Source organism: Heterodontus francisci, chromosome 31 (assembly GCF_036365525.1).
Source record: "Heterodontus francisci isolate sHetFra1 chromosome 31, sHetFra1.hap1, whole genome shotgun sequence".
NCBI lineage: Eukaryota > Metazoa > Chordata > Chondrichthyes > Heterodontiformes > Heterodontidae > Heterodontus > Heterodontus francisci.
In genome coordinates, this window is record NC_090401.1 from 28,978,593 (window position 1) to 29,122,771 (window position 144,179).

Below are 144,179 nucleotides of genomic sequence, written 5' to 3' on the forward strand. Positions count from 1 at the left end.
TCAAAGTGTGAGAATATAAGGTGTTTAGGAAAGATACAGATGGCAGGGGAAAAGGAGAGAGCTTTCTATGTGAGGAGACTGCAATATGGGCCGAGATTTTCACAGGGGAGAGTGGGAACTATGCAGGGGAACCTGGTAGCTGGTGTTGAATTCAGCAGGGACTGGGACGTGGAGGTCCTGCCGTCATTCAAATAAATCTATGCAGGATCACACCCAATAACAGACCAGGTTGACTACAGCGGGTAGGAGTGTACATCTGACAGCAGCAGGAGGCAGCTGGGGAACAATGTGAAAGGTCCTCAGCTTTCAGTGGGGCCACTAGGAGTGGGGCGAAGGCTCTGTCCAAGATTGGCAGGTGGGGGTGTGGGGGAGGATCTGTTAATATTCAGGGGGGGTGGGTGGGTGGGTCGCCCAGTGCAAGGAAGACCCAAGGCTTCCTTGAAGGCTCGGAGGAGCACCCCTGCCCCTCCAGGCCCACAAGGAATAATAAAATAACACTTGAAAACTTACCTTCTGGGCCTCTTCTGGCCCAGGATCTGCTTTGCCACATAGGAAAGCTGATGCTGCTTCCCTGCTCACGCCCGAGGTTTACAAGAGCAAAGCACTGCAGCAACAGCCTGTAGAACTCAATCAGCAACTAACCTAAAACCAGTTGCTGATCAATTTAAATTGCGCTGGTGTGGATGCATGTTCAGCTGTATGAGGTTAGGAGAGGGAATTAGCTGGAGCTTTCAGCTCTAAAATGGGAGCCCTGGCATCAAATTTGGGTAAGTGACTCACAATATTTTAACTGCTGTTGCCTGTTTCCACCAGGTAAAGGCAGTTAAAATTGAGGCCACCTAAGCAGAAGGCCAAAGGAAACACGAAACAGTCTGAAGCAGACAGGCTGAAGCTAAAAAGGTGACCGAGGACAAGTTTCTATAGGACTGGAGGCAATAACAGATATATGTATATATACATAAAAAGGGGATGAATAATTACACTGCTGCCTGGATGATGACACCTGACATCACTCAAGCCTGGCCTGACTGTTCGTGTTGTGCTGTGATGAAGCATGGCTACATTGAGAACTACACTTGTTACACTTGTTGGTTGAAGGGCAAATTTTGACTGGGACACTGGGGAGAGCTCCCCAGTTCTTGGAAATAGTGCCATGGAATCTTTTACATTCACCTGAAAGAGAAGATGGGACCTCTGTTTCAAGTCTTATCCAAAACACGACAGCTGTGAAATTGCACTGGGCCTGCAAACAGGCACACAGGCTGCAATGTGGGATTACATCTGTTGGTCCTGATACATGCAGGACGCAAACTTTGTGCTGCCTGCTAACTTAGATGCCTGTAACAAGCAGCCAGCGCAAAGCGCGCTGTTGAGTGGTCGCATGCCTGAATAGGAGGCACAAAATTGTGAGAGAGCAGCACACGATAATTCTTGCCTGCATTATTTAAAGCCAACCTGCACCGTTTAAAGGGGAGGTGCATTATGGCTGCAACAGGTGTTAGAAGGCATGCTAAAAGTGATTTTGACATGAGGAACACTCAATAATGGCACAACATGGAAGACAGCAGGCTTCAAGGTGTTTCGTCACTGCACTGGAGGTGCAAGAGGTGCAGAGGAGGAGAGACGTCATCTATCCACAGGGCTCAGGAGACCCTCCAGACAAACTTGCGAAAGCAGTGGGACCAGATAGCCATGGTGATCAATGCCAGGAGTTTAACCCCCAGGGCCCGGATGCAGTGAAGCAAAAAGATCAATGACCTTGCATGAATGGTCAAGGTCAGTGAATGTATCTTCAAATGCCTTATCTCACAGCTTGCGCACACTGACAGGTTTTTTAAAATCATTCCCAGGGTATGGACATTGCTGCCAGCTTTTGATGTTGCAAATATCACCTGCTCCAGCCTGGCAGGAGCCAGACACATAAAAACTCATGGCCGGAGTCACCTTCATAGCCACTGGCAATGTCATTCTCTTTGTCATTGCTGATGCTGCAGTTATGGCTGGAGCAGCTGACAGTTTCAGTCAGGACATCCTTAGTGAAGCAGAGACGTCTGACATGCTGTTCCTCGCTGAGGTTTGGGTAGGAACATTTCTCCTTGAATGCCGTGGGTGGCTATGCCCTCCTGCTAAGAGCCTTTCTCCCCCTCCTTCCCCTCTATCCTCCAGCAGCCTGTTCAGCTCTGGGTTGCTTATTCTCCATGTCATGCTGCAGTCCGAAGAGGATGCAAACTACTGCACATATGTCTGGGAGCAAGTCGTTTGTGCAAAATCATGACAATTAAGTCATGACAATTCCTTTCCACATGCCTCACCGCTCCCTGTAGACTATAGCAACTTTGAGCAACACTAGAGACAACCAAACATTTCTACAATTGTAGCAACGGCCAGTAGAAATTAATCAGCAACTAACCTGAAAGTAGTTGACAACCCCTTTAAATAGCACTGGTGGGGAGTCCTTCCTGCTGCTGATTGTTCAGCTGTACGAGGTTACAAGGGGGCGTTAGCTGGAGTGTTGAGCTCTAAAATGGCAGTGCTGGAGTCAAATCAGTGTTGCATGTTGATTGATGTCACGATGTGCCTACTCTGCATGCTTCCAGCACACGTGCTAACATCCTCAATGGAATGCCATCCGGCGCGGCCTGCACCAAGGTGTGTGTGCAGACCGTGGACACCATTTTGGAGGTAAATGGCACCCCTAGCGCCAAAAGACCGGGCACTAAGGAAGTAAATTTCGCAGCCAGTACCTCCAAAGTAAAACACTCCAGAATGGAGCCTTACAAAACAAAAAAAATCCCAAAACAAATCCAGCAAGGAATGGTTTGATAAGCATGGAAATAGTCTCTCGATAAGTATCAATTCATTACAAGACTTGCTCACAATTAACTAGAGATTGCTCAGTTCTGTTCACTTAGAGGTTTAATGTCTTCAGACAGTGTACTACTCATTATGTTTACTAAATACTAATGCTGCTTCAATAATAGTTACCTTTTTTATTTTATTTTATGAATTTATGACATTATACTCATATCTACAAGACTAATTTTCTAGAAGATGTCACAATGAATCACAAGCCAATAATTAAGGGTTTACTGGGATTTCTAATGGGGTTGAATATGAGGTTACCATGGTTGCATTTTTCAAAATGGATAGTTATTAAACATCCATTACAAATGCTGCCAGTATCAGGGAATTATTATTGATATTTTGTTCTTACAAAATATTGTTCTTACAGACGTTGCAGAAATGTTTCACTATCATCTATTGAATTAGACATTGTGGGCATCCAGAGTTTCTGAGAAAATGCTGGAGTTAATTAATCTATGTAGTCACCTTCTGCAGATGAGTCATTTATAATAAGGTGAAAAAAAGAAAGTTGGGATTTTGCTGTTAAACATGCAAGGCAACATGGCATTGAACAAATGTCATTTGCCACAACCCACTCTTCTAAATGCACAAAAAGCTTATAAAGGTGACAACGACCAAAAAAAAATGAAAGCTCATCTGAGGTACAGGTGCAGGCCAGACAATGAAAAGATAAATTGTGTAAATATTCACTTGTACAGAAAAATGTGTAAAAATGGAGAAAGCACACACCATATGAGGGCGGCACAGTGGCGCAGCGGTTAGCACCGCAGCCTCACAGCTCCAGCGACCCGGGTTCAATTCTGGGTACTGCCTGTGTGAAGTTTGCAAGTTCTCCCTGTGTCTGTGTGGGTTTCCTCCGGGTGCTCCGGTTTCCTCCCACATGCCAAAGACTTGCAGGTTGATAGGTTAATTGGCCATTATAAATTACCCCTAGTATAGGTAGGTGGTAGGGAAATATAGGGACAGGTGGGGATGTGGTAGGAATATGGGATTAGTGTAGGATTAGTAAAAAGGGGTGGTTGATGGTCGGCACAGACTCGGTGGGCCGAAGGGCCTGTTTCAGTGCTGTATCTCTAAACTAAACTAAACTATGAGGAAACTTTAAACATGGGCCTGATACCCTTTGGCACTACAATTTGAAGGCTGCCAGAATAACCCCAGGCCCCGAAAATTGCAGGGAAACGTTCCCAGTCACGCAATTGTGACAGACAGGTGGTAAGGGGTATGGGTGGTTCCCACTGTTCACTTCCCAACTGACCGCAATTGTGATTTGTTTGAAATGATGATTTGACCCCTGAGTGTTTTACTTGCCAAATAAATAGACAGTGACGAGTTTTCTTGTAGGTTTAAAACAGAAGATTTGCTATTTATTGAACAATATTCATTCCCCAAAATGTTCACAATACCATTCACGCATGCATACCCTCTCACATGCACTCTCAAGACAAGAAAGATTGAAGGTAAAGGGTAAGAGTTCAAGGTGCGGTAGGTGTTACGAATAAAAAGAAATTAGGGCAGAGTCTGGGGCACACACTGAGGGACAGACAGCAGGAAATGATGTTATGCTCACCTATTCCATTTAACTGCAACAGGTAAGATTTTCTGTAATTATAAGTCCTGTTCAGCAGGCTCCAGGCTGACATTAAAGGGAATTTTGGGAGGAATATTCCAGTGGAAGTCTTTAGCTACACAACTGAGGTGCAAATCCCTTGAACAACCCATTATACTCAGTTTAATGCCCCAAAATGAACAGTAATTTGAAGGAAAATCCAGGTGATATTTTTTTATAATCAGCTATAGGTGATTATCTATAAAACAGTCAGAATGGCATTGCATGATTTTAGAGAGTTGGGAAGGAAATTAAAAAGCAGGACCTCCAAAGCAGGAATCTCAGGATTATTGCCAGTGCCACGTGCTACTGAGCATAGGAATAGGAGGATTCATCAATTGAACACATGGCTGGAGATTGGTGTAGGAGGGAGGGCATCATATTTCTGAGGCATTGGGACTGGCTCTGGGGCAGGTAGGACCTGTACAAGATGGATGGGCTACACCTTAACAGGACCGGAACTAATATCCTCACAGGGAGTTTTGCTAGTGCTGTTGGGGAGGGTTTAAACGAGCTTGTCAGGGGATGGGAACATGAGGGGTAGCTCAAATTGGAAAGAAGCAAAGCTGGTAACAGAAGGTAGAAAAGTAGCAAGTGACTTTAGAAGGCAGGCGAAACAAAGGCGAGCATCAATTAGGCTTAGAATGCTGAATAATGTCAAGAAGACAAGATTAAGGGCACTCTACCTGAGTGCATGCAGCGTTTGCAACAAGGTAGATGATTTAAAGGACCAAATAGAGGTAAATGGGTATGATCTAATTGTCATAACGGAAACGTGGCTACAAGCTGACCAAGACTGGGAACTGAATATTCAAGGATATGCAACATTTAGGAAGGACAGGCAAAAAGGAAAAGGAGGTGGTGTTGTATTGATAATAAGGGATGGGATCAGTACATTAATAAGGGAGGATCTCAGATGGGAAGAACAAAATGTGGAATCTGTTTGGGTTGAGATAAGAAACAGCAAGGGGCAACAAACACCAAACAGTAGTGATAGTGTGGGGCATGGTATTAACCAGGAGATTAGAGAAGCATGTGGCATGGGTAATACAGTAATCATGGGTGACTTCAATCTGCATATAGACTGGGCAAACCTGATGAGCATTAATGCTGTGGAGGACAAGTTTCTGGAGTGTGTTAGGGATGGTTTTCTAGAGCAGTATTTTTTTTAATTCATTCATGGGATGTGGGTGTCAATGGCTATGCCAGCATTTATTGCCCATCCCTAATTACCCTTGAGAAGGTGGTGGTGAGCTGCCTTCTTGCAATCCATATGAGGTAGGTACACCCACAGTACTGTTAGGAAGGGAGTTCCAGGATTTTGACCCAGCGACAGTGAAGGAACGGCGATATAGATCCAAGTCAGGATGGTGTGTGACTTGGACGGGAACTTACAGGTGGTGATGTTCCCATGCATCTGCTGTTCTTGTCCTTCGAGGTGGTAGAGGTTGTGGGTTTGGAAGGTGCTGTCTAAGTATGGAGGATCTAACTGGGGAACAGGCTATTTTAGATCTAGTTTTATGTAATGTGAAAGGGCAAATTAATAATCTTGTTGTAAAAGAACCTTTAGGGATGAGTGACCATAATAATACCTTTGAGGTTCTGCTTGTTACTTTGGCACCTAGTTCTTCATACTGACTATGCAGAACCTCTTTCCTTGTCCTGCCTATGTCGTTGGTACCTACATGGACCATGACAACTGGATCCTCCCCCTCCCGCTGCAAGTTCCTCTCCAGCCCTGAGCAGATGCTCTGAACCCTGGCACCGGGCAGGCAACACAGCCTTCTGGACTTTCACTCTTTGCTGCAGAGAACAGTGTCCATCCCCCCAACCAAACTGTCCCCTACTATCACTACATTCATTTTTTCTCCCTCCACTTGAATGGCTTCCTGTACCAGGTCAGGTTGCTCATCCACCCTGCAGCCCCCATTGTCATCCAAAAAAGCTGAAAGAACCTCAAATCTGTTGGACAATCGCAAAAGCTGTGGCTCCTGTACTCCTGACCTCTGGGTTCCCTTACCTGCCTCAGCTGCAGCCACACTCTCCTGTCCCTGACCACTGGCCAAATCAGAAGACCCTATCCTGAGGGGTGTGACCGCCTCCTGGTACAAAATGTCCAGGTAACTTTCCCCCTCTCTGATGTGTCGTAGTGTCTGCAGCTCTGACTCCAGTTTACCGACTCTGAGCTGAAGTTCTTTGAGCCGCAAACACTTACTGCAGACATGTTTGCCCTGGATTACACTGGCATCCAGGAGCTCCCACATGCTGTAGCCGTGACACATCATCTATCCTGCCATCCTTAATGTGTTTTAATTAAATACTTAATTATTTTATTCAATAATTTATTTTATGTTCCTTTTTTAATATATTTTATTAAGCTTACCACTAGTTCCTTTACTATTTTAAACGTTAGGATTAGAATGGACCTTAATCACTTACCAGATACTCACCAAACAGGTAGCTTCTTCCCAAACCAATCACCTACCTGCTTGCCTGTGATGTTTGATGCTACGTTTGATATAAATTATATTAAATTAAAAGCTTTCCTGTATACTCACCCTGGCAGCTCTGTTTCCCTGCTCTCACTGTTGATGTCACTTTTTGATTTTTCCCTGCTCCGCTCCCACTGCGCTCCTCTCTCTCTCGCTCTGTCTCCAACTCCTTCAGTGAGACAGCAGTTGCTACTCATTGAAAGCTGCCAGGTCTGCGAGCCCCACCACCCCCAACACCCCACACCCCTCCGCCCACTGTGACCTGTGCACAGAATGTAAAATGGAACGGGCGATGTAAAATCTCTGTCAACTAGTTTTTTAATCACTCATTTGGCCGTCAGTTGCCTTAAATTGGATGGCGAGCAGTGTCCCCATCTCGCCAGCCGTCTGATGAGCAAAAATAGTGATTCAGCATCATGACGTCAGGGACCCGTCCCAACGACATCGCCCACCATTTTCCCCTGCAGCCGCCTCCGAGGATGCCCGATTTGGGAAGGCAAAATTCCGGCTTCTGAATGCATTACAAAGTGAGGAAAAGTAAACAGACCTTGAAGAACATGAATAAATATATTATTCTATTTGTAAGATTTGGATGCCTTGTTTTTTTACTGACCTGATCTTGGAAGGTAATGTGACATTACTAGCTGTTTTGGCATTGGGCAGATGTTCCTTATAGTATGGAAGGACTGGGACAGATGTTTGAAAGCACTGTTACTGAAATATGGGGACAAAAGGGCCAATTTTATTTGTTCATTTATTATACATTCACAGGATGTAGGCATCGCTCGCAAGGTCAGCACTTATTGTTCATCCCTAATTGCCCTTCAGATAATGGTGGTGAGCTGTCTTCTTGCAGTCTATGTGGTAAATGTATTCCCAGTGCTGTTAGAGAGGGAGTTCCAGGATTTTGACTCAGTGACAATAAAGGAATGGGTTTAAGGAATGGGAAAAAAGTTTGGTGAAGACAAATGTAGGTCCCTTACAGTCAGAAACAGGGGAACAAAGAAATGGCTGACCAACTAAATGCATACTCTGGTTCTGTCTTCACAAAGGAGGACACAAATATCATACCAGAAATTTTGGGGAACACAGGGCTTAGTGAGAGGGAGGAACTGAAGGAAATCAGTATTAGTAGAGAAATGGTGTTCGGGAAATTGATGGGATTGAAGGTTGATAAATCCCCAGGGCCTGATGGTTTGCATCCCAGAGTACTTAAGGAAGTGGCCCTAGAAATAATGGATGCATTGGTGGTCATCTTCCAAGATTCTATAGACTTGGAACGGTTCCTACAGATTGAAGGGTAGCTAATGTAACCTCACTATTTAAAAAGGGAGGTAGAGAGAAAGCAGGGAATTATAAACCAGTCAGTCTGACGTCGGTAGTGGGGAAAATTCTAGAGTCCATTATCAAAGATTTTATAGCAGAGCACTTAGAGAACAGTGGTAGAATCGGGCAGAGTCAGCATGGATTTACGAAAGGGAAATCAAGCTTGACAAATCTACTAGAATTCTTCAAGGATATAACTAGTAGAGTTGATGAGGGGGAGCCAGTGGATGTGGTTTATTTGGACTTTCAGAAGGCTTTCGACAAAGTCCCACATAAGAGATTAGCATGTAAAATTAAAGCGCATGGGATTGGGGGTGGATATTGCCATGGATAGAAAATTGGTTGGCAGACAGGAAACAAAGAGTAGGGATAAATGGATCTTTTTCCAAATGGCAGGCAGTGACTAGTGGGGTACCGCAGGGATTGGTGCTAGGACCCCAGCTATTCACAATATACATTAATGATTTAGATGAGGGAACTAAATGCAATATCTCCAAATTTGCAGATGACACAAATTGGGTGGGAGGGTGAGGAAGATGCAGAAAGGCTTCAGCGTGATTTGGACAAGTTGAGTGAGTGGGCTAATGAATTTCAGATGCAGTATAATGTGGATAAATGTGAGGTTATCCACTTTGGTAGCAAAACAGGAAGGCAGATTATTATCTGAACGGCTGTAAACTGAGAGAGGGGAATATGCAGCGAGACCTGGGTGTTCTCGTACACCAGTCGCTGAAGGTAAGCATGCAGGTGCAACAGGCGGTAAAAAAGGCAAATGGTATGTTGGCCTTCATAGCGAGAGGATTCGAGTACAGGAGCAGGGATGTCTAGCTACAATTATACAGGGCCTTGGTGAGGCCACACCTGGAATATTGTGTGCAGTTTTGGTCTCCTTATCTGAGGAAGGATGTTCTTTCTATAGAGGGAGTGCAACAAAGATTTACCAGACTGATTCATGGGATGGTGGGACTGACGTATCAGGAGAGATTGAGTCAGTTAGGATTATATTTGCTGGAGTTCAGAAGAGTGAGGGGGGATCTCATAGAAACCTATAAAATTCTAACAGGACTTGACAGGGTAGATGCAGGAAGGATGTTCCCAATGGTGGGGAAGTCCAGAACCAGGGGTCATAGCCTAAGGATACGGGGTAAACCTTTCAGGACTGGGATGAGGAGAAATTTTTTCATCCAGAGAGTGGTGAGCCTGTGGAATTTGCAACCACAGAAAGCAGTTGAGGCCAAAACATTGTATGTTTTCAAGAAGGAGTTAGATATAGCTCTTGGGTCTAAAGGCATCAAAGGGCATGGGGTGAAAGCTGGAACAGGCGACTGAGTTGGATGATCAGCCATGATCATAATGAATGGCGGAGCAGGCTGGAAGGACCGAATGGCCTACTCCTGCTCCTATTTTCTATGTTTCTATGTGACTTGCCTCTTGAGTGTTGTTAGAGCTGCACTCAGCTAAAAGTGGAGAGTATTCCATCACACTCCTGACTTGTGCCTTGTAGTTGCTGGACAGGCTTTGCGGGAGTCAAGAGGTGGGTTGCTCATGACAGAATACCTAGCCTCTGACTTTCTCTTGTAATCTCAGTATTAATGTGGCTGGTCCAGCTCAGTTTTTGGTCTATGTTGAACCCCCCCACCCCCACCCTCACGATGTTGCTGGTGGGGGATTTGGCAATGCTTATATTGTTGAATGTCAAGGAGAGGTGGTTATTCTCTCTCTTGCCAGAAATGATAATTGCCTGGCAATTGTGTGGCGCAAATATTACTTGCCACTTATCAGCCCAAACCTGAATGTTGTCCAGGTCTTGCTGCATGCGGGCACGGACTGCTTCATTATCTGAGGAATTGCGAATAGAACTGAACATTGTGTAATTAGCAGCGAACATCCCACTTCTGACATTATGATGGAGGAAAGGTCATCCTGAAGCAGTTGAAGATGATTAGGCGTAGCACAATACCCCAAGGAATTCCTACAATGATATCCTGGGGCTGAGATGATTGACCTCCAACAATCACAGCCATCTTCCTTTATGTTAGTTATGACTCCAACCAGTGTAGAGTTTTCCCTATGATTTTCATTGACTTCAATCCTACTGGGGCTCCTTGATGCCACACTTGGTCAAATGCTGCCTTGTTGTCAAGGACAGTCCATCTCATCTCTGGAATTCAGCCCTTTTATCCATGGACGGACCAAGGTTGTAATGAGGTTTGGAGCTGAATGGTCCTACCGGAACCCAAACTGAGCATCGGTGAGCAGGTTATTGGTGTGCAAGTGCCGCATAATATTACGGTCAATGGCACCTTCCATCACTTTGCTGATGATTGATAGCAGACTGATGGAGTGGTAATTGGCTGGATTAGATTTGTCCTGATTTTTGTGAGCAGACATACCAGGACAATTTTTCATTTTGGCCGGTAGATGAAGCAGCTTGGCTAGGGATGCGTCTAGTTCTGGAGCACAAGCCTTCAGCACTAAGCTGTGATGTTGTCGGGGCCTATGCTGTATCCAGTGCGCTCAGCCATTTCTTGATATCACATGGAATCAAATTGGCTCAAGACTGGCATCTGTGATGGTGGGGACCTCAGGAGGAGACTGAAATGAACCATCCACCCAGCACGTCTGGCTGAAGATGGGTGTAAACAATATAGAAAGCAACAGTAATGGGGGGGGGGGGGGGGGGTGGGCGCGGGGGGTGCGATGCTGAGGCAGACGACAAACCATGCAGGACCTAATAGCATGAGACCTTGTAAATTTTAATTCCTGGACTTCTACTGCATAGACTCCTTCAATCACCCAACTAAGCCCCGCAGGTAGCGCGAGCTGAACGGAGTGCAAGATTGGGATTTCGGGCAGTAGGATGTTGTTGTCAGAGATCGGAAGGAACAGTCTTCAGGGCTCAGGTATGTGGTTAGGAGGGAATTATGCAGGCATGTCAGAAGATGCCCAAGATAGGGAAGGCCCGAGGCTTTCCTGTGTGGCCTGAAAGAGCACTCCTGCTCCACCTGACCCACAAAGAAACCAAAAGAAAAGAAGATCCACATATCTACCTGGGCCTCTTCTAATGTATATGGAATAATCACAGCACTTACCTCCCAGAAAATGATAGCAATTAAAACTCCTCTGACCTCAGTTTCCTTAGCAACCATGATGCTTTGCCCCTTAAGACACAAAATTTCAATTTGCCTTTTTTAATTCTTTTAATTTTGCAGTAAAAGAGATTCAATTAAATATAAGAGCAGCAATGAAATAGTCACACAGTTCACTATGCATTATTAAGTTGGACTATAGTTCAGAATTTCTGCTCTTGCACCAAATTACAAGAAAATATTAATAAACTTGCTGAATGGTCATATAATTGGCAAATGACTTACAACATAGATAACTGTCAGGTATTACATTTTGGTAAGAAAAATAATGAGGCCACATATTACTTGGAAAATAAGAAGCTAAATGGAGGAGAGCAGCAAAGAAATCTGGCAATATAATAGACAAATCACTGAAGGTTGTGCTGCAGGTAAATGAGAACATAGCAAAGCAAATAAGCACTAGCAGTTATTTCCAAAGGGATGGAATTGAAAAGTGGAGAAGTTATGTAAAACGTATATTCCAGAAAAGCATTTCAAGTGATACTAATTTAATTAAGACAGTCAATGTAACACACACATAATTTGAATTAAGCGATGTTTCTAAGTGACACAAGTGCTTTTTTTAAAATAATGATTGTGCTTCAGGTTTTCTAGATGAACCAGATTCTGTCAATGTGATACTACATGCCTGCATGACCATATCCTCTGGCATTATCAGTAAAGCTGTAATCAGTTGCTGATTTCAGAGACACTTTCGGACCAGTGTAAGTATTGGAGCTTTTCCATGTGGCGACCAGAGTGTCTTACTTTATAGGATTTCACTGACATTTTTACAAGTCTTAAAGCTCTCAATCTTTCAACTCATGTGAAAGAGAATGGAAGTTATGGAAGTATGTGGCGTTCCCAAATGTCTTGTTCTCACGTCTGCTCTCAAGGGACATGTAGGGGACAAGCTCGGAAGATGGCCGGCTGTCTTGAAGGTGCACCCATGCATCTGACATAATCTGCTGTTGCTTCAGCCTCTTTGCAACCATTCCCTTACCATGTCATACTCCATCCTGTGTGGTCACATGCAAGCCTCAAAGATGAGATAGGTTTGGAGGGCTCACCTTAGCGCAGTGAAGGAGGCCATTGACCCAGTTTCGGAAGGTGACCCCACAGCTGCTGACCTCCGCTGCGATCTCCATCCAGGCTTTCTTGGTCAGGCGGGAGGGTTTCTTTCTGCCGTCCCTTGGGAAAAGGACATCCTGCCTTTCCCTTACAGGCTCGAAGAGAATCCGCAGGGAGGCATCGCTAACCGTGGGGCCAACCAATGCCTTCTGCCTGACATGGTCCCTCTTGCCTCTGGTCAGTTGCTGGCTTTATGAGGCCTTGGTCTGCAGCACAGCAGCACAGGGTCTCCAGCCAGTGGGGCAGCAGACAGAGAGACTGCAGTATCCACCAAGAGAGTGAGGCATTGTATTCATGTGCCCACCACTGCCCTTCTACGGAACCACATTATGCATGTTTGGCATGGGCTGATCCATGCAGAAGAACCCCTAAATGTTTCTGTTTTATCATGCAAGTCATGGCACCTCGGAGGGAAGATCATCTGCTGGTGCCACTGGTATCCCACTGCCCTCCGATTGTCTGTGGCCTCATATGTTATGACCTCGGTCAGCTACTTGGACGCATATGCGGTGCTCTCTCCTGCTTGTGACCGTACATTTAAGCCTGAGCGCATACCCACTGGCGTGAGAGTATCTGTGCTGGTGGAGGGTGCAAGGGAATGGTGTGACGGGGCTGGAATCCTATTGTCCTCTGAGGAGGAAGAGGAAAAATCTTCAGAGGGTGCTCTGTCCAAGTCAGGATGGTGTATGCCTTGGAGGGGAACTTGCAGGTGGTGGTGTTTCCATGCTCTTATTCTTCCAGGTGGTAGAGGTCCTGAGTTTGGAAGGTGCTGTCGAAGGAGACTTGGTGAGTTGCTGCAATGCATCTCATAGATAGCACACACTGCTGCTACTGTGCGCCAATGGTGGAGGGAGTGAATGTTTAGTGTGGTGGATTGGATGCTTTGTCCTGGATGGTGTCGAGTTTCTTGAGTGTTGTTGGAGCTGCACCCATCCAGGCAAATGGAGAGTATTTCATCACACTCCTGACTTATGCCTTGTAGATGGTGGACAGGCTTAGTGGAGTCATTAGGTGAGTTCCTCACTGCAAAATTTCCAGCCTCTGACCTGCTCTTGTAACCATTGTATTTATATGGCTGGTCCAGTTAAGTTTCTGGTCAATGTATTGTCAATGGTCAATGGTAACGACATTGATATTCTATAGTGAATTAATGCCATTTATTTCTGAATATTTCAAAGGTCAGAAATTACTTTTCTCTTCAACCAGAAAATCACGCATTCAGATTGGTAATTTGTGTAAAAGATATGAAGGCCCGTCTGTGGTAAGAACCAGACAATCTTAATACTATGGAAGAAAAATAAATGACTAGAGCAGAATTGCTGTTTGTCAGCATCCTGTAGGCAGTGAATTTCAAACAATTTTGACCATTTCAATTCTCACACAGGCCTGTCACCCACTCTTCAGTTGCAATTTTTTCCATGTTTCTCATGTGCAATAATCTGCATTAGAAGCTTGTGCAATCGATGTTTATGTCTAATATAAAGACTGGCGGATGCACACCATTCTTCTACAGAGCTTCATGTAAGCATCAATCATTTTGAGTGTGAAAAGATTTCTATATGTGGAGAGAATTTTAATTGAGACTTTTATAAAAGACTTCAGTCTCCTGGTTATCTCCACACGTCTGCTAGTTACAACGTAGAATCCTCAGGAGCCAGTCAATGCAAAGACAGGAATGTTTGTATTTCTCCTTCTTTACCCCAACACAGCACCTATGCACATACTCCTATACACAAAAACACAGACATACAGTCATACAAACACATATGCATAGAAATGTAAATATATAAGTACAAATGTGTCCATAAACCTCCTACTTCTTTGCTTATACTGTTTATCCAATGTGAGACTGGTTTCTAATCATTTTATGCCCCTGTTGCATTTAAACAATTCCACCTTGCTTTTGCCAGCCAAAGGTCAGAATAAGAGGTAGGTCATTTAGGACTGAGATGAGGAGGAATTTCTTCACTCAGAGAGTGGTGAATCTTTGGAATTCTCTACCCCAGAGGGCTGTGGAGGCTCAGTCATTTAGTATGTTCAAGACAGAGATCAATAGATTTATAGATATTAAAGATATCAAGGGATATGGGGATAGTGAGGTAGAAGATCAGTCATGATCTAGTTGAATGGCCGAGCAGGCTCGAGGGGCCGAATGGCCTACTCCTGCTCCTATTTCCTATACACACAGAAGCACTCAACTTTCCTCAAGAACTCATATTGTCACTGGTGCCACCAACCCCTGACTCTGCCCAGTTATGTGACCCAGCATGGTATAAACAGCTGCCTCTGCCAATGGGCCAGACCTGTGAGGAATGTTGAGGTACCATGAGAAAATAATTTAAACTGGGTGGTTTGGAGGGGACAGGGATGAAACAGGATCCCAAATAAGACAGATAATAAGGTGGAAGATGGACAATAGGTGGATATGGACACAAATACCCAGGAAGGTACACATGAACCAGAGACCAAGAATAGGTAGATGCTAGTGGACATGAGAAAGAATGACCTGTAATGCAGGAATGCTAGAAATACGCGTAATAAGATATGAGAACTGGCCTTGTGTACCGGGGACATCTGGAAGTAAAGAAGCATCCCATCTAACCTTATTGGTGCTGCCATTTGCCAAATTACCACCCAGGCAGTGACAAAAATCCATCATGAATTCTCATCTTATGCCTGCTTTTCATTACAGAAATTGCTATCAAGTGGCACTTGCTCAGCAATAACCTACTCACTGACGCTCAGTTTGGGTTCCGTCAGGGCCACTCAGTTCCTGACCTCATTACAGCCTTGGCCCAAACATGGACAAAAGAGCTGAACTCAAGAGGTGAGGTGAGAGCGACTGTCTTTGACATCAAGGCAGCATTTGACTGAGTATGGCATCAAGGAGCCCTGGAAAAACTGGAGTCAATGGGAATCAGGAGGAAAACTCTCTGTTGATTGGAGTTATACCTAGCACTAAGGAAGATGGTTGTGGTTGTTGGAGGTCAATCATCTCAGTCCCAGGACGTCATTGCAGGAGTTCCTCAGAGTAATGTCCTAGGCCGAACCATCTTCAACTGCTTCATCAATGACCTTCCCTTCGTCATAAGCTCAGAAGTGGGGATGTTCGCTGATGATTGCACAGTGTTCAGACTATTCAGGACTCCTCAGATACTGAAGAAGCCCACGTCCATATGCAACATGACTTGGATAACATCGAGGCTTGGACTGATAAGTTGCAAGTAACATTTGCACCACACAAGTGCAAGGCAATGACCATCTCAAACAAGACAGAATCTAACCATCTCCCCTTGACATTCAATGGCATTACCATTGCTGAATCCCCCACTATCAACATCCTGGCTCACCATTGACCAGAAACTGAACTCGACCCGCCACATAAATGGTGTGTCTACAAGAGCAGGTCAAAGGCTGGGAATTCAGCAGTGAGTAACTCACCTCCTGACTCCCCAATGCCCGTCCACCATCTACAAGGCACAAGTCAGGAGTGTGATGGAATACTCTCGACTTGCCGAAATGGGTGCAGCTCCAACAACACTCAAGAAGCTTGATATCATTTAGGATAAAGCAGCCCACTTGATTGGCACCCCATCTACCACCTTAAACATTCACTCCCTCCTCCACTGACGCACAGTGGCAGTGGTGTGTACCATCTGCAAGATGCACTGCAGCAACTCACCAAGGCTCCTTTGCCAGCACCTTCCAAACCCACGACCTCTACAACCTAAAATCTTGGAACTCCCTTCCTAATAGCAATGTCGGTGTACCTACACAATATGGACCGCAGCGGTTCAAGAAGGCAGCTCACCACCACCTCTCAAGGGCAATTAGGGATGGGCAATAAATGTTGGCCTAGCCAGCGGCACACACATCCCCCGAACAAATAAAATAAAATCCATGATATTCACCATTAATTGCTGCAACATGTGAATCTACAGTGTTTTCACAAAAACAATCCTGATTGAACACTGGACCTTTTACTAAAATGTTACTCAGGATGGTGCTGTGCTGGCGGAGTTTCTCTGTGTCCGTGTCTGTCGCTTACTCTGTTTTTAAGTGTATGCTTCCACCTAGTGGTCTGATAAAGCACAAATCAGCTACTCCAAATATGAAGCTTGACCCAGTTCAAGGAACAGGACCATTTTTCTGTGAGCTATAATTATCACCCTGTAAAATATTGACTGACTGAAGTATATGGGACAAAGATAATTGTTATGTTGCAAGAATGCATGAAAAGTGGAACGCAACAGAAAAATAAAATCATTAATTAATCCCCAATCGCTCCATTTCTGTCACCAAAAAGCTATAACAGGTACTTAAAATACTTTGATGGAGTAGATTCCAGAAAGAGGCAGAACAGGAATTTGGAAGTAAAAAAAGAAAGTGCTGGAAATACTCAGCAGGTCAGGCAGCATCTGTGGAGAGAGAAACAGAGTTAACGTTTCAGGTTGATGGCCTTTCATCAGAACTGGGAAAAGTTCAAAATGTAATAGATTTTAAGCAAGTAAAATGAGGGAGGGCGGGATAAAAGAACAAAAGTAAAAGCCTGTTATCGGGTGGAAGACCACAAGAGATTAAATGACAAAAGAGTTTGTGGTGTAAAGCCAAAGGGTGTGGTAATGGGGCAAGTAAAGAAACAAAAGACATACCTAGAGGAGGTGTGAATGGCAGAACGATGAACAGCTGCAGTCTGAAAGAAAAAACAAGGGAAAAACAAGAGTCAAACCAAAACCTGCAAAGAAAAAGGAAACAAAATAAGGGCAGAGACTGCATCTGAAATTGTTGAATTCAATATTGAGTCCAGAAGGCTGTAAAATGCCTAATCAAAAAATGAGGCGCTGGATTTTACCTTAGGCGGACGTAAAAGTCAGTGGCGAACCCGCTTCCGCCTAGCCCGGGGATCCGTCCCGCATTTTATGGGTCCTCGGGCTTTAATTGTCCCGAAGCGGGACTTCCACCCACTTGAGGGAGGAGGTCCCGCCTCAGTGAGCTGCCGGCCAATCAGCGGGCCGACAGCTTTTAGTCCTAGAAGTGCCACCGGAAGCGGTGGCCACTGCTGGGACTGCAGCCCAGCCATGGAGCCTGGGAACGAGGTAAGTTGGGCTTTCCTCACCAGGGGGATTCAGTCCTTCCCTGGTCAGGCTGAAGTGGTCGTTTGGGGGGAGGGGCTCGTCTTGGGTCCCGGGAGTGGGTTGGGAGGTGGGGACGACCCTCAATCGGGCACCCTGTGCCCAACTGCCATGGCCCCCTCCCGGGGTGCGGAAAGGCCGGCAGTTATCGCTGGGTGGCCTTTCATGTCCCCAGCACGCTTGCCATGGGTAAAATAAGCATGGAGGTGGGCGCGGGCCCTTAAATGGCCATTAAGTGGCCACTTAAGGGCCTTGATTGGCCTCGAACGGGCTGGCCGTTTCCCCACCCGACCGCCATAAAGTTCACCGGAGGTGGGTAGGCCTCCCGGAGCCTCCTGCTTAATTTTTACGCCGCCACCATCCGACCCGCTGGGACGGTGTAAAATTCAGCCCGAGATGCTGTTCCTCTTGCTTATGTTGAGCTTCATTGGAACACTGCAGGAGGCTGAAGACAGAGAGGTCGGCATGAGAACTAGGTGGAGAATTAAAATGACAGGTGACCAGAAGTTCGGGAATTTGGAGGTTCTCCACATATTTTCTGCAAAAGCATTTTGGTGTGGTTTCCCTCTAGCAGTGATAGCTCCCCAATATAAAGCAGACACTTCCCTGGCTTATCAATTCTCAAAGCACTGATCTCTGTGTTGGCCAGCTGGAGGCAAGTTTGCTTGAATTCAGCCACAAATGTTGTTTTCCCCCATTGTGTTGCGATACTGTGGAATTGTAATTGAGAATTGACAGAAGCCAATTGTCTCACTCGCAGTTATATTATTGGTCATTGTCAAGATCTCAAAGTCGAGAGCCTGAAAATGTAGCCGGCGTTATCTCCTGAATGCTAAAAATTGAGGCATTATTCCATTTAAAATAAACAGTTTAGTGCCTCAGTTAAAATGGTAGATCAGGGAATTTGATACAGTGTATTAAATGTTGTCTGACAACAATTTCCATCTTTATGCTTTGAAGGTGTAAAGTTATCCAGAAAAAAGTAAGGTCTTTTACTTGTTTAAACTTTGGCAAGTCCTGCAATAATTCAATGATTGATTCAATGATGAGGCCATATTGATGATCCTGTCCATTCCAAATCATTTCTTTTTGGCTGCAAGGGCACAGGTGCATCAAAAAGTATTTCGGAAGTCTTATTTAATTTGCTTATAATTTCCCCCCAATAAAATACATTGTCCGATCATCTATGAGTGATTTCAATGTATTGAAAATGACCCATGGTTGTTCTGCTTCCCCAAACTAAAAATAGATTAAGAAAACACCTCCACTTATTTAATGCCTCTTTAAAATAAAACATTCATAATGTAAGCGATAGTGGTCACGATTTTCCAACTATTCACATTAATGGATTGAAAATTCCCGGTTCATTTTCCATTAATCTGGATTTTGTGATATTATAATATTGTCAATGCTAATTCCCAGGCTAAGGCCCAAAGCACAAAACTGTGCATAGGTTGGTAGAAAGTTGGTACTCACTCAAACATGTCACAGGAGATTTGGGGCTGGATTTTAGGAGGTCGGGTGGGGAGGGGACCCATAGAATTATGACGGGAGACAGGGTGAGTGGGCTTGTTGCCTCCTCGTTGCAGTGCAATTTTGACGAGGGCTGGATAGGCCGAAGACGGCTTTCCCACACACAGGCCAATTGAGTGATCTATTCACAACTACTTAAAGGCCAAGGGCCTCTTCCTGCCGTCACTGTGATTTAAACAGCATCGAAGGGTGAGGCTCCGTCATGCGGGGAGATCGCCCAGTAAAATGAGGTGACCTCCCTGTGGGCTTGGGGGCTTTGCTGGGAAAACCTGCATCTCCCTAAACCACCCTCCCACTGTACTAAATGCCCACCCTCCCCCACTCCCTTGCCGAGGCCTGTCGGCTTGGAGGGGAACTTTCAGGTGGTGGTGTTCCCATGTGTCTGCTGCCCCTATTCTTCTAGGTGCTAGGGGTTCCTGGTGTGTAAGGTGTTGCCGAAGGAGGCTTGGCGAGTTGCTGCAGTGCATCTTGTAGATAGTACTCACTGCTGCCACTGTCCATCGGTGATGGAGAGAATGAATGTTTATGGTGGTGGATGGTGTAAGCTTCCCAAGTGTTGTTGGAGCTGCATTCAACAAGGCAACTGGAGAATGTTCCATCACTTTCCTGACGTTTAACTTGTAGATAGTGGACAGGCTTTGAGGAGTCAGGAGGTGGGATACAGCAGAATTCCCAGCCTCTGACCTGCTTTTGTAGCCACAGTATTTATATGGCTGGTCCAATTAAGTGTTTGGTCAATGGCAACCCCTAGGATGATGATGGTGGGGGATTCAGCAACGGTAATGCCTTTGAAATTCAGTGGGGGGATGGTTAGATTCTGTCTTGTCGGGCAGTACTTTATTAAACATCTTTTGAAAGTCCATATACACAACATAAGCTGCACTGCCCTCCTTACCCCTCTCTGATACTTCATCAAAGAACTCAATCAAGTTAGTCAATCACAATGGGCTGGATCTTGTTCTCCACCAGGCGTCGGGTTCCGTGGTGGGGGGGCTGGGGGGCCTGAAGATAGCTCCGGAAGATGGACCTCGATACTGTGAGGGCCCAGCCCGATCCTCCCAGTGGCGGCAAGGCTCCATGGCGGCCCCCACCCCGCCACTGGGCGACAGAACCAAAATTAAAATAATCAAATCAATAAAATAAATGAACTAACATGCACTTACCTGCGATCATGGAGGCCCCCCCCCACCCCCCGCCATGGGTCTTCAGCGTGGCGGCCTGCAGTCTTACTCCCGTACCTTCAAATTCCCATCCAGGGAAAGGCAGCGCCACACTGGTGGGGAGGAGGGAGCATTTTCAGAGTGGAAGGGCGGGGGGGGGGGTCAAATAAACATAATGGGTGTAGGGGATGGTGGGAAGAGTTGAACTGTAAACTTTATGCAATTTGTGGGGTAAAGGTCAGATGCTAAAGATAAGTGTTTTGTGGGGGAAAGGGCAAATAGTTAATGGAATTGTTTTGGGGGCGGTTGGGAAAGGGACGTTAGAAATTTATTGGATAAGCTTTGAGGGCAAATACAGCTTTAAAAATTCAAATTGACTGGCAGGGCTGGCTGCCCATTAAAAATGGCACCAGCGCCTGCGCACAGGCAGCTGACAGCATTGCCGAGGATGGACAGCCCACCCCTGCATGAGATTGGGGAGTGCGGGCCGCCCCGGATATTTGAATGAGCCGCCGTGCTTAAGATCACGGCGACTCTTTGGCGTGCAGCCCGTGTGGGCAGGCCGCCATTTTTTGAGCTCGCCACTGAAATTGGCGGAGGGCTTTTAAAATCCAGCCCAATTTGCCTTTAACATTTCATGCTCACGTTCATGAATGAGCCCATATTTTCCCAAGTGCTAACTAACTTTGCCTCAGATTCCTAACTCTAAAACTTTCCCAACCACTGCCATAAGGCTGACTTCCGTGCAGTTCCTCAGTTTATCCCTCTGCTCTATCTTGAATATGGAGGTATCATTTGCAATCCTCCTGTCCTCTGCTACCTCTCACATATTTAAGGAGTTCTGAAGATTGTGGCTGGAGGCTCTGCAGTTTTCAGTCTTTCTTTCCTCAGCGACCTAGGATGGATCCCATCTGGACCGGCTGACTTCTTTTCTTTGAGCAATGTCAAACTTTTAAGTTCCTTCTCTTTATCAATATTTTCCTCTCCAAATTCTCTGATACCTCATCCTTTACTGTGACATTGGCAGCATCCTTTTCTTTAGTGAAGACAGTTGGGGTAACACATGAGGAAACTGGAGAATCTTGAGTATTTCTGCTTTTAAAGGATATCATTAGAGCAAATGTGATATGTGGTTATAACCTATATAGAAAAAGACAATCCACTACTTCCAGTTAAATTGTAACAGTATATTCAAGAGGCACATTTTCAAATTGACAAAGATAAATTTAGCATAGTTGTTCTTCACATGGAGTGATCAATATTTGGAATCGACTTCTAGGTAGTTTATTTGAGATAAAGCTTCGAAATCATTAAGAATAAATAGGGTACTGTGATGGTGATTTCCCCCCAGATAGGTGAGATAGGATGGGCCAAATGACCTTCCTTGTTCATATCTATCTTATGAGCTACTTTCATGATTCAACCTGGTGACTGTCCCCTTCACCAAGTGAGGAAGTCTTCAGCATTTCGATCCTCTTGAGCAAATCACTGGCAGAATGTTTCATTGTGCTGCAATTTGAGTGGTTGGAATACTTTTTCTCTCAGTCTTATTGCTCTAATTTCACAGTTCAGTCGCTGCTGGTCGGCGACACAGAAGAAATAAAATGACTTTTCTTCCATTAATCTTTGGAGCAGACAGGCAATAAGCTTTTGCGAATTCACAATTTCTTCAAAAGAAACCTTTTAATGTAATGGTTTGGTGGAGGATAGGGAGAAGATACAATCAGTGAAGGTAGAAGGCAACCATTTACCTCAGTCCTTCAACTTGTGGTGATTTCCAAGAACCGGCTTTAAACTGCAGGTAGGTGTAACAGAGAGTGCCTTTAAGGTATAAACAAAACCTCCTCTCACCAATCTAACTTAGAAGTATTGTTTAACAGTCTCCTGCCAGATTGGCAAAATACTAATCTCAATGCTTTTTTTACTTGCCTGCAGATACCCATTGGGATGGATTTTACGTCGGGTGGACGAGAGCTGGCCACTGACGTAAAAGTCGGTGGCAAACTCTCTTCCGCTCGGCCCGGAGATCCGACCTGCATTTTATGGGCTCCCGGGCTTTAATTGTTCCAAGGCGGGACTTCCACCTGCTTGAGGGAGGAAGTCCCGCCTCATTGAGCTGCCGGCCAGCAGCTCTTAGTCCCAGCAGCGCCACCAGAAACGGTGGCCACTGCTGGGATTTCAGCTCAGCTGAGGACATGGAGCCAGGAGCCAAGTTTGGGTTGCCTTGCCAAGCTAATCGGTCACACCCCGGTGAGGCAAGGATGGTAGTTTGGGGGGAAAGGAGGTGTCTCGGGTCCTGGGGGTGGTTGGGGAAGTGGGGGTGGCCCTCAATCGGGAACCCTGTGCCCCTTTGTCTGCCCGCCCCCCACCCCCCACCCCGATGCGCTGAAAGGCCGTCAGGTTTCACTGGGCAGCCTTTCACATCTCCCGGACGCCCGCTCGCCATGGGTAAAATCCCCGTGGAGGCGGGCGAAGGCCCTTAAGTGGCCACTTAAGGGTCTTCATAGGCCTGGGGTGGATGGCCCATTTCTTGCCCCCCCCCCAACCCGGCCCACATAAAGTGGGGAGGAGGTGGGTCAGGAAGACGTCCCAGAGCATCCCATTCAATTTTACTCCGGCATGCTGGGGTGGCGTAAAATTCCGGCCATTGTCTTGATTCTTCACACTCAGTCATAACATTTATAGCTGAAATGGTGCACTGAACCAATTAGGAAGTACTTACATCAGAAGAAATGCAAATCTGTATTCCTCCCAGTCCCAGATGCCAGGTGAGATGCATCTAACCAGGTAAACATCAGTACCAGATCAGTAATGCTGTGAATTATGCAGAGTTTTGTTCAGTGGGCTCTTGTCCATTGTCATTACGCAAGCTAATCTCACACTCCAGAGAATAATTTTTATTCCATCAGACAGGGCTGGATTCCAATCCAATGATTAAAGGACAGAGTGCTAACTTGCTGCATCTTCCAATTCTCCGAGCCAAAAACAGCAGTTTAATTTAGTACGCTGCTGTGATTTTAAATGGAAAGACTGCTTCTGTGCATTCCCACCCAGTTTCCAGGCAGCATCAAAGTATAATGACAGAAAAGGTGTCCAATATGACTTTTATCTATATAGTGTCATTAACATGGAAAAATGTTCCAAGGTATTTCAGTCAAAAATGGACACCAACAAAAGGAGATATTAAAAGTGATGAGTAATAGCTTGATCTAAGCAGTGGGTTTTAAGGCAGAGAGTGGGGTGTGAGGCCTAAACAGCTGACTGCACAATTGGGGAGGTGAAAGAAGGGGGAATGCACAAAAGGCCAGAGTCAGAGGAAGAGAGAGTTTGGGGGTTTGTAGGACTGGAGAAGGTCAAAAACATAGGGATGAACAAGGCCATGAATAGATTTAAAGACGAGAAAGAGAATTTTAATTTTTAATTCCTAATTCACAAAGCATAAGTAAAAGTGAAACAAAATACTGCAGTTGCTGGAAATCTGAACAGAAAATGCTGGAAGAACTCAGCAGGGAAGGCAGCATCTGAAGAATGAGAAATACAGTTAATGGGCTGGATTTTAAGATCTCGACTGCAAGCTCAAAAAATGGCGGCCTGCCCATGCAGGCCGCATGCCAAAGAGCTGCTGCGGTCATTTAAATAGCCAGGGCGGCCCACCCCTCCCTATTGCGTGGAGGGGTGGGCTGTCCGTCCTTGGCAATGATGTCAGCAGCCCGTGAGCAGGCGCTGGCACCATTTTTAAAGGGAAGCCAGTCCTGCCGCTTAATTTAACATTTTTAAAGACAGACCCCAAAATTAAATAAATAAATTTTTAACACCCCTTTCCTACCCCCATAACAATTACATTAATTATTTGCCCTTTTCCCCTAAAACACTTACCTTTAACATCTGACCTTTATCCCCACAAATTGCACAAAGTTTACAGTTCAACCCTTCCCACCATCCCCTACACCCGTAGACTGGAATTGTATGCCACCCCAGCAAGCTAGATGGTGGCAGGGAGGTGGCATAAAATGGAGTGGGAGGCTCCAGGAGGCACAGGGTGCCCGATTGAGGGCTGTCCCCGCTTCCCCAGCCACACCCAGGACCCAAGATGCTCCCCCTTCCCCCAAACGACCACCCTTGCCTTGCCGGGGCATGACCAATTACCACCGGTGAGGCAACCCAAACTTACCTGCAGTCCTGGCTCCATGTCCTCGGCTGGGCTGCAGTCCTGGCAGTGGCCACCCCTCCTGGTAGCGCTGCTGGAACTAAGAGCTGCCAGCCCGATGATTGGCTGGCAGCTCAATGAGGTGGGACTTACTCCCTCAAGTGGGTGGAAGTCCCATCTTGGAACAGTTAAAGCCTGGGGACCCGTAAAATATGGGACAGATCCCCATGCTTGGCGGAGGCGGGTTCGCCATCCAAATTTACGTCGGTGACCAGTTCCCGTCCGCCCGACGTAAAATCCAGCCCATTATATTTATTTGACCCCATTCCCCCCCCACTCAGCACACTGAAAAACTTACCTCCTCCCCCCTCCCCACCAGTGTGGCACCGCCTTTCCCCGGATGGTGATTTGAAGGCACAGGAGTGCCGGCCGCCGCGGCGAAGATGGTGGCGGGCCCTCAAGGTGGCAGCTAAGTGTATGTTAATTCATTTATTTTATTGATTTGAATATTTTCATTGTGGTCCCGTTGCCCAGTGGTGGGGTGGCCGTCACGGAGCCTTGCTGCCGCCGGGAGGATTGGGCTGGGCCCTTACAGCATCAAAGTTCGTGGTGGGCCTCATAAAACCACAGAAAAGGTACGCCACAGAAAGAGGCCATTCAGCCCGTCCTGTCCGTACCAGCCGAAAAAACTAGCCGCCCAATCTAATCCCACCTTCCAGTACCTGGTCCATAGCCTTGCAGGTTACAGCACTTCAGGTGCATGTCCAGCTACCTTTTAAAAGAACTGTGGGTTTCTGCCTCCACCACCATTCCTGGCAATGAATTCCAGATACCCACCACCCTTTGGGTGAAAAAGTTTTTCCTAATGTCCCCTCTAATCCTTAGATCTGTGCCCCCTGGTAATTGACCTCTCTGCTAGGGGAAACAGGTCCTGTCTACTCTATCTAGGCCCCTCATAATTTTGTACACCTCAATTAAGTCACCCCTCAGCCACCTCTATTCGAAGGAAAACGACCCTAGCTGATCCAATCTTTCCTTGTAGCTGCAAGGAAAGCAGCATTCTTGTAAATCTCCTCTGTACTCTCTCCAGAGCAAATATGTCCTTCCTGTAATGTAGTGGTATTATTATTGTTATTATGCTCTCATCTCGAGCCATCTTCAGCTCCCCCCACCCCCCCATCCTGCCAACGCAATGGAGCCCGACACCTTGTCGGAGAACAAGATCCAGCCCAAGTATTCAGGCTGATGACCTATCATCAGAATTCAAGGGACATGGGGATAGTTTGGGAAGAGTTGAGGTAGAAGATCAGTCGTGATCTTACTGAATGGTGGAACAGACTCAAAGGGCCATATGGTCTACTGCTGCTCCTATTTCATACATTCTTAAGACTGTGAGTAGGAGAATTACTATTCTCTGATAGACCTACGATTTATCTCTTACTTCCTTTTAATTACAGTGTACTTATCTTATCATTTGAGTTCCTTGGAATTTGGTTACTATAGCTAATTCATTCTGACACAAAACAGTGCCACTTAAAACATTAATAAATGGTTCCATTCACTCGACTTCAACTGAATACATTAAATCATGCAAGTATATTTTTATTAGCAATCTTTGAATAATCTTGTATTGCTATTACTATGACAACAGATCTCCTCCAACTGCAAGGAATTACTGATGAAAAATACATAAATTAACAATAAAATTTTAAACAGTATGGACGAATAATAAATTACGCTTCAGATCAAAAATCAAATTGGACTCTTGCAAGTGTCAATGAGAAAAGGCTCAGTTCAGATTATTTTGGTTTGATTTTAAAGTGGAACATGTATGAAATCAATTGGATCACCTAACCTGTGATCTTACATCTGGATTCTGAAAGAAACCTGAAATCTGGATATTAACCCCTTGTGCCCATTGAGAACCAGGCATGAGAGGAGTTAAATTATTGGCAGATTGGGAGTCACCAGATCCACAGCGTGCCATTTTAACAGGTGCATTTCAGGTAGAGTGTGAGGTCTTCGCACCAGAGAACATGTACCTCAATGAGATTCAAAAGTTGGGAACTGATAAAGCCATTCAGTTCCTGATGACAGTTTAAAACTGGTAGCAGCATGGTCAATGCCTGGTGACAGCTTCACAAAGGAAATCCAGCACTGAGGAGCAGCAGGCTGACAAGGGGGCTGTTAAGGCAAGTTAGTTTTATTTTTAAAGGTTTCTTGGGGGGCCAGGAGGAAATGACCTTTGCCTGGGACCTTTACCATTGATGGTGGGTTCAGGCAGGAGTTAGTACTGGTCTATTTAAATAAGGTTTGGGAGTTAACCAGCAACAATGACTTGCATTTATACAGCACCTTCACAGATTCATTATCAATCAAAATTTGGCACTCAATCATGTAAGGTGATATGGAGCAGGTGACCAATAACTTGGTCAAAGAGGTAGGTTTTATGGAGCGTCGTAAAGGAGGGAGAGAGGTAGAGAGTTTTGAGGAGGGAATTCTGAAGCTTAGGGCCTTGGCAGCTGAAGGTACTGCCACCAATGGTGCAGTGATTAAAGCCAGGGATGTGCAAGAGGCCAGAATTGGAGGGGTGCAGATATCTCAGAGAGTTGTAAGGCTGGAGAAGGTTACAGAGATAGGGAGGGGTGAGACCATGGAGGGATTGGAAAAAAAGGATGAGAATTTTAAAATCAAGGCACTGCTTAACAGGGAGCTGATATAGGTAGGCAAGTACAGGGGTGATGAGAGAATGGGACTTGGTTAAGTTATAATTTATGGAGCGTGGAAGATGGGAGGCCAGCCAGGAGATCATTGGAATAGTTAAGTCTCAAGATAGCAAAGGCACGGATAAGCATTTCAGCAGCAGATGAGCTGAGGAAAGGGTAGAGTCAGGCATTGTTATGGATGATTAAGATAACCTGGGCCTCAGAACAGCAAGCTGGAGTGGGCCTAATCTTCACCCTAGTTAAAATTGGGGCTTGTAACTCTATAATTATTGGTTTTGCTCAAATTCTGTTACTCTAATCAATTTCTAATGGACAAAAGTGCTGCTCATTATATGCAGCAGGTGGTTGAAATCAATCCAATGAATCCCATATGTTCTGGGGAGTGATGCAGACAGTTCTTCCATTAGCTAATACAGCAGTGTGAAGTAGAGAATCAGGATGATTGATAGGATTGTCATTGCTTTGGCTGTATCCACAGATGCTTCGCAGGAAGTGACTTCATGCAACTCAAATGCAAATGGGAAAATGCACTGCTTGTAATAAATACATAGAACACGATATTAGTGCAAAGGAACCACAAAATGTATATCGATATTCTGCTACTCTGGAAAATGCTGGAAACACTCAGCAGGTCAGGAAGCATCGGTGGAGAGAGAAATGTAGGGTCAATGTATCAAGTCAATGACTTTTCAACTGGAGTACTGTGTCCAATTTTGGGCACCACACTTTAGTAGGAAGGATGTGAAGGCTCTAGAGAGGGTGCAGAAAAGATTTACAAAAATTGGAATGAGGGACTTCAGTTACGTGTATAGATTAGAAAGGCTAGGGTTGTTCTCCTTAGAGAACAAAAGGTAGTAAGGATATTTGATAGAGGTGTTCAAAATCATGCGGGGTCTAGACAGAATAGATAGAGAGAAACTATTCCCATTCATGGAACAGTCGAAAAGCAGAAGACACAGATTTAAGGTGATCGGCAAAAGAATCAAAGGTGACATGAGGAATATCTTTTATGCAGTGAGTGATTAGGATCTGGAATGCACTGCCAGAGAGAGTGATGGAGGCAGGTTCGATTGTGGCTTTCAAAAAGGAATTGGATAAACACCTGAAGAGAAAAAATTTGCCGGACTATGGGGAAAGGGCAGGGAATGGGATTAGTTAAATTGCTCTTGCAGAGAGGTGGCATGGACCCGATAGGCTGAATGGCCTCCTTCTGTGCTGTAAACATTCTCTGATTATATCCTACGATTCTATGCCCCCGAGTCCGAGACTTCTCAACTAGCAGAAATAGTTTCTCCCAATCTACCATATCTCTTCCCCTTAATATCTTGAAAACCTCGATCAAATCATTCCTTGACTTTCTAACTTCCAAGGAATACAATCTGGTTTGTTTAATCTTGTCTTGTAGCTTAACCCTTGGAGTCCAAGTATCATTTTAGTAAATCTACACTGCATTTCCTCAAAGACCAATATATCCTTCTTAAAGTGTGGTGGTTAGAACTGCTCCCATACTCTAGGTGTCGTCTAACCACAGCATTGTCTAGCTGAAGCATGATTTCTATCCTTTTGTATTTTATTCCTCTAGATAGTAATGCCACCATTCCATTAGCCTTCTTGAGTATTTTCTGAAACTGCTCATGACAATTTAGTGATCTATGTACGTGGACCCCAAGTCTCTTTGGACCTCCACTGCTTCTAGCTTTTCATCATTTAGAAACTACCCTTTTCTACCCTTTTTAGGTCCGAAATGGATGACCTCACATTTGCCTACATTGAAATCCATATGCCACAATTTAACACATTCACTTAATCTATCAATATTTGTAATTTTACATTTCTATCTACACTGCTTACAATGTTGCCTATCTTTGTGTCTTTGGCAAATTTGGATGTGTGCATACTATCCCATCATTTAAGTTGTCAATAAATACGATGAATAGCTAAAGCTCCAACAAAGATCCTTGCGGGACACCACGAGTCACATCCTACCAATTAGAGCACCTGCCCATTATCCCTACTTTCTGTCTCCTCCCACTCAGCAAATTTCCTAATCAGGTCAATAATTTGCCTTCAATTCCATGAACTTCAACTTTAGCTAACATTTTCTGATGAATGACTTTATCAAATGTCTTCTGGAAGTCTATATAGATAACATCCATAAACATTCCCCAGCCCTCTACTTTGGTCACCTCTTCAAAAAAAAAATCCGTCAGGTTTTTCAGGCCTGACCTACCCTTTACAAATCCATACTGGCTCTCTCTCTCATCAGCTGAAAATTTTCAAGGCATTCGGTCATCCTATCATTAATTATTGACGAGTAATTTCCCAACAACGGATGTTCGGCTAACTGCTCTATAATTCCCGAGTTTCCCTCTCTCACCTTTCTTATGTAGCAGAGTGGCATGCACAATTTTCCAATCTAAAGGAACAGTTCCCAAATCAAAAGACCTTTGGAAGATTCCAGTTAAGGTATCTGCAATCCTTTAAAATCCTGGAATGGAAACTCTCTGGCCCTGGGGATTTGTCATTCTTTAGTGCCATTAATTTCTCCATTACTATTATCTTGCTCATATTATTTTTGGCAAGTCCCTATCCCTGATTCAATAATAATTTTTCTGACCTCTTCCTCTACTGTAAATACTAACACAAATTAATTATTCAGCATTCCCACTATTTCTTTATTTTCATTGACAACATCACCGTTATCAGTTTTCAAGTGGCCCACATTGCTTCTGATCATTTTTTTCCTAATGTAATTGTAAAATATTTTTGTGTTGATTTTGCTACCCCTTGCAAATTTCTTTCCATACTCCCTTTTACAGCTCTTACTATCTGCTCTGTCACCCTTTGCTGCTTTTTGTATCTTTCCCATTTGCCAGCATCTGTGCTACTTTTTGCATTTTACTTTTTGTTTTAGTTTTATATTCTCTTACCTCTTTAGTTGTCCTTTTTCGTCAAGTAGAACTGTTGCTTTTCGGGGTATAAACTGGTTCTACATCATATCAATTTCTTTTTGAGCACCTCCCATTGATCTTCTGTCATTTTACCCATTAACAGATTTGCTCAGTTTACTGTAGACAGTCTCTGTGTCATCCCATTGAAGTCAGCCGTACTTAAATCTAGAATCTTATTAGCTGTTTTGCATTCTCCCCTTCAAACACTGCATTAAACTCAATCATATTATCATCACTATGGTAAATGTTCACACACTGTTAGACTGTTAACTAAACATGATTCATTACTCATTACGAAATCTAATATGGCCTGCCCCCTTATTGATTCTAGAACATAATGTTGAAAAAAACTATCCCAGGTGCACTACCTTTCTGACATTTGCGACTCTGCTTATCCCAATCTACATGAAAGTTAAAATCCTCCACGAAAACCATTCTGCCTTTACTACATGCTTGTCTAATCTCAGCATTTGTACAAACTACCACTTCACAGCTACTACCAGGGGGCCTATACACAACTCCTTTTCTATTTCTTAATTCTACCCATAAAGTCTACTCTGCCTGCTTATATCCTTTCTTATCTTTGAAATGATTGCATCCTATGTGGTCACGGCTGACACTTAATTGGTTAAGGATTAGCAGCAGCCCCCAAAAGAAAAACATAAATATCTAAAAATGGCCCAGTGAAAATCCTCCCCATGTAGTGCCAGTACAAAATTTACAGGAGGCTTTCAGCAGTCTTTAGCAAAATGGACTGTTCCTCATTGTTTCAGGAAATCAGCCTCCTCCCATGTAGTGAGAATGTACCTTCAACTGCAGAAAAGGAAAACAGGTGTGAAGACCGAGGTGGGAGGGGTGCACTGTCTTTTCTAGTTCCGCTTCTCCACAGGTCACAACATATATTTAAATATTTACCCAGTTACCGATGTGGTCAATCATATGCTCTACTCTTTATCCCAGAATAAACTACACCAACCAGGTTTCTTTCATAAACAACAAAATTATTACTTTATTATAAAACAAGACATATTCAGTAACAAAGCAAAGCATTAACACACAGATTGAAATATGAACGTTTCCTTTTAAAATCCCCCATACACAAACTCACACATACACAAAAAAAAGGAATTCTCTCTGCAGAGGTCTGTTACAAGAAAAAGACAAAAAATGAATACTTTGGCCAAATACTTGCTAATTCTTGAAGAAAAAAAAGATATGGAAGGATGTCAGTTGTCCCTTTTGTCTGGTGTCCAGGTATACGGTGATGGGTCACTAGGATCTTTGTGGGGCAGTTCTTCTCAGGCGGCATTGAGAATTAATCTGGCAGGTTTTTCCAGGAGAAATGTGGGGCTGAATTTTATTAGCGTGAGCTTCAAAAAGTGTGCGGCGCACGCATGAGAAGCGCACCACGGAGCTGCCACAATATTTTGTGCGGTGGCTCATTAGCATGGAGTGGGCGGTGCGTCCATCACAATGACGTAGTTGGGGCAGTCGCTCCGTCCCCAGCAATGGTGTCCAGTGCCACCGCGCAGGTGTGGCACCTTTTTTAAAGGGCTTCAAAGCCTTCAGTTTAATTTAAATTTTTAAAGGTACCGATGTTCGAAAAATAGCAATAAAATTTAAATTTAATGTTGAATCCCCTCTCCCACCACCCCCACTGAGAACTCAATAAATAAATTGCCCTATCCCCTCCCAAAATAATTTTTTTGCTATTCTGAACCTTCCCCCCTGAACTTCAGCACCTTTGACCTTCAACCCCTTCCCATCATCCCCACAACCAATAGGAATAGTTTTCCCCACTCCCCCTCCCTGAAAACTTGACTTCCCCCCCCCCCCTCTCCACCAGTGTCACGCCTCAGATCTCCTATCCGAAGCGAGTTCCAGCCACCGTGGGACAGCCGTCGGGACAAGGTTAATGTTTTTGCATTAGCATTTATTTAAATATTAAAATTAAGGCTCTGCCACTGAGCAGTGGGGTTCCACCCCAAGGCTTTGCCACCACCAGTAAAATACGGCAGAGCCTTCCCGGCGTCAAGACCCATGGTGGGCCTCTCTCGGAAGTATTTTCTGGGCCCCACATCCACCCCGTGGCATCAGGGTTTTCAGCCAGAACAGACTTGAATCACAGGGTTTTTCCAAAGACAGGAGGAAAGAGGAGCTGACACACTGGACTTCACAGGGTCTCTTAGAGAGGTGCAGGAAAGTTAAGCTGGGGGCGTCTTTTTCCTTGGCAGGCAAAACACCAACTGTCTTCATACCCTAACTGAACTGAAAACAATCCAAACCTCAAACCAGAAAGTTAACCACCTGATCTCCATAAACCTTGACATGTGGCTTCTCTGTAAACATCTCCCCTTAGTCCAAGGTTCCTGGTGTTTATTTATCTTAAGGCAGGTGATCTCCAGTAGAGGTTGTTCTTAGCACTCCTTGATTCTTCCGGTAAGTGTTTTTAGTCAAATATCCTTTCAATGACCCCAGTGAGAAAAAACACAGTCCAGCATTTCTTCAGGCTTCCAAATGAATCCATTTCCACAATTTAAATATGAGCCCTTAACAACATATTTTTAAAAAAGAAGCCTCTCATAACACAGGACTCAAGGGGTTAACTCTGATAAATACCTGGTGAGCCATCTGAAAGATTTTCTTGCATGCTGCCAGAATTACCTTGAAGAAAAGTACTTAGAGAATAATTTTATACAGGATAATAATTTGCTCGGACCATTATGTTGCTAAGGGTTACACTACTTGCATCATGCTTTAAAATTCAGAAGCAAAATTGTTCCACTTATCACAACAAATTGCTTTGAAACCTATACAGGTTTGATAACTTCAAAATGAAATGTACTTTTCTGCTGTTAAAGGTATGTTCTTACTACATGGGGCAAATTTATTGCTAATCATTAGTTTCCCTGAGCAGGTGGTGATATAGAGGCTTTGAGGGGTCAGGAGATGAGCCACTTGTTGCTCTTGTTTCCCTCCATAGTGTAGATGTGGCTGGTACATTTCAGCTTCTGTTCAATGGTGACCCCCACCCAGGATCTTGATGGTGGAGAACTCAGTGATGGTGGAGCAATTGAAGGTCAAGGGGAGGTAGCTGGGCTTTCTCTGGTTGGAGACAGTTGTTCCATGCCTTTCCACTGTATACAAGACCTAAGTCAGAAATGTGCTGGAAAACTCACCAATGGATGCAGTCACAATAGCATTGGAATATGAATAAGTCATTCAGCCACTCAAAGCTGTTTCACCATTCAGTTAGATTGTGCCTGGTCTATTTCATATCCCATGATACCCTGACGTAACAAAAATCTAATCGATCTCAGCTTTGAAACTTCCATTTACTCTGCATCCACAAGTTTTTGAGGGATTTCCACTACTCTTGTTTGAAAAAATGCTTCTTCTTGTTTGAAAAAATGCTTCTTGATTTCACTACTAACTGGACCAGCTTTAACTTTAAGATTAGTATCAACATTTAATATTTGTTCTGGATTCCCACACCAGAAAAAATCATTTCTGTATCCAGTCTATCAAATTCCTTTATCATTTCAAACACCTTAATTAGTTCACACCTCAATCTCCTAAACTCAAAGGAATACAAACCAAGTTTAATGCAAGCTCATCTCATAAATTAAACCTTTCAATCCACATACCATTCTAATGAATCAGCACTGTAGCCCCTCTAATGTTTGGTGCTCAAAACTCAATGCAATTCTTCAGATGGGGTCTGACGCTCTTTGCAACTAAAACATCACTTCATTACTTGTGTATTCTAACACCTTTCAGGTAAAGTCATCTGGTTTCTCCCTTCTTCCCTTCTTAAATAATGGAATGGTATTTGCAATTTTCCAATCCAATCCAATTTTTCAAGATAGAGTGTTTTGGAAAATTACTTTCTCGGCTCCTTTGTACAAATATACAGTATTCATTTAACAAGTCTTCCATTTCCATTATAGTCTTGCCTGTATCTGTTTTCAATGGAACCATAACTGCTTTCACCACTCTCTTTCTCAATCTGTATGTCACTGTTTAAAAAAAGGTGTCGCCCATTTAAGACAGAGATGAGGAAAAAAATTTCTCTCAGAGGGCCGTGAGTCTTTGGAATTCTCTTTCTCAAAAGGCGGTGGAAGCAGAGTCTTTGAATATTTTTAAGGTAGAGGTAGATAGATTCTTGATAAGCAAGGGGGGTGAGAAAGCTTATTGGGGTAGGTGGAAATGTGGAGTAATCAGTTCAACCATGAACTTATTGAATGGCGGAGCAGGCTTGAGGGGCCGAGTGACCTATTCCTGCTCCTAACTCGTATGTTTGTATATATAAACAACTTTTGCTATTGGTTTTAATATCCCTTTCAAGTATTTTTTTCATATTCCTTTTTGAACATCATTACTTTCCTTGTATCCACTTCTTGCTTTTTTGAGTTTTCTTCGTCCTCTGGGTTTCCACTTTTTCTTATATTCATATAAGCCTTTTTTGGTAGCGTGATACAGTCTTTTACTTCATTTGTTGAACATGGTTGCTTGCCTTTGCCTTTTAGGGGTATGTACTGGTTTTGTATTGTACCAAATATTTCTTTGAATACTTCCCACAGTTTGTCTCTGGCTTTTATCTGTTCAGCCTAATATACTGTAGTTAATTCATTTCTCATCACATCAAAGTTTGCCTTACTTAAATTCAAAACCATTGTTTGTGTCTCTTCCTTCTCTCTCTCTCGAACTTAATATGAAATTCAATCATATTCTGGTCATTATTTGTCAGATGCTCTCCTATCATCAGATTGTTAGCTAAATCTGGTTCAGTACTCAGCCCTAAATCCAACACAGCTTGTTCCCTTGTCGGTTCTGAAACATATTGTCCCAGGAAAACGGTCCCAGATACTTTCTAGAAATTTGTTGCCATACTACTTGAACTGTTTTACTTCTCCTAGTCTACGTGAAAATTAAAATCTCTTGTTATGTCCATCTTGTTTTTGTGACATGCTACCCTGCTCTCCACATTTATACATCATCAACGACTACATCACTATTCTTAGGAGGTCTGCAGACTACTATTATCATAATCTTCTATCCTTTGCTGTTCCATATTTCTACAGTTATGTTTCCACTGCCTGATCACCCTTACTGAAATCCCTTTTTTCTACTGTGATAATTGTCTTTTTGATCCATATTATGACTCCCACTCCTTTCCCAATTTCCGCGTTCTTTCTAAAGATCCGATAGCTTGCAATATTTCATAGAACCATATGGCACAGAGGGAGGCCTTTCGGCTCATTATAACTGTGCTAGCTGTTTGATACAGCCATCCAATTAGTCTCACTCTCCTGCTCTTTCCACATAGTCCTGTAAATATTTCTTATTCATTTATATTCAATTCCCTTTTGAAAATTACTATTGAATATGCTTCCACCACCTTTTCAGGCAGTGCATTCCAGATCATAACAACTTGCTGCATTAAAACATTTCTCCTCTTCCCCTGGGTTCTTTTGCCATTTATCTTAAAGCTGCATCCTCTAGTTATTGGCGCTCTTGCCAGTGGTAACAATTTCTCCCCATCTACTCTATCAAAACCCTTCATAATTTTGGACACCACTATTAAATCTCCCCCCTAACTCTCTCTGCTATAATGACAGCAATCCCAGTTTCTCTAGTATCTCCATGTAACTGAAGTTCATCATCCCTGGTACCATTCTCATAAATCTCCTCTGCACCACCTCCAAGGCCTTCTAAATGTGGTGACCAGAATTGGACGCAATATTCCAGCTGAGGCCTAACCAGTGATTTATGATTCAACATATTTTCCTTGCTTTTATATATTGCCTCTAATTATAATGCAAAGGATCTCATATTCTCTTTAACAGTATTATCAACTTGTCCTTTCCATCCTCAAAGAATTATACATGTGAAACCCCAGGTCTGTCTGTGCTGTACTATCTCTTTCTAGATTTATACAAACAAAGCTGAAGGGCAGGCATAGAGGTTGAACAAAAAGCATTAATGGAGATTTCTTGTTGCTTCAGCTTACACGTGCTAACTGACTGTGCAAGAGAACTGAATCACATGATATTGTATCACTTCTTGTGATGACATGCATAGGAACATACATGTATATTTAAATAATTATATTTAAAATACTTACAAATACACTTTCTTAACCCTCTATAATTGTACCATTTAGTTCATGTTGCTTATCCTTATTCTTCCTTCTGAAATTCATTTCACATTTCTCCGCATTAAATTTCATCAGCCATGTGTCTGCCTATTTCACCAGTCTATGGCCCTTCTAAAATCTGCTATTATCCTTCTCACCTTTTACTACATTTCCGAGTTTTGTGTCAGCTTCAAGCTTTGAAATTATGCTCATTCATATGTATAACAAAAAGAGCTGTGGTCCTAATACCGATGCCTCGGGGACACCACTTTATACTTCCCTCCAATCTGATGATCAACTGTTCATCACTACTCTTAGTTTTCGGTCTCCTAGCTAATTTTGTATCTATGCTGCCACTGCCCCTTTAAATCCAAGGGCATCAATTTTGCTAACAAATCTATTACGTGGCATTTTATCAATGGAAGTCCATATGCATAACATCAATCGCACTATCCTCTTCAACCCTTTCCGTTATTTCACCTACCTGCCTTTTGCCCATTCGCTGACATTTGTGGGAGGGGAGATTTATTTTGGAACACCCCCCCTCCCCCTGCCTTTAACTGCAGCCATGTTCTCCTCCCCTAAGCAAGGGAACTAACTGGCTAATAAAAAACCTTTAACTGTCATTGAGCATACAAGCCACTTCCCTAGCTTGGATCCCTCTGGCAGGACCCACCCATGTCCATGTGTAGGCTGGTACACTCGGCCTACTGGCTGTTGCAGACTGAGGTTCAGGAAAGGGGACACTCAGCATAGGAAGCCCCCAACTACTGTTTGCCTTTTAAGAAGCAAGCAGAAATTCTATCAATGACAAGGCAGCCAGGAAACATCTAAAACTGGTAAAGACCTGGTGCATTTGAGTCACTTCCATTTTCCTTGGAAGTTCTATTGGTCTCTCTTGGAAGTTATGGTGGGAGGCTGGCTGATCCACCAGGACTTTCTGGACACTCAAGGGTAGTAAGACATTACTGCTTATGGACATCGCGCATCCCAACAGTGGGGTGATTATAAGAAAATGCGACCTAAAGAGGTCTGCTTTTTATTTTTTAAAAAGTCAACACATTATCAAAGATCAATTTTAGGCTGGCACACTAGGAGGAACATTGTTTCTTTCCTAATAGAGCTTCTTCAGCACTTGGTACATCAGAAAATAATTTTCCAAATGACAGATATATCATAATCTTCTTGGAAATGCCATACACGTCTTTCTGTATCGATGACTATGATATCCATTAGCGCTGTGAGAAGTGGCAAGCCAGCCACACCACTGTGAAGCTCTTATGCTGTCAGATCAGATGGCCCTCTTGTTCTCATTTGTGCCAATCCATCTTCAGGAAGAAGGCAGTCTGGTGGCAGCCAGATGATAGGAATTGTTCAGACTTGTTCTGACCTTGAAAAGGCAGAGTGTTGATTTGCAAGATGCTTGTCATAAAAGTGACCCCTTAAGTTTGAGGGCATGTTTTTTTTTCTTGCATTTAATAGAGTTGAAGTCAGAGATTAAAACAATTCTTTCACAGGTTACTCGTTCATGAACAGTGTGGGGAAATATATTGTCTTGTTTCAGTATCATAATCTGTAAATTAATACCAAAGGCAGTAACTCAAGTCTGTCTGGTGGCAAGATGTTTTCAGTTTTCAATCTTCAGCTCAGTACACTTAAGGTAAATTCAATGATGTCATTAATCCACTGGATATTCAATTTCTTTTGACAAACCGTCCTTTCCTCTCCTCACTAACATTTGTTTCCTTAAAATATTTTAGAATTCATGAGAAACCTCCCTTTAATGTGTGACAAAATCTACTCCTGAAATGAAACATAGCCTCGATTTGCAATTAGGTCATATCATGCCATCTGGCTTTGTTCTCTGTATAACACACATTTGATGCTTTGTCAAATGTCACATAGTACTCCACTGCAAAGTGATTTATGAATGAAAGACTGAAAATGCATTAAAATAGAGGCTCTAACCTTCTTTGGAGATTAGTTTGATTGACCCAACATTGACTTCTTATCAATCTGCTTTCACTTTGGTTATTGTTTAGGAAGTGTCTGGTGTTAGGTGATATTGTAGCCTATACCTTCTAAGTGTATAAAAGCTCAAGTCCCAGACAGAAGGTCATAAGTAGAGGTGCCACGGCTGCTTCATAGCATTATAACTCAATTGCGATATTTAGGTTATTTCCATCAGTTCTCAGCCTTGGAAAGAAAGAACTGACAAAAGTCTCAAAATCCCTTCAGAATGATATCCACTGTTGCTGAATCACACAGTAACATTGACAAAAGTCATGGAGACCATTAATTCTTTGGTTGACGACTTCTCTATCTGGTACATTTCTCTGCCCTGTCAGCCCCTCTCTCCAATGGATCTGTCTGTCCTGTCTGTGCAAAGGTCGTTTTTGGTCTCACTGTCTATTCCTCTCACTTCTGTGTGCCCTGTGATTTCCTGGCCTTTTTGTTTTGCGACAGTCTGGTATTTCTGAGTGACTGTATGGTTGGTTAGTCTAGCTTGGAGAGATTACTGAGTCTTCAGTAAGTTTTAAAAGTAACTAGTTTATTATGTCTCAAAGAATTATATACAGCTTTACAGAAGTATGTCCAACTCCACTGAAGCCAGGCTGCTTCTCTTCTCCAAGTCTCTCTCTCATGTCATCTCTTACATCATCACAGTGGGGGGGTCTTACTCACACTGTCACAGACATTAACCATTTCAAACCCTTATACTACAACTGCCACAACACAAAAATACTCTTAATTTTTCTTTACCTTATTTAAAGTTTGTTTTACTCAAACATTAATTAATATTAATTATCTTTCTTTTGGGCCTCCTTATCTCGAGAGACAATGGATAAGCGCCTGGAGGTGGTCAGTGGTTTGTGAAGCAGCGCCTGGAGTGGCTATAAAGGCCAATTCTGGAGTGACAGGCTCTTCCACAGGTGCTGCAGAGAAATTTGTTTGTCGGGGCTGTTGCACAGTTGGCTCTCCCCTTGCGCCTCTGTCTTTTTTCCTGCCAACTACTAAGTCTCTTCGACTTGCCACAATTTAGCCCTGTCTTTATGGCTGCCCGCCAGCTCTGGCGAATGCTGGCAACTGACTCCCACGACTTGTGATCAATGTCACACGATTTCATGTCGCGTTTGCAGACGTCTTTATAGCGGAGACATGGACGGCCGGTGGGTCTGATACCAGTGGCGAGCTCGCTGTACAATGTGTCTTTGGGGATCCTGCCATCTTCCATGCGGCTCACATGGCCAAGCCATCTCAAGCGCCGCTGACTCAGTAGTGTGTATAAGCTGGGGGTGTTGGCCGCTTCAAGGACTTCTGTGTTGGAGATATAGTCCTGCCACCTGATGCCAAGTATTCTCCGAAGGCAGCGAAGATGGAATGAATTGAGACGTCGCTCTTGGCTGGCATACGTTGTCCAGGCCTCAATTATATAATCTATAATATCCCAAAATATTATCAAAGTCTGGCATGGATATTTCACTTGTTTTTTAAGGTGGAATAATAGATTAAAAATGCAAAACTAAAATCATAACAGGCATATGTTTCAGATTAAATAGAAAAATGTATTTTCTTTTTCAAATAAATTAAATTCTCAAATGTGATTGAGGAAGATTGTCATTCACTCAGTTTAAAGTGTCACTACTTAGGTGGTACAATGGGTTGGCTAGCAATAGGGTTTTAAAAAAAAAGTAGGATACAAGTTCTGAGCCACAATTTCCCTATGGAGTATTCCTGATTTCCGCTGTGCTGAGTGCCTGACATTTGGAAACCCATCACTCCAGGTTTCCATGCCAAGCTACTGAGAAATGGACACAAGTGATTTTGTTTGCCAGATATGGACAGCACACTTCACTTACCTAAGTCCAGAGAGTCCATGTGGAGACTGGAAAATGCAAAGGCTTAGGGACCCACCAAGTGTTCATGGGGTACTGCATATAATTATCTAGCGTCATACAGCTTGCTATCAACATTCTGGGGGTTACCATTGACCAGAAACTGAATTGAACCAGCCATATAAATACAGTGGTTACATGAGCAGGTCAGAGGCTGAGAATTTTGTGGCGAGTAACTCCTGACTCCACATAGCCTGTTCACCATCTACAAGGCACAGGTGTGTGATGAAATACTCTCCACTTGCCTGGATGAGTGCAGCTCCAACAACACTCAAGAAGCTGGGCACCATCCAGGACAAAACAGCCTGCATGACTGGCATATTCACTCCCTCCACCACCGACACACAGTGGCAGCAGTGTATACCATCTGCAAAATGTGCTGCAGCAGCTCACCAAGGCCCCTTTGGCAGCACCTTCCAAATCCGTGACCTCTACCACTTTGAAGGATAAGGGCAGCAAATGCATGAGAACACCACCTCCTGCAAGTTCCCCTCCAAGCCACACAACATCCTGACTTGGAACTATATGGCCGTTCCTTCACTGTCAATGGGCCAAAATCCTGGAACTCCCTTCCTAACAGCACTGTGGGTGTACCTACACCATATGGACAGCAGCAGTCCAAGAAGGCAGCTCACCACCACCTTCTCAAGGGAAATTAGGGATGGGCAATAAATGCTAACCTAGACAGTGAAGCCCGCATCCTGTGAATGAATAAAAAAATAAGAACATTGGTCAGCGTCCTACTGCAATTCAGCCAGGACCACACTACGTCTAAGGGCATTAGCTTGGAGGGTTTGTCTGGACATAGATGAGATTAATTCCAGCTGCCAGTGTTCAGGTCCCACCAATGAACTAAGATAATTCATTAATCATCCACAATGCCCTTGAGTACTACTGACTTGTCTGTCTCAGATATCAAATCATCAAATCTGTCATTCGGGGTTGACTCAGTTTTAATAGTCTATTGCCAAGTCTGCCATCTTTCAACCACCATCTTCTTACCAAAGCATGGGCACATTCCATACTCCATCAAACAAGGATCAATGTGTCTTGGTCTATGTGCCATGTGTACCAGGAAAGTCTAATGGTCAATCCAAAAGTGTGTGTTAGGTTAGCTTATTGCAGCAGGTGCAGTGATGGAAATTATCAACAGCCTTATTTTCCCTTTGCTAGAAAGGGGAACAATCAGCCAGGGGTCTCCATTCGGTTTGCTATCAATATATCTGTGCTCACTGATGAACTCAGTTGTAATCCAAGCATATATGACCAACCGCTACTCATTGTCCAGCTGGACAAATGAAGAGTGAGCACATAGGGAAGATGAAAAGCAGCTCTAGGTGGAATGTACCTCAATGCAAATCCGCACATTCAGGGAATGAAAGACTGAAATTTGGGATAGGAACTCAAAGATGAACTGTTGTTTAAATTATAAAAATGTAAAATAAATTACATGAATTCTATGTTTAACTTAAAAAGGGATTAGTTCCAGAGATGTGGTGTAACTAGAATAAAGACAGGCTTTGAAACATAGTAAACATCCAGCCTTGTGAACTGAACTCAGTTTATAAAGTAATTCATTCATTAGCCTCTGATAAAAAAGCAAAATGCTGCAGATGCTGGAAATCTGAAATAAAAACAGGAAATACTGAGCAGGTCTGGCAACATCTGTGGAGAGAGAAACAAAGTTAACTTTTTAGGTCTGTGACCTTTCATCAGAATCAGTTCTGCTGAATATTTCCAGCATTTTCTGTTTTTATATTTACTTATTATCCTCTTTCTGGGCCTGTTCATTTTTCCCTGGTGATGTTCGATGATCATTTTTAAATATTGGGGTTGGTTAGCTTCATGTTGCTGGGTCTTTATATTGCAGAGTAGTTACTACAAGCGTTGAAAATTATGTTTGTTTTTTTTTAAAAACAGGAATGTCTGAGAAAAGTACTCCTGGTGTTTACTACTGAAGTGTGACTTTAGACCGGTTGGATTACTACAGTCATCTGGGAACTAGTAGTGTAATGGTCTGTTTTGTAGACATCAGCATCACTGTGCCAGTCATGGCATAAACGTCAATAAACCCTTCTTTATCAAAACCTGGAAGCCCAAAGATACCATAAATTACTACAACATCAAATGTAAGACTGTAGACTTGAAGTCTGTTGTTGAACATTGTACATATTGGGCAGAAGGACATTGGGATGGAGGAGCAAAGATTAGCTCAAAGCACGGCCTATGCGTCATATTTAACAGGTGATGTGTATTCAATATGTGAAGGCTTTGGCGGAATCTAAATGCAATGGGCTGAATTTTACAGACCCCCGACCTCAAAATTCATGGTGGGGGCGCCAGAAAATGCCTCCAGCAGAGGGCTACCGCACACCCCGATGCCAGGAGGGCCTGGTACAATATCGCCGGCGGAGGTGAGGCCTCTTGACGGCCCCCTCCCCGCCGCTCGGCGATGGGACCCCCCATTAACATATTTAAATAAATTAAAATTAATGAATTAATCATACTTATGCTGCCACCTTCCATCCCTCTGTAATCTTTCTGCCACTGGCCAGCTCTCCCGTGCCTTCAGATCACTGTCTGGGGAAACGAGGCAGAACACTGGTCGGGAGGGAGGAGGTAAGTTTATCAGTGTGGGTTGGGGGACCTGGGTCAAAGTAACATCATTGGTGTAGGGGATGGTGGGAATGGTTTGAGGTGAAAGTTTATGCGCTTGGGGAGGGGGAGGTCAGGTGGACAAGCTAAGTGCTTTGGGGGGGGTGGGTGGTGGGAGAGGGGCAAAGTAAATGTATTGATTATGTTATGGCCAGGTGCAAACAGGGGTCTCGGGCACCCCTTTCGCCCTTTCTCTGGTTTGACCGCAAAAGGTTTATCCTTTTTGAACACAGTGGTTGAACTTACCGCCTCTGTGAGTGCTTGCTCCTGTTCCTCTCATGTAATAGCAAAAGAACCAATCAGACAGGTTTTCTTCAGTTTCAACAGGAAAGAGGTAAGTTTATTACTTTTAACACTCAAACCCGGTTAACATAACTAAAAATATGCTACACATTCACACGAGAGTCACACACACACACAAATAGATTACAGAGGGAAACCAGATTTGGTGGTTGAATTAAAGTCCGGAATAAATGGAATTTAAATACGGTATCTTAGTCCCATAGTCCTCAGTTGAAATTGTAGTCCTGAAGTCCTCATTGGGTCACGTGCACGGTTGTGGGCTTGCTTCTCTCAGGGCTCATAAAGGCAGAAGAGGGGTTTGATTCTTGTCCCCTGGTTGCTGGCTGTGGTGATATGTAGGTTTGAGGGGCTTTCCCAGTTGTGGCTGGGTCTTTTCTTGATCTTTACTGGAGAGAGAGAGAGAGCTGATTCGTTGATGGCTTTTCAGTTACTCTTGTCTGCTTTCAGTGTGGCAAAGGTTACAGTCTCTCCAGAGTTGCGCAGGCAGTCACATGATGCGATCAAACCCCTTTGTTGTTTTAACAAGGTTTTCCTGGAATCTTCTCTGAGATTCAAGGTGCTACACCTCAAGCTGTCCAGTCACACTTGGAGGTGGGGTTGGCTCTTTCAAAGTCAATGGCTGTTGACGGCCCTGACGACTGTGCTGATAAGGCCACTCCATATAATTTAACCTCTGAGAGCACCCCATTGTTCTGGCTTGGTTGAATCAGACTTGTCGTCTCCAGTCCAATCTTCTGCTATTTCAAATGTAAATTGCCGTGACCACCTTGGCTGCAAGTTTACTGTTAAAAAAGTTACTTGTCAGAATCTTTAGTAAAAATCTAATGCAAGGTTCCCAGCGATGAAATTAATATTTCCCATTTGGCATATAGAGTTTTCATGACAATTTTTTTTATTCACTGCATCTTTAAATATTTAAATTTAATGTTCAAAGCCCTTTAAAAATGGTGTCAGCGCCTGCGCACAGGCAGCTGACACCATTGCCGGGGACGGACAGCCCGCCCCTTCCATATAATTGGCTATTTAAATGAGCTGCTGCAATTAGGATCGCAGCGGCTCCACGACGTCGGCCCGCCTATTGTTTTTGCCAGCCCAATAAGTGGGTTCCTGTATGCTATCTATGTAGTAGTAAGGAATGACTTATAGTAAAGCAGTCTTTTATATATACATATATTGTGACACCATGGGCGGCGCAGTGGTTAGCACCGCAGCCTCACAGCTCCAGCGACCCGGGTTCAATTCTGGGTACTGCCTGTGTGGAGTTTGCAAGTTCTCCCTGTGTCTGCGTGGGTTTCCTCCAGGTGCTCCGGTTTCCTCCCACAAGCCAAAGACTTGCAGGTTGATAGGTAAAAATTGACCAATAGAAATTGCCTCTAGTGTAGGTAGGTGGTAGGGAAAATATAGGGACAGGTGGGGATGTGGTAGGAATATGGGATTAGTGTAGGATTAGTATAAGTGGGTGGTTGATGGTCGGCACAGACTCGGTGGGCCGAAGGGCCTGTTTCAGTGCTGTATCTCTAAACTAAACTAAACCATCAATTCTCTTTGACTCATTGCAGGCACCCATAAATTTGAATTTGGCTCTGTATTTAGTGGCACTTTGAATAACAAACTCAATGTAATTACTACTAATCAATCCTTGAGGAGTTTGCATTCACTCCTGTTGCACTGTTATATAGAATGAAGGAGAGAAATGTTCAGTTGATCACACTTGAATTTTCTGAGAATCCAGAAACATTTGTGCAAATAGTGCCATTCAGAACATAAGAATATGCTGCTTCAATTAATTGTAGGCCTCTTGTTCTATATTGGATAGCTCTAAAAACAGGCATGGGTATCGGATGCACTATTAACCAGTGCCTATTCAATGTAATGTTGGCAGCACACGAACTTTGTGCACACGAATCGCACTGCTTGTTGGCTGCACGCATCAGTAGAGGAGTCCAAAAATCATAACTTGCTAGCAACACTTAAAGCTAGCCTGCAAGGCTCAAAGGGGAGGTGCATTGTGGATTAAAGCAGGTGCTTGCAGTAGTGGAGAAAGTGAATCTAACCTGGGAAACAGTGAAGAATAGCACATGAGACCAACCAGACTCCAAGGTTTTTGGATGCTGCCCTGGAGATCTTGGTAGAGGAGGTCAAAAGGAGAAGAAACATCCTCTATCTACAGGGGACCAGGAAGTCCTCCAGTCACATGCTCAAAAAGGCAGTGGGAGCTTATGGTCATGGAGGTGAGGTGAAAGTGACTGCCCTTGACATCAAGGCAGCATTTGACCAACTGTGGCAACAAGGAGCCCTACCTAGCAAAATTAAAGTCAATGGGATTTGGGGGAAAACTTTCCACTGGTTGGAGTCATACCTAGCACAAAGAAAAATGATTGTGGTTGTTAGAGGCCAATTACCTCGGCCCCAGGACATCACTGGAGGAGTTCCTCAGGGTAGTGCCTGTAATATTCTGATGTTGATTAGTCTTACAACAGAATATCTGAGAGATTAACGGTTACAGGAACAGGAGTTTATTTACTTGCATCTGACTTCTATGGCAGTGATGACACTCACAGAATGTTTACATATTCTGCCCAGTAACAACTCTATATTACATTATACTACAGTGTCCAAGGCCCAACTGTCTTCAGCTGCTTCATCAATGACCTTCCCTCCAACATAAGGTCAAAAGTGCGGATGTTCACTGACAATTACACAGTGTTCAGTACCATTCGCAGCTCCTCAGATACTGAAGTAGTCCGTGCCTGCATGCAGCAAGACCTGGACAATGTTCCAAGTTGGACTGGTAAATGGCAAATAACAATCATGCCACACAAGTGCCAGACAATGACCATCTCCAACAAGGGGGAACCATCTCCCCTTGAAATTCAATGGCATTGCCATCGCTGAATCCCCAAACATTAAAACCTGGGGGTCTTACCATTAACCAGAAACTGAACTGAAGCAGCCACATAAGTACTGTGGTTACAACAGTCGTCAAAGGTTGGGAATTCTGAGGCAAGTAACTCATCTCCTGACTCGCCAAAGCTGTCTACTATCTACAAGGTGTAATTCAGGTGTGTGATGGTATACTGTCCACTTGACTGGATGAGTGCAGCTTCAGGAACACTCAGGAGACTTAACATCATCCAAGATAAAACAGCCCATTTGATCAGGACCCCATCCACTACCTTAAACATTCACTCCTTCCACCATTGGTGAACAGTGCCAGCATTGTGTACCATCTACAAGATGCACTGCAGCAACTCGCTAAGATTCCTTCGAAAGCACCTTCGAAATCTGCAACCTCCATCACCTAGTAGGACAAGAGACAGCAGATGCATGGGAAAACCACCATCTGCAAGTTCCCCTCCAAGCCATACATCATCCTGACTTGGAAATATATCGCCGTTCCTTCACTGTCGCTGGGTCAAAAACCTGAACTCCCTTCCTAATAGCACTATGGGTTTACCTACACCCCGAGGACTGCAGCGGTTCAAGAAGGCAGCTCACCACCACCTTCTCAAGGGCATTTAGGGATGGGCAACAAATGCTGGCATTTGCCAGCATCGCCCACATCCCATGAATGAATTTTTAAAAAGCTGGCACAGGGGACTGCCACAGAATGAAGGCATTGCCAGCATACCAGGTGTGTGGACCTGCCAGTTTCACTGGTAATATTCACACACTAGCTGGATGTAAAGGGAGTGGAATGCCTTTCAGTTCCAGTATAGGGCAGAGTTGGCATGTGGTACACACAAAGCAATATGCGTGTAGTCAATGGCACCCTGCATCATGAGAAGGCCTGCAATCCTAGTGAAGCCATGTGCTTCCTCCACCTGCTTCTTTCTGGCATGAGAGAATGAAAAGTAGTTAGCTCTCAATGAATACAGAGCCTCAGTAATCTTCAGTACACAGCAGTGGATGGCAAAATGCGAGATGTTACAAATATCTCAGCTCCAGCATGAAAGAAGCCAGATCCATGAAAGTTCCTCACAGTAGTTACTTTCACAGCCATTTACAATGCAGTCCTTGCCCTGCTCTAAGGTTGAAGTTGTGGCTGCAGCAGGTGGCAGATTTCAGTGACTTTACACACATTGTTCTTCGCTGAGATTCAGGTAGGAGAATTGTTCCCTCAACAGCTGGAATGGATGTGGTCGCTAGCTGAGATCTTTTCTTCTCCTCCTCTTCTAGCAGCTTGTTCTGCTCTATTTGGCCTCTGTTAATTCATGCTGTCTTCCAAGGGGAATGGCTACTAGTGCACCCATGTCTGGGAGCAACTGGTTTGTGCAGAAGTCTTGTAGTTAGTAAAAAGCCCTCCATTGCTTGCCACATCACTCCCTGTAGACTTCTGCAACTTGAACCAACTATAGAAAGCAGCAAATACTTGTAGAATCATAACAGCAGCCAAAAGAAATCAAACAGCAACAAACTTGTAAGTAGTTGATGATTCCTTTAAATACAGCTAGTGGCGGGGGCTGATGGGTGAGCGTCCTTCATGCTATTTAACACATGTTTAGTCGCGCGAGGTTAAGAGAGGGTGCTGGCTGGAGCGTTGAGCTCCAAATTGGCACCGCTGGTATCAGATTAGCATTGTATGCTGATTGACATCATAATCTGTCTGTGTGCATACTGCCAGTGGGCGTTCACTGCGATGCATCTGGTGCAATTATTCACTACTATGTGTGTGCTGTGGATGCGATTTTGGAGCTCTAGAGGCAACTAAAAGAAATGGGTGCTAATGAACCAGTTTCTCACCCATAATCTGTTAACAACAGATGCTGCCACTGTTTAACCTGCCTTTGGGAATTATTTTAGAAGAAAAACAAACCATTCATGAAGATCAACTGAAAGACAAAAAAAAGAAAACCACCACGTTGTGAAAATCCTCAGCAACAGCAAGAAACCAAATCACACAACACCAATCTAAAGCACATTCCCATTGATCCATGAGGCTAGGCTCTCTAATACTGATGCCATGTGCGCCTCTGTACAAAATCTGTTAGCACATCATGAAGGGGAAATAACTCAGAGCACAGCAATGACACAGATTGATACAGAATTTACAGCACTGAAACAGACCAATTAGCTGAACAGGTCAATGCTAGTATTTATGCTCCATCGGAGTTTCCTCCTACCTTAATTTCACCCGATCATCATATCCTTATACTGCTTTCTCTAGCTGTCCCTTAAATGCATCTATGCTATTTGTCTCAACGATTCTAGCAAACACAGATGTAAGATAATCACAAATAAAATTAAAGGGAGGTTAGAGAAAATTTCTTTGTACAGATAGTAGTGTTGCCACAAACAATTGTTGGAACAGAGTCTGTAAGTGCTTTGCAAAGGATATTTGGATAGCTGCTTGAAAATGAGAAGTATTAAAATGTCTGATAGTAGGAGATGTCGAAGTGATGTATGAAGCTGTTAATTGGAAGTGAACACCTACTCAGGTAGGGATGTGCACATGTAGCAGCAAAATACTCAACAGGGAAACAAAACCTACAACTGGAGCAAACCCAATCAGAAGGTAAGGAGAATTCAAAACAATGTAGGTATTTTTGGCTTTGGGTGATGAGTGTAAAGTGGACAATAATGGATCAGCTGCCTGTTATACATCTCTCCCAGTGGAATTGAAAACTGGAAGAGGTGTGATAATCGGTGACTGTTCTAATATTGTTTATTTTATATTGTTGCGCAAAGTCAAAATTAATTCAAAATTGTGTTAACATGTCCTGGTAGAGTCTCCATCAGTGCTGAGATAGGACCAAGGGTAACCCATCTTCCAGTTAAATGCCATTGCTGTGAGAAACAGCAAAGTAGCTGGTCTCAACAGGGATTCATCTTCTCATATTTATTCTCTTCTGAAAATTACATTGGTACCTTCAGAATTGGAGTGAAGATCTTGTTAAGACCCTGTTATAACAAAGTTTGGAATATACAGTTTGTAATAATGAAGCTCTACTTTATATGCAACCAACAGAAGCAAAGGAACATTATTGTGTTTGAAGAAGTAGGTCATTTTTTTCAGCTCTTAAACTGTTACAAATGAAGTAGATTGCAGGAAATTTTTAAAAATCACATCATGTAGAATTAGACAAATTTTATGTGCAATACAATACTTTTTGAGTTTAGAAGATTATGTCATATCATGCAAAGCAATAGGTTAAGGATAAATAGATGTAAATTGGAAGGTTAGACATATGTTCCAAATTTGCTTGATTATATTTGGGGCCAGGGAAAAATGGGAGAAAAAATTTTGTAGATCTTTTTGATTTTAACAGACCATGATACAGTAAATTGTAAGTGAGAGTAAGCTTAAAGGCACAGGTGAGCTTTTCTTACTCTATATTCTTCCTTTGCATTTGTTGACTCCCAACTCTTCTGGTAACAGAGCTGTTCCTACTTAAAAATAAGAATCCCTCACCCTCCTCACAAACAATAAGATCTGGCACATGGTACGAAAGCCAAGGGAGCCTATTATTACAGGAGAAAATTAATGAATCATTATGGCTATAAATGCATGGATATTACTTCAGCAGTTTTGGAAGTAACTCCCGCTTTAGTCGCTTCCTTGACAACCAAGATTGGCAGGTGGCCTGTTGGTTCTGTTGGGAAGAGGATGTTCTTCCTGTTGGTAACCTCCTCTACCCATTAGTACTTTTATTCCAATGCTGACAATGGTACAGTCAGAGGAATTCCACAATCTGCACTGCACCTGCCCCTTACGTGGTGCAGGCCAGTTCAATATGACATCACTCCCTTTCAAATTCCACCCCAACCTCCCCCACTCAAACCACCCATGGGCAAGCTGTCCAATGGCCAGCACAATTAGTGCTGAGGGCCTGGATTTTACAGCTTCCCCCTAATGTCGGGGGGTCGTGGCAGTGGGGGGGGGAAGACAGAAAATGCCTTCGACCTCAATGCCGGGAAGGCCCGGCCCGATATTGCTGGCGGTGGCAAGGCCACATGGTGCCCCACATCCCCCCGCAGCACCCCCCCCCACGCCACCCGGCAATAGGAGAGGAATTTACATATTTTAAAAAATGCAAATCAGTGAATTAACCTGGTCCCGCCGTCCATCCCGCTCCGATATTTTTGCTGGCACTCCCGCACCTTTGGATCTCCATCCGAAGATCTGATGTGGGACACTGGTGGGGAGGGGGAGTAGGTAAGTATTTCAGTGCAGGGAGCGGGGTCAAACTCATCCGAATGGTGTAGGGGATGGTGGGAAGGGCTAAAGATAGAAGTTTGTAAACTTTGGGAGGGGTGCGTAGCTGGGAAGGTCAGGTGCACAGTTAAGTATTTGTGGGGGAGAGGGCAAGGAATTAGATTTATGCTTGCTGGGGGGTGGTGGGAGAGGGGCTAGCTCAATCAATTTATTTTTTTAAAACCCATATCCCTTTAAACATTTAAATGTAATGATAGGGTTCGAAGACCTTTAAAAATGGTGTCTGCGCCTGCACAGTGGCGCCTGACGCCGTTTCCGGGGATGGTCCACCTGACCGCTCCGCGTCATTGGCGGGAGAAGGGGGGGGGGCGGTGGGAGGAGAGAGGGGTGGTCCGTCCCAGCTATTTAATATCGTCGTGGCTCCGCAACGTGCAGCCCGCGTGGGCAGACCGTCATTTTTGAAGCTCGCCTCCCGGATCGGTGGCGAGCTTATAAATTCCAGCCCAACATCCCCACCACCACATTGAAATGAGGCACAAACCTGAAAATGGTTCACGCCACACACAAACATCATCAGGTGAGCAAAGCTCCACCCAGTTCATGGCCTTTTTAGGTGAAACATGAAAATTTCCCCCCTGACCCCAGCAGGAATTTTAATTAATTTTACATCAACAGAGCAAAAACAAAATAGAAATTTGTATAATATGACAGGAATAACTTCACATCTTTCTGTTTCCTATTTGCTGCTTTTAAGCTGCTTTTCAGTCGTAAAAGGAAAGTAGTAATTGGATTAACCAATAACATTTCACACCTGGATGATAAATACACAAACCAGATGTACAATAATTTGTTTTTTTAAGCAAAATTATAAATATCCTTTGTTAATAATGGTAGAGAATCAAGTACTCTAATTGGTTGTTCTAACCATCTCGTGTTAGCGGATTAGGGATACTGTGAGACAGTTGCTAAACTGGTTCCAAATACCTACTGTGTTGTTTGCAGTCTGAAGGTTAAACAGTGCCAGTTCTAAACACACTTTATTTTAAATAAAAGGATTAAAAGGATCAGGGTGGCGCAGTGGTTAGCACCACAGCCTCACAGCTCCAGGGACCCAGGTTCAATTCTGGGTACAGTCTGTGTGGAGTTTGCAAGTTCTCCCTGTGTCTGCGTGCGTTTCCTCCGAGTGCTCCGGTTTCCTCCCACTGCCAAAAGACTTGCAGGTGATAGGTAAATTGGCTGTTATAAATTGCCCCTAGTGTAGGTAGGTGGTAGGGCATATGGGATTACTGTCGGGTTAGTATAAATGGGTGGTTGTTGGTTGGCACAGACCCGGTGGGCCGAAGGGCCTGTTTCAGTGCTGTATCTCTAAATAAAATAAAAGGCCTTCATTTCAAGGTCTGAGTGAACAGTAATGGCTGAACTTATAATAAAACTGCAGAGATGTCACATCAAACCTGTACAATGCCCTCATTAAACTGCATCTTGAGTCCTGTATTCAGTTTTGGTTTACAAGATATAAAGGAAATGTTCAGACGACTGAGGCAATGCATTAACTCCCTGTGGTTAAATGTTTTCTTGATGAATGAAAACTTAATGTTAATGAGTTGAAGTAACTGTGTCTTCACTAAATAGTAAGTGCCCTGTAAAACGTTCTCCTGCATTAACCTATTCCAAACTTTACTACTACATCATGAAACTACTTTGCAGCTGGTCATGTTTACTTTATGTTTCCTGAGTAATTCCCATGGCAATGTCAGTATTTAGAGCTTAGAATTTGTTTGATGTTGATATATGATGCATAACTAGTTATTTGCATTTATCAATCATGATCCTGTCACTTCTTGTTTGATCTATAAGAAAAGAAGAGATTGGGCAATTGGGTGGCATTGTTGATTAAAATCCTGTTCTTTCTGAACATCCGAACATGCGAATTAGGAGCAGGAATAGGCCCCTCTGCCCCTCGAGCCTGCTCCGCCATTCAATATAACATGGCTGATCTGATTGTAACCTCAACTCCACATTCCCGCCTACCCCAATAACCTTTCATCCGCTTGCTTATCATGAATCTATCTACCCCTGTCTTAAAAATATTCAAAGACGCTGCTTCTAATGTCTCTTGAGGAAGAGAGTTCCAATGATTCACGACCCTCAGAGAGAAAAAAATTTCTCCTCATCTCTGTCTTAAATGGGCGACCCCTTATTTTTAAACAGTGACCCCTAGTTATAGATTCTCCCACAAGATGAAACATCTTTCTACATCCACTCTGTCAAGACTCCTCAGGATCTTATATGTTTCAATCAAGTTGCCTCTTACGCTTCTCAACACCAGTGGATACACGCCTAGCCTGTCCAGCCTTTCCTCATAATACAACCTGCCCATTCCAGGTATGAGTCAAGTAAACCTTCTCTGAACTGCTTCCATCGCATTTACAACCTTCCTTAAATAAGGAGACCAATACTGTACACAGTACTCCAGATGTGGTGTCACCAATGCCCTGTATAACTGAAGTATAACCTCCCTACTTTTGTATTCAATTCCCCTCATGATAAATGATAACATTCTTTTAGATTTCCTAATTACCTGCTGTACCTGCATACTAACATTTTGCGATTCATGCAATAGGACATCCAGATCCCTCTGCATCTCAGAGCTCTGCAATCTCTCACCATTTAGATAATATGCTTCTTTTTTATTCTTACTGCCAAGATGGACAATTTCACATTTTCCCACATTATATTTAATTTGCCAGACCTTTGCCCACTCATTTAATCTATCTATATCCCTTTGTAGCCTCCTTATGTCCTCTTCACAACTTACTTTCCTACCTATCTTTGTGTCATCGGCAAATTTAGCAACCATACCTTCGGTCCCTTCATCCAAGTCATTTATATAAATTATAAAAAGTTGAGGCCCCAGCATTGATCCCTGTGGCAAACCACTTGTTACATCTTGCCAACCAGAAAATGGCCCATTTATGTCTACTCTCTGTTTCCTGCGAGCTAGCCAATCTTCTATGCATTCCAATATGATACCCCCTACACCATGAGCTTTTATTTTCTGCAATAAACTTTGATGTGGCACCTTATCAAATGCCTTCCGGAAATCTAAGTACAGTACATCCACTGGTTTCCCTTTATCCACAGCACATGTTACTTCTTCAAAGAACTCCAATAAATTGGTTAAACATAATTTCCCTTTCACAAATCATGTTGACTCTGCCTGATTGCCTTGATTTTTTCTAAGTGCCCTGCTCTAACGTCTTTAATAATAGCTTCGAACATTTTCCCTGTGAAAGATGTTAAACTAACTGGCCTGTAGTTTCCTGCTTTTTGTCCCACTCCTTTTTTGAATAAAGGAGTTATGTTGGCTATTTTCCAATCTAATGGAACCTTCACCAAATCGAGGGAATTTTGGAAAATCAAAACAAATGCATCAACTATCTCACTAGCCACTTCTTTTAAGACCCTCGGATGAAATCCATCAGGATCCAGGGACTTGTCAGCCTGCAGCTCCAACAATTTGCTCAGTCCCACTTCCCTGATGATTGTAACTGTCTTGAGTTCCTCCCTCCCTTTCATTTCCTGATTTACAGCCACTTCTGGGATGTTACTTGTATCCTCTATGGTGAAGACTGATGTAAAATACTTGTTCAATTCATCTGCCGTCTTCTTATTTTCCCTTACTAATTCCCCAGACTCACTTTCTATAGGACCAATGCTCACTTTGTTAATTCTTTTCTTTTTAAAATATCTATAGAACTCTTACTATCTGTCTTTATATTTCTCGCCAGCTTTCTCTCGTACTCTAATTTTTCCCTCCTTATGAATCTTTTAGTCATTCTTTGCTGCTTTTTATATTCTGTCTGATCTTCTGACCTGCCACCCATCTTTGTGCAATTATATGCTTTTTCTTTAAGTTTTAAACTATCTTTAACTTTTTTAGTTCACCACGGATGGTGGGTCCTCCCCTTGGAATTTTTCTTTCTCATTGAAATGTATCTGTTCTGTGTATTCTGAAATATTTCCTTAAATGTCTGCCACTGCATCTCAGTTGACCTATCCCTTAACCTACTTTGTCAGTTCACTTTTGCTAGCTCTGCTTTCATGCCCTCGTAATTGCCCTTATTTAAGTTTAAAATACTAGTCTTAGACCCACTCTTCTCTCACTCAAACTGAATGTAAAATTCAATCATACTATGATTGTTGTTGCTTTGGGGCACCTTCACTATGAGATTTTATCATTGTGAGATTGTACTGGGAATTCTCGTTCAGATCAAGTGCAAATAGACGGGATAAAGGCCTCCTTTTCTTTAAACCGACAGGATACTAAACAATATTAGGATACTAAACAAGTCAAATTTGACCAATTGCAATAACGTTTTGAGCAGGTATGAATCGACAGTGCAGCATTACCTATAATTTAGCACTAATTGTCTGTCTGACTTAGAGAGGTCACAGGAATGGTTGATGTTGAAATGGAATTTAAGCATTGGTGTAGTTGAAGAAGCTCCTGTGAGGTGGGTTTCAGGCACAGTGGGGGGGATTTTATGTAGGCGACAGGAGTCTTAGCCACATGCTGAAGAGCCAGCGAGAGCCCCGTGCCGCCTCCTCTGGGGAAGGCCCATCGCATCACATGCCAGTAAGGCACTAAAGTGGACAGCGGTGGGCTGTCCCTGGGACTAATGACGCTGGCGACAGAAGTCCCGGCTGCTGAGAGCTGCTGGCCAATCAGAGGCCAGCAGCTCTTTTACTGAGCAGTGCTATCACAGAGGCGGTAGCTGCTGCCAGTAATGAACCCACCAGAGGTCTTGGATCATCAAGGAATCCAGGCCACAGTTGAGCCATGGTGGGAGGAGTTCCATGGGGTGCGGATTGTGGGCGGAGTGTGTGTAAGGGGGTCGGGAGCAAGGACAGGGGGTTTCTCTCGGGGGCCCCATCCCCCTTCCTGATGCTGAGTCTCTCGATCAGGCACTGTGCCTTTTAACAAAGGGACCACCGACCCACCCCCCTCCCAGAGCTGGCAAGCAGCCCCGCACATGTTTGCTTGGCATGCTCCCCGTGTGCTGACTGGCTCACCCACCACTGGGCTAATACCAGCGGTGGCGGGATGAGGCCCTTAATTGGGCATTAATTGCCCACTTAAGGGCTTCAATTGGCAGCGGGGCAGGTTGGCCATCTACGGGTCTTCCCACCATGGACTTAAATGGGGCAGAGGCAGAAAGGTGGCGGGATCCCTCCCCATCACCATCCCGCCCGATTACATAAAACTAGAATTAGAAGCAGGACGAGGCTACTCAGGCCCTGAAGCCTGCTCTGCCATTTGATAAGATAATGGCTGATCTGATTGTGGTCTCAAATCTACTTTCCTGTCTATCCGCTATGCCCTTTGACTCGCTTGTCAATCAAGAATCTATCTAAACTCGACGTGGGGGAGAGCATAAAATCTCTCCCAGTAGTTGGGGACAGGAAGAGGAATTTCACCCTGCATCCCATCATTACTAAGAGCTTTTGATGCCAACATTGGGTGGAAAACATGTGTCCCATGCCTCAGCGGTGATATAATTTTCCCTTGCACAAGTTCACCTAAGCTTTTTAAGAAAGACTCTCAGAGAGGTTATTTATAAACCTCAGTATTCTTCCCATCAATAAACTTTTGTCTCTAGGAATCATATGTTATACTCAAAGCCACTTCAGCACTGGTTGCTGGAGCCCATTTAGATTTTGAGGCCAAATATTTTCTACTTTGCTGACATTCGATTGCTAATTAGGCTTTTAGCAGCTGTTACCATAGAAGTGCGAAAAACAGAAAGTGCTTGAAATACTCAGCAGGTCTGGCAGGATCTGTGGAGACAGAAACAGAGCTAACGCTTCAAGTCAGATATGATTTCATCAGAACTGAAGAAAGGTAGAAATGTGATGGGTTTTATGCCCTGTCATTTAATCTCTCCCACCCTCTACCCTATCACAGGCCTTCCCTTTTGTTCTTCCTCTCCCTCCCCCCATTCAACAGCATAAAACCCATCCCATTTCTACCTTCCTTCAGTTCTGAAGAAGAGTCATATCCAACTCAAAACATCAACTCTGTTTCTCTCTCCACAGATGCTTCTAGACCTGGTGAGTATTTCCAACACTTCCTTTTTGTTTTTATTTCCGATTTCCAACATCTGCAGTATTTTGCTTTTATTACCATAGAGGTGCTGTCTGTCCCGTGCGATCATCTGAGAACTTCAGAGAAACTATGTTAATGAATTAAAGAACTCTTTTCTCTTGCATTGAAATGTCTGCAACATGTACAAATCACCAAGGACTCACTGCAATAGTGAAATTGGCACTGAACACCACAAGTTAAACCACTGTGCATCCTGAACATTCAGTGGCAAATTTATGCCAGTTTCCTGGAAAAATAATGAGCATAACAATGGATTGGGAGAAGCATGGTCAATGTCTGATACACATCTAAGGTACCAAGGCACCACACATAATAGAACAGGCTATTTTAAAGTGACACATTCAGGAGCAATGCCTGCAATCTGATACATGGGGATAGGTCACAATCTTGTATGGACTGAATGTCCCAGTCAGGTTTTATTTGATTGATGAGTTTGTTCCAAAATCAAAGTATTAGTATATAAATAATATGCATATACACTGGGTTTTCTGCTAAACTGCATGCAATCCCTGGCCATATTTCATGACTGGCTGCAATTCAGACTATTAATTTTGTCACATGAACATTAATTTTAAACTGTTGCTGGAGTGGAGAGATGACTTGTTTAAAGAGATCAGCAGTGGTTAGCAAAAAATTTGCATTCTAAGAGACAGTGGCCTCGGAAAAGACAATGGGAACTGCTCACTGATTCAGTTAAGAGAGATTGGTCTGGGCAATGGTGATCCACATCTAGGCAGTGAAAGAGATAGCATTATACCCACCGAGAGCTTTGGAATCCACAAACGCAGGAGTTTGTTAAAAAAGTGAGTCACATGACTAACCTGCTGGCTCAGGTCTGGTTTTGAACTGCTCACAGGACTGCAGATTGCAACTGAACTTGCAAGAAGAGAGTCTTTCCCTCTCTCTCTCTCTCTCTCTCTCTCTCTCTCTCTCTCTCCCTCTCACTAATTTCCGGATCCACTGAAGCCACTTAAACCTCAAGAGAGAAAAGACTCCTACATCGAAACAAGTTTTAAAGTGTGCATTGGACCCCAACGAAAGGGCGAGACTTACCGGCAACCAAAAACTCAACATCGAACTCAAAGGACCGTAAATAGAAATCTAGCTATTGCCTTAAACTTCGCCCCTTTATTCTTTCTACTTTTTCTGTCTCTATCCGCATGTATGTTTATCGCATATGCATGCTAGCGTGGTCGCATCGCACATTCGTAGTTGTTAACCGAATTAGAGTTTAAGATTAATAAACTTCCACCTTTCTTGTTTAAATCTAAGAAAACCTGTCTGATTGATTTCCTTGCCTTACAATTGGAACGCAGTGAACAAGGATTCACTGAGGGGGAGCTAAAATCACAGTGTTTTTAAAATTAAATCCTGTTACGGTCAAACCAGGCAAAGGCTGAGAGGGAACCCCTAGACCCCTTTCTCACCTGATCTTAATTGTTAGTGCACAAGATCAATAAACACTGATATAAAAATAGTATCAATCGGGGAAATCAGTACATGCCTTGCTGTCGAAACACTTGTTTTATTATTTAATTGAACTTTAATATTACAATGAAGTTCCTAGGACAGGTTAGTAACAATGTTACCCTCAGGTAACCTGAAAACGATTGTATTCTTTACGGATTCTGAGCCCTCCAGCACCATTCTGCAATGGTCTCAGTGACTGTGGCAATCACAGTGGCTTTATTTCAGCTTTAGTTTTTGTTTTTAGAGATACAGCACTGAAACAGGCCCTTCGGACTACCGAGTCTGTGACGACCATCAACCACCCATTTATACTAATCCTACACTAATTCCATATTCCTACCACATCCCCACCTGTCCCTATATTTCCCTACCACCTACCTATACTGGGGGCAATTGCTAATGGCCAATTTACCTATCAACCTGCAAGTCTTTGGCATGTGGGAGGAAACCGGAGCACCCGGAAGAAACCCACACAGACACAGGGAGAACTTGCAAACTCCACACAGGCAGTACCCGGAATTGAACCCGGGTCGCTGGAGCTGTGAGGCTGCGGTGCTAACCACTGCGCCACTGTGCCGCCTATGCCACTGTGCGATCTCAGCATTAATATTATTGGGGGAGAATGATGTTAATTAGCTGTTCAACTTTTTCAGCAATGGTCTCTATGGAGCAGCGCACAAGACCCAGGAAATTATGGTGTGGCACAAGCAATGACATAAGCCACTTATGCAATTATTTCCTTGAATTTCTGCATTATAATAATGGTGTATGCTTTAAATGCAGCATTAATATGCAGCAAGTTAACAGCAAATTCAGGCCCACATGATTTGTTTCCATGCAAGTTGCCAGGAGTCTGTTATGAAAGACAGCTTTTTAAAAGGCTGGTTTCTTACATTCTCAATGCGTGCTGAGAGCTTCTCGTGAAACACGAATGCAATTTGGGATTCCAAACAGTAAGTGGTTTTCTGTTGCTAATTAATGCAAAAGAGAAGCTTGCACAATATCATATTTCAGCTAAGAAAGCATGCTGCCTTTAAACTTGAGCTAAAAGAATGTTGAATGGGAAGCTGTGGCGGTAAAATATGTGTCCACCTGTGGTCTCTGGGGATGCATGATGCTATCTTTCAGGCGGTAAGGAGACTATGTTTTATTATAGTAAGATTGTTTTAAGCTGCATGGATACACAAGCCTGAAGATTCCGTTTGATTGCACTGGTTTCTTTGGCGCAATTTGTTCAATATTGGCATTAAAGGCTGGCTACCCGACCCAAACCCAACTAGATCCGACGACATGTGTTGGGTTTGGGTCGGGTCAGGTCTATATTCCGAGTCCAGCTTTCGGGCTCGCGTCGGGTCAGGCAGGACAGTGCTGCTTCCGGGAAGTCACTGAATCAAGCTTACCCATGATTCCCCACAACTCCATCTGCAGGAATAGCCTGCTGCTGGAATGGATGAAGGATATTTGTGTCAGGTCGGGTCGAGCGCGGAAAAAAATTAAAGGACTTGGGCCCGGGTCAGGTTCAGGTTGGCTGTGGTCGGGTTGGGCCCGGTTCGGGTTTCAATTTTACACATGAGCAGGCCATTAATTGGTGTAACCGGTGGCAAAGATTGCAGAATTTTAAGCACAAATTGCATTCAGTGCAACTTGAGTTTCCCCAATCTTTTGCGCTTGTTTTAAAAACATTGTGCTAGAAGCAGGCCCCACCCACAAAACCAATCATGCTCCCGGGGTGAATTAATCACCATTGGGTGTCTCCACTAATTGTGCTTATTTGCAGGCTTTCCAGGAGGCTTGGAAAATCTAGTAGGATCATTTGACAGCACATGCACTAATAGGTATGTTTTGAAAGGATTTGAATGTAATTTTTAAAATGTGTACCAAGGAACTGACTACTATACCCCAATTGAATTAGAAAATAGCTTTGTATCTCTTTTAAAAATCATTTTCAATAATTTAATCTCAGGTTACACATGTATGTTTGATTGACACTGTGGTTCAAAATGCTTATTTTATGTGATAAATATATTTTCAGTAATACTAATCAAATTTGACCAAGTTACCACTCTTAAATATGTTGAGGAGTACTTTTTTAAAACAAACTTTCTTTTTAGCAAAAATACATTTTGAAACATAGCCAGAATGTGCTGGTTTATTGTAGATTTTGCATTTGCGGATATACAAATAGGTTTAAGTGGAAACTTGGGGAAAATAAACACTTCTCAAAATGGGCACAATTTTTGCCAGAATTGCTAAATTGTGCCCAAAACTAAACTCTACCCCAAAGTGTCTACTTCTTCAAAAGGAGTTGTTCTGCCTAGTTGGACCTACAATAGTCTTCATCAAAGGAAAAAACAAACAAACGTCATAGTCTGTACATACAGGGGTGGGGCGTGGGGGGGGGGGGGGGGTGGGTTGGGCGGTGGTGGTGGTTGATCAAGGGAGACGATTGGGGTGGGAGGGTGTCAATCAGAGGTGGGGTCAATCAGAGGGGGGTCGATTGTAGACTTACCTGTTACTGCAGCTTCAACGGCTGACTGCCAGCCCAACTGAAAGCCTAGCTTGTTAATCAGGTTGATCTCTGGGTGGGGAATTGATCACTGACATTGCAAGTTTCCTGTGAGCTTCTGACTGACCTGCTCCCTGTGGGTCAGGTGAGTAAAAATTACCTCCAAAATATGCCACAATTCCCAAAACACAAGCATAAAAACTTTCTATGATCCCAAAAACAATAAATACAATCAATCCACATTTTGGAAATTAACAACTTTTGTCTAACATAGATTTTTATTAAGGATTTTCCGTTCCTACTTAGATTAAATTGCTCAGTGAATAATTAACAGTACAAACATTTACTTTTCAGCTAAACTGTTTGCAGTTTATGAAAGGTCTGATTCAAGCTTTAACTTTCTTGACGGGGGGTGGTGGGGGGTCTCAATATGAGGGTCAGGAGACGATGGGGGGGGGGTCAATCGGAGAGGGGAGGAGTTGTTGATCGGTTGGGTTGCAAATCCTATGAGGGGAGGGAGGTCCGAAGCTTGTGGAGGAGTGTGGGGGGTAAAATGTCGGAGTCCTCGTGGTAGGTGGGATCACAAGTCTGGGGGGGATTGGGAGCTTCAGGAGGGGGAAATTGGAGGCTTCGGTGCGGGGGGGAATGGAGTTCGGTTGTCAGAGGGGTGCGGGAGGGGGGAAGGGGCTGGGATCGGAGGCCTTGGGAGGGAGGAAGGCCTTTGGGGTGTTCTCAATCATGGAGATTCCTCAGGCAGGCGCCTGGATCCAGGAGATAGGTGTACAAGTCCTCGCCTCGATGAAGCTGCCGAGTTTCCCAGCACTCGGAATCCCAGCTGCCAACAGTTACAGTCAACAACCTGAATGGTAATGAGTATCACAGCCTGTTTATCAAATTTAAAGTTACAACCTGCCTCCTTGAAGTGGATTGGGCACCCACCCACCTTTCGGCTTCAGTTAAAGCCAGAACTGGGTGGGTTGGAGGCGGGTTTGGGTCAGGAAACAGATTCCTTAGACTTAAACTTTGCAACTGACCCAAATCCGTCTGTTTTTAAAGAAAAAAAGACTTGCATTTATATAGCACTTTTCACTGTGACAGGGTGACTCAAAGTGTTTTACAGCCAATGAAGTACTTTTGTGGTGTAGTCACTGTTGTAATGTGGTTAAAATTCCCCTCTTTAGTTTTGATGTTAAGTCTGACTGAGTGGTCAGCATGGGGCAGCCGTGCAAGTGGCAGGCTGAGCTGATTCACCCACCTGAGGCCTGAGCTATTTTAAGTTCCAGGTCTCATTAACATCGTCCAAGCCCAACTCCTGCCTGCACCAGGAGGGACTGGCAAGTGTGGGCAGGATACAAGAGTCAGGAAAGTGCTGCTGGGGACTCAATCTTCAATCATGCCTCACTGGCAGCTCTGCTCCACGGCAATGAGGCCAGGGATCCAATTTCGGGCCTCAACATTCAGGTGCAAAATTGTATGGGTCACCCACCCCTCCCCCTCCACGCCCAGCGCTGCCAAAAATGGGCCCAAATTTCTAAGCCAGGGAATCCGAGCCCTATCAACACTGGAAAATTCTCCTCACTAAGATCTGTGGCTGATGCTCAAGTTGGGAAAGGTGAACCCAGAGTATTCAAGCAACAATGTTACATAGTCATACACACAGTCATATTTATCAACCAACAACTCAAATTGTCTCTTCACCATCCCTCGGGATGTCCTATCTCACCGGCAGGATAGACCCACCAGAGCCGCAGGACACATTGGTACACAATCAAGTGGGAGTGATCCTGGTAGTTCAGAATGTTGACTCTGGACCCCATGGAATATCATGTCTTCAAGTCAAACAAGGCCAAGGAAATCTCATGAGCATAAGAAATAGGAGTAAGAGTAGGCAATTCAGCCCCTCAAGCCTGCTCCTCCACTCAATAAAATCACGGCTGATTTGATTGTGGCCTTAACTTTCTTGCCTTTTCCCCCCTATCCCTCGACTCCCTTGTAGAATAAGAACTGCTGATTGCCAGCTACTGTTCCATTCTCAATGGATGAATCAGTGCTCATCCACCACCTAGAGGCAGCAATAAGAAAAACAAGGATAAAGAATGTACAAAGGGTGAGGGACTTTGAACATAACCATCAAGAGTGGCTTAGGAGTACCACAACTGACTGATGTGACCAAGCCCTGAAAAACATAACTGTCAAACTGGGTCTGAATCAGCAGGTGAGGGAGCAACCTAAGTGACTTCATCCTCAGCAACCTGCCTGTGACATACATGCTGACCACAATAACATTGGAAGCAGTAATCACTGTGCAGTCCGCATGAAGACAAAGTATCGTCCTCCCAGTGAGGACATCCCTTTGTGCATTGTGGCACAACCACTGTGCTAAGTGGGGCAGACTAAGGACAGACATAGCAGCTCTAAAGTAGTCATTCATGAGGTACTGCAGGCCATCAGCAGCAGCTGAATTGTACACAGCCACAACCAGTAACCTCACAGCCTAGCAAACCCTTCACTCCATCACCATCAACAGTAACAACAACAAATTGTATTTATATAGCACCTTTAACATAATAAAGCATCCCAAGGTGCTTCGAAAGAGCATTATAAAGCAAAATTAGACACCAAGGCACATAAGGAGATATTAGGGCAGATAATCAAAAGCTTGGTCAAAGAGGCAGATTTTAAGAAGTGTCTTAAAGGAGGAAAGAGAGCTCAAGAGGTGGAGGAGTTTAGGGAGGGAATTCCAGAGCTTAGGGATTAGGCGGCTGAAGGCATGGCCACCAATGGTGGACTGATTAAAGCTGGGGTCGCTCAGGATGCCAAAACAGAGATAGGAAGGGGTGAGGCCATAAAAGGATTTGAAAACAAGGATGAGAATTTTAAAGCCGAGGCACTGCTTGACTGGGAGCCAGTGAAGGCAGCGAGCACAGAGGTTTTAGTTTTAGAGATACAGCACTGAAACAGGCCCTTCGGCCTACCGAGTCTGTGCGGACCATCAACCACCCATTTATACTAATCCTACACTAATCCCATATCCCTACCGCATTCCCACCTGTCCCTATATTTCCCTACCACCTACCTATACTAGGGGCAATTTTATAATGGCCAATTTACCTATCAACTTGCAAGTCTTTTGGCTTGTGGGAGGAAACCGGAGCACCCAGAGAAAACCCACGCAGACACAGGGAGAACTTGCAAACTCCACACAGGCAGTACCCAGAATTGAACCCGGGCGGCACAGTGGCGCAGTGGTTAGCACTGCAGCCTCACAGCTCCAGGGACCCGGGTTCGATTCTGGGTACTGCCTGTGCGGAGTTTGCAAGTTCTCCCTGTGTCTGCGTGGGTTTCCTCCGGGTGCTCCGGTTTCCTCCCACATGCCAAAGACTTGCAGGTTGATAGGTTAATTGGCCATTATAAATTGCCCCTAGTATAGGTAGGTGGTAGGGAAATATATAGGGACCGGTGGGGATGTTATTGGAATATGGGATTCGTGTAGGATTAGTATAAATGGGTGGTTGATGGTCGGCACAGACTCGGTGGGCCGAAGGGCCTGTTTCAGTGCTGTATCTCTAAACTAAACTAAACTAACCCAGGTCGCTGGAGCTGTGAGGCTGCGGTGCTAACCACTGCGCCACTGTAATGGATGAATGGGACTCAGTGTGGGTTAGGACACAGGCAGCTGAGTTTTTGGATGACCTCATGTTTACAGAGGGTAGAACGTGGGAGGCCAGCCAGGAGTGCTTTGGAACAGTCAAATCGAGAGCTAACAAAGGCATAAATGGGGGTTTCAGCAGAAGATGAGTGAAACCGGAGTCAAGTGATGCTAGGGAGGTGGAAACAGGCGGTCTTAGCGAAGGCGCGGATATGTGGTCAGAAGCTCTACTTAGGGTCAAATATAACACCAAGGTTGTGAACAGTCTTGTGAACTCAGACAGTTGCCAGGGAGAGGGATGGAGTTGGTAGCTAGAGAATAGAATTTGAATAGAATAGTAGGGACTGAAGACAATGGCTTTGGTGTTCCCAATGTTTAGTTGGAGGAAATTTCTGCTGATCCAGTGTTGAATGTCAGATCAGCATTCTGACAATTTCGAAACAGTGGAGGGATTGAGTCAGGTGATGATGAGAAATAGCTGGGAACATGTGGGAACTGACGATGGTTTATGGATGATGTTACCAAGGGGCAATACGTAGATGAGAAATAGGAGAAGGCCGAGGATAGATAGTAATGGTGCAGGAGCAGGAAGAGAAGTCATTGCAGGTGATTCTCTGTCTACGATAGGATAGATAAGAATGGAACCAGGTGACAGTAGTCTCATGTGACTGGATGACAATGGAGAGGCATTGAAGGAGGATAGTGTTGTCAATCATGTCAAAGGCTGCAGCCAGGTTCAAGAGGACAAGGAGGGATAGTTCGCCTTTGTCACAGTCACATAAAGTGCCATTTGTGACTTTGATAAGAGCCGTTTCAGTACTGTGGCATGGGCAAAAACCTGATTGGAGGAATTCAAATGTGGAGTTCTGGGAAAGATGAATACAAATTTGTGAGGTGACAACACATGCAAGGACTTTGGAGTGGAAAGGGAGGTTGGAGATGGAATGGTTGCTTGCAAGGAAGTAGGGGTCAAGGGTTTATATTTTTGAGGAGAGAAGTGATGAAGGAGAGGGAAACAATAGCTGAAGAGAGAGAATCATCAAGTCAAGAGACTAACACTGTTTCAATGTGCAGCATAGAAGGGCAGCACCTGGCATACCTTAAAGTTAATGGAAAATAAAATCAAGTGGCTGATCTGATGGTGTCACTTTTCCACCGAGCATGGTAGGTTAAAATCAGCCCCAATTCATTATCAATTAGTTTTTTCATTGATGTCATCTTCTTCCCAGAAGGCTGACTGCCATGGATCTCCAACTCTGTCCTATACTGACCTTACACATTCCGCATAGGTCAAGTGCATCCAGTCCATTATATCCATCATCCATTTTCTCCTCTGCTTCCCTCCTCCTACGTTTTCTGTCAATCTTTTCTTCCAATAATTGTCTCTGTCTACCTTCTGCTCTAATGATGTGACCGAAATAATGTATCTTTCTCTCTTTGATGTTATGTACTAATTTCCTCTTTTCACCAGCCATTTCCAACACTTCCACATTAGTCTTCATGTCAATGTAGAATATGTGGAACATCCTCCTATATGTCCACATCTCAAATACATTCAGCTTTTCAATAGTCTCTTTGTTTTTTGTCCATGTTTCTGAGGCATATAACATAGATGACAAAATGTAGCAGCTCAGCATTCTTTTCCTAAGAATAAGGTTCAGTTTCTTTGATTTTAACATGTCCTTCATTCTGACAAAGCTGGTTTTGGCTATCTCAATTCTCCTTCGGATTTCACAATAACATCTCCCATCGTCTGTGATAATCTGCCCAAGGTATGTGAATCTTTTTTCTGAATCTTTTCACTTGTTCCAGGACTTGTCCATTTATTTCAGTTTTCACTTCCCGGGTTAGATCTCTGCCGATCACCATTGTCTTGGTCTTCTTCACATTCATTCTTCATCCACATTCCACATGCCTTGCATTCGCTTTGTTCACAATTCCCTGAAATACCTCTTCTGACTCTACAATCAGTGCAGAGTCATCTGCGTATCTCAAGTTGTTGCAACCTGGTCGAAGTATTAGCTCAGTATTGTCCAAACAGCAAACAGTAGGGTGTGCCAGGATGAATATAAACCATGCCCTGTTCAGGAATGGATGCACAAGTCTGCCACTGATTTTGTAATAACTATGTTTACGCACAGTTTGAATGGGGCCAGTTTTGTCTACAAAGATTGCTCAGCCTCTTTTACAGAACTGAAAACATTACAATTATGGAAATTGCAATGCAGCCCACACATTAGGCATTATCTGTTATGAGCTGCAACGTCCCACTTTTTGTGATCAATGATGCTCATGGAAAGAGAATCGAGGAGAAAGATTTGTTTTAGTAGCTTTCTTGTGTTTCATTAGTAATTGGAAGACATTTTCAAAGACTCTCTGACTTCTTTTGCATCATAAACTCTATTTTGTATAGAGTTTTGTTCAACATCCTAACTGAAGGGGAAGAAAATGCAGCAATCAAAACCACTTATGTGTCGCTTTTGTTAAATGTGTCTCTTTTGTGCAGGCTCCCCTCCCTGGGACCCCTGAAGTCTCTTTGAAACGAGTTCAATGAGAAAAGAAAAAGAAATGTCACTCTGTATTTTTATTGATTAGCCTGAAACCCAATAGAATTTTGGGAAATAAATTGCAATCCACATTGATGTTAAGATGTCTGTTTCAAAAGCTCAGCTTGCATAAAGTCAGTTTGCTAAACACTATGCAACAACTTGTCCTGTAACGTAAGCTGTATCAGAACTAGAGGGCAACTAAAAGGAAACGGTGGATCCTGTCGGATGGTTCCCCGAGCAGACCGTCAAAGTCATTTGGCGGAATGCCTCATCACCAGAACTTTCAAACAAGCACCAAGACGTAGCTTGGCTGGTGGTGAGAAGGGCCCTCCCCATCAGATCCTTCATGCACACCCGAAGTCTCGCCCCCTCCGCACAGTGCCCCCGCGTTGGCTGTGGTGGGGAAGAGACGGTCGCCCACCTCCTCCTGGAATGTGCCTTTGCAAAGCAGGTGTGGAAAGAGATGCAGTGGTTTTTGTCAAGGTTCATCCCAAGCAGCTCTGTAACACAGGAGTCTGTGCTCTACGGGCTGTTCCCAGGGACGCACACCGAGACAAACATCAACGGCTGCTGGAGGACGATAAATTCGGTGAAAGACGCCCTTTGGTCTGCCCGAAACTTGCTGGTCTTCCAGCGCAAAGAGTTGTCCACCACCGAATGTTGCAGACTGGCACATTCCAAGGTCCAGGACTACGTGCTGAGGGACGCACTAAAGCTTGGGGCAGCCGCAGCAAAGGCTCAATGGGGAAAGACCACAGTGTAAGGTTCCCCCACCAAGCTGAACTGAGGGGCTGGATCCATGGGAAACCCCTCGAACTGTATCGTTAATATTCTGAATTGCTGTAAATGTAAAACTGTAATTGACATGACAATTGAGAAACGGAAGGGTTGGGAAGAAACTCATGACAGTATTGAAGGAAACTGATCTCCCTTGCAATGTTTGTATTTTTTGGTGCTGTTTGGAAACTGTTTGGCAATGTAATTTTTACAGATTTTTATGAATAAAGTATATTTTGGAAATAAAAAAAAAAAGAACTAGAGGGCAACTAACATACTAAAGGCAGCTCAAATAGTTAGCACTCAATGATAGACATACCCATGAAGATTTTGAGATATAAAACAGCCTCATATCACAAAATGATATGCTATGCCACTTACGCTGATATTAACAGAGGCAAGTTTTCAGAGCAGAGGGGCAGAATTCCGGACGGGAACTCCAGAATTTTTAACGTTAACAGTTTGCATCTTTTTTTTTAATATGATCTTTCCTGAAGCCAGCTTAATTGGCAGGCTTAGCTCCTAGTCAGCAGAGGAGCACTCCAGAGCATGCCACAGCTGCAGCCACAGGTCGGGAATCTGCAACTTCTAGCAAGAGCATGAGGTGGTGGTGGGAGATTACAAATCACTGACCCTGGGGTTGGCTCCAATCAATCCCAGGGCTGGGTCCGATCTCAGGGAGATGGTCTGCTTCCTGAGCCTGGGGGAGGGTCTTGAATGGGGAGGGGCTTTGCTGGGGTGGGTGTCCAATGCCAGTAAAGTGGGTAAGCTTTAGGGGCTGGGACGAAGCCTTCCTGCAAGGGCACTTACCTTTTTCTGAAGCTTTCCTCACCTCCCTTGAGCTGCCAGGTTGCCTGACACCCACCAGGGTTAAACTTGTAAAACGGGTTAAATATGAGGCTCCCAGCCTCGCTATAATATTTAAATGGTCAACCCGCCTCCTGGGAGAAGGTTAGTTGCCTGCCCCCTATCCCATCTCCATTAAATCTGGAAATAGGCGGGTTGGAGTCATGTTTTAGGTTTTCACAATTTTTAAATCTCAACTGGCATTGTCCCACCTACTTAAATCTCTGGAGAGAGAAAAAGCTATCAGATGATTATAGGCTCACAGTAAAGCCTTTGGTAGATAACCTCAAGCACATCTACTTTCTAGCATAATCATTAATCATTTGAGCAGTGTGATACATTAGCAAATGTTAATTGTGAAGAAAGGATAATGCCTTTCAGTGCAAATCCCCTCATAATTCTTACTCATTCAATTGCAAGTATTTTTTCTTAATCTGATACTACATTGCACACAGACAAGTCTCAATTAGGTCAATTTTAATTCACCAAAGTCTGTGTTAACTGGGTAGCAACAGCTGCAAATGTGGTCGATAGACATAACACTCTGTTGACACTGACAATTGGTTCTCTGCCAGTATTAAAGGGGAGCCATGCAGCTGAAATTTATGCCTGTTCAGGTGGTATGTCCTTTCTAATATGCAAATCAGGGCCTTATGACATACCCTGAGGATCCTGATTGCCATTTTAGGATAGAGCTGATCATCGCGCACCTGGAAAGGCACATTTTAAGTTATTTTTGTGGGGTCAGGAGGAAAATATGAACATAAGAACAGGAGTAGGCCATTCAACCCCTCCAGCCTGTTTTGCCATTCAGTGAGATCATGGCTGATCTGTGACTTAACTCCATAAACCAGGCCTTGCCCCTTGGGTCCTGAATATTGAGGGGTACATGACATTCAAGAAGAATAGGAAGCTAGGTAAAGGTGCAGGGGTAGCATTGTTAATCAAGGATGGCATTGGTGCAATAGTTAGAGATGACCTTGGTTCAGGAGATCGGGATGTAGAATTGGTTTGGGTGGAGATGAGGGATAGTAGGGGAAAGAAGTCACGAGTGGGAGTGGTCTACAAGCCCCCTAACAGTAATCACAGTGTAGGACGAAGTATACAAGAAGAAATATTGGGTGTTTGTGATAAAGGGACGGCAATAATCATGGGTGATTTTAATCTACATATAAACTGCGAAAATCACATTGGAAATAGTAGTCTGGATGAGGAGTTCATAGAATGCTTTCGAGATCGTTTCTGAGAGCAGCACATTCTGGAACCAACCAGAGAGCAGGTTATATTAGACTTGGTATTGTGTAATATGACAGGATTAATTAATCCTCTTCTTTCTTTGGCCTCCATGTCTCGAAAGACAATGGGTAAATGCCTCGAGGTGGTCAGTGGTTTGTGGAGCAGCGCCTGGAGTGGCTATAAAGGCTAATTCTAGAGTGACAGACACTTCCACAGGCGCTGCAGATAAATTTGGTTGTCGGGGCTGTTACACAGTTGGCTCTCTCCTTGCACTTCTGTCTTTTTTCCTGCCAACTGCTAAGTCTCTTTGATTCGCCACTGGTTAGCCCCACCTTTACGGCTGTCCGGCAGCTTTGGCGATCACTGGCAACTGACTTCCACGACTTGTGATCAATGTTACAGGACCTCATGTCACGTTTGCAGACGTCTTTAAAGCGGAGACATGGATGGCCGATGGGTCTGATACCAGTGACGAGCTCGCTGTACAATGCGTCCTTGGGGATCCTGCCATCTTCCATGCAGCTCACATGGCCAAGCCATCTCAAGCGCCGCTGGCTCAGTAGGGTGTATATGCGGGGGATGTTGGCCGCCTCGGGGACTTCTGCGTTGGAGATACAGTCCTGCCAACTGATGCCAAGGATTCTCTGGAGGCAGCGAAGATGGAATGAATTGAGATATTGTTCTTGGCTGACATACATTGTCCAGGCCTCGCTGCTGTAGAGAAAAGTACTGAGGGCACAGGCTTGAAACACTCGGACTTTTGTGTTCCGTGTCAGTGCGCCATTTTCCCACACCCTCTTGGAGGTCTGGACACAGCAGCGGACGCCTTTCCCATGCGCTTGTTGATTTCTGCATCGAGAGACAGGTTACTGGTGATAGTTGAGCCAAGGTAGGTGAGCTCTTGAACCACTTCCAGAGCGTGGTCGCCGATATTGACGGATGGAGCATTTCTGACGTCCTGTCCCATGATGTTCATTTTCTTGAGGTTATGGTTAGGCCAAATTCGTTGCAGGAAGCCACAATCCTGTCGATGAGTCGCTGCAGACACTCTTCTGTGTGGGATGTTAATGCAGCATCGTCAGCTGATGAGGACTCTCCGTACTTTGGTCTTCGCTCCAAGACGGGCAAGGTTGAACAACCTGCCATCTGATCTTGTGTGGAGGAAAATTCCTTCCCCTGAAGACTTGAACGCATGTGAGAGCAGCAGGGAGAAGAAAGCCCTAAACAGTGTAGGTGCGAGAACACAGCCCTGTTGCACACCACTCAGGATAGAAAAGGGGTCTGATGAGGGCACTGATATGCTGAATTGTGCTTTTCATATTGTCATGGAATGAGGTGATGATACTTAGTAGCTTTGGTGGACATCCGATCTTTTCTAGTAGTCTGAAGAGACCACGTCTGCTGACAAGGTCAAAGGCTTTGGTGAGATCTATGAAAGCAACTTAGAGGGGCATCTGTTGTTCGCGGCGTTTCTCCTGTAGCTGGCGAAGGGAGAACAGCATGTCAATGGTGGCTCTCTCTGCTCGAAAGCCGCACTGTGCCTCAGGATAGACACGCTCAGCCAGCTTCTGGAGTCTGTTTAAAACAACTCGAGTGAAGTTTTTCCCCACTATGCTGAGCAGGGAGATTCCACGGTAGTTAATTAATGACCTCAGAGTAATGGTACCTCGAGGTAGCAGCGACCACAATATGATTGAATTTTACATCCAGTTTGAAAGAGAGAAGAGTGGGTCTAAGACTAGTATTTTGAACTTAAATAAGTGTAACTATGTGGGCATGAAAGCTGAGCTAGCTAAAGTGAACTGGGTTACTGGGCTAGGGGATAGATCAATAGAGAAGTTGTGGCAGACATTTAAGGGGATATTTCAGAATACTCAGAATGAATATATCCCTACTATAAAGAAAAATTCTAAGGGGAGGACCGGTCATCCGTGGTTAACTAAAGAAGTTAAGGAAAGCATCAAACTTAAGGAAAAAGCATACAATTGTGCAAAGATGAATGGCAGGTCAGATGATTGGTCAGAATATAAAGAACAGTAGAGAATGACTCAAAGGTTAATCAGGAGAAAGAAATTGGAGTATGAGAGGAAATTAGCTAGAGATGTAAAAACAGATAGCAAGAGTTTCTACAGGTATTTAAAAGGGGAAAGAGTAAGTAAGGAGAGTGTTCGTCCTCTAGAGAGTAAGAATGGGGAGTTAATAGATAATAAGGAAATGGCAGATGAAATGAACAAATATTTTGCTTCTAAAATAAAAGCAAAATACTGCAGATGCTGGAAATCTGAAATAAAAACAGAAAGTGCTGGAAGTACTCAACAGGTCAGGCAGCATCTGTGGAGAGAGAAGCAGAGTTAATATTTCCGGTCTGTGACCTTTCATCAGAACTGGCAAAAGTCAGAAAAGAATTAGATTTTATGCAAGTGGGGGGTGGGGTGATGGTGGGGAAGAGAACCAAAGTACAGGTGTGTGACAGGACAGAGCACAGGAGAGATTAAATAACAAAGCTGTCCTGGGACAAAGGCAAAGAGTGTGTTAATGCTTGTGGTGAAGATAAAGCATTAGTCCAGAAAGTATGTTAATAGCAGAATAATGAACAGTAATGCTGCTGTTAGCAGATTCCATTATTCTCCAAGAGACCCATTGAACATCTACCTCTTCAACCTAAAAACCTCAGGACCGCCGAATTCATCTAGAAGCCAGCCAAATCATCAAACGCCACAGACTGTATACTCCTTTTTCCTATGGACTCTAACTCAACCAATTTAACTTTCTCCTGTAACATATTTGTGTGTGTGTAAACCCTCTTGTGTGTGTATGTGAGTGAAAGTTGGTGTGTCGTTTATTATTTTTAGTTCAGTTTTGGTACAATTAAGTTAACCTCTTTCTTTGTTAAACTCAATAAAACCTGTCCTCCAACAGGGTTTCTGATTGTTGCCGGCGTATGCAAAAGTGGTCAGACAACAGGTAGAATTCGAAGCTTGTAAGCTGAAATGGGGAGAGAGAGAGAGAGAGAGACCTCTACTTAGCTCTGAATGTGTCAGAGTCCAGAAGCTTCTCCTTTATCTGTTGCAGAAAGACACAAGCTTAAAACCACAAATGAGGAGGGGGCTCGTCACAGGACAGTCACTCAGTGATTCAAACAGCGGTTAGCAGTATTTCTCTCTTGCTAAAAAGAACAGGTAGTTCCTTAAACTTCCTGGGTCTTGGTTCTTGCTGGGGCATGAGCAGACATTTTGTCTTCCTCCTCATAAGCCTCACAATGAAAGATATAGTGTTGCAAATTAGGTGGCCATCCTAAGCTGCCAGCAAAGTCATCCTTTTATCTGTTCTTTTTTAAAAATATATATAAATTCAGATCTCCAGTCCGTGAATTAACATTCAACAAAGCACCGCAGCCTCACAGTTCCAGTGACCCGGGTTCAATTCTGGGTACTGCCTGTGCGGAGTTTGCAAGTTCTCCCTGTGGGAGAACCGCGTGGGTTTCCTTCGGGTGCTCCGGTTTCCTCCCACAGCCAAAGACTTGCAGGTTGATAGGTAAATTGGCCATTATAAATTGTCCCTAGTATAGGTAGGTGGTAGGGGAATATAGGGGATGTGGTAGGAATATGGGATTAGTGTAGGATTAGTATAAATGGGTGGTTGGTGGTTGGCACAGACTTGGTGGGCCGAAGAGCCTGTTTCAGTGCTGTATCGTTAAATAAATAAAAAATAAAATAAAAAGCAAGTTGGCATGATGCCATCCTTTGGCTCAAATGCAGCTGGCATAATGGATTGTCACAGAATGAAGTCATCATGACTGCTGCCAGGATACGAGGCATTGGCCTGCATGATTCTCTGTGTATTTTCACACAGCAGCTGAATGTTGAGGGAATGGAAACCCTTTGGGTTCCAGTAGGGCAGAATTGAAATGTGCACCTGTAAAGTAATGTATGTGCAGTTAATGGCATCCTTCACCATGGGAAGCCTGCATTCCTAGCAAAGTTGTGTGCTTGCTCCACTTGCTTGTCTCTGGCAAGACAGAACAAAATGTAGTTAGCTCTCAATGAATAAAGAATGTCAGTTATCTCCCTCATGCAGCCCTGGACGGAAAACTGCGGAATATTGCAAATATCTTTAGCTCCAACCTGGAAGGAGCCAGACACATTAAAGTTCATCATCACAGTCACCTTCACAGTCAATGCAGCAATGCGGTCCTTGCCCTGCTCTAAGGTTCCAGTTATGGCTGGAGCAGGAAGCAGATTTCAGTGAGGAAGTCCTTGCTGAAGCGTAGACATCATATACACTGTTCCTCACTGAGCTTCAGGTAGAAGAATTGCTCCCTGAACACCTTGAGCAGATATGCCCTCCTGCTGGGAGCCCTTCTCCCCTCTGCCTCCTCCTGCTTCCAACAGCTTGCCCTGCTCTACATGGCTCATTCTCCAAGTCATGTATTCCAAGGGGAATGCCTACTAGTTCACCCATATCAGGGAACAACTGATTTGTGCAGAAGCCTTGAAGTTAGCAAAAAGTCATTCAGCTCCAGACACACCACTCCCTGTAGACTCTGATAAGTTTATACAACCATGAAAAGTAGCTGAACACTTGTAGAATTTTTGCAACATCTGGAAGAAATCAAATAGCAACTCACCTGTAAGTAGTTGATGATCCCTTTAAATAGCACTGGTCGGGTTCCTTCTTGATGCTGAATGTTTGTTCAGCTGTATGAAATTAAGAAAAGGCATTAGCTGGATTGTTGATCTCCAAAATAGCACTGCTGGCATCAAATCAGCAATGCATGCTAATTGACATCCTGATCTGCCTGATCTACGTAGTTCAGGCAGCCTTCAACTGATCCCACGCTAATGTCCTCACCAATGTAGAATCCAACGCAACTTGCTGCAAAAGTGTGCATGCAAACCACGGAGGCCATTTGAGATACCAAACAGCACCCATAACGCCGAGATAATGGGCACTAGCAATCTGAATTTTGCACTGAAGATTGCTGGTTGGATTCCCAGTGCTGAGTTAGCTGGGGCCAAGCAATTGGCCTCAGTGCCGCTACACGAGGGACAGGTAAAATAGGCTCTGGCTGTTAATAAATATCCAGGTATCAAATACACTATTATAAGACTCTTAAAAAGGGGGTCTCACTTCTTTGACCCCATTCTGAATATCAATCACATGAAACAAACCTTCAGTACAATTTCCACTTTATATGGAAACACCTTTACCAACTCACCAAGCAATAGTATATTCTGAACAACACCAGTTGCTTAATAGACCTGGGTACAGAAGCTCGTTCCCGGGTGGTCAGATACACTGAACGCATTCTTCTGCACGACTTCCTGTTACTGACGAAGTCACACGTCCAGGCTGCAGTAACAATGGGCTGGAATTTATACTCCCGCCGCCGAAATTGGCGGTGGGTGAAAACAATGGTGGTCCGCCTATGCACCACACACGCCATGACGCCACCGTGATATTAAGCACGGTGGCTCATTTAAATAGTCAGGTGAACCGCCCATCCCAGGGCAATGGCGTTAGCCGCCTTTGCGCAGCCACTGACGCCAGTTTTAAAGGGCTTTGAGCCCGACATTTCACTTTAAATATTTAAAAAGAGTGACCTTAAAAAATTTAATAAATTGTTCTTGCCCCTTTCGCACCCTCCAATAATCATAGATTTAATTACCTTCCCTCTTCCCCCCACAAAACACTTACCTTGTGCACCTGACCTTCCCCCTGCAAAGTGCATCAACTTTACACTTTACTCCTTCTCACCATCCCCGACACCAATGAGATGACTGTGACCCCGCTCCCTTCCCCCCCCCCCCCCACCTCGCAGAGAGAGACTTACCTGCTCCCCCTTCCCCACCAGTGTTCCGCTGGGGATCTGATGGCACCGGAGTGCTGGTCAGCGGCACCAACATCACACTGGGATAGACGGTGGGAGTGAGCAAGTAATTTATTCATTTATTTAAATTAATTTAAATATTTAAATTGGGCTCCTGTCGTTGTGGAGGGGGCCACCACAAGGTGGCCAGGTCCTCACGGTGTCGAGGTCCGTGGCAGGCCTCTCCCGAAGGCATTTTCCGGCCCCCCCATGCCACAACCCACGTTAAGCTCAGTACTGTTAGGGCTATAAATCTTTACAATCTCCCTATTGCCTGTCCCTACAGGCCCTTCAGGAGTAAAACAGAAGGTAGGTTGGGATATCGGGCACCATAAATCCCTCCCATACTTGTACCTCTTTCCAGTAGTGGTTACACAGTACTCCCTTCCTCCACATAGGCTGCCTGTCTAGTCTTCAGAGCCACCCTTGCAGGCTCCATGGTACAGTTTACCTCAGTAAAGTTGAATCCACATGTTGACTGGGCATGCTTTTCCAACCTATAGGGGCATACTATCTTGTCTCTTCTGTCGATTTCTCCCACATCACCTGGGCAACCCTATCTCTGTCAAATTCAACATCACTGGTGTCACCTCATGGTGTACATCATGATATAAAATTTTCCCAGTTGGTATCAAAACCAAACCATTCTTTGGGCCTGGGGTCTGTTCGAGAAACCTCACAGTACTATCTGTGCAATTAAAGGCCGAGGCTTCCCAGGCAATGTTACCCGGATGCCCCGTACTCTGCTCATTCTGCTACTTGAGCAGCATAGTTCCTGATCTTTATTCTCACACGGATGCCAACCCCTTGAGCTGAAAAGCTGTTCCAACAAAACGTCTTGTTGTCTCCCCTGCTGTTGCCAACCATACCGACCCTTTCATGGTCCAGCAGTTTCCATATCGCTGACTCTATTACTTGCAGCTTTGGCGACATTTTCCCTTCCCTGAATATTATCTCAGGCCTAACCCCTTCTTCCACACACTGTCTGCAAAACGGTTTGCCCCATTCCACCTCTATGTCGATTAGACTCATAACTGCATTCTTAGGGCAAGTCACAGAATCACAGAATAATACAGTGCAGAAGAGGCCCTTCGGCCCATCGAGTCTGCACCGATGCATTAAAGACACCTGACCTGTCTACCTAATCCCATTTGCCAGCACTTGGCCCATAGCCTTGAATGTTATGACGTGCCAAGTGCTCATCCAGGTACTTTTTAAAGGATGTCAGGCAACCTGCATCTACCACCCTCCCAGGCAGGGCATTCCAGACCGTCACCACCCTCTGGGTAAAAAAGTTCTTCCTCAAATCCCCCTTAAACCTCCTGCCCCTCACCTTAAACCTGTCCCCTCGTAACTGACCCTTCAACGAAGGATCCACCCTGTCCATGCCCCTCATAATCTTGTACACCTCGATCAGGTCACCCCTCAGTCTTCTCTGCTCCAGCGAAAACAACCCAAGCCTATCAAACATCTCGCCATAGCTTAAATGTTCCATCCCAGGCAACATCCTGGTGAATCGCCTCTGCACCCCCTCCAATGCAATCACATCCTTTCTATAATGTGGCGACCAGAATTGCACATAGTACTCCAGCTGTGGCCTTACCAAAGTTCTGTACAACTCCAACATGACCTCCCTGCTTTTGTAATCTATGCCTCGATTGATAAAGGCAAGTGTCCCATATGCCTTTTTCACCACCCTATTAACCTGCCCTTCTGCCTTCAGAGATCTATGGACAAACACGCCAAGGTCCCTTTGTTCCTCGGAACTTCCCAGTGTCAGGCCATTCATTGAATACTTCCATGTCACATTACTCCTTCCAAAGTCTATCACCTCACACTTTTCAGCGTTAAATTCCATCTGCCACTTTTCTGCCCATTTGACCATCCCGTCTATATCTTCCTAAGACACTCAACCTCACTGTTAACCACTCGGCCAATCTTTGTGTCATCCGCAAACTTACTGATCCTACCCCCCACATAGTCATCTATGTCGTTTATATAAATGACAAACAATAGGGGACCCAGCACAGATCCCTGTGGTATGCCACTGGACACTGGCTTCCAGTCACTAAAACAGCCATCTGTCATCACTCTCTGTCTCCCACAGCTAAGCCAATTTTGAATCCACCTTGTCAAGTTACCTTGTATCCAATGTGCATTTGCTTTCTTGATAAGTCTCCCATGTGGGACCTTATCAAAGGCTTTGCTGAAATCCATGTAAACTACATCAACTGCACTACCCTCATCTACACACCTGGTCACATGCTCAAAAAATTCAATCAAATTTGTTAGGCATGATCTCCCTCTGACAAAGCCATGCTGACTATTACTAATCAAATTTTGCCTCTCCAAGTGGAGATAGATTCTCTCCTTCAGAATTTTCTCCAATAGTTTCCCTACCACTGACGTGAGACTCACTGGTCTGTAGTTCCCTGGCTTATCTCCACAACCTTTCTTAAATAGTGGGACCACATTAGCTGTTCTCCAGTCCTCTGGCACCTCCCCTGTGGCCATAGAGGAATTAAAAATTAGAGTCAGAGCCCCTGCAATCTCCACCCTCGCCTCCCACAGCACCCTGGGACACAAATTGTCCGGACCTGGAGATTTGTCCACTTTTAAGCCTTCCAAAACCTCCAATACCTTGTCACTCCCTATGACAATTTGCTCAAGAACTCACACTCTCTCACTCTGAATTCCATATCTACATCCTCATTCTCTTGGGTGAAGACAGATGTGAAGTATTCATTCAACACCCTACCAATGTCCTCTGGCTCCACCCACAAATTTCCCCCTTGGTCCGTAATGGGTCCTACTCTTTCCCTGGTTATCCTCTTCCCATTGATAAACTTAGAGAATATCTTGGGATTTTCCCTACTTTTACCAGCCAGAGCTTTCTCATATCCCCTCTTTGCACTCCTGATTGCTTTCTTAAGCTCCATCCTACACTTTCTGTATTCCACTAATGCTTCCATTGATTTGCTCTCCTTGTATTTGCTGAAAGCCTCTCTTTTCCTTCTCATCATACCCTTAATGTATCTGGTCATCCATGGTTCTCTGGGCTTCTTGCTCCTACCTATTACCCTGGAGGGAACATGTTGAGCCTGTACCCTCCCCATTTCCTTATTGAATGCCCCCCAGTGCTCTTCTGTAGATTTCCCAACAAGTAACTCTTTCCAGTCTACCTTGGCCAGATCCTGCCTTATTTTACTAAAATTCGCTCTCCCCCAATCCAAAATCTTTTTTTGCAACTTGTCTATTTCTTTCTCCATAACAAGCTTAAATTGTACCATGTTATGGTCGCTATCACCAAAATGCTCCCCCACAAACACATCAACCACCTGTCCGGCTTCATTCCCCTTGTTGGATCCTCTACATATTGAGCTAAAAAGTTCTCCTGTATACATTTTAAGAACTCCACTCCATCTAAGCCCTTAACACGATGACTATCCCAATTAATGTTGGGAAAGTTGAAATCACCTAATATAATTACCCTATTATTTTTACACACCTCTGCAAATTGCGCACATATTTGCTCCTCAATTTTCCGCTGACTATCTGGGGGTCTATAATAAACACCTAGCAATGTGGCTGTCCCTTTTTTATTCCTAAACTCTACCCATAAAGCTTCATTTGATGCCCCCGCCAAGATGTCATCTCTCCTTACTGCAGTAACTGACTCCCTAACTAATATTGTAATGCCCCCTCCTCTTTTACCCCTTCCTCTGTCTCGCCTGAAGATTCTATATCCCGGGATATTGAGCTGCCAATTCTGCCCCTCCCTCAACCATGTCTCCGTGATGGCTACTATATCATAATTCCATGTGTCAATCATTGCCCTTAACTCATCCGTTTTACCTGCACTAGTCCTGGCATTAAAGTGGAGGCCTTCCATCCTGGTCTTACTCCCTTGAAACTTACTTCGGCTGTATTCCCTCTGACTTGTTTGCTTTCCTGTGCTTAGCTGTGTCCCTATTCTGCTGGGGGGCGGCACAGTGGGGCGGCACAGTGGCGCAGTGGTTAGCACCGCAGCCTCACAGCTCCAGCGACCCGGGTTCAATTCCGGGTACTGCCTGTGTGGAGTTTGCAAGTTCTCCCTGTGTCTGCGTGGGTTTCCTCCGGGTGCTCCGGTTTCCTCCCACATGCCAAAGGCTTGCAGGTTGATAGGTAAATTGGCCATTAGGAATTACCCCTAGTATAGGTAGGTGGTAGGGAAATATATAGGGATAGGTGGGGATGTGATAGGAATATGGGATTAGTGTAGGATTAGTGTAAACGGGTGGTTGATGGTCGGCACAGACTCGGTGGGCCGAAGGGCCTGTTTCAGTGCTGTATCTCTAAACTAAACTAGGAGTCTGTGTCCCCTCCTAACTGCAACCCTCTCTTCAACAGTTGTCACATCCCATTTGGGCCTGTTCCTTCCCTCTGCTGGTTGCTCTGGCCATCCCTTTGCCGCCTTAAGCAACAAGGGACCCATCTGCCAGTGACTTAGGAAATTAACGCACATGACCTCCCCTGAGAACTAGTGAGTCTCAGATTGGTGGGCTTAGAGTCGCCACATGTGCAACAGGGGAGCAAGTGGAGCCGAGTAATCATTCACCATGGGATGTCATTGTTGGGTGTTTGTCATGATCCCTCTGGATCACAACAACCATATATTGTTATGGTTCAATATCCTTCACCTCATTCTCCAAACGCAACTATCTTTAAGATTAATTTCCACCACACTTCCTGTAAAACATGAAACAAAGCAAAATTTTGCTCTGGAGTATTATGGTTAGTAATTACTTAATGTCAGTTTTGGTGGATATATATATATATATATTTGAACTTGCTGATTTTCTTTGTACTGTCCCGCTCCTCCCTCTGGGGAGGGGTGGTACCAGAGTGGCTCCCTACTGCTTTTCCCTCTTTTTTTTCCTTTTCTGTAATTTGCACTACTTAGATTGATATTTCTTTCAGTTCGACACTAGTTTCTTCACCTACAGATCACTTACCGTTGCGATCAATTTATTTAATTTTCTTCAAATAAAACTTATTTATCCATAAAAACCACTGAAAATATGTGTGTATGCCCTTTTTTTGCCTTCAAATGTTTAAAATGCCAAATCATATGAATCTAATTTTACTTCAACAATTCTAATTTCTTGTTCCCAGACTCCCAATTGCCACAATGCTGTGACAAATGTCCTTAAATTCTTGGAAATCTCATTGCAATTGCAGCTGCCTGTAACCTGAATAAAACACAAAGGATCCATTGAATTGGTTAATATCCGACAACTCAAAAACTTAAAATATTTGATCATATCTAAAAAGATGTGTGGTTAGCTTAAGCTGTTAGCAGAAAGGGTTAACTCTCTGCTGCTTTGAAAGAGGGCTTGGCAAAAGCTCTCAGCTGGACTAGTGAAGTCGTCATCACCCCTCCTTTTTAAAAAAAAAACAGAACAAAGGCATTATCATGTGCTCTGGTTATTTTGAACTGGATCTTTTTCCAAACAAAGAAAATACCTGAATCTTTCCTATTAGATTGTTCTTTTTTTTCCAAACTCTTCTGATATATTTTTTCCCCTACAACTTCCTCAGATTTCAGAACGTTCTGCTCAGTATTTAAACCAGTTTCAATTGCTCCAGAATTCCAAGCTTTCTTTTTTTTTTAATCAAGAAATAAATGCATTCCATCATTAGACAAGCCAGTTCAACCTGGTTTCTTCGAAACAAAGAAAGGCTTTTCAAGCTTTTACCAAATTCCTTTTCCCAACTATTTTAGGGCAAGAACTCCAATGTTTCCCAAAAAGAAAATTCTGAATTTTGTGAAAAAGTCTCTAACCCAAGATCAACCAACAAAGGATTAATCATAATCACTTCAAACAACCTAAGTTTCAATTTACACTGTCTAATATTAAAACCACACCATTCTAACATGTGTGAATTCGTATCCGGATTAAAATCCCCACTTATTTAATAAACCCCATTCGAGTGGAGATCCTGGCCAGCAATACCACCTCAAATCTCATAACGTAAAATATTAATTTACGCTTCCCTTCCAATCCATCTCACAATTTTACTGTGAGTTTTCAAACTTAAAGTGCTGAAACTACTATTACAAAACCACAAATTTTGGGAAGAAAAATGCTGAAGCTTGAAGCACACAAAACATCACCCACACAAAAAATCCATTTATTCCATACACAAGCAGAGAAAAATAGCATGTGTTAAAAAAAGAAATACATTACTTGTCTTCTGAAATGCCTGTAATTAAAACTCCAAACAAAGTTAATTCCCAAGAAACACCTTAAAATATTTAGTCCAAAATAAAAGAAAGCCTGTAACTGCTTGCACACAAAGGTACAGTGCTTTGCCTTTGCAACCTGTTCTCACAGCTTCTTAAAGGGACAGAACACTAGGACTTCTGACATTTCACTGCAACTCTGCTTTAGCTGGCAGACATAATAATACAATAAGCTCCCAACACTAATTGCTTTCCATAGATCCACAACTTAACTATACCAAACATTAAATTGAGACAGGCACACTCAGTAATCACATCCACACTTTCATATTTCCATGCACCCATATGAATTCCTATAATGAGGTACAAACTCAAAGTACCAAAGAACACATTAAACTCACACACACACATTCTGATCAGAAGCTCCCTTTGCATTCTCCATTCTTACAACATTTGGCTTGATAACTTGAAACTTAAGTCAGAACTCAAAATAGAAATCTGAAATAAAAACAGAAAGTGCTGGAAATTCTCAGCAGGTCAGGCAGCATCTGTGGAGGTCTTTGACCTTTCATCACCTTTCTGACATGGGGAGTGGGCAGGAAAATGGAATTGAAGCCCAAGATCAGCCATGATCGTATTGAATGGCGGAGCAGGATTGATGAGCCATATAGTCTGCTTCTCTTATTTCTTGTGTTCTTGTGTATTTCCAGCACTTTCTGTTTTTACTGCTATTAAATAAACCTTGGTGAGTTCCTGCAGTGAATTTTGTAGATGGTATACACTGTAGCCACTGTGCACTGGTGGTGGAGGAAGTCAATGTTTAAGGTGGTGAATGGGGTGTAAATCAATTGTATTGCTTTGTCCTGGATGTTATCAAGCTTCTTAAGTCTTGTTGGAGCTGCACTCATGTGGGCAAGTGGGGAGCATTCCATCACATTCCTGAATTGAGCCTTGTAGATGGTGGACAAGCTTTGGGAAGTCAGGAGGTGAGTGATTCACTGCAGAATTCCCAGCTTCTAACCAACCCTTGTAGCCACAGCATTTATGTGGCTGTTCCTGTTCAGTTTCTGATCAATGGTGGCCCCCATTATTTTTTTATTTTATTTATTTTTTATTTAGAGATACAGCACTGAAACAGGCCCTTCGGTCCACCGAGTCTGTGCTGACCATCAACCACCCATTTATACTAATCCTACACTAATTCCATATTCCTACCACATCCCCACCTGTCCCTATATTTCCCTACCACCTACCGATATTAGGGGCAATTTCGAATGGCCAATTTACCGATCAACCTGCAAGTCTTTGGCATGTGGGAGGAAACCGGAGCACCTGGAGGAAACCCACGCAGACACAGGGAGAACTTGCAAACTCCACACAGGCAGTACCCAGAATTGAACCCGGGTCGCTGGAGCTGTGAGGCTGCGGTGCTAACCACTGCGCCACTGTGCCGCCCAATATGTTGATGGTGGGGGAGTCAACGATGGTAATGCCATTGAATATCAAGGGGAAATGGTTACACTGACTTATGTTGAAGATGGTCATTGCCTGGCATTTGTGTGGCACGAATGTCACTTGCCACTTATCAGCCCAATCCAGAATGTTGTCCAGATCTTGCTGCATATGAGCATGGACTGCTTCATTATCTGAGGAGTTTCGAATGGAACTGAATATTGTGCTTTCAGTGATCATCCCCGCATCAGTCTTTATAATGGAGGGAAAGTCATTGATGAAGCAGCTGAAGATGGTTCGGCCTAGGACACTACCCTGAGGTAGTGCTACAGTGCAGAAGGAGGCCATCCAGCCCATCATGTCCTCACCGGCTCTCTGAATGAGCAATTCACCTTGTGCCATTTCCCCACCATCTCCCATAACCTTGCATATTCTTTCTTTTCAGATAACAGCCTAATTCCCTTTTGAAAGCCTCGATTGAACCTGCCTGCAGCACACTCTCAAGCAGTGCATTCCAGACCTTAACCACTCGCTGCGTAAGAGAGTTTTTTTTCTCATGTCACTTTTGCTTCTTTTGCCAAGTAATTTAAATCTGTGCCCTTTCATTCCGATACTTTCATGAGTGGGAAAAGTTTTTCCCTATCCACTCTGTCTAGACCCCTCATGATTTTGAATACCTCGATCAAATCTCCTCTCAGCCTTCTCTTCTTTAAGGAAAAGAGTCCCAACTTATCCAATCTATCTTCATAATTGAAGTTTCTCATCCCTGGAAACATTCTCATGAATCTTTCCTAAAATGCAGCACCCAAAACTGGATGCAGTACTCCAGTTGAGGCTGAACTAGTGTTTTATACAAGTTCAACATAATCTCCTTGCTCTTGTACTTTATGCCCCTGTTAATAACACCTAGGATACTCTGTGCTTTATTAACCATGCTCTTAACCTGTCCTGCCACCTTTTATGACTTATGCACATATAGCCGAAGTCCCTCTGCTCCTGCACCCCCTTTAGAGTTGTACCCTTGATGTTATATTGTCTCTCCACGTTCTTCCTGCCAAAATGAATCACTTCACATTTCTCCGCATTGAACATCATCCGTCAATTCTCCTGCAACAATGTCCTGGGTCTGAGAAGATTGGCTTCCAACAACCACAACCATCTTCCTTCATGCTAATGAATGATTCCAGCCAGTGGAAAGTTTTTCCTCGATTCCCATTGACTTCAATTTTGCTAGGGCTTCTTGATGCCACACTCAGTCAAATAGTGTCTTGAAGTCATGGGCAGTCATTATTTTTGTCCATGTTTGAACCAGTGCTGTAAACAGATCTGGAACCAAACTGTCCTGGTGGAACCCAAACCTAAGCAGGTTATTGCTGAGTAAATGCCGCTTGATAGCACAGTCGACAACATCTTCCATCACTTTGCTGATGATTGAAAGTAGTCTAATCAGACAGCAACTGACTGCATGGATTTATCCTGCTTTTTGTGGACAGTTCATACCTGGGCAATTTTCCACTTCGTTGGGTAGATGCCAGTGTTGTAGCTGCATCGGAACAGCATGGCTAGAGCAGTTGTGGACCACAAGTGGTCAGGACTACGGCAGGAATATTGCCGAGACCCATAGTCTTTGCTATTTCTAGTGCTTTCAGCCATTCTGTGACATCATGTACAGTGAATTGAATTGGCTGAAGAATGGTTTCTGTGATGGTAAGGACTTCAGGATGAGACTAAGATGGATTATCCGCTCGGCACTCCGGGCTGAAGATGGTTGAAAATCCTTCAGCCTTGCCTTTGGCACTCACATGTGGCTCTGACATCTTTGAGGATGGGGATGTTCATGGAGTCTCCTCCTCTTGTTCGTTGTTTAATTGTCCACCACCATTCATGATTGGATGTGGCAAGACTGCAGAGCTTTGATCTAATCTATTGGTTGTGGAATTGCTTAGCTCAGTGGTTCTCAACCTTTCTCATTGGGCGACAATTTAAAAACCTCCCGGACCACCTACTGGTCTTACACCACCTGCTTTCACTTGCCACTGGAGAAAACTCATCAGAATTAATGGGAAGAATGGCGCTACTTTTGATGAGACACCAACGAGTTGATGTCTGATTCCAAGCTGGAGAACTTCAGTCTCATGTCAGGCTCCACATTCAGCCCCACAAGTGCTGAAAATCTGATCTCAGTTGAATGTTACACCAGTAACATAAATCCTGCTTATAAAACTACATTGTTGTTGCCGGTGCTTGTGACGACACAAGCCATGCACGTGGGAGCCAGTCTAGTTGTGTGACGTCACGCGAGTGGTGAGGATAAGGGTTTTCTGGCCTGTTCTCTCATATATCCTCCGTGTTGCGCGTTAGTGACTTGTATTTTGGACTAGTTCGCGGACCACCAGTGGTCTGTGGACCACACTTGGAGAGTCACTGTCTTATCTCAGTCTGTAACATGCTGCTTCCACTGTTTAGTATGCATGCAGTCCCATGATGTAGCTTCACCTGGTTGGCTCCTCACTTTTAAGTAAGCCTGGTGCTGCTCCTGGCATACTCTCCGACATGCCTCATTGAACCCGAGTTGGTCTCCTGGCTTGATGGTCGTGACCGAGTGAGGAAAATGATGGGGCCATGAGCTTACAGATTGTGATGGAATACAATTCATAGCTGCTGCTATTATCAAAATATGATTACACAGTTGTACTGAAATCTTCAAAATGATTTTGTGTTGCTGCTTTTATTTGTAGAAGATTGGTCCAGATGTGAAGTGTTTTCTGAAATTAAAACATTTGACTTGTCATCACTTGGTAGATTCATATAAGAGGCGCCTGTGTATTACCTGGGGCTCTAAACAGGGCACCATTTAATCTGAGAGAAAAGTATTTACTGAACAGGAGCAGATAGCTAAGCTAAAACAGTTCAGTTAACAGGAATGAATACAGAGGGTGTACACAGAGTTTTAATGAGTAACATGACTCTTAATAATTTAACAGTACACCGCAGGCCCAGTGAAATGAATTATTTGTTCAAGTCAGCTGACAGGCTTTAAATTATACATTTTTGGTTGAATTATTCTGTATTCATTAAAGTGAGGGATTTCAAATGCTAGCATTGTCAGCATCAAATGCTTTCAGGTCGGGAATAACAAATGCTAAATGGAGAGCAAGGCTCTCTTCACTGATCCAACAAACTATCTGATCTCAACCCATCAGCCTGGTCCAGGTTTAGGGTTGCCAAGTCTGTTTGGACGTATTCTTGAAGGTTTTATGACACGACCACCTGCCCGAAACCACCACACTCTGTTTAACAGGCTGTTTTACCCATCTCCAATATTTTTGAAACAGATATATGAATGTGTTCAAAGAAATTAAGAAAAAACCCACTTCTTTTGAAGACCCAATGATTTTACTTTCGGGTTTCTCGCTGCAACGTTCAGGTGATTAATCTTTACTTCCAGGAGACTCCGAGACAATCCTGGAGGGTTGGCAACCTATTCAGGTTGGATGCTTTTGATAAAGGTTTCCATGAATACAGGGATACTGGTGCAATTTTCAACTGCCGGTTTCTCTCCAGATGGATGGCAATTGAAAATCAGGTGGGGGTGAGGGGAGTGTCCTATTTACACCAAAGGCCTGTCTGATGCCATTTGCAGGTGAATGGGTAAGCAGCCCACCTGCCTATTTCCAGATATGCAAAGGGGTCTACACTGGTTGCAGAACTTCGATCGCGAACTTCGGGTGCAAATGGGTATAAAGTTGTCTAACCAACAGTTCTTAAAACGACCACCAGAGGCTGCTCAAAAAAACAGATCTTAGGAGAACTCACCTTGCTGCAGTCCCTCAACTGGACCTCCAGGTAAGCATGGAAAACCCGGAAGCCATCGTTCCCAGGTCTCCACACCATTCCTGTTGTATCCCAGCGGAATTGCCAAATGTTCTGGTAGATTTCTGCCAAAGTTACGAGAGGAGTTCACTTGAATGGCTGAGGAATGTCAGCCCTCTAGTGTTTAAAGATGAGGTCAAGATATCTCCATGTTTAGTGGAGGCATAGGAAGAGGCACTGATAATAACTTGGCGAGATTTGTCTGGTACATTTCATTAAGATGTTTTCATTTTGCTTTGATATCTAGATTATCCTCATTGATTGCAAAAATAAAAAGTTAAAAGATCACAAACATGGGAGTTAAAGAATAAGATCTTGCCTGTGAATATTGCCCAGAGCAGGAAACATTGTGAGGTAAAGCACCAAGGTAAGACTGACGTGAAAGACTTAGTCAAAATGCAAACAGCTTATGAGACACAAAATTATCAAGCAAGTGTGTCATTCTGAAGACTAGAATCATTAATGGACTGGTTTCTTTAATTTTTGCATTTGTAGCCTAATTATGTTTTCTATAAAATGTATTTTGAGGTGTTGTCTTTCACTGGGGAAGCAGCTATTTATGGAAATAGGCTTGTTATGGTTCCACTGTCACTTATCTGCCCTTGCACAGTCAAACCTTTCACAGGTCCACTGAGGAAAAGATTGTAACTATCTGAATATGATTGATGTATGTGAGAGAGACAGAGAGGGGACTCAGGAGAAAACTGTCAGCACTGCAAACAGCCTAATGGGATTTGATAGGTTGAAATCTTGGATAAAAAGTCAAAATATGAAATTTTTGAATTGCTGAGAAGACAGGTATTTCAAATTGAAGTGTTCAGCCTTTAAAGTAATTGTGCACACTTATACATTGGTAAAGTTTGTTGATACTGAAGATTTTGCAATTAGATAACTGTGGCTCCACTTACTGAATTCTAACATTTGAGGGGAGATATTCTGCTTCGAAACTCCCAGCGCATATGAAAAATATTACCACCCTAACTGGTGGTGTTCCATTCACTAGCTATCAATGACTGGGATCCACAATTCCATGATGTGCAGAAAATCTCCTCTTTCATTCTGTTGTTGAAATATTCCCTGTTGCACTGATGACTATATACAGTAAACTGGGTTTTCACATTTTGGTTGCTGTATTGTGCAGAAACGTTTGAAAGAGATGGGCACAAGATCACTGAATAGTTTCCAATAAATGAGCTGATTTAATCTCATCCTTTCAGAAGATTAACCTGAAGGTTTGTGTGCTATAGAATCTAGCTGTTTCTTAAGTGAGTTCAGTGCCCTGGCCTCAACCATCCTGCAAACCCATTCCCGTTATCTGTAAAACTTGCCCTTCACAGTCCTGGTTCCATGTCTTCATATCCTTCTGCCCTGGTATATCTGAAAGTGTTGTTTCAGGTGTCATTGCCAACATTTATCCCTCAACCAACATCCCTAAAAAAACCTATTATCTGGTCATTAATCTCATTGCTGTTTGTGCGAGATCTGCTGTGCACAAATTGCCTGCAGTGTTTACCTACGTTACAACAGTGACTACACATACTCCATTGGCCATGAAGTGCTTTGGCACATCTTGAGGCCACTAAAGGCACTATATCACAAATTTGTCTTCCTTTATTTCCATAATTCCTCCCAGCAGGGTGTCGAGTATAACTCCACATGGCACAATACATTAAATTGTAAGAAAGTGTGTATCATTACATCCCAGAATTTGCAGTCAGCAGTGAAGGAACATACTCACCATTCGATGCCCAGAGACTTTTTGTGGGTTCTTGAGTGCCAACTTATGGTAGTTAGAAATCCTTTTCAGCGTGGTGCCCTCTCCCCAGGATCTGTGGAGTGTGCGAGCAGGGCAAGCAACAGCAACTCTCCTTAACCAATGAGATTGAAGAATCCTCACTGATACACACAGGGCAGATTCTCACGGAGGTTGTTTTTTTCCAGACGTTGGGACTATTTTCGGATTGTGAGCCCGGTTGCTGGAGTAGCAGGCCTCCCAGCTGCTCTTTGCCAAGCAAACCAATTAAGAACCCGCCTCTGGGCTTCTCGACAAATTAGGGAGGGCGGAAGGGATGATGTGGCCATTTTGTCAGGGGAAGGATTTCTGCTTAAAGGGACCATGGCATGCTTCAGAGAATCTCACCAGCAGTTGGATTCTTTAGGCTGCAGCACCCACAGGAATAATGAGGAGACCTGGGAAGGCATTCTTCCGGATTTCCCACAATTACCTGGAGGTCCAGCTGTGGGAGTTGAGGGACTGCATCAAGGTGAGCTTTCCTAACGGCAGGAGGAATTGCGCATGAAACACCATTGATAGTTAAGCCTGATAATTAATAGTGTAAGTACCTTTTTAACAATAATAATGGTTAATGTAATGCCAATCAACTTCTGAAAGTCCCAGAAAGGGAACATTTCAATGGTTCAATCTAATTCTCGCAAGTAGTCAATTGTTTGAGATTTTCAAATTGTCACGTTGGAAATGTTATATTCATTTCTTACTTTTCCTTTCTGTTTCTCTTTTTCTCTGTTCATCTGATTTTTCTTTCCCTCTCTTTATTTCTCTTTCTGTATCTGATTTGACTCTAATTCACGCATTAAAACCTATTACATTTCTAGCCTCTGCCAATTCTGATGAAGGGTCACTGACCTGAAACGTTAACTCTGTTTCTCTCTCCATAGATGCTGCCGGACCTGCTGAGTATTTCCAGCATATCTTGTGTATATTATATATGAAAAAACAGTGGGTAGGCACAGTAGAAACAAACTAAACAAACTAAGCTAAAATAAACACATAAAAAAGAAAAAAGAAAAAAAGAACTAAAAATAAAAATAAAAAGGGGGGCCAGTCATGTTCTGCAATTATTGAAATCAATGTTCAGTCCGGCAGGCTGTAGTGTGCCTAATCGGTAAATGATGTGCTGTTCCTCGAGCTTGTGTTGATGTTCACTGGAACACTGCAGCAATCCCAGGACAGAGATGTGAGCATGAGAGCAGGGAGGGTGTTGAAATGGCAAGAAACCGGAAGCTTGGGGTCAGGCTTTCAGACTGAGTGGAGGTGTTCTGCAAAGGGGTCACCCAGTCTGCGTTTGGTCTCCCCAATGTTGAGGTGACCACATTTGAGCAGCGAATACAGTATACTAAATTGAAAAAAGTACAAGTAAATCGCTGCTTCACCTGAGTGTTTGGGGCCTTGGATAGTGAGGAGAGAGGAGGTAAAGGGGCAGGTATTACACCTCCTGTGATTGCAGGGGAAGGTGCCATGGGAAGGGATGAGGTGGTGGGGATAATGGAGGAGTGGACCAGGGTGTCGCGGAGGGAATGATCCCTTCAGAATGCTGACAGGGGAGGGGAGAGGAAGATGCATTTGGTAGTGGCATCACACTGGAGATGGCAGAAATGGTGGAGGATGATCCTTTGGATGTGGAGGCTGGTGGGGTGGAAAGTGAGGACAAGGGGAACACTGTCACAGTTCTGGGAGGGAGGGGAAGGAGTGAGGGTAGAGGTGCGGGAAATAGGCTGGACACAGTTGAGGGCCCTGTCAACCACAGTGGGGGGGATCTTCGGTTGAGGAAAAAGGAAGACGTATCAGAAGCATTGTTATACAAAGAACAAAGAACAAAGAAAATTACAGCACAGGAACAGGCCCTTCGGCCCTTCAAGCCTGCGCCGATCCATATCCTCCATCTAAACATGTCGCCTATTTTCTAAGGGTCTGTATCTCTTTGCTTCCTGCCCATTCATGTATCTGTCCAGATACATCTTAAAAGACGCTATCGTGCCCGCGTCTACCACCTCCGCTGGCAACACGTTCCAGGCACCCACCACCCTCTGCGTAAAGAACTTTCCACGCATATCCCCCCTAAACTTTACCCCTCTCACTTTGAACTTGTGACCCCCAGTAATTGAATCCCCCACTCTGGGAAAAAGCTTCTTGCTATCCACCCTGTCTATACCTCTCATGATTTTGTACACCTCAATCAGGTCCCCCCTCAACCTCCGTCTTTCTAATAAAAATAATCCTAATCTACTCAACCTCTCTTCATAGCGAGCGCCCTCCATACCAGGCAACATCCTGGTGAACCTCCTCTGCACCCTCTCCAAAGCATCTACATCCTTTTGGTAATGTGGCGACCAGAACTGCACGCAGTATTCCAAATGTGGCCGAACCAAAGTCTTATACAACTGTAACATGACCTGCCAACTCTTGTACTCAATACCCCGTCCGATGAAGGAAAGCATGCCGTATGCCTTCTTGACCACTCTATTGACCTGCGTTGCCACCTTCAGGGAACAATGGACCTGAACACCCAAATCTCTCTGTACATCAATTTTCCCCAGGACTTTTCCATTTACTGTATAGTTCACTCTTGAATTGGATCTTCCAAAATGCATCACCTCGCATTTGCCCTGATTGAACTCCATCTGCCATTTCTCTGCCCAACTCTCCAATCTATCTATATTCTGCTGTATTCTCTGACAGTCCCCTTCACTATCTGCTACTCCACCAATCTTAGTGTCGTCTGCAAACTTGCTAATCAGACCACCTATACTTTCCTCCAAATCATTTATGTATATCACAAACAACAGTGGTCCCAGCACGGATCCCTGTGGAACACCACTGGTCACACGTCTCCATTTTGAGAAACTCCCTTCCACTGCTACTCTCTGTCTCCTGTTGCCCAGCCAATTCTTTATCCATCTAGCTAGTACACCCTGGACCCCATGCGACTTCACTTTCTCCATCAGCCTACCATGGGGAACCTTATCAAACGCCTTACTGAAGTCCATGTATATGACATCTACAGCCCTTCCCTCATCAATCAACTTTGTCACTTCCTCACAGAATTCTATTAAGTTGGTAAGACATGACCTTCCTTGCACAAAACCATGTTGCCTATCACTGATAAGCCCATTTTCTTCCAAATGGGAATAGATCCTATCCCTCAGTATCTTCTCCAGCAGCTTCCCTACCACTGACGTCAGGCTCACCGGTCTATAATTACCTGGATTTTCCCTGCTACCCTTCTTAAACAAGGGGACAACATTAGCAATTCTCCAGTCCTCCGGGACCTCACCCGTGTTTAAGGATGCTGCAAAGATATCTGTTCAGGGCCCAGCTATTTCCTCTCTCACTTCCCTCAGTAGCCTGGGATAGATTCCATCCAGACCTGGGGACTTGTCCACCTTAATGCCTTTTAGAATACCCAACACTTCCTCCCTCCTTATGCCGACTTGACCTAGAGTAATCAAACATCTATCCCTAACCTCAACATCCGTCATGTCCCTCTCCTCAGTGAATACCGATGCAAAGTACTCGTTTAGAATCTCACCCATTTTCTCTGACTCCACGCATAACTTTCCTCCTGTGTCCTTGAGTGGGCCAATCCTTTCTCTAGTTACCCTCTTGCTCCTTATATATGAATAAAAGGCTTTGGGATTTTCCTTACCCCTGTTTGCTAAAGATATTTCATGACCCCTTTTAGTCCTCTTAATTCCTCGTTTCAGATTGGTCCTACATTCCCGATATTCTTTCAAAGCTTCGTCTTTCTTCAGCCTCCTAGACCTTATGTATGCTTCCTTTTTCCTCTTAGCTAGTCTCACAATTTCACCTGTCATCCATGGTTCCCTAATCTTGCCATTTCTATCCCTCATTTTCACAGGAACATGTCTCTCCTGCACGCTAATCAACCTCTCTTTAAAAGCCTCCCACATATCAAATGTGGATTTACCTTCAAATAGCTGCTCCCAATCTACATTCCCCAGCTCCTGCTGAATTTTGGTATAGTTGGCCTTCCCCCAATTTAGCACTCTTCCTTTAGGACCACTCTCGTCTTTGTCCATGAGTATTCTAAAACTTACGGAATTGTGATCACTATTCCCAAAGTAGTCCCCTCCTGAAATTTCAACCACCTGGCCGGGCTCATTCCCCAACACCAGGTCCAGTATGGCCCCTTCCTGAGTTGGAAGGTTGCATCATCAGAACAGATGCGTTGGAGATGGAGAAACTGGGAGATTGGAATGGAGTCCTTACAGGAGGCAGGGTGTGAAGAAGTGTAGACGAGGTAGCTGTGGGAGTCGGTGGGCTTATAATGAATATTAGTAAACAGCATATCCCCAGAGATGGAGACAGAGAAGTCAAGGAAGGGAAGGGAAGTGTCAGAGATGGACCACGTAAAGGTGAGAGAAGGGTGGAAATTAAAAGCAAAGTTGATAAAGTTTTCCACTTCCGGGCAGGAGCAGGAAACGGCACCGATACAGTCATCAATGTACCGGAAAAACAGTTGGGGGAGGGGGCCTGAGTAGGACTGGAACAAGGAATGTTTGACATATTCCACAAAAAGACAAGCATAACTAGGACCCATGCTGGTACCCATAGCAACACCTTTTACTTGAAGGAAGTGAGTGGAGTTGAAGGAGAAGTTGTTAAATGTGAGAACAAGTTCAGCCAGGCGGAGGAGGGTGGTGGTGGTTGGGTACTGGTTGGGCCTCTGTTCAAGGAAGAATCGGAGAGCCCTCAAACTGTCCTGGTGGGGGATGGAGGTGTAGAGAGATTGGACGTCCATAGTGAAGAGGGGGACAGTTGGGGCTAGGAAACTGTAAATTGTCAAAATGACGTAGGGTGTCAGAAGAATCATGAATGTAGGTAGGAAGAGACTGGACCAAGGGAGAAAAGATAGGAAGAAATAAGTTCAGTGGGGCAGGAACAGGCTAAAACAATGGATCTGCCGAGACAGTCCTGTTTGTGGATGCCTTTGCTCCATGACCTTCTGGTCAGTTATTCTCTGTGACCCTGTCCGATCGACACCTTCTCTTTTGTTATCTCTTGCCCCACCCCCGCTTTACTTGCTTAAAACTTTTTACATTTCTAATATTTGCCAGTTCTGATGAAGGGTCACTGACCTGAGACATTAACTCTGCTTCTCTCTCCACAGATGCTGCCAGACCTGCTGAGTATTTCCAGCATTTCTTGTTTCTGTATAAGCAATTTTTCATGGCTCCTTCAGGCACTAAAGAGCCCTAAGGTGGCCAAGATGGGGCCATGAGCTGAAACACCGATTTAGCCCACATTTAGTGCACGACATCACCTTGCTAAAGGAATGAAGCTTACACTAGGAACAGCTGCGCAGAGGATCATTAAGGCCTGTTAAATTGCCTGCTAGTGCTCATTAAAAAGGTTGAATGGCATTTTGGTGGATAGCACTTCACCTAATGCCCTCTCCTAACAGTCACCGGTTGCCGAGGATTTTGAGCACTATTTGCAGGTATATCATCTTTTAGTGTTCACTTGCTGCCGGAGATTTGAAGAGGACTTTTGAAACACATCAGGAGACTTTCTGGGGCATTTTGTCAAGATTTCACAAGCACTTCATCAACATTTGTTCCATATATTCTCTAAAAAGAGTGAGTGCTCTGCTACTCCACTTTATTGGACCTTATAGGAGTCACCAGGAGAAATGGAGTGCTTGGTCATGGACAACTTGTACAAGGAATGAAAAGAGGACATGAGGCCAAGCAGAACAGCACCAGCTTCTGCAGGGGAGTGGGATAGGAGGATGATGTGGACTCTTGCCCCTCCCCCCCCCCTGCAGGTTCAGAATATCCCTCCTCATATGGACCACCTCCTCCCGGACTTCCAGTGCCTCATCCGAGAACCTGTGCATCTTCTCACTCGATCCCTGAGTCATCCTGAAACCTGCCAGTGTGTGTCAGCCAGAGAACGCCACACCTTCATTGGAAGTGGGTGCGTGGAGCCCACATATACTGCTTCCCGAAAGTTGCATTTAATCAGCGTTTGAGTGTGAAACCTGCAAATGCCTGTTTTTGCGCTTCCAGGCAAGTTCAAATTGTAGTAATCAACAATTGGGACCAAAATTGTGCGTTAGAAACCAGATTTTCAAACAGACATAATAAAAGTAAAATGCTGCAGATGTTGGAAATCTGAAATAAAAACAAGAAATGCTGGAAATACTCAGCAGGTCTGGCAGCATCTGTGGAGAGAGAAGCAGAGTTAACGTTTCAGGTCAGTGACCTTTCATCAGAACCGGCAAATATTAGAAATGTAGAAGGATTTAAGCAAGTAAAGCTTACATACTGTTTGCCTTTGCTCCATGACCTTCTGGTCAGTTATTCTCTATGACCTTGTCCTATCAAAACCTTTTCTTTTGTTATCTCTTGCCCCACCCCCGCTTTACTTGCTTAAAACCTTTTACATTTCTAGCCTCTGCCAGTTCTGATGAAGGGTCACTGACCTGAAACATTAACTCTGCTTCTCTCTCCACAGATGCTGCCAGACCTGCTGAGTATTTCCAGCATTTCTTGTTTTTATTCCAAATGGACATGTCTTATTAGCACCACACCCATTTAGTGTCCATTTTCACCCTTTCAGCTAAAAAAACCTCACACTGTTGTCCCGCTGTTCTCTGAGGTCCTAGCTGCCCTGTTGTCCTCAGCATGAAGTTATCAGCTCACACATCCAACAGATTATGCTGCAAACATGTTTTACATGGAAGAGTAGGGAAAAAAGTCTAACCAGCGCAATGCACTGTAAGATGCCCCACTCCAATGAGTTTTGGCCCAATAGTTATGCCCCTCGCATAACTAGTGCCCCACAGGAGGTTGGTTCACAAAATTAAAGCACATGGGATATGAGGTAATATACTGGCATGGATTAAGGATTGGTTAACAGGCGGAAAACAGAGAGTAGGAATAAATGGGGCATTCTCGCGTTGGCAGGCTGTGAATAACGGGATACTGCAAGGTTCAGTACTTAGGCCACAGCTGTTCACAATATCTATCAATGAGTTGGGGACCAAACATAATATTTCTCAGTTCATGGATGACACAAAACTAGATGGGAATGTGTGTTGTGAGGAAGATGAAAAACAGCTTCATGGGGATTTGGGCAGATGTAGCGAGTGGGAAGAACCTGGCAGATAGGATATAATGTGGAAAATGTGAGGTTATCCACTTTGGTAGAAGGAACAGATGTGCAGAGTATTTCTTAAATGGTAAGATATTAGAAAGTGTAGATGTACAAAGGGACCTGGGTGCCCTTGTCAATAGGTCACTGAAAGCTAACATGCAGATGCAGCAAGCAATTAAGAAAGCTAATGGTATGTTAGCCTTTATCGCAAGAGGATTTGAGTACAGGAGTAGTAAAGCCTTGCTTCAATTGTATAGAACCTTGGTTAGACCGCACCTGGAGTACTGTGTGCAGTTTTGGTCCCCTTACCTTCGGAAGGATATTATTGCCATAAAGGGAGTGCAACAAAGGTTCACCAGACTTGTTCCTGGGATGGCAGGACTGTCCTATGATGAGAAATTGGGGAAACTGGACCCCTATTCTCTAGAGTTTCGAAGAATGAGAGGTGATCTCATTGAAACCTACACAATACTTAGTGGGATAGACAGGGTAGATGCATTAAGATATTTCCCCTGGTTGGGGAGTCCAGAACCAGGGGACATAATTTCAAAATAAGGGGAAGCCACTTAGGACAGAGATGAGGAGAAATTTCTTTACTTAGAGGGTTGTGAATCTTTGGAATTCGCTACCCCAGAGGGCTGTGAAAACTCAGTCATTGAGTATGTTTAAAGCAGAGATTGACAGATTTCCTAAATACCAATGACATAAAGGGATATGCGGATAGTGCGGGAAAAAAGATATTGAAGTGGGTGATCAGCCATGATCGTATTGAATGGCAGAGCTGGCTCAATGGGCTGAATGGTCTACTCCTGCTCCTATGTTCCTATGTCCTATGTTCCTCGCCAATTAACATAACACCACAGTACAACACAAGAGAAATGAATTAGTTCTATCTTGTCACAAATGACGATTCAGAGTTATAGCAATACTAATTTGAATTCACATTTACGTTGATACTCTAACAAACTCAAATGCTAAAGCATTGACCTATAGGGGACATTTGGTTAGAGCTTCTGTTATAGTCAGCATTTCATTAATTTTAAGATAGGTACTTGATTAGCAGTGAGTTTATAGTCAGCACTACATTACACTTACTTTTACACAGTTAAAGATATTAAGAATTTAAGTAGCTATTATAAAATTGACAGAGTTTTTAAATTATTTATCACCAGCAGACATTGATGCATCACTGTGCTTCAAACATAGCTGAGAGCAATTTAGTCTGAGGTTGATATATAACCGAAGTAGTACATTTACTACTGGACCCTTTAGTAGTTTGACTTCATGGCACCAGTTATCTGATTTCTTTGTGAAAGCTCCATTCCTTTGGGGAACACCTGTGGTGAGTCATTGTCTGCATTACTGTCCTACACCATCGCCCTGTTCACTTTCTAGCCCAGCTGCCTGACTCAGTTGTTGTTCCTCAGCTTTACTTCATAAGTGAAGTTAAATGTGATACCCACTACAAATGTTACTTTTGTTCATTGCCATTTGTGGGACCTTTGCTAGCAAATTGAGCAAATTGGCTGTTGCGTTTCCTACATTACACAAATCACTACACTTCAGAAGTACATTATTGGCTGTAAAGTGCTTTGGGATGTCCTAAGGACTTCAAAGGAACTGTATAAACACATGTCTTCCTTTCTTCTTTCTATCAGTTTAATTAGAACCACTTTCAGCTCATTGGTTCCATACGCTTGTCCCCCTGGTTTAAGTTACTCTGTACGCCTGATTCTGGGCTGTTCACCTTGTTGTAGCCTAACTCTATTTAAAAGGCCAAGCTAATGTGAGATGAGCAGGTGTCTGTCTTCTGCTGACTGATCTGGGGAAAAGAGATCAACCTTTGTGCACTTAAACTTTCAGCAATAAACCCTGTTTCTAGGTTTAAATGTTAATGTTCAGTTAAGAAGTGCTGATGTGCCAATCAAATTCAATGGAGATGTGGATGATCAATTTCCACATTTTCTGATGAAATCAGCATTTTCTGTCCATTGCTTATGGTCTTTAACATCCACAGCAGTTAAAACACAACTAAGACCATAAAACAGCTTTCATATTCCATTAATGAGCCACCTTGGTGGTCGCTTGATTAACTTCCAAACAATGTAATTCACCTGTAATTCATCTGTCAATTTCTGATATTGGCAGAGGAAGCAGTCTTATGGTTCCTTATGGCTCCAGGGTAATTTAGCCATCTGATGACTATATGTATGCATGAAACAGTATTTTTCTCCTGGTTTCTTGCAGAATTCCAGGATTTAGTGTTCCCCTTCAGTTTACCAGAATTTCAGAATGTAATTCAAAAAAAACCCCACTGTGTTACGGTTTCCCTGTGCTATAGTTTATGTTCTCACTACAGTGCAGCATGATACAGTATATAGCTTGTAAGTGCAGGATATATTGTATGATGCCATATTTAATTCCTGTGGGAAAGTAGAGAGGAAAGGACGTTCCACTTGCTTCCAATCAGTTAGCTTATAATTATATCCCTAGCTACAGAACAGTTGGATGGAGGGCTTCCCTTAATTTTCCTGAAGATCATGTTCCATATTTTATGGATACCAATCCATTGTTCCCTGAATGCAAGAGATGATCTGATCCAGCGTTGATATCTTTGTCCTTTAGCCAACCACAGTAGTGTTAGGAGCATTACACTGATCTTCCACAATGCAGTTTAACATATGAAGTACTGTTCAACTCCAATCATTAGCAGTAACAATTAATTCTGAAAATCTGCAGTTTGGAACATAAGAATATAAGAAATAAGAGCAGGAGTAGGCCATACAACCTCTCGAGCCTACTTCACCATTCAATAAGCTCATGGCTGATCTTCTACATTAACTCCACTTTCCCACCGTATCTCCATGTCCCTTGATTCTCTTAGTGTCCAAAAAATCTATCAATCTCAGCCTTGAGTATACTCAGCACCTGAATATCCGCAGCTCTCTGGGGTAGAGAATTCTAAAGATTCACAACCCTCTGAAATTTCTCCACATCTCAGTCCTAAATGACAGACCCTTTTTGCTGGGACTATGACCCCCTCGTTCTAGTTCAGCCAGGGGAAACAGTTTCATATCATCTATGCCATCAAGCCCTCTAAGAATTTTATATGTTTAAACCTGGGAAGGATAAACATGGGATGAATTGCTAGGAGCTAGTAACAGACTGGCATTGATACACGGCTCAGAGCCATCCCACTGACTTCTGCTAGGGGCTTAATATGGGGCATCGGGGACTGTAAACAGGAGAAAGGAAGAGAATAAACAGAAAATTCGAGGCTCTAAGCATATTTATCTTGTGTAAGAGGCAATGGTCATGCTAGAAAGATTTCAGATATTGCCAACAGAGTTGTTGCAAAGGAGCAATACAGCAGCAATCTGAATTAAATCAGCACCATCTGGTGGATTTGTAAATCTAATTCACCATTTACAAGAGCTGTTTACTTCAGAGGAGAAGGAAAGTGCTTTTCTCTGGATCGGTTCCAGTTTAATTTTTGTGTTAATCCTAAAAGATTTGTTAAAATAACCACATGTCAAGGACTTTTCTGTAGCCTTAGTGTTTTTTATTATTTACTCAAATCATAAAGCAGGCACACTCGCAGCTAAGAGGACACATATCCTATTAAATTCAGAGACCAAGCCTTCTTCAAATTCTATAATCTGCTGACAGGACCCTTTAGATAATATGTAAACTTAGCAAATTCAAATCCAACTAAGAGAGGAATTACGCTATCTACAAAACATATTCCTCAGCATAATATGCTATGAGATACATTTCTTATGACCCACTCATTAATATACAAACTGAATGAAGAATCCTCCATTGCAAACTTTACCTCTCATGTTGTGATATTATTCTGATGAAATTCATATTGATTTCCCTCATTTGGTGAAGGCTGCATCAAAAACTGAGAGATTCCTGATCAGTTCTGAAAATGATGAACTGACAGTTTATGAGTATCTCAATTGGTGTTAACAGGGTGCTTCAATATGAATGAACTATGTGTCACCAGTGGACTAGAGGCGATTCCTATGAATAATGATCGTATATGAACAAAGGCGGTGATTAAATAATAAGGAAGACAAATAAATTTTTACTACTAAATACAACTTCCAAGTAGTTTACTTTTAATGTCAGTGTTTAAAAAGTTTTTAAAATATAACATATAAAGTACTGTCAGTGATATTAGCTAAGCACTTGACATGTTTGGATGACACTCCTCTGTCCACTATTTTAATGCAGGTATGTGAGCCGCATGGAAGATGGCAGGATCCCCAAAGACACATTGTACAGCGAGCTCGCCACTGGTATCAGACCCACCGGTCGTCCATGTCTCCGCTATAAAGACGTCTGCAAACACGACATGAAATCGTGTGACATTGATCACAAGTCGTGGGAGTCAGTTGCCAGCATTTGCCAGAGCTGGCGGGCAGCCATAAAGACAGGGCTAAATTGTGGCGAGTCGAAGAGACTTAGTAGTTGGCAGGAGAAAAGACAGAGGCGCAAGGGGAGAGCCAACTGTGCAACAGCCCCGACAAACAAATTTCTCTGCAGCACCTGTGGAAGAGCCTGTCACTCTAGAATTGGCCTTTATAGCCACTCCAGGCGCTGCTTCACAAACCACTGACCACCTCCAGGCGCTTATCCATTGTCTCTCGAGATAAGGAGGCCCAAAAGAAAGAAAGAAAGACTAACCTATCTAAAATAAGTGCGCCCATATGGTCTCCTGCCCAAGTTGTCAGAATCCCTTTTAAGATTAAACCTTTCAGATTAAAGTTCTTTTTTAGTCTTTCGTGGGATGTAGGCATCGCTGGCAAGAGAGCTGCGGATATTCAGGTGCTGAGTGTATTTAGGTTTGTTGCCTATCCCTAATTGCCCCTCTCACCCACATCCCACGAAAGAATAAATATAAATAATCTGAAAGGCTTAATCTTAAAAAGGATTCTGAAGGTGAAACTTTCTAATTATAAGGGGTCCGATTGGGAGACTCTCTTTTTATGCGCCATTTGATTTATCTTAAGTGGCCTTCGATGCGATATCCAATATTTATTAGTAACATCACTGGAAGATAGTTACTTCTGAGCTTTGATCTGAGCAATCATAGGAGAAATTAATGGAAACTGAGAAACAAAGATAGTTATGAGATACTAGTGACCTTCACATATAACAAAAGCTCAGTTCTTGCTTATCACAATCATTCACAAATTATAGCATTCAAAATAAAGGATAATAAAATTGAGGTTAGAAATGATTAGAATACTTAGAGATATTGAAACTTTTTTCCTCATACTGCATGATTGTGATAAGGGTGGACCTATAGTAATATGTAAGAATGCAGGGAGAATGCCTAATTAAGCATGAGTGTCAGCAATGACACATAGAGGTTGCAAAAATATCAGTGAAGATAAAATATCTGTCCTTCCCTTCTAATTTTGAAATAATAAGCAATCAGTTTGAAGTCATCAGGGTCCAGCATAATTGAGTCTTTTGCAAGTCTGTATGTTAAAGGAGATACGGATTAAAAGCAACATGCACAGTATGTGTTAGTTTATGGATAAGGCATGCTGGGTGTCTGCATTGTAGAATATGGTTCCTGAGCACCTATGTATAGAACATAAATGCTTGTTGTCTATGTCTAGAACATATATGATGGTCAATGATGTATAGAACATGCATGGTGGGCATCTGTGTGCATAATGCCAGTCTGTATACAGAACATGTTCGTTGGGTGTCTTTGGATACAATTTATTCATTAAGTGGCTGCATACAGAACATAAATGGTGACTCTTTGTGTACAGGACACACACCATAGGCATAGTTGAATGAAACATGCACAGTGGCTGGCTGAGTGTAGAACACGTGAGCTGGTGTCTGTGTATAAAAAGAATTTAATCAACATAGGACCAAAGAAATCATTTTCCAATGGCTCACTCCTGGTGCAAAGTTTCCCCACTAGCAGAACATACTGCAAATTATGGGCTGGATTTTCAGGTTGGGGGCAGGGAACATGAGCCAGGTTGCGAATCCGCCCCCAGCGGGGGAATGGAAATGATGCATGATATTGATGGATATTGATGATATTGAAGCATATCAATGCTTAATTGTTGGGGGGTGGGGGTGGGTTCAGCATTCACGTAGCAGCTGAGAGGGCGGGAACAGAGATGGGAAATCTAAAGTGCGGGCTTGATTTAAACAGATCATGGCAGCCATTTCTGATACTGCTGTCTAAATCAATTTACTGATCTTTGGAAGATGTCCCAGGACAGTCAGAGGCCTGAAACCCAGGGAAGGGCTGCCTCTAGGTTTTCCAATGCAGACCTAGATGCAATGTTGGTCACCATGAGAGAGAGGAGAGAGTCCTCTTCCCTGAGGGTGGCAGGAGGAGGCCACCTGCACCAGTGGCGGAAACAGTTCAAGGTGAGTGGAACCCAACATTCAGGACAGGTGTCTGATTTTTAAAAAATTATTTTATGGGATGTGAGCATTGCTGGCAATGCCAGCATTTATTGCCCATCCCTAATTGCCCTTCAGAAGGTGGTGGTAAGCCACCTTCTTGAACCACTGCAGTCCATCTAGTGTAGGTACATCCACAATGCCATTAGGAAGGGAGTTCCAGGTTTTTGACCCAGCGACAGTAAAGGAGTGGCGATATATTTCCAAGTCAGGATGGTGTGACCTGGATGGGAACTTGCAAGTGGTTGTATTCCCATGCCACTGCTGCCCTTGTCCTTCTAGATGGTAGAGGTTGAGGATTTGGAAGGTGCTGGTGAAGGAGGCTTGGCAAATTGCTGCACTGCATCTTGTAGATGGAATATACTGCTGCCACTGTGCGCCGGTGCTTGAGGCAGTAAATGTTTAAGGTGGTGGAAGGGGTGCTGATCAAGCAGGCTGCTTTGTCCTGGATGGTATCGAGCTTCTTGAGTGTTGTTGGAGCTGCACTCATCCAGGCAAGTGGAGAGAATTCCATCACACTCCTGACTTCTGCCTTGTCGATGGTGGACAGGGTTTGGGGTGTCAGGAGATGAGATCCTCAACACAGAATTCCCAGCCTCTGACGTACTCTTGTAGCTCTGGTATTTATATGGCTACTCCAGCAGACACGCAAGTTGTGGAGCCTCAGGTCACATGCTGCTCCTGAACATGGGAGTGGTGTATGCCTAGGCTACTTAACAACCCCTCAGAATGGCTCAGAGCCAAAGTGCTGCTGAGGAGCGCATGAGCCCCTCCATTGAGAGGGTGGCCAAACTTGTGGAGCGCCAAATGTGGCATCAATCTGAGTGGATGCAGGAGCAGCGTACAGGCATTCATAGGATGCATGCCATAATGTGTAGGCTGGAGTGGTCAGTGGCGCTGGTGGCACAGAGATGTTTGGAGCGGATTCCAGTTGCACCCAGTTGGAGTGTGTCCCTCCAGGCATCTGGTGGACCCAGCTGAGAATGGCATGGAGCAGGATGAAGGTACAACCCCTCATGGGGCACAATCATCGGCCTCCTCTGCTCCTCTGACAGTGGGAGCCTCTGTGCAGCAGGGCCAAGTGACGGAGGCTGCCCTTGCAATGATGCAGGTCCAACAGCCTCTGGACATGCCCCCACAGGCACCTCCATGATGAGGATGATGGCCACATGCATCTCAGTCGCCAGCAGAGTCAAATGAGCTGACTGCCTCCAGCTCCTCTGGGGATACAAGGGGAGCAACGTGTAGGAGTGGCCGAGCATGGAGGCCACTGTGCAGTGAGGAGCATCGAGTGGGTTACTGGAGTGTCTTCTTACTGTCTCTGACTACAATGTCTATTTCTTAGCACTGTATAAATAATGACACTTCAAGCCACATGTCTGAGCCTCTTTTTATTGCAGACATGACAAGGAAAGTGGTATGAGATGGTGAAGGAAATCAAAGGTCCCTCCATAGTGAGGGAAAAACCTCTGGTCAGATGTGCATCTTTCATTGGCAGTAAGTGATTAGATGTTTCAGGCTGTGTCTTGCAGGGATGTGTTATCATAAGTACCCCAGGGTGACATCATGAGCATGCCCTTCACCCTGGGTTACAGGAGCTCAGCTGAAATGTTCCCAAATCAAATGATCCCTGCTGTTCACGGAATCCTGCGGAGATCGTCTTACCACATGTCCTACCCAGTCATCTCCCTGTGCAGCCGGAACACCTCGGTGTTCTGCCTCCTTCCCCTCAGCCTCCATTTCCTCCTCCTCTCTTATCTCCTGCTCCTCCCGCACTGAGCTGTCTCTTTCTAGGGCCTCACTGTCCTCAAGGTCCACACCTCATTGGAGGGCCATGATTGGAGAGCACAGCAGACCACCACAATGACTGAGACCCTTGCAGGAGGTTATTAGAGAGCACGAGCCAGCTGGTCCAGGCACCTGAATTGCATCTTGAGAAGCCCAATGGCCTGCTCAGTGGTGCTCCTGGTGAGTAGATGGCTTTGGTTTTGGTGCCTCTATGCCTCTATCTGGGGCAGTCGTAGAGTGGTGAGTAGCCATGTCTTCAAGGGATATCCCTTGTCCCCTGTAATCCATCTACAGATTTTAGGGGTTGTAATGAAGATCTGCGGCAGCCTGGACTGGCGGAGGATGACGGGGTCATGGCAGCTGCCGGGAAAGTGAGTGCACAAATGGAAGATGCTCTTGTTGGGATCTTGGACTACCTGAACGTTGAGGGAGTGGAAATCCTTCCTGTTTATGAATCTCACTGGGTGGTCACTGGGTGCCTTGATGGCCACTGCCTGTGTGGAGTTTGCAAGTTCTCCCTGTGTCTGCGTGGGTTTTCTCCGGGTGCTCCGGCTTCCTCCCACAAGCCAAAAGACTTGCAGGTTGATAGGTAAATTGGCCATTATAAATTGTCACTAGTATAGGTAGGTGGTAGGGAAATATAGGAACAGGTGGGGATGTTTGGTAGGAATATGGGATTAGTGTAGGATTAGTATAAATGGGTGGTTGATGTTCGGCACAGACTCGATGGGCCGAAGAACCTGTTTCAGTGCTGTATCTCTAATCTAATGGGTGCATTTGATGATGCCATGCACCTGGGTAAATCCTAAGATAGCAGCGAAACCCAATGCTCTCTATGCCTGCGAGGCTTCATCAGTCGTGAAATTAATGTATTGTGCAACTCTGGCAAAGAGGCCATCTATGTCCTGTGATATGGAGTGGTGTGCAGCTGTTTGTCACCAAGTTCACAGCTGTTCCTTAGAAGGAGCCAGAAGTGAAGTTCAAGGCCACAGTGACTTTGATTGGCTGTTGGCAGGGGATGATGAACAGTGCTGCAAGGTGTGAGGCCTTTAACAATGAGGGCACAAATGTCCGTGACCATCTGCCTGGAGATTTGCAGTCTTCTCTGGCATTGGGTTTCAGTCATCTCCAGGTAGCTCCTTCTTCACCAGTAAATCCTACGCATGGAATATGGGCTCCGTGTCCTTCCGACCCCTCGTACCTCCCCCCCAGCCCTCCGGTTGCCCGGAGTTCTGCCCTTCCTGCGTCAGGTGCTGTTTCTCATCACCACTAGGCCCAAAATCTGAGAATCATGCCTCCATTACTAGCTACCGCCTTACTTGTGCTCAGTTTGTTGTCCAATTGTTCTTTGCAGCCTTGCCCTTGCCCCTCTGCCCCCACGATGCCAGGAGGGTGATGACACCCTACACTGCACAAGAACTGACAGTTCATTCTGCCAGACAGCTGCACAGCACCAAGGGCACCTTCCTAGCAATGTCCAAGTCCACCTGAGCACTGTTTGAACTTTTATGGCTCCGCGCTAATTAAAACCAAACAGGTAAATGGAATTTTACTCCAAGAAATTTTCTCCACTGGTCATTTATGTGACGTGAGTCACTGCTCAATCATACTGTTCCCCTGAGGGCCAGGTGATGGTCCACATCTGTGTAATTTTGGGTTAAATTTTATGGGCCCCTAGGAACAGGAATGGAGGTGAGGGGAGCCCATAAAATTGCATGGAAGGCAAGGGGGTGGAGCGCCTGTTGCCTCCCCAACACCTTTGAATTTAGTCAGGGGTGGGGCAGGCTCAGGACAGCCTTCCCGCCCTGTGGCCAATTAATGGCCACCTCAGCACCTCTTCCTGCTGTCGCTGGCTTTTACCAACAGCTGGGGTGCCTCAGCAGCATGAGGAGGCCACCCAGTAACTCAAGGCGGCCCCTGTGTTTGCTCGTGGAGTGGCCCTCCTCCATGGGCAATCTGTGGCCCATGAAGGGCCCCCCATAGCAAAGGCCACCCCTATGGCATCACCCATCCCTTCTCCGAGGCCTTCCTGAGTAGCGTCAGCAAATCCGCACCCGCCCCCCCAGTTACCTTCAGTCTAAGCTCCTTAGCTGCTCGTCTTCTGATGACTGTTGTTGTTTCAGCAGTGGCCACTGCACCTGGTGGTGCTGCTGGGACTGCTGAGCTGCCAGCTCTCTGATTGGTCGGCAGCTCTTGGAGGCCGGATCCCTGTCCTTAAAGGGACGGAGACCTCGGTGCCAGGCAGTTAATTCCCCAAGTGCCGTTACATGCAGCTGGGGGTGGGGGGGGGGGGGGGTGGTCCTCCAAAGGTCTGAGGCGGGGTTGGCTCGTTGGCTCGCCTTTTGGGCCTGGCACTAATTCAATCCGGCCAAATACCGCCTCATCAGTCAACTCTCAATCATCAGCAAGATGACAGAGGGTGGCTTTGACAGGTCCATCAAGCTGCACTTACTCACCAATAACCTGCTGACCAATGCGGTTTGGGTTCTGCCAGGACCATTCAGCTCCAGACTGCTTTACACCCTTGGTCCAAAAAGGGATAAAAGAGCTGAATTCCTGAAGTGAAGTGACACCAAGGCAGCATTTGCCTGTGTGTGGCATCAAGGAGACCTAGCAAAATTCAAAGCAATGGGAATCAGGATAAAGGCTCTCCACTGGTTGAAATCATACCTAGCACAAATATATCATTGTTGCTTCATCATCATCACGCAGTCAAAATCCTGGCACTGCATGCCAAACAGCACTCTGGGTGTACCTACTCCACATGGACAGCAACGGTGTGTGGAGGTTCAGCACCACCTTCTCGAGGGCTATTTAGAATGAGCCATAAATGCTGACTTTTCCAGAGATGCTCACATCCCATGAGTGAATAATGAAAACTTGACAATCTGCCAGAAGGAGCACGTGGCAGGTCACTTAATCAACATTCATGAGTCTTGACCACAAAACCTGATCAGTCTTCCTGCATCAAGCCCACTGTCCACCAAATACATGCCTGAAACAAAAATCATACTCATATTTTGATTCTAAATAAATATAAATTTTAAAACAAATCCTGGTGGCAACAACACGTCTCTATGTTGTGTATTTAGAAGAAACAAAACACTGGGAAATTATATGTACTCACAAATTTATCTGGAATCCAAATTCTTAGCAATAAGGGCACACTATAAAAAAGTTGGTGCAGTGGTTTAACTGCAAATATTATTTGCTCACTAGCATTAACTACTGGGGCATGACTTCTGCTTTGAAGGCTACTGCTGAGTATTGTCCATTTGTCCACAGCCCCTTTCAGTTTTGACTTGGGAAAGTGGGACCAAATCTCTCTTGGTTTCGGTCTCTTGGTTTTGGTCCTTTGAAACCCATTCTTGTTTCAAAGTGAATTTCAAAGTGAATATTGACACCAGGTGCCAAAGTTGAAAACAGCAACTCAGAGCATCACTTGGCAGCTCCACATGTGATGCTTGTGGCAGAACCTGCCTCTCAAGGATTGACATTCACTAACATCAGCAAAGGTGAGCCAAGAGAAGACATATCACCTAAATGGATTGTTTGCTGAGTGTTCATCATCTTTCATAGATGGATGAATGCCAACTATTCCATTGACACCAATGTGCCAGCCAATGAGTTGGAGGTGGGGTGGGACTTGTCTCCAAATTTCATGACCAAAACTACAGCAAAGAGAGTTTCCCAATTACAGCACTACTATTTCTCCAACAAAATGCAGTGAGTGGAGGACAGTAACATGACACAAATTATGTGTGTAAAGTCAATCCCAGTTACTTACAGTAGTGACCACCAGGCATGATTGACAGGGTAATTACCCAATCATTTCCAATGTGGCCAGGACATATGATGTAACTATATGCACCCTTTTGTTTCCCCACCTCTCCAAAATAGACAATGGGGACTAAGAGGAAAAAACAATGGGGCAGATTTTTATCCCCTCTACTGGGTAGCTACAAAACGGTACAATTAAAATGGCAGTACAGTGCTTACCGCATTGACATGCTGTTCTCCCTTCGCCAGCTACAGGAGAAATGCCGCGAACAACCAATGCCCCTCTACATTGCTTTCATAGATCTCACCGAAGCCTTTGACCTCGCCAGCAGATGTGGTCTCTTCAGACTATTAGCAAAGATTGGATGTCCACCAAAGCTACTAAGTGTCATCACCTCATTCCATGACAATATGAAAGGCACAATTCAGCACAGCGGTGCCTCATCAGATCCCTTTCCTATCCTGAATGGCGTGAAACAGGGCTGTGTTCTCGCAACTACACTGTTTGGGATCTTCTTCTCACTGCTGCTTTCACATGCGTTCAAATCTTCAGAAGAAGGAATTTTCCTCCACACAAGATCAGATGGCAGGTTGTTCAACCTTGCCTGTCTTAGAGCGAAGACCAAAGTATGGAAAGTCCTCATCAGGGAACTCCTCTTTGCTGACGATGCTGCATTAACATCCCACACAGAAGAGTGTCTGCAGAGACTCATCAACAGGATTGCGGCTTCCTGCAATGGATTTGGCCTAACCATCAGCCTCAAGAAAATGAACATCATGGGACAGGACGTCAGAAATGCTCCATCCATCGGTGACCACACTTTGGAAGTGGTTCAAGAGATCACCTACCTAGGCTCAACTATCACCAATAACCTGTCTCTCGATGCAGAAATCAACAAGCGCATGGGAAAGGCGTCTGCTGCTATGTCCAGACTGGCCAAGAGAGTGTGGGAAAATGGCGCACTGACATGGAACACAAAAGTCTGAGTGTTGCAAGCCTGTGTCCTCAGTATCTTGCTCTCCGGCAGCGAGGCCTGGTCAATGTATGTCAGCCAAGAGCGACGTCTCAACTCATTCCATCTTCGCTGCCTCCAGAGAATCCTTGGCATCAGGTGGCTTCTTTATAAATGCCCAATGTTTCCACAGCCCTCCCCCCTCCACAGCCCCCTACCCCGCCAACCTGCCTCTGCCATCTCGGCTCTGTGGCGGAGTTGTCAGATTTCCTGCACTTTCCAAATGATGAGTTGTTCCCCAACCATGAAAGACGATCAGGCCTTGGAGCACCTTCATCAGGCAGCCAGTGGGCTCACATAAAATGGAAGCAGTCCAGGAAAGTCCACCCAAAGTATATAAAGGATTTAACATCAGTTATTTTAAAGCAATCATTTATTGGAAGGTTCTATAAGATAGAAGATGGAGGAAAGGAGTGAGAAGTTTTAATATTTTCTTCTTTCAAATACATTTATCTTTGTGATGTAGTTTTAATTGCTTAGGATTAATATTAAATGAAGAGAATTACTCCTGACATTTGAGCAGTTTTATTACTATTCCAATTTCTTACAGTGTTCCAGGAGAGAGCTCAAAGCCTCCAACAGCATCTAGTGCAGAGCAGTCATTATCAAGGACCTATTCGCAGTCTGAGAGTAAAATGGAATGAACTTCTACCACTAAGGTCTGAGTAGAAATAGTTGTGAGGTGTACAATCCGTTCTGGTATACTATGTTAAGCTTCAATTATTTGATCTGTGTCACGATGTGATCGGAAGGAGCTGGACATGATTTCAAAAATAATATTTTAGAAGCTTTAACAGCTACACTTTAATTAATTTAAATATTAGCGATTTACTTTTGTATTACACCTCAATTTAATGCTGAATATATTTTAATCTGGAGGCAAAATGTTATTCCATGATCAAATTAGATGTATGAAAACATTTCGAACGTCTGCCTCAAAGGCAGGAGATATTCATTAGTGCTGAATATGGGAAGTAACAAATTGGAGCTTTCTAATATTAAACATTATGATGGTAGACAGTAGAAATATTAGGCACCTACAGTAATAGAGCAACAATACATTATCCGAGGTGGGGAGGAGTGCACTGTTTATTCTAGACCTGCTTCTCCAAAGGTCACACCCTATATTTAAATTTTCACACTTATTGATGCAGTCAATCATACACTCTATTTTTTCCAGAATAAAACACAACAACCAGGTTTCTTTAATAAATAACAAAATTATTGGTTTATTATAATCCAAGTCTTAACCAGTAATGAAGTAAAGCATAAACAGACTGATTGAAATATTTCAGTTGCCTTTTTACCTTAGCCCCTCATACTCACACACTTACACACACACACATATATCAGTTAAATAGAAACATAAAGGGATTTTTTTTTGTTTTAGAGCTCTATTACAGAGAAAAAAACCTTGAGCTGAATACTTGCTCATTTTTGAAGAAACGGCAGATATGTTGTGTTCCAAAACTGGCATACAGTCTGGCCTCCGAGTACATGTAGACCGGTCACTGGGATCTTTTAGAACAATTCTTTTCAGGTGGCATTGAGAATTAACTTAGCAGGCTTTTCTTCAAAAACAGGAGACGAGATGAGTTGACACAATAGACTTCTCAGGATGTTTTAGAGAGGTGCTGGAAAGCTGAGCTGGATTGCGGTCATCTCTCCTTCCTTGGGAATTCTTTCCTTGAAAGTTCTGTTTTCTCCTTGGAAGTTATTTCCTCTCCTTAGAAGTTCTTTCCTTCTTCTTCTGGCTTTTTAAAGAGATGGAGCAGGCTGGGCTGAGCTGAGGTTCTGTCCTTCAGTTTTATTTTTTTTAAATGCCAACCCCTTTTAAACAGTTCATTCCCAACTCCAAACAATTTAAAAGTGAAGCTGGAAACAGAAAGTCCACCTTCTGACATGTCACTTCTCTGCACACATCTTCCCTAGTCACCAAGGTTTCTGTTCTATTTTTAACTTGAGTCATGTGACAACCAGTGAATGTTTTTGTCAAGCAAGTCATTTCAGTGCGCTCTTGATGACCCTCTTAGAAAAAAAAACTGGTCCAATATTTCTTCAGTTTGATATGAATTCCTCAAAAATATATTTAACAAAAATAGAAGCACTTTCAGAACAAGACATTAAAACACTTTTTATCCCAATCAAGTCCCTCACAAAACTGGACAAGTCAGCAATTCGGCCCTTTCTGAAACTAGATGACTCACCAAATGAAGCCCTGCATAAGAGATGACTGTTCACCAAACTAAGTCCTGCATCAAACCAGCTGCTTATTGTCATTGTATGAAGCTGTCAGTCAGTGTTTTAACCCTTGTGTCTGCCTGTTAATGGTGCACAAGAAAGATCAGCTTCTTGTCACTGGGATTTTAGATTGTCAGTATTAGTGGATCAGATTATTTAGAAGACAGGGCTGCAGGCAGTCAGAACTAATTAACTAGATATTAATTTCCCTCACTGTTTTTGCATATATAGTTGAAGCAGAATTTTTTTTAGAAGAGCAGATAGCTTCTTAGAGTAAGCATTACAGGCATTTTTATTTATTTTTGTTTTCCCCAAGAGTAGTTACAGAGAACAAAAAACTACTTAAATGCAGATTGTATCTGTATTTGGCTGCATCTGTTGTTCATAGATAAAGAGGTGTCATTTTAATAGATCTTTTCTACCTCAAATGAGAATTCCTCGCTTTTATTCCCTGCCATTCAGAAGGAAGGCATGAGCCGGGTATCATATCTCAAGACAGATGCCAAAGACAGATGAGACTGTCCATAACAAACCCAGCCAAAAATACTAGAATATCACATAGCTGGTGACCTACACGCATTGGGTTCCTGATGGTGAAGCCTTATATTAGTATCATAGGGTGGAATATAAAATGCTTAGTTCCCTAGCAAAATGGTAGCATCAATAGCAGGATGGGAAACCCGAATGGTAAAGAAGAGGCTTTGCCGTGTCTCTTTTTCCGAGTTTCCCAGCCAATCAAAGAGGGTGGGGAAAAATGATGCACCAGATCTGTCAAAAGGAGTATTTCTAAATAAAGGGACCCCAACGGCAGCCAGAAAGGCTCAACTGCACTTGGATTTTCGAAGTTGCTCCAAGCACGGGAATGGGGAAGAGGCCTGGGAAGGCTGCTCCTCGGGTCTCTCACTTTTACTTGGAGATTCTGCTGTTGGATCTGAGGGACTGCAGTGAAGTGAGCTCTTACATGGATGGGAGGAAGAAGTCAGCCTCTCCAACCAAGCAGGTTTGCATAGAAGTGACTGAGAAAGTCAGTAACAGAAGTGTGGTTCCTACAAACTGGAGACAGTGCACCAGGAGAATCCAGGACCTCAGGAGGGTGGGAAAGGAAAGTGGCATTACACTGTCAAGTGCCCACCCCCACACTCTGACTTTCCCAGCATTCTTCTGCACAGCACTCCTCAGAACAACATACCTTGCAGCTCCACTCACTCCTCTCTCTCCAGACAACTCATGCTTCCATCTAAACAGACAACACTCACACTCCCCCTCATCCTATTGTCCTCTCGCACCCATGCCTCACAATCACTGTCCACAAATGTTGTCCGTCTCTCTGATCCACACAAGCCATTTCTAACATTCATAACTCTCTTGCAGGAGAAGAGAGCACACAACCTTGGGGAGAGGCAGAGACCCCGCGCAGGGTGGGGGGTGGGGGTGGGGTGGAGGGGGAGGTAGTGGGTAGGGGTGGGGACGGGCTTCCAGTAAAATGTACCGCGGCGGCCACTGGCAATGCATGCTCACCAGGCCCACTGGGAAGAAGGTCCTGTTCCAGAAGGCTGCAGATGTCAGCAGTGACCTGTCGTGACAGCCTGAGCCTCCTGAGGCACTGGCGCTCAGACATGCTAAGAGAGCTGATTCTCTGCCTATAGACCCTGTGTTGGGAATCTCACCTCCTTCGAGCTGGGTCTCTGTGTCCATCCCCTCTGCCCTGTGAAGCAGCATGTGGCAGAGGGGAAGGCTACTGCTGCTGCTGTGTGGCTCCTGCTACTGCTGCAGCTGTTCGTGTTGCTGCTCCTTTAGTTCTTCAGCAAACGTGCAAGGTAGAGCTGCATAAGCTATTCCCATGCCATGGTGAAGGCTGACAGCAGGCAAGTACAGCTGAAGGTGAGTGAAGTGCAAGACGTGTGGTGACTTCAAAGAATTTATCTGTCAAACATTGAAAGCACTCTCTGAGAAGCAAAAGCATCCTTTCACCTGGCCATGGGTGCAGCACTTCAGTTTCACTGTTCAAAGGCTTCACTGCCTGTCAGTTTCACTGAAGAAGCACCCACCATTGTGTACAGGCCTGGTTGAACTTGGCGAGTTGGTGACAGCATGAGAAATAGGTCCACTGGCTTTTAAAGCCAAAATGCAGTGTTAGAGAGACACTTAAGTATCTGTTTGCATAATCTAATTACTTTCCTGACAGCTGCACGGGGTTCCCCGCTCGCCTTCAAACCTGCCTGAGTGAAAACTGGAAGAGGGGGGATGATGTCACCCAAACCAGCCTCCCCTTGCCTATGAAAATTCTCCCAATAGTCTCAACTTGCACTTATGAAGGCTTACCTTAGTCTTAGTCTCAACCAGGTTGTTACTGAATGGTTCAGAAGACTGTCCAGGGCTGTCTCAATGTGATTGTTGCTGGCATCTTTGACTTGCCCAAAGGAAGTGTATGACTGCTGACATGAATGGAGATGTTTTGGGGGTTGCAGTGCCTTGCCCACCCTTCCCAAGATGACATATGCATGCAGGGGACTAAGCTTGGGATAGGCTGTAGAAGGATAAAGGGATAATTTAGTGTATATAATTCCCCAGTCTGACAGTCACAATTCTATTTCTTTAACAGTGGTCCTTCCTTTCTCGTGACATCATACAGCTGAGGAATTATTTCTCATAACTGCTGTTGCACATCCGTGACATAATTCTGAAGATTGTGATGAAAGGGCTTTGTGGACAGTGGTGAATACTACAGGGGCAGCAAAGTCTACCATATCATCACCACTTGAAAGTATAAAAATCACCTACCCACCATATATTCTATATAACATAAGTTATGTAGGACTGTATCACAATCTGGGGGTTCAGATGGTGACCACAAACTGTTCTTGCTTAACTAGTGCTGTTTGTAACATCATCTGAGACACTTAATTACATTTAACTTCATGGCACTAGTAATGGTACTAGTAAAAATAGAAATTTGTACCAACAGAAGCAGATATATTTTGAATACAATATGAGGAAGTGTTTACACCCAAACATAAATGCAGGCACTGTGTTAAATCATAAATCATCTTTTTTTTTAAAATCCCACTTATATCAGAGCACGTGTTTAAAATGAGAAAGATATCCTGTGAAATAGAAAAGAAATTTACAATTGTTGAGGTCCAACTCTTCCCCATCACTGCCCCCCTCCACACCCGTGGCTTGTGCATGATGAGATGTAAGAAGTGACTTAACGGGAACTGGAGGTGAGAGCAATCATGTCCACTTGATAAAATTTCAGTTGTGACTGAATCCAGGCAAATCAAACTGATCAGAACAGCAGAAACTTCACACATTCATATCACAGTTCAGTTCCACTTCGGTGGCTACTTGACAAGTGAATTATTCCATTACATGAATGTCAATTGAAAGTTGAAGCACATTTTCTGCCCTGACCCATGTTACTGACATCTGTTAACCGAATAATTGCAAGTTTACACTTCTGTTAAGGATTTTGTTTTTGCCCAGGTTACACATTTCACCACATTGTTGGTCTAAGTTATAGTCATCTACTGCATAACTTACTTCTTCTGCACCTCCATTTTAAATACTTTATTTGGTTACCCCCCTCATTTTCTATCCTTTCATATCACAAAGGGTGCTATTGCCAAAGAGAGAGGGAGAAATTTATCAACAGTCAGGGTCTTTCACCAAACTAAAGAATTCACTAATCCAGAACTTTTCAGTACTAGACAATTCATAAAAGCAATGTCATCCTGTAACTAGGAGGACTAAAACAAGCCTTGGTTTACTCATTCTCCAAAACTGTCCTTCACTTCCTGCAGGGAGACATTTAACTTCCAGGAAGTACTTCATTAGCTGGAAAACTTCCCACTCTGTAGTGGCGCATGTTAGTGATAATGTGTCAGAAGGCTGTGTTATCGAACTTCTGTCATTCTTGCAATGAGTTGAATGACAGGTTAAAAATAATTACTTTGTGAAACAATTCACATTCGAGACAATAAATACATTTTTGAGAAACAAAAATTCTTAATAATAGGAGATTGGTGATACATTCAGTTTGCACACTGGGGCCTGGATTTTAACTGCCAACAGGTTTCTTTTGGGGAACCACACTGGTGAGTTAATTTCCCTCCTGCCCAAAGCAGAATGAGATCTGAACTATTTTAAACCTCGCTGTCTGAATTCCCAAACATTTTGGGCAGACCGTTGGTGGGAAGCAGTGGAAAAATGCATAGTCTGGACAATGCTGGCCAACAGCAGATAAGTGGCAGGATCGGCTGCTAGGCTGTCCAGTGGGGGTCCTGCGACCATAGTGGGTGGGGAGGTATTTATGACAGAGAAGGGCTTATCTCCTCCAGGTCCCACAAGGAAATTTTAAGCCTCCTCTGCCATGGACATTTACCATTCATTCCTCTCCACCATCCCCCCCACACCCCCACCCCCCATCTCAATCACGGGCTCCCAATGGAACTGGCGCATCAGCTGATCCCTCCACTTACCTGCTGTTAGTAAACAGCCTAGACTGCTGCAGGAATGACCACCAATGGGGAGGGTGGGGGGTGGGGGGGGGGGCAAAGAGATTTCAGCCTGCACAGGAGACCAGAGTTGGAGGAACACAGAGTTCTTGAGGGTGGTACAGCCGGAGAAGGTTTTAGGGATGGGGAGGTGTGAGGCCATGAACAAGTTTGAACACAAAGATGAAAATAGCAAATTTGAAGCATTGGGGCACTGGGCACCCATGTAGGTCCGTGAGATAATGGGCTATTAGTGGGAATTGGTACAGGATAGGAGACCGGGAGTAGATTTTGAGATGAGAGGTTTTAGGAAGGAGGATGATGAGAAGTCATCCAGGAGAACACTGGAATAGTCGCGTTTGGAGGTGACAAAGGCATAGATGCGGGTTTCGGCAGAAGATGGGCCGAGGTAGGGACAGAGATGGGTGATGCTACAAACATGGAAATAGGTAGTCTTTGTAATGGAGAATGTGTTGGGTTGGGCTGAGGTTCCAAGAGGACGATGAGGGTGTGATCAATCTGTTTCAAACTGAGATGATGGCTGGGGAAGGGGACAGTGGCTTTGGTCTTCTCAGTGTTTAACTGAAGGTAACTGCAGTTCATCGAGGACTGAATGTGGACAAGCAGTCTGATAACATAAAGATAGTAGAGGAATCTAGATTAATGGTGTAAAGGTAGAGCTGGGTATCTTCAACAGATACATGAATCGTGACTCCATGCCATCAGATGTGATGGAATACTGTCCACTTGCCTGCATGGGTGCAGCTCCAACAACACTCAAGAAGCTTGACACCATCCAGGACAAAGCAACCCACTTGACTGGCACCCCATCCACAAACATTCACTCCCTCCACCACTAACGCACAGTGGCAGCAGTGTGTACCATCTACAAGATGCACTGCAGCAACGCATCAAGGCTCCTTAGACAGCACCTTCCAAACCCGCGACCTCTACCAACTAGAAGGACAAGGGCAGCAAATGCATGGGAACACCACCACCTGCAAGTTTCACTCCAGGCCACACACCATCCTGACTTGGAACTATATCGCTGTTCCTTCACTGTTGCTGGGTCAAAATCCTGGAACCCCCTTCCTAACTGCACTGTGGGTGTACCTACCTCACGTGGACTGCAGCGGTTCTAGAAGGCAACTCACCACCACCTTCTCAAGGGCAATTAGGGATGGACAATAAATGCTGGCCTAGCCAGCGACGCCCATATCCCATGAATGAATTAAAAAATAGTCACCAAAAGGCAGCATGGAGATGAGAAAGATGGAGGGAGATCTTCAGAGATAATGTTGTGGGACAGAAAGACAAAGTTCCTGAGGGGCAGCCACCAGTGCTTCCATTGTTGCTTTCAGATGGACAAAGTCACAAGGCTTATAAGAAATGATTGGGACTATTCGGCCTGTGATAACACTGGCCAGAAGCACCTTATGGGTGTGTGCCCTGAACAATGGTCTGCAAGGTGGATGCAGATGATGCTGTCTATTCGAGAGAGTGACAGTGAGCCTGCTTGCTTAAGGTTCCCCCATGAGGCAACTCCTGCTATGGGCCTGCTATGCCTTGTTGCTGCAAAAGAAAATCTCCCAGAGTACTGCGCTGCCAATTCCAGGGACTGTCTTCATTTTACAAGCTGATGTGTTCATTATTTGAATAACATCGGAGTATTGTTGTTGCTAATTATCATCAACACGGCCATGATATCTCTCAGTCTGCCAACCATTGCCACATGTAGCTGTGATCCTGGAGAGTGGCACATTGCACGAAAACAGCAAACTAATCATTGTCTAATTAGGAACCTTCAGCTCACATCAGATGACTCATAACGGCATCGCATCAGACTCTGAGAAAACAGGCTGCACACTGTAGATAAACCTTTGCATTATTAGCACGACAGTCAGTGCCCTTTTCCAATGTGTTCCCCACATCCTAGAAGCTTTTCACTTTCAGTTTGTCAGCTGAGTTTTGCAGTTGATGTAGTTTGCTTCTGTACTTGAAGAAATCTGGAAGAGATCAATTTTCAGCATAAAATATTAAATGCTGCGTTATCATGTAGATAGATCTTTATATGATGATCTTGATTGTTACAGCTTATAGTTAGGGGCAAATACAAAGCCGATGTCAGTTGATGAGTGAATTTCTGCCAAACATATTTACAGCCCTTTTAAGTACTAATTCTGAAAAACCTCCATCTCGAAAAGTTTTTATGTCGGTTAGTTATTTGCATCATGGATTGGAATTGTAACCTGATTAACTGATTACTGTTCTTCAAATTGATACATTGCAGGGAGTTTAATTTTAACAATAAATTTCATACATTAGAAAAAAGAAAGCCTTCAGTCTGAACTGTGCATTGTGTGAATCAGTGCAGCAGTGGCACATCCCTGCACTGGTCCTCCAGCAAATTTTTAAAAATTCATTCATGGGAAGTGGGCATCGCTGGCTAGGACAGCACTTATTGCCCACTCTAATTGCCTTTGAGAAGGTAAGCCACCTTCCTGAACCGCTGCAGTCCATGTGCGGTAGTTACACCCATAGTGCTGTTAGGAAGGGAGCTCCAGGATTTTGACCCAGCGGCAGTGAAGGAACGGCGATATCGTTCCAAGTCAGGATAGTGTGCAGCTTGGAGGGGAACTTGCCAGGTGATTATCTTCCCATGCATCTGCTGCCCTTGTCTTCTACGTGGTAGAGATTGTGGGTTTGGAAGGTGCTGTCTAAGGAGTCTTGTAGATGGTACACACTGCTGCCACTGTGCATCGGTAGTGGAGGGAGTGAATGTTTGTGAATGGGGTGCCAGTCAAGTGAGCCGCTTTGTCCTGGATGGTGTCGAGCTTCTTGAGTGTTGTTGGAGCTGCACCCATCCAGGCAAGTAGAGAGTATTCCATCACACTCCTGACTTGTGCCTTGTAGATGGCAGACAGGCTTTGGGGAGTCAGGAGGTGAGTTACTCGCCGTAGGATTCCTAGTCTCCGACCTGCTCTTGTAGACATGGTTTCTATATGGCTACTCCAGTTCAGTTTCTGGTCAATGGTAACCCCCAAGATGTTGATAGTGGGGGATTCAGCGATCGTAATGTGAATTGAATGTTAAGCGGAGATGGTTACATTCTCTCTTGTTTGAGATAGTCATTGCCTGGCACTTGTGTGGCGCGAATGTTACTTGCCACTTATCAGTCCAAGCCTGGATATTGTCCAGGTCTTGCTTCATTTCTACATGGGCTGCTTCAGTATCTGAGGAGTCATGAATGGTGCTGAACATTGTGCAATCATCAGCGAACATCCCCACTTCTGACCTTATGATTGAAGGAAGGTCATTGATGAAGCAGCTGAAGATGGTTGGGCCTAGGACTCTACCCTGAGGAACTCCTGCAGTGATGTCCTGGAGCTCAGATGATTGATCTCCAACAACCACAACCATCTTCCTTTGCGCTAGGTATGTCTCCAACCAGCGGAGTGTTTTCCCCCCGATTCCCATTGACCTCAGTTTTGCTAGGGCTCCTTGATGCCATACTCGGCCAAGTGCTGCCTTGATGTCAAGGGCAGTCACTCTCACCTCACCTTTGGAGTTCAGCTCTTTTGTCCATGTTTGAACCAAGGCTGTAATGAGGTCAGGAGCTGAGTGGCCCTGGCGGAACCCAAACTGAGCAGGTTATTGCTAAGGAAGTGCCGCTTGATGGCACTGTCTATGACACCTTTGATAATTGAGAATAGACTGATGACTCGGTAATTGGTCGGGTTGGATTTGTCCTGCTTTTTGTGTACGGGACATACCTGGGCAATTTTCCACATTGTCGAGTAGATGCCCGTGTAGCTGTACTGGAACAGCTTGGCTAGGGGCCCTTTTCACCCCATTCAAATTTAGGATGCAGGAACATCCTTTGTTAGATAATCAACACAATGCTTCACAGAGAAAAAGAACATTTATTTAACATGTGAAAAACAGCCACACAGCGCCATCTAAAGGAACAAAGTGATATTAAAACAAATCTTACAACACTCAAATTTGAATTTGATGGGTGGGGACCTTGAGTAGAATTTCAGACCATGACCCCAAATTAATGGTGGCATAGCTGGGAGAGATCCAGTGCCTCAGTGGGACAATCTTTCCATTCCATCTCCCAATAGAACCTACTGCTAAGAGCAGGAATAGGCTCCAGAATACAGGAGGAATCGAGCAATTGATCCTGGAAGGGGTCAATTACCTTCCAGAGATGGCATGACAACTCCTTTGAGAGTTGCAGATATAGGTCATTCAGTAATAAAAGTAAAATACTGCAGATGCTGGAAATCTGAAATAAAAACAAGAAATTCTGGAAATACTCAGCAGGTCTGGCAGCATCTGTGGAGAGAGAAGCAGAGTTAACGTTTCAGGTCAGTGATCTTTCATCAGAACTAGGTCATTCTGTATCTGAAATGCCCTTTCTGGAACTCCTGAGTTGTAACATTGCAGTGCTCTTACTTGCCAAGCCTCTGTCACAGTGGGCACCATCAGCCCATTACAAATAAGTGAATGACTCTTTCCCTACAATTTGGGATAATTTTTACAGCATGCTCAGGTGATCCACTCTGTCAAATCCCTGCTAGCAAAGTGGCCTCCTAGAATTTTGAACATAAATAATCTGAAATAGCCATGCCATTTTTCCCCTTGGTGCCTCAATATGTCTTTCTTGTGCTTCTCCTAGGTTCCACTTAAGGTGCAGGATTGCAGGAGATGGTGGTTGGCTCAAACATTAAAGGGCTGTTGGCTGAGGTGGCCCTCCTCTCGTGGCACTTTGTTCCCAGTAGGAAGTCACTGCTGGTTGCTGGGCAGCCTGGTGTCTCCTCCCACATTCCACTTGTGGTGATCTGAGAGAGAAGGCCAGAGGCCTTGAGTGTGCAGCTGTCCTGAGAGATGGTGTATCAGGAAGGTCAACTCCAGCTCTCACCATTTCTCTGTGCCACATTGATCAGTGAGATTCTTGGCCTAATGGTAGCTATCAGAGCCTGAAAGCTCTGAGAGAGGGGAGGCGGTGACGTAGTGGTATTGCCACTGGACTAGTAACCCAGAGACCCAGGGTATTGCTCTGGGGACATGGGTTCAAATCCCACCACAGCAGAATGTGGAATTTAAATTCAATTAATAAATCTGGAATTTACAACTAGTCTAATGATGGCTATGAAACCATTGTCGATTGTTGTAAAAACCCATCTGGTTCACTAATGTCCTTTAGGGAAGGAAATCTGCTGTCCTTACCTGGTCTGGCCTACATGTGACTCCAGACCCACAACAATGTGGTTGACTCTTACATGCCCTCTGAAATGGCCTAGCAAGTCACTCAGTTGTACCTAGCCGCTACAAAGTCAATAAAAAGGAATTAAACCAGACAGACCACCCGGCAATGACCTAGGCACTGGAAATGACAACGGCAAACCCAGCCCTGTTGACCTTGCAAAATCCTCCTTACTAACATCTGGGAGATTTTGCCAAAGTTAGGAGAGCTGTCACACAGATTAGTCAAGCAACAGTCTGACATAGTCATACTCACAGAATCATACCTGACAGACAATGTCCCAGACACTGCCATTACCACCCCCGGGTATGTCCTGTCCCACCGGCAGGACAGACCCAGCAGAGGTGGCGGCACAGTGGTATACAGTAGGGAGGGAGTTGCCCTGGAGTCCTCAATATCGACTCTGGATCCCATGAAGTCTCATGGCATCAGGTCAAACATGGACAAGGAAACTTCCTGCTGATTACCACCTACCGCCCTCCCTCAGCTGATGAGTCAGTACTCCTCCATGTTGAACAGCACTTGGAGGAAGCACTGAGGGTGGTAAGGGCACAGAATGTACTCTAGGTGGGGGACTTCAAAGTCCATAACCGTGAGTGGCTCGGTAGCACCACTACTGACCGAGCTGGCCAAGTCCTAAAGGGCATATCTGCGAGACTGGGTCTGCGGCAAATGACGAGGGAACCAACAAGAGGAGAAAACATACTTGGCCTCGTCCTCACCAATCTGCCTGCCGCAGATGCATCTGTCCATGACAGGACTGGTAGGAGTGACCACCGCACAGTCATTGTGGAGACGAAGTCCCGCCTTCACATTGAGGATACCCTCCTTCGTGTTGTGTGGCACTTCTTTCTTTCTTTTTTCTTTTGGGCCTCCTTATCTTGAGAGACAATGGATACGCGCCTGGAGGTGGTCAGTGGTTTGTGAAGCAGCGCCTGCAGTGGCTATAAAGGCCAATTCTGGAGTGACAGGCTCTTCCACAGGTGCTGCAGAGAAATTTGTTTGTTGGGGCTGTTGCACAGTTGGCTCTCCCCTTGCGCCTCTGACTATAACCATGCTAAATGGGATAGATTTCGAACAGATCTAGCAATGCAAAACTGGGCAACCATGAGGCGCTGTGGGCCATCAGCAGCAACGGAATTGTACTCAACCACAATCTGTAACCTCATGGCCCGGCATATCCCCCACTCTACCATTACCATCAAGTCAGAAGACCAACCCTGGTTAAATGAAGAGTGCAGGAGGACATGCCAGGAACAGCACCAGGCATATCTCAAAATGAGGTGTCAACCTGTTGAAGCTACAACACAGAACTATCTGTGTGCCAAACTGCATAAGCAGCATGCAATAGACAGAGCTAAGCAATCCCATAACCAACGGATCAGATCTAAGCTCTGCAGTCCTGCCACATCCTGCCGTGAATGGTGGTGGACAATTAAACAACTAACTGGAGGAGGTGGCTCCACAAATATCCCCATCCTCAATAATGGGGGAGCCCAGCACATCAGTGCAAAAGATAAGCATTTGCAACAATCTTCAGCCAGAAGTGCCGAGTTGATGATCCATCTCTGCCTCCTCCTGAAGTCCCCAGCATCACAGATGCCAGACTTCAGCCAATTCGATTCACTCCGCGTGATATCAAGAAATGACTGAAGGCACTGGATACTGCAAAGGCTATGGGCCCTGACAATATTCCGGCAATAGTACTGAAGACCTGTGCTCCAGAACTTGCCACGCCCCTAGCCAAGCTGTTCCAGTACAGCTACAACACCGGCATCTACCCTGCAATGTGGAAAGTTGCCCAGGTAGGTCCTGTCCACAAAAAGCAGTACAAGTCCAACCCGGCCAATTACCGCCCCGTCAGTCTACTCTCAATCATCAGTAAAGTGATGGAAGGTGTCATCAACAGTGCCATCAAGCGGCACTTCCTTAGCAATAACCTGCTCAGTGACGCTCAGTTTGGGTTCCGCCAGGGCCACTCAGCTCCTGACCTCATTGCAGCCTTGGTTCAAACATGGACAAAAGAGCTGAACTCAAGAGGTGAGGTGAGAGTGACTGCCCTTGACATCAAGGCAGCATTTGACCGAGTATGGCATCAAGGAGCCCTAGCAAAACTGAGGTCAATGGGAATCGGGGAAAACCCTCCGCTGGCTGGAGTCATACTTAGCGCAAAGGAAGATGGTTGTGGTTGTTGGAGGTCAATCATCTGAGCTCCAGGACATCACTGCAGGAGTTTCTCAGGGTAGAGTCCTAGGCCCAACCATCTTCAGCTGCTTCATCAATGACCTTCCTTCAATCATAAGGTCAGAAGTGGGGATGTTCGCTGATGATTGCACAATATTCAGCACCAATCGTGACTCCTCAGATACTGAAGCAGTCCATGTAGAAATGCAACAAGACCTGGACAATATCCAGGCTTGGGCTGATAAGTGGCAAGTAACATTCGCTCCACACAAGTGCCTGGCAATGACCATCTCCAACAAGAGAGAATGTAACCATCTCCCCTTGACATTCAATGGCATTACCATCGCTGTATCCCCCACTATCAACATCCTAGGGGCTACCATTGACCAGAAACGGAACTGGAGTAGCCATATAAATACCATGGCTACAAGAGCAGGTCAGAGGCTAGGAATCCTGCAGTAAGTAACTCACCTCCTGACTCCCCAAAGCCTGTCCACCATCGACAAGGCACAAGTCAGGAGTGTGATGGAATACTCTCCACTTGCCTGGATGGGTGCAGCTCCAACAACACTCAAGAAGCTCGACACCATCCAGGACAAAGCAGCCCACTTGATTGACACCCCATCTACAAACATTCACTCCCTCCACCACCAATGCACAGTGGCAGCAGTGTGTACCATCTACAAAATACAATGCAGCAATACACCAAGGCACCTTTGACAGCACCATCCAAACCCGCAACCTGTCCCAACTAGACGGACAAGGGCAGCAAATGCATGGGAACACCACCACCTGCAAGTTCCCCTCCAAGTCACACATCATCCTGACTTGGAACTATATGGCCGTTCCTTCACTGTCGCTGCGTCAAAATCCTGGAACTCCCTTCCTAACAGCACTGTGGGTTTACCTACCCCACATGGACTGCAGCGGTTCAAGAAGGCAGCTCGCCACCACCTTCTCAAAGGGCAATTAGGGATGGGCAAAAAATGCTGGACTGGCCAGCGATGCCCACATCCCATGAATGAATAAAAAAAACATACATCATGCTTGTCTTGGCCTTGAAGCCAGGATGCACACTTGGCTCTTTTCTCCCCTCTTTTGCCTTTGAAATGCAGTCTTCCATAGATGTGAGGCACAAGCTGGTATGGGATGTTGCATAGATGTCAACTTGGCTTGCTAACTTGGAGTGAAATGTTTTTGGGTTGTGCATACAATTAATTACTGGAAGCTGGGTATCCATATTGCAAGATCCTGAGTTAGGATTACCTTAACCACTGACGAGAGTGCATTGTGAAGGGATCGTTATACTGGTGCAAATTTTACAGGATGAAGAATATATTAGTGCCCAGAATGGCCAAAGAGGAAAAGAAATGTCCAATGAAATTCTTTTCGTGACCTGCTAAGGTCATTCTACTTCTTACTTCTGTAGCTAATCCTGCGGCAAGAATGCATTTAACATGAAGTAAACGGACATTAAAAGATTAAGCGGCTGTACTGTGAAGGCAGTTTGAAAATTGATAATCGTCCGAAATGGGAAAAGTTTTGTATCCCAAGAACCAACAGGACTTTCAACTGAACTCTTCAAATAAACTGGGAGCTGAAATGAAATTATTGGTACTGAGACACAGAAACAATGGATTGACTTCATTAATATGTTAGACAGGAAATAGCTCGAGCAAGCAAACCACACAATGGTATGTGTGTTTGTTCAAAATCAAGTGATTGCCCTGACTATTGAACTCCTGTGGCCAAGCTGCTAACAGGACTTACAAAATAACAGTCATGGTTCCCCGGCATCTGAATCAGCCTTGACATCCCTTGAAAATGTTAATTTCAAACCTGTTACAGAAGGTAAAACTCATTCACCAACCAAATGATGCTGATAAGCCCAGAATTTTTATCATCAAAACATCATTGTGTGTTAATAGGCTATTCAAGGACTCAGGATGTGGAAGTGATCAAGTCAAGCATTCTCTAGATTGAAGAAACAGACAAGATTAAGATGTTACAATCAAAACGGGGGGGTTGTGTCAATCATTGTCATAGATATAATTTTTGTACTATAAGAAGTGTGCATTTAGGACAGACTGTGTGACTTGCAAGGATAACTGTGGGCAGACTAGATCATCCATACAGATGGGAACATACTCCCCTGAGTGATCGCCGGGGTAAGTAGTGTTTGAAATTAAGGAGTGTCAAAGGAAACAGCATATGTGGAGGTGTCATGAAGACCCCCATCTGCCAAGAATGAGGGTATATTAATTTTGTCATATGAACATTAATTTTAAACTGTTGCTGGAGTGAAGAAATTACTTGTTTGAAAAGAGATCACCAAACACTTGGCTGGAGGCCATTTGCATACTAAGAAACAATGCTTGGAGAGACAAAAGAATTGCTCACTGATTCAATTAACAGTGATTGGGCTGGGCAATGGTGATCCACATCTTTTCGGGGTAAGAGACAGCACTACACCCACCATACCCCCCCCCCCCCCACCACCACCACCACCCCCACCGAGAGCTTTGAAATCCACAAATGCAGAAGTGGTTAAACCAGCTGGTCACATGACTAACCTGCTGGTCCAAGCTTTTTGAACTGGACACAGAACAGTTTGAAGTCAGACTGAAGAGATTGTAACTGAACCTGGAACAAGACAGCTTCTCTCCTGGCTGACTTTCTATCGCTTTCTCACAAATCTTTGGACCCACTGAAGTCGCTTAAACCTCAAGAGAGAAAAGACTCCTTCATCGAAACAAGTTAAAGCGTGCACTGGGCCCCAATGAACAGTAAGACTTACTAGCAACCAAAGACTCCACATTGAACTCAAAGGACTGTAATTACACCCAGCTATTGCCTCAAACTTTTCCCCTTTATTCTTTCTACTTTTTCTGTCTCTATCTGCATGTGTGTTTATCGCATATGCATGCTAGCATTGTCACGTCGCGTACTGGTAGTCGTTAACTGATTTAAAATTTAAGATTAATAAACTTCCACCTTTCTTGTTTAAATCTAAGAAAACCTCTTTGATTTGATTTCTTTGCCTTGCAATTGGAAAGCAGTGAACAAGGATTCACTGAGGGTGAACTAGAAACACGGTGTTTTAAAATTAAATCCTGTTCCGGTTAAACCAGGCAAAGGTTGAGAGGGAGCCCCCTCGACCCCTTTCTCACTTGGTCGTAACAGAAATTGGGGGGCTAGCGTCCTGGATTTGACCCACAGACAAACGAGAAATTGGAAGTGGGAAGCCAAATTGATCCCAATCAAAATGATAAAAGATTTCAATACAGATAAGTTAAAAGTACTGTCTATGGAGGAGTTGAGAAAAATGGCTGAGCTGTGTTGGATCACTGTATGTGGCAAGGCTAGAAAGTCTGAACTCCGAAGACTAGTGGCCAACTATTTTTCCCTTGAATCTGAAGAAGCAGAAACAGGGTTAGAAGTAGACCACGACAGGATATTGTCAGCAAAGATACAATTGGAATGGAGGAAACTTGAATTCGAAGACAAAGAATGAGAAAGAGAGAGACAGGAGAGAGTGAAAAAAAGAACCTTCCAGAAGGAAGGTGAAGAAAAAGAGAGTGTGTAGAAAGAAAGAGAAAGATAGGAGAAAGAGAAAGAACCTTCCAGAAAAAATAAGAGCGAGAACTAAGGCAGCTTGAGTTAACTAGGGGGGCGACAGAATAACCCCAGTGAAAGCATGACCAATATGGAGGAGCGTAATTCAGGGCTTGGGAACAGAATTTAAAAACTTTCCCTACTGATCCCAAAATTCAATGAGGGAGACGTGGAGGCCTTTTTTATGTCTTTTGAAAAACTGGCAAGGCAGGTAAAGTGGCCAGCTGAGGCTTGGACTCTCCTGCTACAAAGTAAGCTAACCAGAAAAGCCCATGAGGTTTATTACATGTTGCCAGATGAGAGTTCATCCAATTATGAACTGACAAAAAATGCTATCCTCGGGGCATATGAGTTAGTTGCAGAAACTTATCGCCAAAAGTTTAGAACCCTCAAGAAGCAAGCTGATCAAACTTACTTGGAGTTTGAGAGAAATAAGCAGCTGGCTTTTGACCAATGGCCGAGGGCTCTTCAAGTGCAGCTCAGCTATGAGAATCTCAGAGAGGTAATTTTGCTCGAGGAATTTAAAAACTCTCTCCCACTCTCCATAAAGACAGATGTAGAGGAACAGAAGGTTCGTAAAGCCCGGCAAGCCTAGTCACCACCACAAATCTGAAAAGGACAAAGGATGGAAAGGTGATAGAAGCCCAAGCAGTCCTGGGAGAGAAAGAAAAGCAGGAGACACAGGGGGCCCTCCTCCAGCTAAAAGGGATAGTGCTGTAAGTAGGAGTGAGACCCGGAGACCTGTGTTCTTCCACTGTAATAAAGCAGGGCATTTAAGAGCTGACTGCTGGAAACTAAAGGGAAAACCTGCAGGGTTAATCAGGGCACACCCGCTCAGTGACAGAGAAGAGACCCTAATAGATAGCACAGCAGAATAAGCTGTGGCTTTAATTGCAGTAAGACTAAGACCTAGGAAGCTTACAGCTGCGTTCCAGAAAATTTAATAGGATCCTGAAGGTTATCAGGGTTTTGTGTCTGAAAGGAGAGTAATCCCATACCCCTCGAGTGGGGCAAGGAAGCCCATAGTAATCCTCAGGAACAGAAGGGCCACTAGACACTTTTTACTGGGAAAACGCCTGACCTTTCCCCCAGAGAGTGCAGTAAACTCCAGAATGGTGGTGAATGGTATTGGAGGGCAGTGTATGCCTGTACCTGTACACCAGGCACAATTGAAGTGCGACCTAGATTCGGGACCAGTGACCGTAGGGATTGTCCCTAGTTTGCCTGTGGATAAGATTGACCTGCTCCTAGGTAATGATCTGTTGTCGATGAAGGTGGCAGCTTCCTCAGAATTGGAAGAGAGACTGCAGGAGGTCAGAGAGACAGAGCAGTGGCAGGAAACGGTCCCCTGCAGTTTCCCTCCCTCCCCACCCCCCTTTACCCCCCTTCCACCCCCCCCCCACCCCCGTCCCCTTCCCTGCTCCACCCTCTCAGCTCACCCCCTCACAACCCCGTCCCAGCCCGCCCCCCCCTCGCACCATCTTCACCCCGCACCCCCTTCCCCTGCACACCCCCCCCACCCCCTCCCTCTACCCCTCCCCCTTGCATCCCCTCCTCCCACCGGCACCATCCTACACCTGTGTAGGGGCCCCAACAACCCCACTGCCTTGTGGGCGTCTCGGGAGAGACCAAGGCTAAGGGAGTAAACCCTAACAGAAAATCCGGAGCGGAACCCCGTAGGCGGTCATGTGTCACCTTTGGCATGTTTCCGGCAGTTCCTGCAGCCATACTGGTGCCAAACGTCGTGTCCTGCACTCCTTTGGACCCCACCAGAAAGGCCGAGAGGGGGGTTTTGACGACTGGGCAACTCTCAACCTCCATAAATTTGCCCAGGCATGCGCCATGGAGAGGTCACTCCATAGTTGCCTCACAGCGACTGAAACAACACGGAAGGCAGCAGTTACGGGTTATAAGTCCAGATAAATTGGCGTAGAAACTGGGCGCCACGGGTTGCCTTTGTCGGTGGGAGAGGTCATTGCACCTCACTGGACAGCTACCGCCCGCCTCAAACCGGGCAGCCCCCGGTCAATAAGGTTCTGTCCCGCCACAGTCTGCCTGCTTCAATGGGTGCTTGGAGCTCAGGGTCATTGCCCGAAAGGTGGACTGATACACCGCACCAAACAACATGAAAAAAGGAAAGAAGGTACCAGCCCTTCGCTTTGCAAGCTGGAACGTCAGAACTATGTGTCCTGGCCTGTCGGAAGACCTTACACAAATCAACGATTCTCGGAAGACCGCCATCATTAACAACGAGCTCAGCAGACTCAATGTGGACATTGCAGCACTTCAGGAGACTCGCCTCCCCGCGAGTGGCTCTCTAGCAGAGCAAGACTACACCTTCTTCTGGCAGGGCAGGGATCCTGAAGAACCAAGACAGCATGGAGTGGGCTTCGCCATCAGAAACTCCTTGCTCAGCATGATAGAGCCTCCCTCAAATGGCTCGGAACGCATACTGTCCATCCGACTGCTCACCACCTCTGGTCCAGTACACCTACTCAGCATCTATGCTCCAACACTCTGTTCCGCACCTGAAGCTAAAGACCAGTTCTATGAACAACTCCATAACATCATTAGCAGCATCCCCAACACCGAACACCTATTCCTGCTGGGGGACTTTAATGCCAGGGTTGGGGCCGACCATGACTCATGGCCCTCCTGCCTTGGGCGCTATGGCGTTGGAAGGATGAATGAGAACGGGCAGAGACTGCTTGAGTTGTGTACCTATCATAACCTCTGCATCACCAACTCGTTCTTTCACACTAAACCCTGTCACCAGGTTTCATGGAGGCACCCAAGATCACGTCGTTGGCACCAGCTAGACCTCATTGTCACAAGGCGAGCCGCCTTAAACAGTGTTCAAATCACACGCAGCTTCCACAGTGCGGACTGCGACACCGACCACTCCCTGGTGTGCAGCAAGGTTAGACTCAGACCAAAGAAGTTGCATCATTCCAAGCAGAAGGGCCACCCGCGCATCAACACGAGCAGAATTTCTCACCCACAGCTGTTACAAAAATTTCTAAATTCACTTGTAACAGCCCTTCAAAACACTCCCACAGGGGATGCTGAGACCAAGTGGGCCCACATCAGAGACGCCATCTATGAGTCAGCTTTGACCACCTACGGCAAAAGTGCGAAGAGAAATGCAGACTGGTTTCAATCTCATAATGAAGAGCTGGAACCTGTCATAGCCACTAAGCGCATTGCACTTTTGAACTACAAGAAAGCCCCCAGCGATTTAACATCCGCAGCACTTAAAGCAGCCAGAAGTACTGCACAAAGAACAGCTAGGCGTTGCGCAAACGACTACTGGCAACACCTATGCAGTCATATTCAGCTGGCCTCAGACACCGGAAACATCAGAGGAATGTATGATGGCATGAAGAGAGCTCTTGGGCCAACCATCAAGAAGATCACCCCCCTCAAATCTAAATCGGGGGACATAATCACTGACCAACGCAAACAGATGGACCGCTGGGTTGAGCACTACCTAGAACTGTACTCCAGGGAGAATGCTGTCACTGAGACTGCCCTCAATGCAGCCCAGCCTCTACCAGTCATGGATGAGCTGGACATACAGCCAACCAAATCGGAACTCAGTGATGCCATTGATTCCCTAGCCAGCGGAAAAGCCCCTGGGAAGGACAGCATTACCCCTGAAATAATCAAGAGTGCCAAGCCTGCTATACTCTCAGCACTACATGAACTGCTATGCCTGTGCTGGGACGAGTGAGCAGTACCCCAGGACATGCGCGATGCCAACATCATCACCCTCTATAAAAACAAAGGTGACCGCGGTGACTGCAACAACTACCGTGGAATCTCCCTGCTCAGCATAGTGGGGAAAGTCTTTGCTCGAGTCGCTCTGAACAGGCTCCAGAAGCTGGCCGAGCGCGTCTACCCTGAGGCACAGTGTGGCTTTCGTGCAGAGAGATCGACTATTGACATGCTGTTCTCCCTTCGTCAGATACAGGAGAAATGCCGTGAACAACAGATGCCCCTCTACATTGCTTTCATTGATCTCACCAAAGCCTTTGACCTCGTCAGCAGACGTGGTCTCTTCAGACTACTAGAAAAGATCGGATGTCCACCAAAGCTACTAAGTATCATCACCTCATTCCATGACAATATGAAAGGCACAATTCAACATGGTGGCTCCTCATCAGAGCCCTTTCCTATCCTGAGTGGTGTGAAACAGGGCTGTGTTCTCGCACCCACACTTTTTGGGATTTTCTTCTCCCTGCTGCTTTCACATGCGTTCAAATCCTCTGAAGAAGGAATTTTCCTCCACACAAGATCAGGGGGCAGGTTGTTCAACCTTGCCCGTCTAAGAGCGAAGTCCAAAGTACGGAAAGTCCTCATCAGAGAACTCCTCTTTGCTGACGATGCTGCTTTAACATCTCACACTGAAGAATGCCTGCAGAGTCTCATCGACAGGTTTGCGTCTGCCTGCAATGAATTTGGCCTAACCATCAGCCTCAAGAAAACGAACATCATGGGGCAGGATGTCAGAAATGCTCCATCCATCAATATTGGCGACCACGCTCTGGAAGTGGTTCAAGAGTTCACCTACCTAGGCTCAACTATCACCAGTAACCTGTCTCTAGATGCAGAAATCAACAAGCGCATGGGTAAGGCTTCCACTGCTATGTTCAGACTGGCCAAGAGAGTGTGGGAAAATGGCGCACTGACACGGAACACAAAAGTCCGAGTGTATCAGGCCTGTGTCCTCAGTACCTTGCTCTACGGCAGCGAGGCCTGGACAACGTATGCCAGCCAAGAGCGACGTCTCAATTCATTCCATCTCCGCTGCCTTCGGAGAATACTTGGCATCAGGTGGCAGGACTATATCTCCAACACAGAAGTCCTTGAAGCGGCCAACATCCCCAGCTTATACACACTACTGAGTCAGCGGCGCTTGAGATGGCTTGGCCATGTGAGCCGCATGGAAGATGGCAGGATCCCCAAAGACACATTGTACAGCGAGCTCGCCACTGGTATCAGACCCACCGGCCGTCCATGTCTCCGTTATAAAGACGTCTGCAAACGCGACATGAAATCGTGTGACATTGATCACAAGTCGTGGGAGTCAGTTGCCAGCATTCGCCAGAGCTGGCGGGCAGCCATAAAGACAGGGCTAAATTGTGGCGAGGCGAAGAGACTTAGTAGTTGGCAGGAAAAAAGACAGAGGCGCAAGGGGAGAGCCAACTGTGCAACAGCCCCAACAAACAAATTTCTCTGCAGCACCTGTGGAAGAGCCTGTTACTCCAGAATTGGCCTTTATAGCCACTCCAGGCGCTGCTTCACAAACCACTGACCACCTCCAGGCGCGTATCCATTGTCTCTCGAGATAAGGAGGCCCAAAAGAATAGTAAATCTGGCCATGATCAAACCAGTTCCCCGAGAAGAGACTGAATTGGCACTGCAGGCAGATGACCATGAGGTCTGTCTGGCTAAGACTTTCTTTGGAAAGTTAGAAGACCCAGGGAATGAGGTAAATGGATTTTCCCTATCTGAAGCTCAGCGAGCTGACCCAGTATTGAGAGTTAGCACAAGCTGCCGAGTTTGTGATTGAAGCAGAGGGAGTCCCTGACTGCTACTATTTAAAGAATGAGGTACTGATGAGGAACTGGAGTTCGCTTCACAGACCTGAGAGCAAGGAGTGGTTCACCAGTTAGTCGTGCCGCAGAGCTACCAGAGAGAAATATTAAGAATGGCCCATGAGATTGCAGTCTGGTTTAAATGTTGTAATAAAATGAAATGTTAGCAAGATGACATGTCGGTATACGAAAAACCAAAGCCCGCATAAGACAGCAGTTTGACAGGCCAAAACTCCACAAAGATGTGGTGGAGTTCTGTAGGAGTTGTCACATGTGCCAAGTTGAGGGGAAACCCCAACCTACAATGAAATCTGCACCCCTAAGTCCTGTATCAGTGTTTGGAAGATCCTCCAGCAGAGGGCTGGTGAACTGTAAGGGATCCCTCCGGAGAACAAAAGGGGACAGGCAGGCACAAGGCTGGCAGAAGGTTAGAAAGGAAAGGGGAAAAAGGGACCAAGAGGGCAGGTTAAAGGAAGTCCGGGAGGAATCCCAGATGAAAACCCCTACTGATCGGTCAGCCAACCCCGAAATATTTGAAAGGTTAGTCCCCACATCCTCCTATGTAAATGCAGACACTAGAAGCAGACCCATCCAGAGGGCCCCAATGACCATCAAGACTTACCGGCAACCAAAGACTCCACATTGAACTCCAAGGACTGTACTTACAACTCAGTTATTGCCTCAAACGTTTTCCCTTTATCATTTCTACTTTCTCTGTCTTTATCTGCGTGTGTGTTTATCCCCTATGCATGCTAGCAAGGTCATGTTGCATACTCGTAGTTATATAACATAAGAACATAAGAACTAGGAGCAGGGGTAGGCAGTTCAGCCCCTCGAGCCAGCTCCACCATTCAATACGATCTTGGCTGATCTCATCTCGGCCTCAACTCCACTTTCCTGCCCGTTCTCCATTACCCTTCAACCCATTACTAATTAAAAATCTGTCTATCTCCTCCTTAAATTTATTCCATGTCGCGGCATCCACCGCACTCTGGTGTAGTGAATTCCACAGACTCTCAACTCTTTGAGAGAAGTAATTTCTCCTCATCTCTGTTTTAAATCTGCTACCCCTTATCCTCAAACTATGACCTCTCCTTCCATATTGTCCCACCAGAGGAAACATCCTCTCTATGTCTACTTTGTCAATCCTCTTTATCAACTTATATACCTCAATTAGATCTCCTCTCATTCTTCTAAACTCTAGAGAGTAAAGGCCTAAACTGTTCAATTTCTCTTGCTAACCAAATTAGAATTTAAGATTAATAAACTTCCACCTTTCTTGTTTAAATCTAAGACAACCTGTCTGATTGATTTCTTTGCCTTGCAATTGGAAAGCAGTGACAAGGATTCACCGAGCAGAAGCTAAAAACATGGTGTTTTAAAATTAAACCCTGTTACGGTTAAACCAGGCAAAGGCTGAGAGGGAACCCTTAGACCCCTTTATCACCTGGTCGTAACAGGGTACTGATTAAAATGGAAGAGAACTGTGTTCGTATGTTATCCGTGGTACAAGAAACAGTTAAAAGAATACTGAGTTGTACTGAGCCTTGACCATTTTACCCCATCCGGACGGGTAAGGCCAGGTTATGGAATTTAGTATAAGGGTGCAGGTTTATATACCTCCACATCAAAAGTATCATAAAAAGATTGATAAGACATGCAATGAAGCTATCTGAGAATTGAGTGAGTGAAGCACTGCTCTTTCTTTACCTGGTTGTCTCATTATCAACCGGGGATGAATTTTCTCTGGTGTTCTTCCATTTGTACACCATAACTTTGGCAGAAGATCGATGGAAGTGCCAAGAAAATGGACTAACTGGCATTTTCACCATTTCTTCAGGGCTTCCATGGATCTTCCACCAATGTTACAGTGGACAATCAGTTCAGGAGAAGCCCCACAGAAATTAATGGAGTTGGTAGCCAGAACTAAATGATTTAATTATTCCCCAATACCATCAATTGCTCCTTAACTTACTGAAGGACAAATGTAGAGCACTGCTCACTCTCCTCCCGCCACCAGTGAGAATTTTAATGATGCTTTTCATTAAAATGTCAATTGTTGAACAGTAGGCCCCTAGAACTTGTTCCAAGCTTTAAAAGAATATCAGTTTGACTGGAGTTTACACCAACATCCTTTATATTGCTTAACCAATGCAAGAACTAGGTGCTTTTCTAACAGCGCACCAACAGTTGCCCATTTAATATGGCATTTGCATGCTAGATCTGTGCCCAAGAGGCAGGTTCCAGTCAATATAAAATATTTGTAAGAACAGTGGGAAATATAGTTCATTCTAAATTGAAATTTACATTTGTGCTGATAGTTTGTAGAATTTATGTCCAAATTATGTTGAAAATTACCTTTTCTTAATTTCACTGATTTTTTTTTCATTTATGTGCAAATTCTCAGTCTTCAATCAGCTTCAGGCATTTTTGAAATAGTTTGATCTAAACTGTTCCTTATTTTGTTACTGGTGAGATCACCCAGAGAGTGATTTGTTTTTCTTTTCATGGGACTGCCACCGGAGATGGTCTGAGAGCTGAAATGTTATGATGATAGACTTAGATATAAGGGGGAGGAATTCCCCTGTGTGCTTGTGTAGGCAAACCATAAACACGTTCTTTATAAATGGCTTTCTGATAATGTTGCACATAACACAGAGGAAACTTTCCCCCTATGGACAATTTGATCTGCAATGGAACACCGTGGATCAGTTTCCTGTTAAGACAGGGGGAAAATTGCTGGTTGAAAGGAATCAAACAGTTCAAAATGTAAATCATATTTGATTAATATCCTGTGGATGATGTGGTAGGTTCCAATCTCCTGCCATAATTTCAATGGAAGATTGGTGAGACTCCTAACAAAAAATGGCACAGGCACCTGTTTCTTAACTGTCTACATAACTTCCAGGGGGTCCACCAAACTTCTGTCAAAGTTACGGAGGGAGATCAAAGCATCCCCATGGAAATTTGTTCTTTTAACCTTGAGGTTTAGTGAGAACGTTCACTTACTTCAATTTTTCTTGTACTCTTACCTGATATTATTTATTTTTGATCAAACTGCAAATTCTAAATGTCTACGGTAAGGGGTGGGCACAATTGTCTTTTCTTATTTTCTATTAAATTTTAAATCTGAAATCTATCCCATTTCAGATGAATTGGGTAACAGATCAGATCAGAAGTGTATTTGCAGCAGTCAGGCACAGGTGGTGCTCATGCTCCATATATGTAGGGAAAAAAAATGTTCTGAATGCATGCAGCATTCCAAAACCCAGAGCCAATGGGGCTAAATTGGACAGCAGCCAAAAACAGGCAGTGGTGTCAGAAAGTTCCCTTTAAACTGCGTGCCCATGCAGCAACCCATAAATCCCTGGGCAGGCCATGCACAAATCAGTCCCTTAAAGGGATGTCTTCCCCAACGGCGGGCAGTTAATTGGTTGCCTGCCATTAAATGGCTTTGGGGTCTGATGGAGGGCCGACGCGGGGTCTTCTCCCACCTTCCGGCCCACCGCAGGGACCCCCGTCAGCAGAATATAATGCAGCCCACAGAAAGTGAATCTGACCTGGGAAACAGTGAAGAATGGCACAACATGGGAGCAAGCAAACTCCAAGATTTTTAGATGCTGCACTGGAGGCCTTGGTGGAGGAGATGGAAAGTAGGAGAGATGTCATGTATCAGTACGGAAGCAGGAGGTCCTCCAGACACAAGCTCAAAGGGCAGTGAGAACAGATAGCCACGGAGGTCAATACAAGGAGTCAAACTCTGAGGACCTGAATGCATTGCTGCAAGAAGTTCAAATGAGTGGTCAAGGTCAGTGAATGCATCTGCAAATGTCACATCATACTAACCGGCCCACTAGCCTCACACATTGCTCACCTCACCCCATGCCAATCACTCACCAACCAACAAACTATCATGACTCACGTCTGACAATGATATGCTTTATTTCATCCTCACACATATAGGAATGTTGCAATCTCTACATTCACATCTCACAGCTTGCACACACTGCCAGCTATTCAACCATGACAGTCACATTAACCAAAAAGATTGTATGACACTCACTGACATACTAGCCTCTCTTTGGCAGGACGAGGTGACGCACAACTGGAGGCAGCAGGAACTAACTGGAGGGGGCTAGGCACACCTGCCTGTCCGAATCTCAATGGAGGAGGCGGTGCTGGCCATTACTGGGATGTCCATTGTTGTGGCCATGGACAGCAAAGTGGCTGAAACCATTGAAGGTGACTGTATCCTCAAACCTAATCTTCCTTCTCACATCCCATGTCCCCTCATACCACACTCTGTTCTGATTTAGTTTAGTTTACTTTAGTTTAGAGATACAGCACTGAAACAGGCCCTTCGGCCCACCGAGTCTGTGCCGACCATCAACCACCCATTTATACTAATCCCATATTCCCTACCACCTACCGATACTAGGGGCAATTTATAATGGCCAATTTACCTACCAACCTGCAAGTCTTTTGGCTTGTGGGAGGAAACCGGAGCACCCGGAGAAAACCCACGCAGACACAGGGAGAACTTGCAAACTCCACACAGACAGTACCCAAAATTGAACCTGGGTCGCTGGAGCTGTGAGGCTGCAGTGCTAACCACTACACCACTGTGCCACCCAACGCCATTGTGCAGATGGTGTAAACATGCATTTCGCACTTTCTCTCACTCCCTACACCAAACCCTACCCTTGTGACTTTATCCTTTCACATACCCAAGAGATGCAACCTGGCCAGGCAGTGGAGGAACATCAAGAAGAGAGTGACACAGCACCGTCATTTGATTTCACACTCTCAACCACTGTTCAAATGCTGACACTGCACATATCTTAGAGGATAGATTAGATCTGGGAATGAGTGAGCTGCAGCCAGGGCAGGGGGCAGCTCACATGAGGGCGAGGTTGCACCCAGGTTCTGCTGCAGAGGACTCAGCATTTTGATGTAGCCTACAGAGGAACGCTGATGGGTATGCACAACAAAATAATCGGTGCATTGAGAAGCCTGCCAAAATGTCTGTGGCCAATGTCAAGGTGCAGAGAGAAGTCCAGCACAAACTGAGCACAGACCACGGCGGGGGAGGGGTGACCTCGTAAAATACTTGTGGGAGAAGCCTGCCAAGACCTCCAACACTGAGAAGGCCCTGCCACATTTTACAGGCGGCAGTGTGGCCTCTTTGCAGCCCCCTCCACTGCCAAGTGGCGGGGTCTTCATTTGCCTACTAACACTTTGCAAAAAAATGTTAATTAACCTACCTGGACCAGGCAGCCATCCCTTGCCAATATTCTGGCCGGTGGCTGGAAGTCCCATGCCTTCCAATCCCCATTTGGGGATCAAGGCGAGACACTGGTGGGGAGAGGGGAGGAGTGAAATTATCAGGCTGGGAGGGGAGGAAGTGAGAAAAACACTTTTTATTTGGCTGTCGGGATGGTGGGAAGGGGTTGAAGGGAAAATGTGACAAGGTTGGTGGGGTGGGGGATGTTCGGGTTGGGAATAAAGTAAATTTTCGATATATAGGCCAATAAAAAAACACATGGGAGGGGGGTTGGGATCAGGCCTCCATCTTTTAATTATTTTTATGAAGAGAATGCACATAAATGTAACTTTGAAAATTCATTTTTCCGAAGGGCTTGAAGCCCTTTAAGAAGCCATTGCTGGGGACGGAGCAGCCACTCCCTGCCACGTCATCGGGGATGGCCACTCCACCCCCTCCATTTAAATGAGCCCCTGCGCAAAATATCACGAGGGCTCAGTGACTGTGTATCCGTGCCTGAAGGCCGCCGACTTCAAAGCACGCCCCCGTGATTTGCGGCGCACTAATCAAATTCATCCTGTCATGTGTGCAGTGGGCACACCACAATCACGTGACAAGCGTTCAATTAACATATGAAGGTGCAGGGCCTGTCCAATCACACAACAGGGGTGGGCTCCAAGGTGCTGAATACGGTGTCAGATGACGCCGGTGCAGGTGCTGGCTCCATATTTAAAACCCTGCCAGCCCTGCTTAGATTGCTGCCTTTGAATCACTTGCTGTTTCATGTTCTCTGTTGAAACCGGTGTTGGAGTAACTCCTGAACCCCCAGCCGCCGGAGACGGATGCCACAGGATGGCAGAGGCAAGACACAGGGTGGCCCCACGGTTTAGTGATGCCTCCCTGGAGATTCTCTAGGCTGCAAGGGAAAGGCGGGATGGCCTTCCCCAGGGATGGCAAGAAGAGGTCCTCCCACTTCACCAAGCAAGCCTGGGTGGAGATCATAGAGAAGGTCAGCAGCCTTGGGGTCCTCCGCCCGAACATGGGTCCAGTGCAGCAAGAGAGTCAATGACCTCCTACGTTCTGCCAAGGTGAGTACTCCACATCGCCTTTTTGAGGATTGCATGTGGCTACGCGGGAGGATGCGAGACATGGGGAGGGAGGCATCACAAAGTCACTGGCAAAGAGGGTTAGGCATCACCACATCCTGCCAAATGCATGGCTGCCACAGGCCACCTTCTTTCAAAGCTCACCCCCATTAACTACCCGGGAGCTGACATGGGGATGAGCCATATGGGAAACCCCAGTGGAGGACAAGGGGCTACCACTAGCAGAACTCTCCTGTTGTTTTTTATGCAAAGTATTACTATCTCCCTCTTTCCACTTGCAGTACAAGTGGTCCCATAACACCAGGAAGACCACAAGAACTGGCGGAGTAATTCCAGTCATACGGCCTCTCTCGACAGCTCAGGAGGAGCACTAGAGTTAGCGGGGATCCAGGGCAGCTGTTCAGTAGCAGATGGTGAGACTGGAGTCTCCACGCAAGAGAGTGAAGATTGTCTTCGATCGCCATCCAGGACATTTCTGGAGATCCACATCACACATGGATATCATGACGAGGTCTGCACAGCCAAACTCACATATGTTTGTGTTCTTTCATGCAGGTCGTCATCTGCAGGAGACTCCAGCAGAAGGGGGACAGCAAGCAACCTCTGAGGAGGATCAGTCAGAGGATCCACCATCACATGACTCTCCTTTCACCTCAGTGGGTTTATGCTCGGCTTTAGAATCAGGGTCACAAGCTGGTGAGGGCACCACACACGGGCCCAAGCAACTGGCTGAGGCTGAGACAGCCGAGGCCTCTGAAGTCAGAGGACTGTGGGTGGCCAGGCCCAAGCTGAGCCCCAGAGTGATCGCAAGCCTCTGGTGTTAAGAGTACAAGGCATGCTGGAGTTGCAGAGAGAGCTAAGGCAACATTTGGTGGAGATGCCAGAGACCGCACGCATCCATGCCATGAATGCTGCCATGTCTCAGGCATGCAAGTGCATGGCTTCCTCCATTAAGAGGTTAGCGAACCTCATGGAGAGTCAGATCCCACATATGTACGCAGACCTGCAGACCATCACCTTGGCCATGAGCTCACCACAGCAGTAGCAAGATGAGGTACCTGGAGTCTTCTCCAGATCCTTGTCCTTCTCTGATCAGCAGGGAGATTCATGAGGGCCTTGAAAGGAAGGAGGAGAGGCTGACCTCCACAGCTAGGGGCTCCCCTCAGGGCGCTCTGAGTGTGGACACCGGCTCCACCTCCCCTCTGCCAGTGAGCGCAGCTCCAGTAGCCGTGATGCCTGAGGAGAGTCCTGCACCAGTTCAGGACACACCAGGCAGCCGGGGCCCTCCAGGCCTCAGGCAGCCAGAGGACGCCTGTCAAAGTTAGCACAGGTCAAAGGGCAGTGTGATTAGCAGCCTGCCTCCAGCCCAGCTGCTAGTGCTGGGGTCACACGTCCAAGAAGCACACAAAAATGTATAAAGAAAACCACCTAGAGACACTTGAAGTCTTACGGGCGTTTGACATTTGCCATTTGTTTTGTCTTAGTTATTTTCATTATTGAAATTAACTTTTATTGTGGGAAATGCTTATTCTTTCATGCCTTTATTGTGAGATGCTGCCTTCACCCTTCTCCCTCATTGGGCTGCCAGTGTAGGCACAGCCCTCCTTTAGTAAGCATCTCCCCTTGGCCAGAGCACTTGTTTAAGCTGGGCACTCGCACGGAACCCAAATAGAAAGGTGCGACAGACTGAATGCATTGAGGTGAGTCTTTATTGACTCCACTATGAGAGGCCATCATGGTGGCTAGAAGCGGGTAAGTATGAGACTATTTCTTGCCTCCCTGGCCCATCGCCAATGTGCCTGCTCTCCGGTGCAAGGGGTTCAACATCCAGTGTTGCTTGTTCATTACCCTCCTCCATGTCCTCCTCGTTGGTTGAGGAGTGGTAGCCAATCATGTCCTCTTCATGCAAGGCCTCCCTCCTCTGCAGGGCTAGATTGTGCACACCTTACCCACCTTACGTGAGACCCTCACTGGGACATACTGCAGGGCTCCAGTGGAACGATCCAGGCACCGAAATCTCATCTTCAGTAGCCCAATGGCCCACTGAATGGTTGCTCGGGTGGAGCCACGGCAAGTGTTGTACCTCTCCTCCGCTGCAATGCGAGGTTTCCTCACACGCGTCAGCAGCCATGTCTTCAATAGAGAATCCATCCCTCAAGGTGAGTAGGGGGCCTGAAAAGCTGTGGCACTTGGTTCAGTCGAAGTTCATAGGCGGCATGGCTGCTTCCCAGGAAGCGGGCATCACACCTGCAGGAAACACTTTTGGTGGTCGCAGGCCAACTGAACATTGATGGAATGAAAGCCCTTTCTTGTCGATGAAGGCAGCTGAATGGCCCATTGGAGCCTTGATGGCCACGTGTGTGCAATCTATCACAACTTGCACCTGGGGGAATCCAGCATTGGCCCTGAATCCAATGGCACTCTCGGCCTGGGTGACGCCAGTGCCCCCAGAGGGGTGGCCTCTTCATCTGCCGCTAGGACTGTCTCAGCCCTTTTCTGGCGCCTATGGATGCTAGAAGTGGCCACTGACTGAGACGCAGTGGGCATCCACTCTGAGCGTATTTGCACCATCAGCGAGACTGAGTGGTCAATGCTAGAGAAAGTTTCACTCCTTCTATGAATTTCAATGCGCTGCTCCTGCACCCACTCAGACCACCTACACGTGGTTCTCAACAGGTTTTTCTCCCTTAAGATCCTGGATGGATATGACCTCCTGATCCCATGCTAGGAATCCTTCTACCCACTCACCCCTTCAGCTCCTCCCTCTGTGAGCAACTTGTCCTCCTTCATCACCTCTGCTCATTCTCTCCGTCGTGCAGCAAGCCAAGGAGGTGGAAGCTACAGCACCCATGATTGGAAGCAAGTGATCACCCCAAAACCCTTGAAGTCAGCACTAAAGCCTTTACCGTGTGCTGCACCACTCCCTTTGGACTTCAGCAACTTTAAATAACAGTACAAGACACTAAACATTTCTACAAACTCAGCAGCAACCATTAGAAGTTAATCAGCAATTAACCTGAGAGTGGTTGATGATCCCTTTAAATAGCACTGAAGTAATGTTCAGCTGTGTGAGGTTGTGAGATAGGGCACGAGCGAGAGTATTGAGGTCATAAATGGCACCGCTAAGGTAAAATAAGCAATACACACTGAATGACGTCATGATCTGCTTATCCAGCATACTTCCGTCGCACACTCCTCATGCCAGTGTTACTAACCTACTCAAAATGGCATCCAGCGTAGCCCACAACAGCAATGTACATGCGCATGAGCACCATTTTGAACGTGCAATAGCACCCATAACGCCAATAATACCCGTGCTATGAACCAAATTTTGCGGTCAAGATCTTTTAACTTGGTTACTTTTGTCCCTTCCTCTTGCCAAAACCTCTGCCTAGCCCCGGCCTATTAAACAAAAAAACTTACCAGGCCTTCGAGGGTGCCTCAACATGGACGCGCCTCTTCTTCCTGCAGTGGCCACATCTATTGGTGGCATTGACAAGGCTGCCAAGTTGCCCACCCTCTGATTGGGCCAGCAGTTCTGGGTGGCTGTCCACTCTCCGCAATTGGATGGCAGTCCCGGCAGCGGCCTCTTAATTGGCCGCTCTTGGTAAAATGCCGCCTAGGCTACCGCCACCTGCCCACGCAGGCTTGGGTCCTGCTTTTGGTCCCAGCGACAGGACTACCTACCTGATGGAAAAATTCCAGCCAATATTAAGTCTAGAGATAAGAAAAGCATGGTTTCAGCAGAAGGTGGACTTATTATGTAAAGCGCATCTAAATATCCATTGTGGGCTGGATTTTCCTGTTCCTGCACCTAGGTGTATCAAATCACCTGGGAGGTAATACAGGAAGGGACAGAGAGGAATGCACACCAAAGTAAGGAAACCTGCCTGATTGTTGTTCAGCTGTCAGACCAGGAAAATCTACCCTGCAATGTTTATTCCATTTAGTTTTTCAGTGTGGAACAGCACAATATATGAGTGCTGTGTAAATTGTGCTCTCCTTCCCTCACTGGCAGACATTACCTAAATATATGTTCACATAAGTAATACCAGCACACCCACTGTCAAGGATGAAACATGGGATTTGGCACAAATAGGGTGGTGCAGGATGACACACTGTAAAAGACTCCTTCCTATGACTGCTCCCATGGATTCAGAATAAATCTTGACTAATTGCTGTAGTAACCAGTTCCTCTGTTCAACAGCTTCTCTGTGTGAGCTTGGGTGGAGGCATTTATTGCTCAACCAGTTAAAGTTTTAAAGTTAATTGGAAAGATAAGTTAGCAATGAAAATAATATTTAATTTGTTGATGCCTGGAGGAAAGGTTTTCCTGTAGATTTACAAAGTTATATGGGCTGGATTTTATGGGCTCCCCTGAGGTGAGGTCAGAGGCAGGGGGGCCCATAGAATCCCGACTGCTGGTGGGGCGTGGAGGACTCGTCACCGCCCCGTTGCCAAGTGGGGGCAAGATAGGCCGACGATGGCCTTCCTGCCCAGTGGTCAATTGAGTCCTATTAATGGCCACTTAAGGGCCTCTTCCCACCAGCACTCGTGCTTGGGGGATTCCCTTCTCTATGGGCAATCTGTGGCCCACGGAGGGTCCGGCTGGGAAACAATGCACCTCCCAGAATCCCCCTCTCCTTGGGCAATGCCATTAATAGATGTGGCCACTGTTGAGACTACAGGAAGAAGAGGCGCCTCCATGTTGAGGCACCCACGAAAGCCAGGTAAGTTTTTTTATTAATAGGCCGGGGCTAGGCAGAGTCTCTGAGGGATGCACCCTCCAACAGCAGTATAGGGGCCACAAGTGCAGCCATTGCCGCTGGGTGAGGGGCGACCCTCTGTGGGCCATGGAGCAGCTGTAAAGGAGGGTCCCCCTGTAATGAGAAGCTTTTTATATTGGCTGAAGCAACATAAATGAGATGCGTGGAGTTCAGTTGATTGAAGATCTCAAACAGCTTTATTAAACAGCTAACAAGAATATACAGTGCAGAGGAATCTATTTACAGAACTTGCCTCTTGGTGTTACAGTTGCCAAGTGAGACTGGCATGTAGTCACATGACTGCGTCTTTGCACTCAGCTCATTAGCATACTAAGATCTTAAAGGGACATCACTCTTAAATGCAATCACACAACACACACCTCCCCAGGAATCCACTAGGAGGCCGCCACGGTTTACCTACTGGTCTGTTCACGCGACAGCTACCCTCCTGACACTAGTAAAATGCCAGCAGGGGCAGGAAGTGGCCATTAATTTGCCTAATAATTGGTCTAATTGGCTGCCCAACTCCAGTCAGTGGACAATCACACTTGGTGAGGTTCCCAATGCTGAAAATATTCCATGGCGGTGGGAGGAGGTGGAGCTCACCTCCCAACGCCTTTCGCCACCATTATGCAAGGCTGCCTGCCTCCTAGTCCACCTCCAGAGGGATGGTAAAATTCAGTCCATGAATGATTCCACCTTACACCTTTC